A 144,179-nucleotide genomic window follows, 5' to 3' on the forward strand; every position below is an offset into this window, starting at 1 on the left:
TATCTTTTTGTTTTATCTTTAAATTTTCATGTGATTTGTAAAATTGGTGTCATATTTTTATTTTAGTTTTTAAAAATTCTTTTCAATCACCTGGTAAAATCCCTGCTCTAGGAGGCTATCTGATATCCATTTTTGACTTGCAGTAGCCCAGGGCAAAACAATCTGTTCCTATTTTTCCAAAGAAAGCACATGTTATTCAGCTTTCTCATACTGTGACAAAACGCCTAAAGTAATTGACTTAAAAGGGAGAAATTTTATTCTGGCTCATGGTTTCAATCCGTGTTTGATTGGCCCCATTGTTTCTGGGCCTATGACAGCATAGTATACCATGGTGGGAACCTGTTGTAAAGAAGGTTTGTTTTTTTCATGGTGTCTAGGAAAAGAAAGAGACAGAAAGCAGCCAGAATCCCAATATCCTCTTCAAAGGCATGTCTCCAATAACTTAACATCCTTCTACTAGGTCTCACCTACTGAAGTCTCACCACCTCCTAATAGTGCCACAAACTGGGACCTGTGACCAAGGTGACCAAACCTGTAATACCTTTGGAGGGTACTTTCCAAATCACAGAAAAGCATTTTCGCAAAAATGATACAGAATTAGAAGACTGGAGTCCTGCGCTCATGTCAACCCTAACATTTATTAGGTGCCAGATCCTAAGCAAGGTAAATGCTCTGAACTCCAATAATACAAAATGTATCTTCTCTCTTAAGGATTAAAAATATAATTTCAAATCCTTTCCCAGGTTATTGATCAATTGGTAAAGGAAAAATCTGCTGGAACATGCATACTATTTAAACAGCATTAAAAAAAAAAAAACATTGCTCATGAGGTATGTTTGGATAAACTTTGTGAAAGCACACTTCTCAATTCTCAATATTTTTTTTTCTTGGCACATGTTAAAATTTTGTTTAAGTAATTAATAAAGAAGCTGCCAGGAAGACAAAAGAGTTGATTTGACAAGTGCTTGAGGAATAGGGATTATCTTGTCATTAAGAAAAGAAACGTTAAATTAGTTAAAAGCTAGTTAGTAGGGTTAATTTCTCTTTTAGCAATAAGTTGTCATTTTCTCTGTGATCTTTTAATAGTTGTAGGTTGTTAATCAAATACACTGTAGAAAAAAAGTTTTATTCTTCTTCTTCTATAGAGGCAAGAAACTCTAAATAGATATCGTTCTTCTCGCAGGATATTAAAAAATCTAGCGTCATCATCTAACCTTTTTTCACATTTTGAAGTAAATGATTCTTTCATATAACAGAAAGAAATACAATGAATCTGCAGATTGATTGCATTTGTCAGAAGACTCCTTAAAGCCTTCTTTGACATATAATGAAAGTTCAGGCGGGTTTCAATTCAGGCTGTGGATTTAGTTAAGGATTCCAGAAATTTTGTATTCAAGTTGATGAATCATACGGTGAAATCTCATTTTAAAATTTCTTATTATGTGTTCACATAAGACTTGGAAAGGTGTTCTAAAATATGGAGGTTAACTTTCAAAATTTGCCATTTATCAGTAAGTTCTATCCCATTGCCAGGTCCACAGTAAATAGGAGGAAAAAGACTTAATGGCTGATGTTGTTATTTCTTAAATATTCATTATAACAGTAGTTCAATGTCACGATAAAAAATTAGAAAGAACAAAATTATTTAAATAGAAATTAGAAGGATCCTTTCACCCTTTGATTTCATTTCCCTGTGGAGAGCTGTTTCCTGTTATGCATACAGTTAATATTAATATTGTGAACTGTATCCTGTTATGACTTGCTAGCTGCCCATGCATGCATGCGCGCGCGCACACACACACACACACACACACACACACAATTTTTAAAGATGGGACCACACTATGCAAGATTTTCTACAACTTTTTTTCTCATGTAATATCTTTTTGACATATTCCCATGTCAATGGATGTGGATTTTTTTCTGTTGAACACCACATGTTCTTCCACTGTGTGAACATACTGCATTTCAGTAGATTCCTACTGAGGGGCACAAAGAGGACTTAGAATTTTCACTGAGGGGCAGCTAATAGAGTTCTTGAGAGCACAGACTTGCCCCAGACTGTATGAGCTCCTAATCCCAGTTCCTCTACTTACTTGGGTAAACTACTTTATTTTCCTTATTCTCAGGTATTTCAACTATAAAATGGGGTGAAATAATCCTTACTGTAGAAGATTATTATAAAGTGTTTAGAGATATTGAATGCTTAGGCCAGTTCCTGCTTCAGAGTAAATACTGCATGAAGGTTTGCTGTGACATTTTTATTACTATAAACAATACTGTGATCCATTGATTTATATGTATGTATCTGAATTTTAATTTTTAAATGGATCAGCGGTTTTGAAAATAAGACTATGGTGAAAATAGCCAATGAACTCTTAGTCTTCATTTCTTATTTAGCAGTGGTAGAATGATTTTAAAAGTCAATGTATGCCCTGTTCATTGAATACCAGTGCTGGACACGCCCTGTTCATTGAATACCAGTGCTGGAAACGAAATAAAAATATAGTGCAGTAATATGCTGCATGACAATTTCAGACAATGATGGACTGAATTTCCATGGTGGTCCTGTAAGTTCATAATAGAGCTGAAGAATTCCTATTACCTGGTGAATGCACAGCTGAAGAGGCAAGAGGAAAGGAAAGTGCAAGAGAAGAAAAAGAACTCCTCTGAAAATTCACAGGGAAGGGCTTAGCAGAAGGTTTTGCAGATCTCAACAAGTTCCTTAAGAACTTTGGAAAGATGGGCCCAAACACTGAAATGTATTTTTTAATAGAGAGAAACATTCATGGTGCATTATCTACTTAAAAGCACATCTATGATGAAGAAAAGAAACAAACCTAGCAAACCCCCATGGACATATTTTTGAACAGTGACAACTCCTCAAGAAGAGCCTCAGGCAGGTCCTCCAGAAGGATTCCAGATGATGGCATCCTTATCATAGGAGGTGACAGCTCCAGGCCCTAAGGACCTTTCAATGGGACAAGAAAAGAGGTGGAAGACAGTGATTTTGATGGTCCTGACTCTGTGTAGGCCTAGGCTAATGTGTGGGTTCGTGTCTTAGTTTTTAGCCAAAAGGTTTAAAAAGCAAAACAAATACATAAATTTAAAAACATAACAAAGCTTATAGAATGAGGCTATAAACAAAGGAATTATTTTTGTACAGGTCTACAATATGTGTTTTAAGTTGTTATTATAAGAATCAAAAAGTCAAAAAACATTTAAGATTTATAAAGAAGAGAAGCTTAAGCAAGATTAATGTATTATTAAGGAATAAAATTTAAGATAAATTTAGTATAGTCCAAGCGTATGGTGTTCATACAGTCTACAGTGGTGCACACTAATTTCCTCTGATTCAAAATCACTCCTCACTCACTCATTGACTCACCCAGAGCAACTCCCTAGCCTTCAGGCTCCATTCATGATATGTGCCCTAAACAGGAATATCACTTTTAATCTTTTATAACATATTTTTACTGTATTTTAATATGTTTAGATAGATTTATATACATGCATAACTACCACTCTGTTATAACTAATTACAGTATGCAGTAGAATTTTGTAGCATAGGAACAATAGGTTATACCATATGGCCCAGGTGTGTAGTAAATTACTCCATGTAGGTTTTTGCAAGGACACTCTGCATGCACCACTGTACCCCACTCAATTTTTTTCCCATTTAAAATGATGTTGGACTTGGGTTTAACATATATAGCTTTTACAATGTTGAGGTATATTCCTATAATCCCTAGTTGTTCTAGTGTTTTGAACATAAATGGATGCTGTATCTTGTCCAATGCTATTCCTCTTCTCAGACTACACCCAAAGGACCTAAAAACAGCATACTACAGGGACACAGCCACATCAATGTTTATAGCAGCACAATTCACAATAGCTAAACTGTGGAGCCAACCTAGATGTCCTTTAGTGGATGAATGGGAAAAAAATGTGGCATTTATACACAATGGAATATTACTCAGCAATAAAAAATAATAAGATCATGGCATTTGCAGGGAAATGGATGGCATTAGAGAAGATTATGCTAAATGAAGTTAGCCAATCCCCAAAAAAACAAATGCCGAATGAATGTCTTCTCTGATATAAGGGAAGTGACTCAAAATGGGGTTGGGAGGGAGAGCAAGGGAGGAAGATTCCCTCTAGATAGGGAATAGGGGTGGGAGGGAAAGAGAGGGAGAATGGAAATAGCATGGATAGTAGAAGGAGACGGTCATCATTATACAGAATTCATGTATGATGATGTGAATTTGGTGTCAACATACCTTATATACAAACAGAGATTTGATAAATTGTGGTAGAAAAGGGTATTAAGAATTGCGATGCAGGGCTGGGGATGTGGCTCAAGCGGTAGCGCGCTCACCTGGCATGCGTGCGGCCTGGGTTCGGTCCTCAGCACCACATACAAACAAAGATGTTGTGTCCGCCGAAAACTAAAAAATAAATATTAAAAAAAATTCTCTCTCTCTCTCTCTCTCTCTCTCTCTCTCTCTCTCTCTCTTTAAAAAAGAAAAAGAATTGCAATGCAGGGCTGGTATTGTGGCTCAGCAGTAGAGCTCTCGCCAAGCATGGGCAGGACCCAGGTTCCATCCTCAGCACCACATAAAAATAAAGGCATTGTGTTGTGTTCATCTATACCTAAAAAATAAATATTAAAAAAGAATTGCAATGCAAAAGAATTATGAATGTAACACACTTCTCTATTGTGATGTAAGAAATAATAAAAAATGAAAAAAAAAATAAAAGTGATAAACTCTTAGCCACGCTAATGAAGAAAAAGAGAAAAACTGAAATTATTAAAATTTGCAATGAAAAAGGAAATATCACAATGAAAAATATCACTGAAAAACAGATGATTATCAGAACCTATTTTGAATATTTATACTCCAATAAAATAGAAAATCTTGAAGACATTAACAAATTTCTAGAGACATATGACCTTCCCAAATTGAATCAGAGGACATAGAAAATTTAAATAGATCTATTTCAAGCAATGAAATTGAAAATGCTATCAAAAGCCTACCAAGAAAGAAAAGCCCAGGACCAGATATATTCTCAGCTGAGTTCCACCAGACCTTCAAAGGGGAAATAACACCAATCTTCCTAATATTTTTCCATGAAATACAAAAGGAGGGAACCCTTCCAAACTCATTCTATGAAGCTGGTGTCACACTGATAACTAAACCAGACAAAGACACATCAAGGAAAGGAAATTTCAGGCCAATATCCCTGGTGAACATAGGTGCAAAAATTCTAAATAAAATACTTGCATATTGCATACAAATGCATATTAAACACAATAGTGCATCATGATCAAGTGACCTTCATCCCAGGGATGCAATGTTGGTTCAACACATGGGAACAATAAATGTAATTCATCACATCAAAAGACATAATTACAAGAATCACATGATTATCTCAATAGCAGAAAAAGCATTGGACAAGATACAGCATCCATTTATGTTCAAAACACTAGAACAACTAGGGATTATAGGAACATACCTCAACATTTTAAAAGCTATATGTGCTAAACCCAATCCAACATCATTTTAAATGGGAAAAAAATTGAGTGGGGCACAGTGGTGCATGCCTGTAATCCCAGCAGTTCAGGAGGCTGAGGCAGTAGGATTGTGAGGTCAAATCCAGCCTCAGCAACTTAGTGAGGGCCTAAGCAACTCTAAATAAAATACAGAAAAGGGCTGGGGATGTGGGTCAGTGGCTAAGTGCCCCTGAGTTCAATCTCCAGTACCAAAAAAAAAAAAAAAAAAAAAATTGAATGCATTCCCTCTAAAGCTTGAAACAAGACAGTGATACCCCCTTTCACCACTTCTATTCATCATAGTTCTGGAAACTCTAGCCAGAGCAATTAGACAAAAAAAGAAATTAAAGGGATATCAAAAAGGGATAGTATTGGCATCAAAACAGACATGAAGACAAATGGTACAAAATAGAAGACACAGAGTCAAACCCAAATAAATACAGTTATCTCATACTAGACAAAGGAGTCATATGCATACATTGGAGAAAAGAAAACATCTTCAACAAATGATGCTGGGAAAACTGGAAACCCATATATAATAAAATGAAATTATACCCAAATCTCACACCCTGCACAAGATTCAACTCAAAGTGGATCGAGGACCTAGACATTATACCAGAGACCCTGCACCTAATAGAAGAAAAATTAGCCCAAATCTCTCATCACGTCAGTTTAGGAACCAAATTCCTCAACAAGACTCCTAAAGTGCAAAAAGTAAAATAAAGAATTCATAAATGGGATTATATCAAACTAAAAATCTTTTTCACAGCAAAGTAGACAATCAAGAACATGAAGAGAGAGCCTACAGAATGGGATAAAATCTTTGCCACCTGTTCCTCAAATAGAGTAATCTCCAGGATATAAAAAGAACTTAAAAAACACAACACCAGTGGGCTAGGGCTGTGGCTCAGTGGTAGAGCGCTCGCCTAGCATGTGCAAGGCCGTGGGTTCGATCCTCAGCACCTCACATAAATAAATAAATTAAATAAAGGTATTGTGTCCACCTATAACTAAAAAATAAAATATTTTTAAAAAACCACAACACCAACCCCCGCCCAATAACCCAATCAATAATTGAACAAAGGAACTGAACAGACACTTCACAGAAGAAGAAATACAAATGGTCAACAAATATATGAAAAAATGTTCAATATTATTAGCAACTAGAGAAACTCAAATTAAAACTACACTGAGATTTCATTTCACTTTAGTCAGAATGGCAATTATCAAGAATACAAGTAATAATAAATGTGAGGATGTGGAGAGAAGGTAAACACATTGTTGGTGGGACTGCAAATTGATGCAACCACTCTGGAAAGCAGTATGAAGATTTCTCAGAAAACTTGAAATGGAACCACCAATTGACCCAGTTGACATATACCTAAAGAACTTAAAATCAGTATACTGTAGTGACATGACCACATTAATGTTCCTCACAGCTCAATTCACAATAGCTAAGCTAGGGAGCCCTATAGGTGCCCTTCAACAGATGAATGGATAAAGAAAATATGGTACAATGGAATATTAGCCCGTCATAAAGAAGAATGAAATTATGGTATTTGCTGGTAAGATGGATAGAATGGAGACTATCACACTAAGTAAAATAAGCCAATCCTCAAAAAACAAAGGCTGAATGTTCTCTTTGATATTCAGATGCTGACTCACAATGGGTGAGCAGTGGGAGGAGTGGAGGTTCATGGAACTGTACAGGGAGAATTGGGGAAAGTGAAGGGGAATGAGGATGGGAAAGACAGTAGAATGAATTGGACATAACTTTCCTGTGACCAGCGTAACCCCATATCATGTATAACCACAAGAATGGGAAGACATACTCCATGTATATATAATATGTCAAAATACATTCTACTATCATGTGTAACTTAAAAGGACAAATAAAAAATATTTTAGTAAAAAAAGAAAGAAAGAAAGTGGGTATAGCCATATTACAGGTATGTGGTGGCACATGCTTGTAATCCTAGCAGCTTTCAGGCTGAGGCCAGAGGATCACAAGTTCGAAGCCAGCCTCAGCAAATCAGCGAGGTCATAAGCAACTTTGTGAGACCCTATCTCAAAATAAAAAATAAATCATGTTTCAGTGGTTAAGTGCCCCTGGATTCAAATTCTCAGTATCAAGAAGAAAAACAAAGTGGTTTCCTGTAGATTTGATCATTTATATATTAAAGATCAAATTGTCTTACAATAAATTTCCACAGTGCCTGAAAATGTTATGCTTAAAGGGCATCCCTACTTGGTTGAAGATGCAGCACTCATATGGTTGCTGAGGGACTTGTCGAACACATACAACATGCAAGAATAAAGGCTTTACAACCCCTAATTACCAGTCAGTACTTAAAACTACATTACAAGGACATCTCATAATACTGGCACTTTACAGATAGGGATGATATAGCTCATAATGCTCGGTATAAATTGGGATTTTAAAAAATGTTTCTGTTTTAATTAGTGCATTATAATTATAATAATATTGGGGTTTATTTTGACATAATTATACATGTGTAGAATATAATTTGCTGAACTTCAATACCCTGTACTTCTTCTTTTCCTTTCCTCCTTCCACCCTCTGCTCCCCTCCCACCCTCACTGTACTGGTCTTCCTTCTATTTGTTTGTAGTTTTTTAATTGGAGTTTTATAGATATTCATAAAGGTGAAGATTAACTGTGGTATAGTCATATATGTGCAGAGCATAATTGGGTCAATTTCATTCCATAGTTCTTCCCCTTTCCTGTCCTTCCTCCTTCCCTCTTTATCCTTCTTCCTCTACTCTACATGTCTCCCTTCTATTTCCATGGAATCTCCCAATTTGTTTGCTTTTTTTTTTTAATTCTAGCTTTTGCATATATAAGAAAACATTCAAAACTTGACTTTCTGAGTCTGGCTGATTTCACTTAGCATGATCTTCTCCAGTTCCATCCATTTACCAGCAAATGCCATAATTTTATTCATTTATAGCTGAGTAAAACTCCTATGTGCATATACACTACATATTCTTTATCCATTCATCTGCTGAAAGGCATCTGGACTGGTTTCATAACTTGGCTATTATGAATTATGCTGATATAAACATTGATGTGGCTGTAGCACTATAGTATGCTGATTTTAGTCCTTTTGAATAAGTACCAAGGAGTGGGATGGCTGGATCATATGGTGGTTCCATTCCTAGTCTTTTGAAAAATCTCCATACTGCTTTCCAAAGTGGTTGTATTAATTCGAAGTCACACCAACAATGTAAAAGTGTGCCTTTTGATGGACATCATTGCCAGCATTTATTATTGTATGTATTCTTGGTATTTGGCATTCTAAATTGAGTGAGACAAAAGCTCAATGTAGTTTTAATTTGTATTTCCTTGACTTCCAGGGATGTTGAACATTAAAAAAAAATACATTTGGGGGTGATTTGTATTTTTTCTTTTGAGAAATGTCTGTGTAGTTCTTTTTCCAATTTATAAAATTATTTGGTTGATTGGTTGGTTGTTTTTTGTGGGTATTTATTTATTTATTTTTGGTGTTAAGCTTTTTGAGTTCTTTATATATTCTGGATATCAATTCCCTGTAAGAAGATCAGCTGGCAAAGATTTTTTCCCATTTTCTAGGTTCTCTCTTCACACATTTGATCATTTCCTTTGCTTTGTAAAAGCTTTTGAATTCAATGCTGTCCGTCCCATTTATTGATTCTTAGGTGTTTTTTTTTTTTTTTTAATCTTGAACTTTTAAGTGTCATGTTAAAGAAGTTGGTGCTTGTGCCAATATGTTTGAGTGTTGAGCCTACATTTTCTTCTAAGAGTTGCAGAGTTTCTGGTCTAATTCCTAGGTCTTTTATCTCTTGGTTTTTGTTTTGTTTTTACTTTCGTTTTTGTTTTAGAGAAAGAGGAAAAAGAAGGCTCACTCTTTTGATAGCAAAGGAGAAACACAGAGGACTCCAAAGGCTGTGATTCTGCCCATCAGAAGGAACAGGGGGCTTTTAAAGAGGTGTGTTTTGTCTCTTTGAATTGATTTTTGTGCAGGGTGAGAGATAGGGGTATAATTTTATTCTTCTACATATGGATATTCAATTTTCACAGTACCATTTGTTAAGAAGGCTTTCTATTTTCCAACATGTTTTGGCACCTGTGTTGAGTATCAGATGACTATATCTGTGTGGATTTGTTTCTGTCTGTTCTATTCTATTGGTTTTCATATGTATTTTGGTGCTGATAACATGCTATTTTTGCCAGTATAGCTCTGTGTACAGTTTGAGGTCCAGTAATGATGTCTTTGGCATTGCTCTTTTTGCTCAGGATTGGTTTGCCTCTCTTGGCTTATTTTTCCAAATGAATTTTAAAACCACTTTTTCAAGCTAGTTCTGTAAGCAATGCCATTAGTATTTTGTTGGGAATTACGTTGAATCTGTATAATGCTTTTGATAATATGGTCATTTTGATAACATTAATTCTGCCTATCTAAGAACATAGAAGGCCTTTCTATTTTCTAAGTTCTTCCTTGACTTCTTTTTTCAACGTTTTATAGTTTTCATTGCAGATGTTTTTTACCTCCTTGATTAGACTTATTCCCAAGTATTTTATTTTGCGATGTTTTTGTGAATGAGATAGTTTTCCTGATTTCTTTCTTGGCAGATTCATTATTGGAGCACAGGAACATGTTTGATCTCCTGTATCTTGCTATTTTGCTTAATTTATCAGCTCTAGAAATCTTCTGTTACAGTTTTTTGAGTCTTCTAATATAGTATTATGTTATCAGAAAACAGATAATATGACTTCTTCTTTTCTGATGTGTATCCCTTTAAATTTCTTCTCTTGCTTGATTGCCGTGGCTAGAGTTTCAAGGACTTTGTTGAATAAGAGTAGTGAGAGTGGACATTCTTGTTCCTGATTTTGGAGGAAAAGCTTTTGGTTTTTTTCCATTTACTATGATTTTGGCTTTGGGTTTTTTGTTTATAGGCTTTACAATGTTGAGGTAAGTTCCTTCCATTCCTAGTTTCTTAGGCAGTTTTTAACATCAGTGGGTGCTGGATTTCACTGAGGCTTTTTCTGCATCTATTGAAATGACTAATTGGTTTTTATCCTTAATTCTATTTATGTGGAAAATTACAATGACATTTGGTTTCCACATGTTCAGCCAACATTGCTTCCCTTGGATAAAACCCACTTGATCTTGGTGTACTATCTTCTAGAAGGGTTTTTGAATGCAGTTTGCCAATATTTATTAAGAATGTTGGATCTAAGTTCATCAGGGATATTTTAAGTTTTCTTTCCTTCATATGTCTTTGATTTTGGTTTCAGGGTAATACTGGCTTCGTAGAATGAATTTGGCAGTTTTCCCTTCTTTTCTACTTCATGAAATGATTTGAGGAGGATTGGTGTTAGGTTCCTAAAAGATCTCTTAGACCAAAGCTGAGAATTCATCTGATTCTGGGCATTTCTTTATTGGAAGGCTTTTAATTTTCTATTCCATCCTATTGCTCGATATCAGTCTGTTTGGGTTTCTATATTCTAGTGGCTTAATTTGGGCAGATCACATGTGTTTATAAATTTGTCAATATATTTTAGATTTTCCATTTTATTGATTTCCATTTTTAATGATTGTTGGTATTTCAGAAAATGTCTGTGGTGGTATTTCCATTTTAATCATCCATTTCATCTCTAATTTTGTATATTTGGGTCTTATCTTTTGGTTAGTTTGTTTAAAGGTTTATCAGTCTTGTTTATCTTTTCAAAGAATCAACTCTTCATTTCATTGATCCTTCTTATTGCTTTTTAATTCTCAATTTCTTTAAGCTCCAATCTTGATTATTACCTATTTTCAACTGTATTGGAATAAATTTATTCTTTTTCTAGTGTCTTGAGTCATAACATTTGACTATATCTGGGGTCTTTCTACTTTTTTAATGCAGAAGCTCAGTGCTATAAATTTTCCTCTTAGAAATGTCTTTATACTGTCCCAGATATTTTGATATGTTGTATCTCTGTTCTCATTTGTCTCTAAGAATTTTTTTCCTCATTTGATTTCTTCTATGATCAGTTCTTCATTCAAAAGTATATTGGTTAATCTATAGGTGTCAAAATGATTTTTGGTTTTATTCTTATTGTTGATTTATATTTTCCTTACATTATGATTTGATAAGATCCAAGAAATTCCTACCCTATCCACCCCTGTATTTGCCAAGACTTGCTCTATGTTCTAAAATATGATCTATATTTTAAAAGTTCCATGTTCCATTGAGAAGAAAATAAATTCTGTTGTTGATGGATGAAATATTCTACAGCTATCAGTTAGGTCTGCTGGATTAATAGTATTTTTTTTAGTTCCAAGGAGCCCAGTTAACTTATATCTGGAAGATCTATCTATTGGGTAGAGACGTGTATGGAAATCATATAATATTATTGTATCATGGTCTATTTGATTTTTTATATTGTGTAGGGTTTGTTATATGTTATGCACCAACATTAGGGAGATAAATATTTATAATCATTATATTTTGCCATTGGATATTTATCCTAGTTTTTTTTGTCTCTTTTGATTAATTTTGGCTTGAAGTCTACTTTGTTGATATGAGAGTAGCTATCTGTGCTTGTTTTTGGTATCCATTTGCATGCTATATCTTTTTCTATCCTTTCACCTTTAGCCTGTGACTATCTTTACCTTTAAGTTGAATCACTTATAAACAACATGGTTGGGTCTTGTTTTTTAGTTTACTCTGCCAATCTATGTTTTTTGATTGAAGAGTTTAACCATTTACATTAAGGACTATTATAGAGAGATAATTTTTATTTCCTGTCATTTTTGTTTGTTCCTAATGCTTAATTCAGACTTGACTCTCCTTTGGTTGACTATTCTTCTAGTGTGATTCATCCATACACTGACTCAGATATTAATTTTTTGTTTCTTCTGCATTAAATATTTCATTGAATATTTTTATAGTGAAAGCTTAGTGGTTAAGAATTCTTTTAGTTTCTGCTTGTTATTGAAGGTTTTAATTTCATCTTCATTTATGAATGATAGTTTTGCTGAATATTGTAACCTTTATTGGCACTTGTTTTCTTTCAGGGCTTGGTATATATTGTTCCAAGCACTTCTGACTTTTAATGTCTAGACTGAGAAATCAGTTGAAATTCTAATTGTCTTACCTCTAAATGTGATCTTATCTGCAGCTTTTTCATGTGGCCTATAAAATTCTATCCTTATTTTGTATATTAGGTGTTTTCATTATAATGTGTGTTGAGGATGATCACTTTTGATCTTGACTATTTGGGGTTCTAAATGAATTTTGTATTTATATGTCCATCTCATTGATAAGGTTTGAAAAAACTTTTTTTTTTTTGCTATTATCTCATTAGAAAGATTGTGACCACCTTTAGTTTACATTTTGGTGCTTTCATCTAAATCAATGATTCTTATATTTGCTGTCTTAATATTTTAATTTTTGTATATTTTGTATATATATATTTTGTATATGGTCTCTTAACATCTTTTGTTTATTGTCAACTTTATTTTCAAGATTACATACTTTGTCTCCAAGGCCTGAGAATTTGTCTTCAAAGTTGCTTAATCTATTGGTGGTGTTTTCAGTTGAATTTTTAATTCAATTTATTGAGTCCTTCATTTTCAGAATTTATTTTCGATTCTTTTAAAAAAACCTTCTCTCTTTATTAAAATGTTCTTTTACTTCCTGTATATTCTCTGTAATTCCTTACATAGTCTTTTAGTTCACTGAAAATTTTAATTATAAACCTTCTCTTTTCTCTTTCTGGAATATCCTTTCTGTGGAGATAATGGAAGGTATTTGGGGTGGCTTGTTCCTTTGATTTTTTCATATTGTATTTCTACCCATCTTGTAGGATAATTATCTCTTCTATGTTTATATAATAGCCTTTAGTGAACTGCTTTTTCTTTTCTTGGCCCTGGGTTGGGCAAATGTCTTGGTTTCAATGTTTTCACACAATTTGAACTTACTACCATATCCAGATTCTAACACTATCTTAAGAGGAAATACTAATCTCCAGTAATTATGCTATTTCATAACAGCACCTTATACTAATAAGTCTTTAAAAAAACCTTATCAACAATGTTCTCCAGCAGTCCACTAATCTGAGTGGCAAATTAAAATAAATTTCATGGATTAGTTGAAAAATTAAATATTAAGAAAAGTAAAAATTGCCTTTAAACTGTATTTGGCTTTTGGGTCAGGTGTTATCGTACTGTTTCGATTCTGGACTGTGGATGAGTTGAGACTTATTGTTTTCCCTCCACCATTTTCTGGGAGTCAGTTTATTTAGGTATTTATTTTTCTTTCTCAGGTTTTTGAAATGAGTATCCCACCTCTCCCAGGGATTCAGTTATTGGACAATTTGTTTATTCTCAGATTTGACCCTAAGTGATCAAACTTGTTAGAGGAGTCTGTAGGCAGAGTTTCTCTAAAGGTTTTTACTCCTTTTTGGCTGAACAACTCTGAGACACCCCCCTCTTCATGGGAGTTTCAGACCATGTGCTGGGAGGACGAGGTGGAGGTGTGTCTGCCTGACCTCCAGCTCTTTTTAGGCTTGGAAGAGGTAACTCAGGAATCACCACATTTGGCTTGAATTTTATTTGTCTCAGTTCCCCACCCACAAACATCCCCAGGGTGAGCCAGGCTCTTCATCTCAGAGCTCATATCACTATTACAAGTGAAAGAGTTCTTCATTCTTCTCAGCTTTGTAGATTCAATTTGCTGATTTTGAATCACTCTTAGGGAACTCTTATGATAGTGTGGCTTCCTCTGAAGACCTTATTTCATTCCTGAAAGAGATAAACTACATGGATTTAAAGGATGTTAAATATACAGTTCATTAAAAGTAAAGAAGTTGAGTATGAAGGCAATAGGAAGGTTAAACTATTCAAAATGTGAGAGTAGAGAAAATAAAATTAAGGTAGTGCATGATGGCCCTAAAGAGGTGGAAAGTGAAGGAGTAGAAGGGAGAAAACAAGATACATTGCTATTACAGGGATAGATGAATAATAAAGAATAATTAAGTAAGAACAATAAAACAAGCAAACAAATAGAAAACAACAATATCCCTTCCAACGTCAAACAAAAAAAACAAAAACAAACAAAAAAGAAAACAAGCAAAAAATCACCACTCTTTAGAGAAACAGAACAAAATAATAAAAGGTTAATAAAAGGAAAGGAAATTATAAAATAGGGAGAACCCTACCCCCCAAAAATATAGATAGATATGGATAGGTAGATATATATGAACCAATCAGCAAATATAACCAGAACAACAACTAAAAATACAAATGATAAAGGAGAAAAGAAAACTTCTTAATTAAAAATGCTTAAATTTTTTCCACTGAGGTAGCTAAAGTTGAGTATTTACATCCTATTCCAGACTATCCTTCTGTATTTTAGTTTTTAGGCTACGTGGCTCTTAAAGGGAACTCAGTTTGGTTTATATTAAATCCGACCTCCTTTTGTGATTTTTGACTCTATGCCTGCTGGGGTACATTGGAAGGGTAGCTGATTGAGATGACGCTCAACTTCACTGCTCACCAGGTACCGGGGGTGGGATGAGGGAATGGAACTTGAAGTATCTTCTATTGGGGTTTTGTCTAGGTGTCTTAGAACACTACTCTTCCCATTGGAAGTGCTGCAGAAATCTATTTGGGAAGTTCTGATTGCTGAAGTCGAGCTCTAAATGGAAATTTGGGTCTTTGGGATATGTACTCTGGAGCAATTAAATTCTTGCACCCCTATGGCTGAATGGATGATCTCAGCTGAGCATCTAGCATCTCCCTAGAGTTCTATTTGTAGGGTGGGGTGAGAGTCCTCTCTGGGTGGATGGTGTAGGTTTTATGTAGCCTACCCATCACCCAAATATGGATTTCCAAGTCTCCAGAATGAATGTAATCATGCCCACCTGACTAATTTCCCGTGATCCTTTTCAGCTGGTTCTTCCAACATACAACTCAAATGGAAATTGAGTTGCACTCTTCTGTCCCCCATGTAATTACTTTGCTTGGTCATTTTTCCCAATACTTTCTCATTAGTGGCTGGTTGTTTGGACCACAGGGATCAAAGGGGGAGCTGGTTGCACTCTCCTGTGTACCTCTATCTTGAATTCCCTTGGATCCATTACTCTCTAAAACTCATTTGGGATGGTGATTTGCCAGGTGTGCTCTAGGTCACTCTGTAAGCTCTGGCTGATACAGAGTAGAAGTATTTGCTAAGGACTGTCAGGTTCTTGTAGGAATAAAATTTGGCATAAACTCCTTTAGCTAGATCTCCACCTCATTTCTTCACTTAGAAGTTAGGAAACATACAGCACATTTTGTGTGCCAAGATTGTCTGCTGTGTTTCTCTATCTGATTATGTTGCCCTTCCTTTGCAGTGATACAGCACTACTGCTACTGCTGGGCCACGTGTGTTTCTTTATATCCTCCATTCAATAAACCAGAATCTCTGGGCTTCTTCTAATCTCTGACAGACAAATGATGATTTATAATGGTGTTCTTCAGACACCCACCTCACCATGAAGCCATATTCCTATTGTTCAAATTCCAAACAGCAGAGCCAATGAGAAGCACCTCCTTTCTCCACTATACTATCATGCACTCCCCAGATAAAATTAATTCACAAGTTGGAATTTTAAGCTGGCTGTTTCATGCAAGTGGCTATAACACCACTGAGTACAGGTGATGTAGGCAGGAAATCAGTCCCAGGGCAACATGAACTGTATACTAATGCAGCATTTCTTAAATCTAATACACAAACAAATCTGAATCCTTTGGGGGATGTTGTTGAGTTTCCAGGTATGGTTCATTAGGGTTGGGCTTGGGCCTGAGATCCTGCTATTCATTGCTTCCTAGTGATGTCAGTGTGGCTGATCCTTCATCACACTTTGAGAACCAGGCACTAATGAAGTGAGACTGGTTCAGCACCAAGGACAGTGAAATGGGTGGGGCACCACTACCATCTTATACTTCTATTTCAGTCAAGTCTTTATTGTCTGTGGTAGACTCATACTAAAACACACTATCAGAATATTTTTTAAAAGTACCTCTTGGATGGCTATCAGCCACGCGGTGAACTTTCCATTTGTATAAATACAAATCTGTCTGGAGGAAATAACTAGGGTTTTTAAAGAGAGAGTATGCTGAGTATGCCCTTTCTAGCATGTTTCTTTTTCTCAGATACTGGGGATTGAATCCAGGGAGCTTTACCACTGAGCTACATCAACAGCCCTTTTTATTTTTATTTTGCTACAGGATTTCACTATGTTGCTGAGGCTGGCTTCAAACTGGTGAACCTCCTGCCTCAGCCTCCTGAGTAGCTGGAATCACAATTATGGGCCACCATGCCTAGTTCCCTTCTAGCATTTTTAACAGGTATGCTGACAGTGCCCCTTAGGCAGAAGGAATCTTATCAGGTTTATTATCTCATCAGGAAGTTAATACAGAATTTATAAAATATTTAAGTAGCCGCATCAGTCTTAACATTATAAGGCATCTATTTGAGAGGGATTAGCAGTCTCAGTTGCACATTTGATGAACAGAAAAAGAATTAGCAACAGCTTTCTCCTGCTACATCTACTACATTATTAGCCAATTATACATAATCAAAAAGAAAAAAATATGACAAACTGCTATTCCAAATCACAGTGAAATAAAATTATCTTAACTTATTTTAAAATGCATTTCCAATACCCTTTTATCTTTATTGTATTCCTTCTACATATTTTCTTATTTCAAGAATAAAATCAGAAAAATAATTTTCTGTTTTGCCTTTATTCTTCTTTGTCCCCTACTTTAAAACAGCAACCACGGCTGCCAGCAGAGGAACCTCAGGGGCTTTAAAACTATCAGTCTATTTCACAGCAGGAGCAAAGTAATTCAGATAAAAGTCAAGCAAACAATTCCAATTATTTCCCCTATTGAAGACATTTTTATTTTCTGGTTGAGGACCCCTTCTCAAATTTGGGGATACTATGGAATATATTTGTTGCAAAAAGTGGGTATAATTTCACACACAATTTCTAACAGGCTTTCTTTTAGCCTTGTTATCTGATCTACTTAAGAATACTCATTTTCATTCCAATGTATGTTTCCACATTTCATTAAAATTCTATTTCCATCCATTAGAAAACATTTATAATGTACCAAATTTTCGAATGTTGATCTTCATAGTTTGACATTTTTTCCTCAAGATAATGAATCTTTCTTTCTTGACCATACCATTAAAACAAATTTGGGGAGTGTGTGTGTGTGTGTGTGTGTGTGTGTGTAATTAAATGTGTTGAGGATCTATGTAATAGATGAGAAGAATCTTAATATTATAAATTATTTTAATAAATTTCTCAATAATATTTAAAAATAGGTAATTTGCTTCTACTTAAGAAATAGGAAATATTAGGTTCAAAGTCTTTATTTTAGGTGGTTAAACTTGAATGATAGGGAGGATCACCATCTTTCCACCATACAGTTTTCTAAGATAGATTTGTTCTAGTGGAAGCTTATACATCTCAGGTAGATACAGAAAACAACATCAACAACAAAAACACATTATGTGTGAAGTACAGTGCTGCTTTGATGGTAAGAGAAAGGAAATAGTTGATTCTCATCTATTATTTCAAAGGTGGGTGTAGAACTAAAATTTAAAATCCATTACTGGCATATTACACTCACTGGGCTCTTTTCAGATGGAAAAATATTGGCCATTAGCAAAGATAAAATAATTTACCTGAGCTTACATTGAGCACTCAACTCTATAAAAGTATATCTTGGGAGTTGCTTGGACTACTGTAAGTGTAGATAATCCTCAATTTATATGACATTTTATCTCAATCTTCACTGAGACTAATGGTCATCATTTTTAAAGAAATTTAAGTAATTTCCTTTTGGTTCTCTTACTTAGTCCATCTTTCTTCTTTTTCTATTTTTGGTTGAATCACTGAAATCTAAGTTTAGAAACGAGAAATCACTACCACTGGGCATAAGAATATGCTTATTTCTTTTTTCATGGTCCTCCTCAGTCTCTTTTTGAGGAATGCTAAGCCACTCAATGCCTAAAATGGCTCCATGGCCATGGTAAGTGTTTCACTGCGTGTTTCAAAGAGGGTGTCAAAAGGACTTTTCTGCACACTATGAGCCTATTATTCATTAAACTAGTGAGAGTTACCAGGAAGTGTCCATTCTTAGGATCTTTGTGGAGAAATGTGGCTTCGGGTACTACTTTATAAAATGCAGTGGCAGCAGCTAGTAGGAAAGCCCAGTGGACTCATGTGCCTTTAGAGGGGTTTCTTGACAAATGTATAAGAAAACCTAAGAGCGTTGAGCAGGTGGCTCTGGGCAAAATAGTACTGGATGCACATGGACTAAGACTAAAACTACAGATGGGTTAGAGAGGTGACTCATTTCTCCACCCCACCCCAATTCTTTGGTCCCCTCCTTCTTTTGATATAAGGGATTGAACCCTGGGAACTCAATCCCTCAGCCATATCCCCAATTCTTTTTATTTTATATTTTGAGTCAGGGTCTCATTAAGTTGCCCTTTCTTTTTAAAAAATATTTCAGCTGTGAGATTTCTACTCAAAAGTAATCTGCAAATTATTTTAGTCAAAGCAAAATTTTACCCCAATAAGCCCATTTCTTTTTTAAATATTTATTTATTTATTTTAGTTGTAGTCGGACACAATACCTTTATTTCACTTTTTTATGTGGTGCTGAGGATCGAACCCAGGGTCCTGCATGTGCGAGGCGAGCGTTCTACCGCTGAGCCACAACCCCAGCCCCCCCAATAAGTCCATTTCTACAGTCTTTCTTCATTGCCGTGTCTAATTTCCAAGATTTTCTTTTAATGTGGAAATTTTTGTATGGAAGACCGCCCCCTCTCCATACATTTTCTACCCCGGAAATAGACTTTTCTCAAAAGTGATATCAGCAGACACATACTGAAATACACAAATAGACAGCAACAGAATAACATATTTCCTTCCAGTTTATCACTTAAAAACATCCAGGAACACACAGATTTACCATATCACTACCGCAGGGGGCTGGTGTGCTTTGCATACGCCAGTGTGTTGGTTGGAATATTCAGTAATTCAGAATTATACGAGAAACTTATTGAATTGACCTTCATGTATACAGTCATCACTCTATCTCTGCTGAATTGGGGGTAACTATTGTATTATTTGAGGAATAGGGCACAGTTTCCACTCAATGAGACAAGGAGGAGGGGCAAAGTCAGTCCGACATTGACTGTGACATTTGGAGTTTAACTTCAGCATTGTTTATTGGAGCCCTGAGTGACTTAATCCGCCTCAGTCCTAGCTCTGACCCCTTCAAGCCCTGGACCCTCGTTCCCTAAACTGCTCTCCCCAGGGCTGGGCACTGTGGGCAGTTCTCGCCATGGGTCTGGTTCGGTTCTGTTCTCAGCAGCACTCGCGCAGCCGCCAGGGGGACCCCGACCCGCCAAGGTGGCATCTGATAAGAAAGCATCCGAGGGGCGTGGAACCCAGGGTCCTGAGGCGCCGGCTCCAAGAAAATCCCCAAATCGGCCGGGGCTCCCCCAGTGCAGTAGGGAACCGCAGGACCGGGATCTCTGACTTTGGAACCCGGGTCCGGCTGCAGCCAGAGGCGAGTGGGTGTGTCCGTTTCCGCCCTCTGGCCTTCAGCCCTGCAAAGGGCGCCTGAAAGCGGTACTTTGTTCTGGAAGATGGATTTTGTCGGAGGCTGATCTGGGCTCTAGAAGTGCAACTTTGCGACTTGGGGGCACAACGGCGAGACTGGGGGTCCTGAAAGGGAAGGAGTGGATTCTGTCTGCATTCTCCAGGAAGAGGGGGCCGGCGGGGCCGGAGGAGTTCCCACGGGTCGTGGGTGGCAACGCGATTGACACCACACCGGTCCCGAGCGCGCGGCGACGCTCCTGGAAGCCCGCCCCGCACCCCTCCCCCAGTTCTCCCCTTCGAGGTTTCGGGATTGAGATCTGGGGCTGGGATCCGTCAGGAGCCTAGCAGAAAACTTTCCCTCCCAGACCCAGATACCTTTTGTCTTTGTTGGAAGCGGCGGCAACGCCTGAGCAGTGGTCCCTTGCCCCTGCCTCGCTCGTTGCCCTCGGTGCCCGTGCCTTCGGTGCCCGTGCCCTCGGAGGGCAGGAACGCTTGGGCTCTGCGCGCCCGATGGCGGCGGCCAGCGACCCCGCAGCCCCGGACGGGCACAAGCAGCGGCGCGCCCCCAGGTCCGAGGCCTCCAGCGTCACCCAGGCGCGGGGGTAGGAGCGCCTGCACTCCCTCCGCCCGCCCCCTCGCCTGACTCATCCGCCCCCGGTGACCGCGCCGCGTCCGCTGCCCGAGCCCCGCCAGGATGGGTAGGGAGACCGCGGCTGCTAGTGGCTGCCAGGATTCCTGCTGACGCCCCCGACCCCGCCGCCTCCTTTTCTGCCTCCGGAGGCACCCGCCGTCGGGACAGCTCGCGGAGCGAAAACCAAGAGGTCACTGGACACCGAAGCTCTGCGCTCACGACAGGTGAGGGGGCAGGAAAGAGTGCTTCTGGGCGTGGGGAGGTAGGTGGGCAAGCCCTGTGGCTGAAAAGGCACGCTTCTTCAGCCTCCTCTCCTCCCCTCCGCCCCAGCCTCCAGAGTTAGGATAAACACTGACGCCTGAAGTTTGGGAAATAAACCAAGTCCGACATCCGTTCTGGACTCCTAAGTCCCCAGAGCGCAAGAAAAGCCTCACGGGGCAGCCTCTGAAAACCCGGAGTCCTGGTGTGCCTGGCCAGGTTTCTCCAAGCTACACCCTCCTTTGTTTCGGTTCCAGGGAGTCAGCATTCTCTGTAAAGATGTTCATGTCGTTAATATATGGCAGAACAAAGTATGGGCAGGGGTTCCTAAAGCAGTATCTCTGTGTGGTTGTACCTACATAGGCAAAAATGGAGAGGTGAAAGCAATTATTTGCAAAATTCAGCATTACTGATTTTTTTCCCTGTAAAGTCTGTCCTTAAGAGAAAAGGTTTGCAAGATTCGCTTCATTAATCATTCTTTTGGGATAATTAATTGTTCAAGCCAACACTTCACATTGTGTGGGCGCAATCGCTCTGTTAGTATTTGCTGCACTTTGATTTAGAGAAGTGTGTGTGTGTGTGTGTGTGTGTGTGTGTGTAATAATGATAGTTCATTGTTCAGTAGCAGGCATTGGTAATGTCAGAAAGAAAGACAGGTGCATATATGTGTGTGTATACACACACACACACATATATTAATTGGAATCTGCTCCTCTACACCTTAGTGTGGTGTACTTAAAATGTTGGTATTACCTTGTCATTTCTTCTGAAAACGTTCAGAAGTAGTTGTGGATAACATTTCAGAAATCTACAGATATTGTTTGTTAGTAAGTATATTTAACTTTTTGGTTTTGCAGTCAAACCAAGTTCCTAAGTTCACTTTCTGTACTATTTTTTGCATAAATGTTAACAATGCCTGTGAGTGCTGTTTTCTTTAATGGTTTGTCATTTTTTTGCATTGTGAAAACACATAAAATGTCCTTCAGTTTGTTATTCAGGTGCTGATACTAGAAAATAATACCATTTTGTGAAAAGTAGGCTAAATTTTGAAACTTTTAAAACTTTGCTTCATTTTTCCACTACTGTTTACCCATACCAAGCATCTGATAGTAAGTAGTTTCATGCTTTTCGACAACTCAAGTGAGAAATAGGAGTTCTTCTAAACAGAAAATAATGCTTCTGTTAAGTGGAAACTATAGTTCAATATTTTAGCAATTTTATGTTATGGGTGTCTTACTTTTAAAAATGTATAATGAAGTGAGAAGAATTTTTCATTCTTTTAATTAGAGATTTATAGCTGTATATAGTAATGGGGTTCATCCTGACAAACTCATGTGTGCATGGAAATTCTTTTTAGTTCATGATTCCCCTCTCCCTTTTCCTCCAGTCCTTCCAAGTCCTGCTATATAGCTTAAAATCATGAGATAATTTAGTTATAATTTGTATTTTTGGTTGTATAATTATCTTCATTATCTTTGTATCTAGTCTGGGAAAGCCTTCACTAAAGAGGAAATTGATATGTAGAAAGTCTCTGTATGCAATTTTCAAGCAGTTGGGACAGAGAAGGCTTTACCTGTTGCTTCTGATGCAGGTCTAGGTAAGTGCAGAGTATCCAAAATATACCCGAAATCAGAAAGATTTAAAAGATCAGGCAGGATCACCGTAAAAGGGGGTGGGTGCACTTGTCATTTCAATTTGGAAGAATTTTTAGAGAAGTTTTGAATGCTTCAAGAGTTACATGGCTATATTTGGACTTGTTTAGTTTCAGGGTTTTGACAATAGCTCATTGGACAGAGAAAGATGACTACTAACATATAAGGTAAATGAATTTCAATTGATTGGTTAAACTGTCTCATTCCCAGGGGAAATCTTAGCACAAGTAAAAAAGAAATTCATATTTTACTTATAGAAACTGATAAGAACAAAGATAAAAGCAAAAAATCACCTTTTTGTATCTTAAGCAAAAAAGATAATATTAAGTCCTCATAGCAAGTAATACATTTTCACATTATTTATCAAACAATGCAAAATTTAAAAGAGGATACAGTTTAAAAATAAATTTCGTGAACTGTTACTCACTCTAAATGGGAGACAGCGTGCGGAGTTTTTGTTAAGCAAAATATATTGGGAAAAAGAACTTGTGTAGTGACAGAAAAATAAACCTGCAATGAGATCGACCTTTCATTTTACTGAGGAATATATGGTTTGCAGATTTATTAAGTTTATCCACTTGTTTCTGTACTTAAAATATTTTTTGTTTGCTGAGATCTGAAATGTGCCCCAGCACTCAGAAAACATCAAAGAGGCTTTGCTGGAGTGCCATGCTAGCTAATAGACACTCTGATGGTAGGTTCTGGGCTGGTGGTGATGGGTATGGTCAATATGCCACAGATTACCTAGCAGAACAAGGGTGTCTGTGAGCACCAGGGAGCTGCTGCAGACCAGGGAACAGTATGGTGTTTTGCAAAGGGCAAGGAATGGGGAGCTGTCATCTTGACTGAGCTACTGATTACATGTCCCAGTAAAAGTTCCTTGACCTTTGTGAAAGAATAAGTACTTTGGACTGGTGACCTTTACATTCTTTTAAAATACTGCATGATGAATTCTGATGGAATTAAAGGCAGGGAGAAATCAGAATGTGTGTGGGGGGTGTGACTTTACAGTTGGAGGGAGGCAAGTTGGAGGATGTGCTGGTTGGAAGGCATGGATAATGGCTGTGATGATAGGTAATAAAGGCGATCTAGCCTAAGGCATCTGGCCCATCATTTATTATCTGAGTTGACAATACAGAATAAAATAATAAATACCAATTTTCACTTGGTACTTGATGGTTTTTGATGAATCTTTACAAATAATGGCAATTGATTTTCATTGCAACCCTCAGAGGTAATTAGAGCAGAAAGGTGACAAAACCAAGACTAGTACTGCAAAGCACGTTTGCATCAGTATGAGCCATTGCCTTTCTGCAGGGTTTATAGAGATAGCAGAAGCTAATGCACACTTTAGAAACCCTGAGTAAACAGGAGAGAAAGATAAGGTTGGTGTCAGATTTCTGTGGAGGTTGAATTTCTGAGTCAAAATTTAGCTTACATTCTCAAAGACAAGAATCTCCAATTATGAGACTAAGATGCCCAGAAGGACCTTGAGTTCACAGTTATGTTCATTCTGATTGCTCCAATTTTTGCTTCCCCCCACTTCATTTCCTTCCCCTTTCCCAGCAGATTTCTGGGAATATGACTATCACAGAGTGATTGATAAGATTGGTTCAAGAGCTTTGAGTACCACTGGAAAAAGTAAATATCCATAACTTCAATAAAGGTGAAGATTCTTGTGTTAATTAGTGGGGAGTGTTCTAGTAGCAAGTTGTGCTTTGGAAACTTTGTCCCCAAAGGTGAGATTATGCAGAAAACATAATAGTGTAGCCAGTTGTGGATCCATACATTCCCTCTGCAGTACCTTCTCACTCTGTTGCACCAGTTGCACCAAGAGTCCCCCCTACCACCACACTACCCTGTGTTTTTGTGGGAGGGAATTGGTCAGGATTTATTTAATTATGTGCACAAAGAAACTACATCTAACTAGGTTAAACAAAAAGGGATTTATTGACAGACATGAATGGAAAGTCCAAAAGTGGATCTTGTTTTAGTCTCAGCTGGAACCAGAGATTCACATGTCTTGTGAGGGTTATTTCTTCCCTTTCTCATTTCTTAGCTCCACTTCTCTCTGGATCGACCCTCTTTATATGTATAGAGAAAGATCACTGTTGGAAGTTACAATACTCCACTCTTGGGTTGGGGTCCATAAGAAAGAAAGATCCTGTCTCTTCCAGGTTCTGTTTGTGTGACTCTTTTGGAAGGATTCTGAGTGGCCTTGCTTTGTAGTTATGGCATCAGTCTCTATGTCCAGCAGAGATTTGCTTCTGTGATAATCTCAGACTAGATCTTGTGCCCAACTTTGTGTATATGTGGTTCTGGTGGTAGCCAGATTGGGAGGAGGAGGCTGGTCCATGAGGGACAATTCTATTGAGATCACATAGAAATGTGATTCTCTCAAGAAAATGATGCTGCCAATTAAAAGTAACATGTCTCTTACTGTTGATAATTTCTCTTCTTACACAAAGATGTGGAGTTTGCCCTTGGAGGCAACTCAGGTACCCAAAGCTGTTCAAGTTCCAATAGTGGGACCTTCCTCCTAACCAAGGTGATATTCAGCAATGAAATAATTCCCTCCTGCCTAGGCGTGTTAAAAGAAGTGTGATTTCCAGAATAATATTGAACAAGGAGTCCCCAATTTATCCATATCTGTGTACTATTAGCAAATCCCTGTGCTTTATTTCCAGCCTAGGGATTTCATTTTCAGAAACTGTACATCTGGTCATTATGAGATTGAGGACCTTTGCTTTGGGCATTGTAGACCAGGGAAAACTCAAACATGGAAGTGATGTGATGAATCCAGAAATATTATTTATGCAATTCATTGGGTTTGTTGGAGATGGGCTAAGGGGGAGCAGCTGGCACAACTTAGGGTTTGTACTTAAGATAAGATATTGTGTCCCTACTTAGAATATTGATGAAAACTGTGTGTGAGCAGCATTATGAATTTCTGGTGAGGTTATAAGTCAGGATGAAGAAGTATCTGTGTTAATAGAAACATTTGTGGAATGAAATGGGTCAGAAGGGACCAGACCAGGAAGACAGGCTGGGCCAGTAGGTGAAATGGTTGTGCATGGTGGTAGATAGGTTAACATCAACTAGATTGTGTAGAAAGGCAGCCAGTGGTCACTCTGAGTCCTAGAGGCACGTGTAGAACTGACTTTTATTGAGGACCTACCTGGTATGGCAGATCCTGTGTTGTATGCTTTGAACTCATTGTATTATTTAAACTTCATAACATCCCTCTAAAGTAAGAAAATTAAAATTTAGGGGAGGTAGGTGTGTACTCAAGATTATGTTATTATTAAGTAGTCAAATCTGGAATTCAAAACCTGGAATTTTGATGCCATACCCTGGTATGTAACCACTATGGAATACCATCTCTCAAACCCACTGTATCCAAACTAGATAATGGACTCAAAAAGCCTTTTGTTGTGCAAATCAGGCTACCAGAGTACAGGGCAGACATAAGTCGTAGAATACAGGTTATTAGAGTGAAAGTGCAGAGTGTCCATGTTCAGAGAAAAGATGGACAAGGGTGCCAAGGTAAAACCTTAGCAAAGAATATCACATAGATTCTTGGTTTGGGGGTTGGGGTATAGCAAGGAAAGGGATTGGGGGCAGTATCAGGAAGTTGAGCAGGTGGGCAGATCAATAGAACAACTGACTTTTGATTGTTGATCTGAGAACAGGAGCTCTGCCATCTACTCTGGCTTTAAATGTCCTTCCTGGGATAAGTCAATAAGAATGTGGAATGTGCAGCTTCTCTGAGGGAGACTGGATTCTATTCGTTATCAGGCACTGTGAAAAAGAAGAGCTAACATATGTAAAGCATCTACCATATGCTTTAGATATATGAGCTCACTAAACCTTCATTACAGTCCTGGAAAGGTAAATATCATGCCCCCTCCCCTTTTTGAGCAAGGAAATGAAGGCTCAGAGAGATTAACTTGCTTGCCTGAGTTCCTGGAGCCAGATCAGAATGTAAAAGAGCTGCCACAGAATCCATGGTCTATCTGAATCTAGAATTCATCCTGAATCGTCAGGGTGGCATCCTAGTCCTAGCAGGGCAAGGTCAATTTCAAGTCTGAGTGTAGCAATGGGGAAATCAGCAGGGGTATCTGGTTGTGAAAGAAAGCAGTGATCTAAGTGTTAAGACCTGTGAGTGCAAGATGAGAGAAGACCATCTGAAGAGACTTGTCCAGCAGGATTGCACTCAGCTTTGGCAGAAACTTAATGATCTAGTAGGCTTTTGCCCGTCCATACAGGATCTCTATCATTATGCAGGGTAGACACGTCAGCAAGTCAGATGTTTGGAAAGCTTAATTTTAGTCACCGACTTCAGTTTAAAAGGAACTTCTGCCAACTGCTATGGCCTGAAGTTACCTTGATACTTATACTTTGTCCTGAAATATGAAAGATAAGAAGGAGGTGGGGAGGAGGGAGAGACCAGCACGTGCTGAATGCAGTAGGTATGTGGGACACACTTAAGTTTCAAAGGTATATGTATCTGAAGCTGCTCTAAATGAAAAGGTTTACTGATGGAATATGAACCACATGTCATGCACCAACAAATGCAAAGGGAAGTTTGTATATGCTCAGATGTACAATCAAATATGCAGAAGACTGTTTTTGTTCCCATTGGATTGTGAGATCTTTGAGATCAGGGATTCTGTCTTATAAATTAATAATTCAAGAATTGAATGACACACACACAAGCACATGTGCATGTGCAAAAGAAGAAGGGTAATGAGAATGTCTATGACAATAGATGTATTTGTGAGAATCTTACAGCCTATTTGAGGAAGTAAGACAACCATGCATAAAACTTAATGTAACGGAAAAAATATAATTTTAGAGTTGAAAGAATCAGAGAGCAACCAGGAGTACAGTGTCAGCTAGTGTGGTAAAATACAAAATTAATAGCAGCAGCTGAACATAAGTGTTATAGTGCCCTTCTAACATGCAGAAGCCAACTGGAGGTGAGTGCTGATGAATATGCATGGGCAGAGAGGGGGAGAGAGCATTCTGGGCAGGACTAAGAACTTATCGCCCTCCACCCTGAGACCAGCAGAAACTCACCTGTTGAGCACCTGCATGATACTTCTTACAGAGAGGGAGAATGTACTGTGTCTCAGCAGGAGAGAGTAGAAATTTCTGGTAGGATTTGGGCTTGTGTTGGGTGATTTGGGAGAGGGCATTGCTCTGGATTGAAGCAGTTAATCCTATGACTCTGTATCTTAATATAGCTGATACAGAGGGAGGCAAGACTAGAGGGGCTCCTGATGGAGGGGGTAAAGCAGCAGTAGTCACTCACGATAACCTGAATGGGGGATGTTTGGCCCTTCTGGGGTTCAGATAATATTCATGTTTTTGTTCTCATTGGATTGTGAGATCCTTGAGATCAGGGATTCTGTTTTATAATTTAATAACTTAAGAATTGAATCTCATAATCTAATAAGAGAGCCAGATGTAAACAAATGATTGCAATACCGTGAGTAAAGCTGGTAGAGATGAAAAGAATTTTGGAGTCTGATGAAACAAAAACAATGCAAGCTCTTCTGGAAACAGTGAACTAATAACAGAGGTGCTGAAAAGAAAATATTTTTCTTTTGGGAATCAGCATTTTGGGCTGAAATGTGGGATGAATCCAAAGAATTTCAGTATTTTCTCTAAGCTGATGTTGGCAGAGGAGAGACACAAATTTTGGCTCCCTTGGCAACGTGAGTCAGATTGGCTCAGTGAACATATATGTGCAAGTATTTGTAATATATTAGCATTGCTGAAGAGATGGCATTATTTATAATCATAAAAGCAATACACACTTCCCATAAAAACTTTGAAAAATATATTAAATATTAAAAATCCAGGGAGAAAATTTACCTATAATTCTATGACCCAAAGGTACTCCTAACATTTTGGCATTTCTTCTTCCTAATTTTTAATGATTTTTTTTTTCACAGTTGGTATTACAACTTGCTCTGTTAGCTTAACCTTGTGTCCTAAACTTCTAGGCAACTTTATTAATGTTGTAGAGTATTGGATTGTGTGTGTGTGTGTGTGTGTGTGTGTGTGTGTGTGAGAAAGAGAGAGAGAGAGAGAGAAAGAGAGAGAGATAATTTATCAACTGTTTCCTTAAAAATGGACCTTTAGACTATTTAGAAATATTTGGTATATAAATGACACTTTGATGAAATTTTTGTCCCAATTTCAGGTTACTTTTTTTATGGGGGGATAAAGATTACACATTTACCTGTATACTATTTTATGAATTTTATCAGATTATTTCTTTAAGCAAGATCCATGGAAAGGTAATTCTTGGGCTTAAGGACATGAATGTTTCCAAACTTAAGATACTCAATGCCAAGTTGATTTTCAGAAAAAGTGAAATTGGGATTGACAGAATATGGAAATACCCCTCCCTCACCAGGCCCTCACTAGATTGATTTTTACTTATTTGTTGTTTTTGAATAGAAAAGTTACCATATCAAAATGAATACTAGTTTATGCTAACTGATGATTGTGTCTCTTTGTTACCCAGAACTCTCTTTTAGAATGTAGATTGGTACATTCCAAAATACAATGAGCCACTCACTTCAGTTTTCAAATTTATTTAGAAGTATTCCTGAGCATGCAGAGAGGGGCCATTACAGAAAGAAAATTAAGTTATGAATGATATTTTTTTTGAAAGCCAACTCTATGTGCCTCCTGTGAGGGGACTCCTCAGGTCATAGTGTGGAATGACTTGGAGTAGAGGGACTGGGAGACCATGGTCCCATGTTGCAGAGCCCAGGCTTCCAACAGCCCTGCCTCTATAGCCTTGGTGCTGAGGTCCTGGGGTCATGGAGTGATCTGACTGTAACCTGACTTGTGCTCATGGCCCTGGAGTGTCCCCTGTCTCTGTAACACAAGTGAGGACAAGTCCCTATTGGTTTTGTTCCTGGTTCAATCCCCATTGGTAACCCAGGCCCAGGTTGTGCTGGGAAGTAGAATATAAAGATAACTTGAGATTTTCTCCTAGAGAACTTCTGCTCAGTTGGTCACTGAGACTGCAAAACAAAACAAAACAAAAAGATGCCAAGTTTTGAACTTGGGATGTGATTGCTTTCCAAAGAAAAGTGAACCACATCATGGTGTTGAGTTTTCATACAGATGAATTGATTTATTTCACAAGAAGGAGGAATTTGGATTATCCTTAAACTTCTGTAGGGTTTTCATTATCTCATTGCATGCGACTACAATGGAACTTTTAAACTTACTGCAGGATCACTTTGGGTGACAATTTCAACTTTTCTGTCATTACCATATTTCTACAAAAATCATTCACAATTCACAATTCTGAAATAAAAAATATTTTTGTTTTCTTTTAAAAGTTTAAGAAAAATATTACAACATCATTTTCTTTTATCAATCTCAGTCAATAATTTTGGATAAAATTATTTTTATTCATTTGCTCAGCAAATAGTTGCTTAGGAAGATGATGCTGCAGATGCTGTTAAATTATACTTATGACCCACTTTGTCAAGTAGGAGACACCTCTTACACAGTGAAAATGTAGAACACTGTGTGAGAAAGCATGTCCTATATATTTATTGTTTGCTTACTGATATGTGAATTTCTGATAATATGCATAAAATAGCGAACTCAAGCTTGGTAGGAAGTTTGTTAATTAACAAATGATTCAATAAATATTGTGCGCTGGCAGTTGGGGATTGGGTGATGATCCGAGTAAAAGTGTGCATTCTAGATGGGGAAGATGAATAGTAAACACATAAACAAGCAAAGCAGATGGTCAGAGAAGACCTCTGGGGCATTTGAGCTGAGACCTGAGAGGCAATAAGGAGCCCACCTCACACATTTGAACAGGGAGGGATTAGGGTGGACTGTACACAGTGCCCTGGGAGCCATTAGAAGGCCGGGCTTTTGGAGCATGATGTTTGAAGCCATGTGTTAAAATAGAGGTTGAAGTCAAGAATAAAGTGATATCTTAATATGATTGTGGATATTACGGATGGGAGATATGTAGATATGCTCAAGATGTGCCATATATCACTCTTTGGCTGAAGACAATTCATGTTTAGTATGCCCACCTTCAAAGGAGTTTTAGTATAAACAAAACATTAAATATAAATATATAAATATTAATAAATGACAAACATACTTAATATAAATGAATTTAAGTAAATATAAATTTCAATGAATATGCATAGCTTAGTAAGTCCACTAGAATGCTTTTTGTGATGTGAAGCTTATAATTTTAAACTGTGCTTATCATAGTGACTTCTGTATTTTATGCATTTGGCAAACATTTTCTGAATTAATTATATAAAATATTTTATGTTGTGATGGGGAAAGAAAATCCTAGTATATAAAATTGCATTTAAGGCACAGGATTTTTTTTTATAACAAGACCAACTCTTTCTTAGGAAAAAAAAAATAGTATGTTAACTATACTTTGAATATTAATAGTAATTTAAAATTATATTCAAATGTTGAAAGATTAAATATTGAAAATAAAAATATAATACAATACAAATATAATCATCTTCCCACATACCTTTTGTTCTCCCCGTGTAGGTAGAAATCTCCACAAAGTCCACATTTTAGGTAAAAGTTTCATTAGCATCATGTGGTTATATCATACCTTACTTGACTTGTGCAAGTTCCTTATGTATTTTGTGAGTCTCTCAAGCCTGGAACTGACCTCTGTTCAGAAGATTTCTGCCAACACTGGCACAATGGAATATAAGATGATAATAGCACATAATCAGTGAGTCTTATTAATGAAAATTTAGCTCACTCTTTTTCAGGAGATCTGTTTCACAATATACTGGTTGAGTCATCAGATGCTCATTGAGAGCATTCTAAGTGCCTGCCACTGTGTTTGGTGCTAGAGCCTAACAGACTTCTCTCAAGGACTCATGGGCTAGAGAGCCACTGGGTAAGACTAGGTACTTTCTGCAAGAGTCTGAAAATAAGATGATACAGGGGACTCCCTGAGTCTAAATTTGGAGAAGAGGTGTGATAGTCAGTGCAATTGTCAAGTAGTTCACAGATGCCTTAATTTTGGAATTTGGCTAAATGATTTTAAAAGGCAGGTTATAAAGAAGACAGATGAAAACCTCAGCACATGCCATCCATCTCCAGGTAACGAGGCCACCTGTGCCCTTATTCTCATGTCTACAGATACTGCCCTGGGGATTCCCTGTTCTCCTCCACAGCTGCCAGAGACTCGCCTGCTCATTTGGCAGGAGACCCAGCTGCTGGCTTGTTTGGCAGGCCCCAGGGATTCACCCCTACCTGCAGCCTCATCAACGCAGCCCGCCCTTCTTCCGTTTCCTGAATGCAGGACTGCATCTTGGCTCTCCTGCCTTGGCGTACAACAACCTAAGTTGCTCCTCCAAGTCCTCATTGGCTCCACCTTGTCCTGAGTTTCAAAGCCTCCTGCAACTTTGGGTTGGAAGAATCTTAACCCTGCTTCCTCTTGGTCATTATTATTATCTCCCTTTATTCATTTTGTAAATATTTTCTGAGTACTTACCATGTACTCTTTTAGTCCCTGGAAATGTCAGAGGAAACAACAAATTTCCTGTCTTTCTGACCCTTACATCCCAGTTAGAGAAGACAGATAGTATACATATTATTTGTTGTGACGATAAGAAGAAAAGTAAAGCAGGACTCAAGGACAGAAAGCAATTGGGATGGGGATTGCGAGGCATGGACAAAGAAGAGCCCTCTCATAAGGTCGGACATGGAGCTGAGACCTGAATGAAGTGAGGGAGGAAATCATCAGACTGACTCAGGAATGTGCCAGGCAGGGAAAGCAGGAAGTGCCAAGACCCTGAGGAGGCCAACTGTGAGGTGGTCATGAGCTTGGAATGCTTGAATAGCCAGTGTGATTAGAACAGTGTAAGGACTTACAGAGAGAACTGGGGCTATGAGGGAACTTTGGACTTTACTCTGAGTAACCTGGGAAGCTTTTGCTGAAATTCTAACCTACAGTGTGGGCTTCACTGGGCCTCATCCTCACATTCAGAATTAGTCACAGGAAGAAACACGCAGTGAGCAAGAGCCCAGGTGCCTGTACCTATCAGCAGTAGGCCCTGCTTGATGGGCCTGAACTCAAACCCAATGTTCTTAGACATCATGTGTTCAAATGAAAGTGACCTTGATAAAAACCTCAAAGCAAGAACAGCCCAGAGGATTCCATAGCCAAATGGGAGATGTTTTGCTTCAGAGGCAAACAAAACTTGGTTGTGGGTTGAAAATGGTATGCATTCACAGAATCAGAATGTGAGGGCCGGGAAGGGAATTTTTCAGACAAGAGTGAAAAATCTGAGGTCCAGGGAAGCAGTTCACTTTTTCTAAAGTCCGCTTACCAAGTCCAGTACAAGATTAAACTCCAGGCCTTTCTCCTCCCAGTTATGTCTCTCGAGGAATGTAGGTGATAGACGCGTGCTGAGGAAAAGCAAAGTTGTGAAATTTGGATTGAGATGAGCTACTTAATAAGAACTGGGCTTTCGGGATTAGAGACCTTGAGAATTCCCAAAAAGCTCCATTAAATCCAGTATTCATTTGGTCTCAGGTACTCGTGAAGACCTGCCATGTTTCCAGGTACTAATTGTGCACGGGAATTTGGAATTTGGTGGCCCTGGAGTTTATAATCTGGGAGTGAGGAGGTCAGAAAAAAATTATAACACCATCAATAATGATGTAATTGTACATGTGATTAGTGCTACAAAGATGGCTGAAGAATGCTCTCCAGCAAACATCTAAGATGGGACTAGAGACAAGAGAGGAGCTAGTTTGGAAAAGATAAGAGCCAGAGGAAAAGTCCTATGCAGGAAGGTTAGGGGAGGAGGAGTTTGGTATATTTGAGAAACAGAAAGACAGTCCTATTGCTGGATTGCAATGAGAGGAGGACAGAGGGTAGAAGGAGGGTAGGTTTCCATCATGTAATGCTGTGAGAACCAGTAACATCTGATGCTTGATCCTAAGAGAAGCATAAGGCTTTTTAAAAGGAAGACTGGTACTGATATAAGGTGAGATTGAGCACTTTGGTGAATTTGTGGTGGGAGTTGGGGGAGGCAAGACTGCATGAGGGAAGAGATAACAGGGCCTGATGCTAGGTGGTGGCCATGATGTTGGAGTGACATGGCCAGAGTCACAAGAGAGGTTTTGAAGGCAGCATCAGCAGGCCCTGTTAACTGATAGCCCACGGGAAATTGTGGTCCCCAAGGCTCCAAGATTTGAGCATGAGCAAGTAGATGGATGGCAGTAGCATTTACACAGATGAGGAAGCCTTTTTTCCTGTGCTTGGTGAATGAGTTCAGTTTTGTACACATTGGGTTTGAGATGCCTGGGAGACATCTCTGAGGAAAAGATAAGTTGATGCTTGGTCAGATGGGTTAGGAGCTCAGATAAGACAATTGGAATGGAGACATAAATTGGAGTCATTAGTATCACATTGACAATTATGATACAGAGAGAAACAAGGAAGGTGGCTTAGGAACAGGCATGGGGGCTTTCCACATTTCAGGGAGTCTAAAGAAATGTACTTAAGAAGTAGCAGCCCTGAAGATGGGAGGAAAGCCAGGGGTGATGTCCTTGATGGAGGGCACATGATATGAGCGATCAAGCTTTGTTTGTGCCTGGTCTTTCCTGAGCCCTTTTTGAAGATTTGGGTTCATCTTTGTTTCTCCAACTTAATACATCAATGTAATCCTAATGTAGTATAGCCTTCAAACTTTGGGATGAAATGAGATTAAAAATTACTGAAAATCTGTTTTTGATGTTCACAGCTGTTGATACTATTAGGACAGAATAGATGCAGGAGTCATACTTTCATATTGGTTATATAGCACATCTGAAGGTCAATTTCATTATCATGCCAATTGCGGCTCCACTGCTGCCTTCCAATCTAATAGGTCTTGGTATTTTTTAAAGCATTTGCAAGTTTATTACTAGTTTGCATACTGTTTCATGTTTTTTTAAATCATGAATAGAAGCTTCAGCTTTCTAGAGTATTTATTTTGCAGGACAGTATAGGGGGAAGTTTCTTATTTAAAAGAGAAAGGTTTGAACAGCTAACAGAAACTCTGAGGATTACCCTAGTAGCTTTTATTTTGAATGTATTTGAGTTCATTAAAATTGAAAAGAAACCTGTTATTGGAGGTTAAGTTTAACCTCTCCATTTGGGAACCCTCTCAGCCCATTCCATATGTGATAGTGGATCCTGAGGGAGCCTCACATCCTTGTTCTTATTTTTCTGCAGGAAAAGACACAGTGCAGAGTCATTGGTAAAACAGAAAACTAATGTGCAAAAACTGAAAATCAGCCTTGTGAACATTGTCAAATTAGAAGTGATTAACTACATTTACTGTACATTTTCTCTAATCTTTTAATATAGTCTTTTCATTTTTCAAAGTATTTTTTTCATAATATTAAAAGGCTAAAGGCTGGGGGTATAGCTCAGGGGTAGAGCATTTGCCTAGTTGCACAAGGCCCTGGATTCCAACCCAGCACCACAGACACACATACACACACACACACACACACTCACAAACATACATAAATATTAATATTCATAAGTCACCTGATTTATAAATGAAGTTATAAAAACACTTAGTAGTCCTTACGATGTTCCTAATTGTCTCTTAAGTTATGATTTAAAAGTAAAAAATAGAAACTGTCTTGGCCTCTGTGTCTTTGGGGCAGTAGCACCATGCTGCTCGGGGCCTGTTGAATAAGAAGCCTTCAGTCAGTCCTTCAGCACCTTTTCTTCTTACAGAAATATTTATAAGGGAAACTCACCAGTGGGCTTATCTGTCCTGTTGTAAGGGTTCACACGTTATGTAAGACCTTCATCAGAAATGTGTCATAAGAAGTAGTGTCAGTTAGCATGTGCTGTTAAGTACAGCAAGATCTATCCTTTTGCTTGCCCTCAACAACAACAACAAAGTTTTTTTCCCCTAAATCCTTGCCTTCAGACAAACCATCTTTGAAGATGACTCTTGAAGAAAGGGGGTAGAGCTGTTTTCCTGTTCAGAGAGGACTCTGTGTGGACATTGACTTCCCCTTGGACACAGTGGAGGAAGGATGGTGATCAGCCTTGAGTCACTGTGCTGGAGACTCCACTAACTTTTCTCCAAGTGCAGAGCTATGAGAATATCATCCATCTTTCTGTGGCAATCACAGAATATTGAAGGACAGTCCCAAAGCTGCCTTGTGTCCTGCCAGACAAACATAAGAATTTGATATTAAGCCTGAAAAAAGGGAGACAACCTTATTTTTTTCCCTGTAATTTCACCGCTAACCATACTGCCCAGGGTCCTCTCTGAATAGAATCTCATCCTTGATCTGTCACTTCGTCTTCCATTCACTCAGGAACCCACCACTACCTGGCTACCTGCCTGGAGTGGTTCTTCTTCAAAGATAGTTGTACAGATATATAATCAACTTTTGATTATCTGGGTTCCTTATGACTTAAGAGAGGTTTTCTTTCTTTCTTTATTTTTTTTTAAGAGATCCATTGCCTTTACAGTATTGAGGTATGTTCCTGTTATCCCTAGTTTTTCTAGAGTTTTGAACATAAAGGGATGCTGTACTTTGTCGAATGCTTTTTCCGCATCTATCGAGATGATCATATGGTTCTTATTTTTAAGTTTATTGATGTGGTGAATAACATTTATTGATTTCCGTATATTGAACCAGCCTTGCATCCCAGGGATGAATCCTACTTGATCATGGTGCACAATTTTTTTGATATGTTTTTGTATCCGATTCGCCAGAATTTTATTGAGGATTTTTGCATCTAGGTTCATTAGAGATATTGGTCTGAAGTTTTCTTTCTTTGAAGTGTCTTTGTCTGGTTTAGGTATCAGGGTGATGTTGGCCTCGTAGAATGAATTTGGAAGTTCTCCCTCTTTTTCTATTTCCTGAAGTAGCTTGAAAAGTATTGGTATTAGTTCCTCTTTAAAGGTTTTGTAAAATTCAGCTGTATACCCATCCGGTCCTGGGCTTTTCTTAGTTGGTAGTCTTTTGATGGTTTCTTCTATTTCCTCAATTGATATTGGTCTGTTTAGGTTGTCTATATCCTCCTGACTCAATCTGGGCAGATCATATGACTTCAGAAATTTATCGATGCCTTCACTATCTTCTAATTTATTGGAGTATAAGGATTCAAAATAATTTTTGATTATCTTCTGTATTTCTGAAGTGTCTGTTGTGATATTGCCTTTTTCATCCCGTATGCTAGTAATTTGAGTTCTCTCTCTTCTTCTCTTCGCTAGCATCGCTAAGGGTCTGTCGATTTTGTTTATTTTTTCAAAGAACCAACTTTTAGTTTTGTCAATTTTTTCAATTGTTTCTTTTGTTTCGATTTCATTAATTTCAGCTCTGATTTTAATTATTTCTTGCCTTCTACTTCTTTTGCTGTTGTTTTGCTCTTCTTTTTCTAGGATTTTGAGATGAAGCATGAGATCATTTATTTGTTGGTTTTTTCTTTTTTTAAGGAATGAACTCCAAGCAATGAATTTTCCTCTTAGAACTGCTTTCAATGTGTCCCACAGATTCCGATATGTTGTGTCTGTGTTTTCATTAATCTCTAAGAATTTTTTAATTTCCTCCTTGATGTCTTCTATAACCCATTGATCATTCAGTAACCTATTGTTCATTCTCCAAGTGATGTATGCTTTTTCCTTCCTTCTTTTATCGTTGATTTTCAGTTTCATTCCATTATGGTCAGATAGGATGCATGGTATTATCTCTACTCCTTTATATTGTCTAAGCGTTGCCCTGTGACATAATATATGATCTATTTTTGAGAAGGATCCATGTGCTGCTGAGAAAAAAGTGTAACTGCTTGATGTTGGGTGGTATATTCTATATATGTCAATTAAGTCTAGGTTATTAATGGTGTTATTGAGTTCTATAGTTTCCTTATTCAACTTTTGTTTGGAAGATCTGTCCAGTGGCGAGAGAGGTGTGTTGAAGTCTCCCATGATTATTGTATGGTGGTCTATTAGACTCTTGAACTTGAGAAGAGTTTGTTTGATGAACATAGCTGCACCATTGTTTGGGGCATATATATTTATGATTGTTATGTCTTGTTGGTGTATGGTGGCTAGCATCATTCTGAATGGAGAAAAATTGAAGGCATTCCCTCTAAAATCTGGAACAAGACAGGGATGCCCTCTCTCACCACTTCTGTTCAACATAGTTCTCGAAACACTGGCCAGAGCAATTAGACAGACGAAAGAAATTAAAGGCATCAAAATAGGAAAAGAAGAACTTAAATTATCACTATTTGCAGATGATATGATTCTATACCTAGCAGACCCAAAAGGCTCTACAAAGAAACTATTAGAGCTAATAAATGAATTCAGCAAAGTGGCAGGATATAAAATCAACACGCATAAATCAAAGGCATTCCTGTATATCAGCGACAAATCCTCTGAAATGGAAATGAGGACAACCACTCCATTCACAATATCTTCAAAAAAAATAAAATACTTGGGAATCAACCTAACAAAAGAGGTGAAAGACTTATACAATGAAAACTACAGAACCCTAAAGAGAGAAATAGAAGAAGATCTTAGAAGATGGAAAAATATACCCTGTTCATGGATAGGCAGAACTAACATCATCAAAATGGCGATATTACCAAAAGTTCTCTATAGGTTTAATGCAATGCCAATCAAAATCCCAAAGGCATTTCTTGTAGAAATAGAGAAAGCAATCATGAAATTCATATGGAAAAATAAAAGACCTAGAATAGCAAAAACAATGCTAAGCAGGAAGTGTGAATCAGGCGGTATAGCGATACCAGACTTCAAACTATACTACAGAGCAATAGTAACAAAAACAGCATGGTACTGGTACCAAAACAGGAGGGTGGACCAATGGTACAGAATAGAGGACACAGAAACCAATCCACAAAACTACAACTATCTTATATTTGATAAAGGGGCTAAAAGCATGCAATGGAGGAAGGATAGCATCTTCAACAAATGGTGCTGGGAAAACTGGAAATCCCTATGCAACAAAATGAAACTGAATCCCTTTCTCTCGCCATGCACAAAAGTGAATTCAAAATGGATCAAGGAGCTTGATATCAAATCAGAGACACGCCGTCTGATAGAAGAAAAAGTTGGCTACGATCTACATACTGTGGGGTCGGGCTCCAAATTCCTCAATAGGACACCAATAGCACAAAAGTTAATAACTAGAATCAACAAATGGGACTTACTCAAACTAAAAAGTTTTTTCTCAGCTAAGGAAACAATAAGAGAGGTAAATAGAGAGCCTACATCCTGGGAACAAATCTTTACTCCTCACACTTCAGACAGAGCCCTAATATCCAGAGTATACAAAGAACTCAAAAATTAGACAATAAGATAACTAACAACCCAATCAACAAATGGGCCAAGGACCTGAACAGACACTTCTCAGAGGAGGACATACAATCAATCAACAAGTACATGAAAAAATGCTCACCATCTCTAGCAGTCAGAGAAATGCAAATCAAAACCACCCTAAGATACCATCTCACTCCAGTAAGATTGGCAGCCATTATGAAGTCAAACAACAACAAGTGCTGGCGAGGATGTGGGGAAAAGGGTACACTTGTACATTGCTGGTGGGACTGCAAATTGGTGCAGCCAATTTGGAAAGCAGTATGGAGATTTCTTGGAAAGCTGGGAATGGAGCCACCATTTGACCCAGCTATTCCCCTTCTTGGTCTATTCCCTAAAGACCTAAAAAGAGCATGCTACAGGGACACTGCTACATCGATGTTCATAGCAGCTCAATTCACAATAGCAAGACTTTGGAACCAACCCAGATGCCCTTCAATAGACGAATGGATTAAAAAAATGTGGCATTTATACACAATGGAGTATTACTCTGCATTAAAAAATGACAAAATCATAGAATTTGCAGGGAAATGGATGGCACTAGAGCAGATTATGCTAAGTGAAGCTAGCCAATCCCTAAAAAGCAAATGCCAAATGTCTCCTTTGATATAAGGAGAGTAACTAAGAACAGAGTAGGGACGAAGAGCATGAGAAGAAGATTAACATTAAACAGAGATGAGAGGTGGGAGGGAAAGGGAGAGAAAAGGGAAATTGCATGGAAATGGAAGGAGACCCTCAGGGTTATACAAAAGAACATACGAGAGGAAATGAGGGGAAAGGGAAAAATAATACAAGGGGGAGAAATGAAGGTCAATAGAGGGGGTAGAGAGAGAAGAGGGGTGGGGAGGGGAGGGGAGGGGGGATAGTAGAGGATAGGAAAGGTAGCAGAACATGACAGTCACAAGTATGGCAATATGTAAATCAATGGATGTGTAATTGATGTGATTCTGCAATCTGTATATGGGCTAAAAATGGGAGTTCATAACCCACTTGAAGCAAAGTGTGAAAGATGATATATCAAGAACTATGTAATGTTTTGAACAACCAACAATAAAAAAAAAAAAAAAAAGAGATCCATTGCCAAGGATAATTTGAAAATCTCAAGAGATATTAGACCTTGGGTAAATACTTCACCTTGCTGAGCCCCAGTTCAGTGAGGGACAGAATGACCTCCTTAGAAGGGATATTGGGGGTGGGTATAAAAGGTCAAGTAAGTAAAGAATCTGGCTCAGTGGATGACACCAATTGTTGGTTTTGCCCGGTAGTGATCCCTTCTGTCCTGACTCTCACTGACCTCTCTGTCCCCACTCCCCAATCTGGGTGTACTGATTCCACACACAAGCTCTGTGTTCAGCAGCTGTTAGCTCTGCCTGGATGAGAGTCCTTGTGGGGGCAGCATCTTTAACTCTTTTAGGTCCACCTTGCACTCTCCTAGGTTCCCTTGAATTCAGACACCTGTTATGTGGAGTCTCCTTCCTCTTTTGGGAGGGTGCGTTGCACCTTTCAGGCTTTCAAGGAACTTTGCTCACGCCAGCAGTTAAGCCTGTTTGTACTGCAGGGACTTGTCTACCTTTGTCTCTATCCCAGACCCAGGGGATAAGGAACAAAAATGGGCATAACATATCTCTAGGACAACAAATGCAGTCTGGAAAGGAAATAATTTTCCTTTAGTGAAGTTGCCAGTAGCATTGTTATTAAAAAATAGAACCCACTTCAGCTCCCTTGATGAAGAATCGAGAGTTTTCTTTCGGGAGTGGGGGGGACCATCAGTTTGATTCAGCCCCACAAAAATTGCAGCCCCACAAAATGTATCTCCCCCCGCCACCCCAGCTCCTCCAGAAATTTCTACCTTAATCTTCTTGGGGAAGGGACAAGGTAAGCTGCACTAAGTAAGCGTTGGTGCTGTCATTCAGTCACTCCTCTGTGGCCAGGCTCCTCAAGGCATCTACCCTGGCTCCTCAATGACTCTAGACCAGGAAGCAGGTCATCTCACCTGAGGAACAACTGGTGCACTCCTAGAGGCCAGACGTGACATTGTAGTGTGTTCACAACTCTTTATGGTCCTCATTTATTTCCTTAGGGATTATTGAGTTTGTGAAATTAAATTGAATTAGAATGGTAGCTCCGAGGGATTCATTAAGTGACTACAGCATCTTCAGGACAGCGTTGTGAGGATTGGTATCACAGCTCACAAGCAAGTCATACCAAGCAAGAGTGTTAGTTAGTTCAGAGGAAGAGACTTTATCTTGTTCATGATTGCTAAGAAGTCAGCAACTCCACCCTAAAGAGAATGAAATGCTGTAAGTCGGCCAGGCCGGGCATGCTGGCATTCCAAAGCAAGCCAGATGGGGAGTATTAATCAACAGGAGCTGATCTAGCCCCTTTCTTGGCCTCATTCATGTTGATGTTTTGAGGCATCCTTCAAGCCATCTTAATAAAAATGAAGCGTGAGCGCTTGAATGTCTGGTGGTGGCATAACTGGTTCCCGGGGCCATTAGAATTCAACCATGCATCCAGATACTGCTTTCTGGGTCTCAAAAATACTGAATAATAAATTATGAACTTGTCATGCTTAAAAATCCAGTATTTCAGCGTTCTTGTACCTTATAGTATTTTGCTAAATCACATTTGATTGGCACAGAGGAAAAAAATGAATATCAAGACATGATGAATATGTTTTTATTGTGAATACATAGCATTATCTTCCCCCTTTTCAGTTTTTGAATAATCCTGACAAATATTAAAAAGGAAGTCCATAGAAATAATTTATTCAAATAACATGAGAAAATAAGAAATCACTTCTTAAATACTTGTTCAGCATTGTAATGTGGCTTTAGTCAGCATTTTATAAGAAATAAATTTACTTTTTAATGAATGTTTTGTTAGTCAATTTTAAGGATTTGATATATCATGGAAATTTTTGTATCTATATCTCTACAGGCTCCATGATATTCTGTTGTCTATACTTTTAATTAATGAAAAGGGAATATTAATTCTTATGACAACTACAAGTTTCCTTTGTAATTTCCTTGACTCAGAAAGGAATAATATGTGTTTCCCAGATATATTATTTTGGTACTTTCTACAAAGCTTAACCTTTGAAATAATCATCAGATTATAGCACAGTGAACTTGGAAATATGAGCATAACTCTTCTATAAAACTTTCTGATGGATTTTTTCCCTTCCATTTTTTAAAATGTTCGAGAGAGTTGGTTTGGGATTATTTTTGCTTTTCTTGATGTTACAAAAATTCACTTTTGGAGTACCTTTACTATCTTTTTGCAGAAAGATTCTCTATCATGGCATCTCATCCTATGGTAGAAAACACATGAAGACCAGTCAGTCATTTTTAATACAGTCTTTCAGATATAAATGGGGAATCAAGTGGGGAATGAAAGCAGCCTTTGTTAACAAAATGCTTTAACATTATGCCTAGTGCATGTGCATTTGAGGTGTTATCAGTTGCAGAGATCATATAACAAACATTTGAGTGTCACTGTAACCACTGGAAGGGAATGAAATGGGGGAGAACGGGCTCCCTACTGGGATGTTTGGTCCTGGAGGTGAGTGCTTGACAATCAGGCATGCCATTCCAGAGACTGAATGCCACTTGGAAGGTGGCTTTTTTTTTTTAAGGAAAATGATAACTTTATCCTGCTCTTTTATTTGTTTGTTTGTTTCAGTTGTAGATGGACACAGTACCTTTGTTTTATTTATTTTTTTATGTGGTACTAAGGATCGAACCCAATGCCTCACATGCACTAGGCACTCTACCACTGAGCTACAGCCCAAGCACTCTACCACTGAGCGACAACCCCAGCCCTGGATGGTGGCTTTTTATGATAATGTAGTCTGTTTATTCAGAGTTCATTTAAATTCTAAACAGAGTTTATTGTTGGGAATTTGTCAGGCCATTTCTTTCATTAAGTTGAGTAAATAAAGTAGATGTCTCATTTTGCAAATTCAAGAGATCCTTGCAATAAGTGTTTTTAACTTGAGGCAGAGATAAGTCATCTACCCTGGTAGAACACTCACTGTAAAATAAGTTAATAGGCCTTTTTGTAAAGTAGGCTATTTTAGCAAGATTGTTCTCCATTCCTCTAGTCCTTCTCTCTCCACCCAAATCCCCAAAAGAAAAGGCCCTTAATTAGAAGCTCATTGTCTACAAAAAAATTAATTTTCCTTGCTCTTCTGTAATTTTAAAATTACATTGTGTTCTGCTTGGAATAAAACGAGGTTTATAACCTTGTAACCTATGATCTTCCATGCCATTTTCCTTTTTGAAAACCTTCTCTAAGAGTCTGAGCATCGACCCACTCATAATGTTGTGTTATCTCTCACATTATTATAAATAAACTATAAGATGAATTTTCAGATGAAAATTTGGTCATGCTTTGAAATGCTAAATAGACAGTTCAGAAAATTATCCTTCAGTTGAGGAAGAAAAATTCCATTTTTCCGAAAACCAACAGTGCTATTTAAGACAATTGTTTTGTATTTATAAGAGGGCTCTTAAATTTGAAGTATCTAGAATTTTCTTCTATTCGTTATTGCTCATGTGTTTATGTATCCAGGTGTATATTAATTTGAGAAAACAACTAATATTCAGTTTCACATTTGAAAAATTTCTCTAGTACTGAAAGAGCTTTTTGGTCTTTATTCTCTGTGGTAATCCCAGCCCTCTCCCTGAAAGATAAATGAACTCTAACACAGTAAAACCAGAAGCTTGAACAAGAACCAATCCTGTTCACAGAAGCACAAAGAAAGAGGAAGGGAACATAGGGAGCCATTTCCCTGCACAGCACTGGTGGGTTTGAAGTCTTCTCTGATGAAAGGAGTGGCTGCAGAGTTTGCTTGGGGAAAGGCTGAAAATGTCTGTGGGCCAAGCTGCTTGTCTGTGATGATGGCCCTCACGGTATACATTTTATAAGCTAGTGTTCCAGTCACTGAAAGCAACTGCAATATTGTTAGCCATAAAGATTGGCATGTGGGAATTGCACTCTTCACAGATCAGCAGGGAACATCTGAGGACGTGGTTTGGGAGGCCTTCTGACCTCTTCATCTTGGGTGTCCTTTTTATTGCCTCCCACAGGTGAAAACTTGCTCCAGTCCTTATCCTTTCCAAACATCAACACCTTGTGTAGAAAAGAAACCATAGGTCTTTAAAAGCTGGTATAGATGATTCAAATTAAGTTATTCTTCTCTCTCTCTCTCATACTGCACACAAACCAAACAAGCAAACTGAATGTCACTTCAGTAGACATGAACCTGGGTCATTTTGAAATAAAACAAATTTGCTTTGCATCAATATAGGTTATTTTAAAACTGCTCTAAGGCAACATTCCCCTTTTCTCACCAGCAGCATGTGAAAACTAAGTTCTTTTATGGGTCCGTTGTAGTGCTCCCAAGCACTCCTTGTGGAGGAGTCTAAGCGTGGAGCCTCTGGATTGTATTGGAACACAGCTCATCTGCCAATAATCCTTCAATGCTATGAAGTGAGAAGCAGAAGAGGGCTCTTTCTTTAATGATCAATCCCAAGGGGGCATGACCTTGAAGATCCCTTCCAACTCTATTATTTTCTGACAGTATAGAATGAGAAGATGGTGGTGCAAGATGCTGAGAGCTTAAGAAAAACGAATGAGGGGTTAACTGCCTGCAGCCCTCTTCTATTTATGGGAAAAGTAATCAAACCACATTAAAGGCTTTTGCAAATATTTGCATAATTCCTTTGTAGCAGAAAGGGAAGGATGTTTGTATTTGGATAGAGTTTTAAAGAGGTTAGAATATCTGAGCTGGATGGAGTGGCCCAAGCCTGTGATCCCAGCTAACTTCAGAGACAGAGGTGGGAGGATCATGAATTGGAGGCCAACCTGGGAATGTAGACAGAACCTGTTTCAAAAAAAAAAAAGTGGGGAGCTGACAGAAGTAGCATATTTTTCCAGTTTGAGTGGAATCTTGTGGTTTTGGCCACATGACCTGTTGAATATTTTCAAGCGTTTGTTGAGCCCACAGGACTCAAATCTGTAGAGGGAATTCTAGACGGTTATCATGACATCATTTCCATACAGTTAAGTACATTTCCCTGAAATGCTCATGTGTGAAGCTCCTTGGCAACTAGACTTGGGAATATTTAGGTTTAAACTGTCTGCTGAGAGTGGCTTAGAGCCCTGCTCAATTTCGGGGGAGAATTTCTCTTAAGATTTTTGAAATCCTGTTTGCTTTTGTGAAGTCAGGGGGGAACATAACAGTGAGAGTGTTGGTATCCTGTGTCGTAGAGAATTGAAAATTTGCAGTTGGTTTCCGATTTTCAAAGCAGTTTTCCTTTCATAGGTGGAAGTTTTCATAATGCATACGATGGGAAGTCAAGGGAAATGGCAAGTACCACCCACACAGGGGAGAGTGACATTTCAATATTCAGTGACTTTGTATATTGTGTACTACTGGAGACCTATAAAAAAAGAAGTGACGGGGTTGAGGTTCTAGGCACAGTAAGGCTTTATCAACAGGCTGAAAATGTGAAAGGAAAAGGGCTTATTCTGGAGAAGAGAAGGCTTGGGTTCATAATGACTTTCAAATACAGGAATCAGAAATCTCCCTCCCTAGCGGGAAAAAATCCTTTGAAAAGGCACTGCATTTAAGCTACAATTTTAGAATATTAGCTATGTAAGTGTTTCCTAAGTTGGTAAGCCTGGAATGAATTATCAAGAGAGGGGCTGTGTATGTCCTTAGTTAAAGAACACGAGGCCTGTCCTCAGGATATGACGGGTTTAGATAAGTTCTGTGTCTGTTGGTGTAACATGTGTATTATTGTTTTTGTATGTTTTCATTCAGGCATAGTATTTCATGATCTAAATTCACACATTCTCACTTTTTCTATTTCCGATAAGGTGATTGACTCTTTTGGTGAGTGGCACAATTTGATAGTTATGCTTTCTCAATCTTGTCAACCAAAACAATGACTATTAACTTTTGTGTTTGTAAGTATATATTTGGCACTTAAAATAACTTCATGACTTAAGAAATACATGCATTACTCAATTGTAAGCACCAAAATTACCAAGGTTGAAGAAAGGAAATCAATAGAATATCATTATAGAAATGTAATTCCTCCAATATATGAGAATTTTATCAACCACTGTGGGTATGTGTGCTTATAAAACTGTCTAACTCACAACATTTAACACATCACTATGTAATAATAATTTAAACGTTGGTTATGTTTAAGGAGAAGTCAGGTAAACTTATAAAAAAATTCTTAATTCTTTCTGGAATAATGATTTACCACATATAAAATAAAATAAGTATTATAATATAATATAGATGCAACATGAAAATACATTCTATTCACACTAGTTCTAACTCCATTATCTTTAGATAAGGCAATGATCCTTTTTCATTGCCTCTCACTTAAAATATTTGGATATGTTGGATTTGAATAGAAATGAAAATCTTGTATGATAAGCCTTGATTTTATAAATGAGGAAACAAAGTTTTGAAATTGGTATCCAGTCGCACAGCAGGTTATAAGTGGAGGCAGAGCCAGATGGGGTCCTGCTGATTTTCATGGCATATTCCACAGTAACATGCTGACCAGAACCCCAAGTGTAGATTCTGAGAAAGGCAGTGCAGGCACATGCTGGAGATAGTGATGAGAGTAGATACCTTGCTCTGCTTGTACCGTTAAGTAAAGAGAAGAAGCAGGTTGTGACCTTGTGGCAAAGTAGGTAGGACCAGGAACTGTGGTTTCCCAGACCAGCTCTACTGGGTGTGTGTGCAAGGTGGCCTTTTTAACATGAAGGACAGTGTGAGGTAATTATCACTTTAGAAATTGAATCTCATCTTTCAGTTAAGAATCATGCCTAACATTTGTTAGTGTGTACTCTGTGTTCGTTACTACATACTTGCCTTCTCATTTGGTCTTCACTGCATCATGTAAGGTAACAGCACTCCACATGAGAATATTCTAGAAGGGTGAAGGAACATGCTCTGGGTGCCAGAACTCTTGCTCTTTTGATGCTATGTTGCTTCCTCCCTTGATCCACAACTATTATCATATTATAAGATACAACTTGAGAGGAAAAAAGATGTTATAAAATTGAAGGTTATATATAAAGTTAAGATGGATCTCAGGGCCCTCTACCAAAAAAAAAAAAGGGGGGGGATAACAGGAAAGCAATGAAGGAGCTCTTTGGTGTTGAGAGCCATGGCCAAGGGGCCCCAGCAAACTTTCAGACTGCCAGCTGATGATTGGCTCACAGTGGCCCCAGCAACTTCTAGCTGATTGGCTCCTCTGCGGTGATGCTCATTGGGCTGTTTCCCTGCCCTTTCAGACTACAGAGCTGCTCATTGGGGGACTTTTTTGGCTCCGCCCACACCACCCAGCCAATCGGCCTCAAGAGCAGGAGGAGTGGGGGAGGTTGAGAGGCTTGTGGGAAGCCAGTGGTGGCAGTTGGGCTCTGAAGGTTTTTCCTGAGGAGCTGTTTTGTTTGGCGTGTGTGGTTCTAAAAATAAAGTCCGTTTCTTTTGACAAGTGGCTCCTGAATTGTGCTCAGCCAGACTGAGAATATTGAGAGGTTATTAATTTTAAATATGGAAGATTAAATAGGCCAGATATAATATCAGTAGTTGATTCTTGAGTCACTGAATTCCATATATTCTCAGAATTCTAAGTCATTCATTGAGCTTCAGGTTTCCCCAGAAATTTCAAAATGTCTCAGTTGTATTAAGCAAGTGACTTTGTTCAAGATTCCGTGGGCTCTTTTCATTACATGGGCTTCCATTATTACAAAAGAGTTCTAGAATCCCCATCCATTTCCTTGTTAATATACTTAAGATGGCTTCACTATGCAAAAATTCCTTATCTGGATACCTGAAAGTAACTAATGAAAGTTACTTTGCTTACATGTTTATTCAACACTCATTAAGTATGGCCAGAAACGAGTGCTTTGGTTTCTTGAATTTTCTGGTTAACTGAGAATTAACTATAAATGCTTTTTGCTCAGTTCTCAAAAAGGTCTTAAAATATTAAATGCTCTATATCTCCCAAACAATTTTTTCATTATAATTTAACCTTCCTCTGATTTACAAAATTTTAGGGCCTGAGAGATATGATGATTTATTTATAAATCATACCATTTTGTTTGTCTTGGTGATTTGGTTCCTGGAGAAATACAATCTCATTTTAACTCTCTAGCCATTGTATTTTAACCAAGAAATGTTCTCAAATTCTGTAGCTGTCACTGTAGAAAATTTGAATGTGCTGCATTTTGGTGAAATAGCCACTGGCTTTTACTGTATCGTGAGACTGTGACATGCATTACGTAGGATGCTGTTACGCAGACTGCAGGAGCATAAAGTGATTTGAGTGCAGAGACGCTCTGTGTGGCTTCAAATGTATCATTGAATCTCATTGAAGCCATTGCTTACTTTACAAAGTGAGGCTAGGGCTGCTTCCCTCATAGGATTGCTCCAGTTTAAACAGGAGAAAAAGCTTGACAAGCGTTAGCACTCTTTATACACTTTAAGGCACAAACTGTCTTTTTCATGGATGTTTCTCTTCCATATCATAGAAATGAATGCATTGTGTATAATGCAATTATTGCTTAATAAATATTGATAATGATTGAGGTTATGAAAAAAAATACTGCCCAGCCAGGAAAAGATGATCACTAAAATCAAATACGGATTCATTAGCCTGGGAAATTGCTTCTTCTGGAGTCAGGTCCATCGTTTGTGATGCTGCTTGGCTCCTCTAAGGCAGTTTTGAGTGTTTTGTCCCGTGCTGTGGCCTTTGTCAGCTTCCCTTCATTATGGAACTGTGTCTCAAATTCCACAGGATAGCCTATTTAGCCTGGATAATTCTTTGTTTTTTAGGACTGTCCTGTGTTTGTAGGGGTTTTAGCTCTACTTGCGACCTTCACTATAAGATGCTACTAGTGTCCCAAGTAGTAGCAATAAAAAATGTCACAAACATTGTCTAGTGTCTTCCTGGGGACAGACTTTTTCAGGCTTATAATAGCAGTACACAAGTTGCTGCCTTGTGATGTAATTGTTGGTTTGCCTGGGCACCCCGAACCCTGTCCCACCAGACCATTGGCCCCTAGAGGGTTGTGCTGAATCACAGCTTCTTCCCACACATGGTAGTAGTCCAGTAAATAGGGAGAGAAGAAAAGGAAGAAACACTTAATAATTAGTTATAATAGTGTGCTACTCCAGTATATGCTGTGGATTTTTGTTTCCTTTTGGATCAAAAGGGCAGGGACTAACTATAACCCCTGGTCTCTTCCTGAAACTGTTAATGCTATTACCGTCTTCTCAAGTCTTCTCTCCTTCTCCTCCCATCATTGACAGAATTATGCAGCATCTTCGCTCAAAGTATAAAATATTCTGGGATTGAATGCCTGAGTCTGTAGGCTTCAGTTGAGGCAGAAATTAAAGATACCCCTCTCACTTTCTCTTTCACCCTGGCTCTTACTCTGTAACACCTTCCACACTGGGGCTCCAGCAACCACATATACCCCCAAAGATCCCCAAATTTTTATGTCTAGATGAAAGCCTCCCTATTAATTCCAGAATCTTTTATCCTGGACCTACTAGAGCTCTCCTCCTGTGTATTTTATAAGACCCAGAAACAGAAACCTGGTATAGGTAAAGCCAAACTTACCATCTTTCTTCCATACCCCTTTTAAACTTTCTGCAAAAATTATCCAAGGAATGGCACAGGGGTAGTAGTCAGAATCTTGCTTTGCAACTGATTACTCTGTGACCTTGTGTAGATCTTACCCTCGTTTTTTTTCATCAGGCAAATGAATACCTATCTCCCAGGGTTGTTGTGAGGGCCAATTAGGTAATGTGTATAAATAACTTATATGAGATAATATACATCAGTCACTTAGAAAGCAATGTTTTAACCGGGTGCAGTGGCACATGCCTATAATTCCAGCAGATTGGGAGGCTGAGACAGGAGGACTCCAAGTTCAAAACCAAGCCTCAGCAATAGCCAGGTGCTAAGCAACTCAGTGAGACCCTATCTCTAATAAAATACAAAATTGGGCTGGGGAGGAGGCTCAGTGGTTGAGTGCCCCTGAGTTCAATCCGTGGTACTCAAAAAAAGAAAAAAGAAAGAAAACAATGCTTGGGGCAAGTAGCAAATGGCAGATGCTGTTATTATCTGAAACTATGCTTTAGCTGGATACCCAAGAGCCATCTCTTACTCCTGCCCTAACCAGCTCTCTTCCCACCTAATGCATTGCTATCCTCTGAAACTTCCAACTTACCCATCTCCAGTGCATGGCTTCATACCGGCTTCCATCTTTTCTTGCCCAGATTCTTAACCAGTTTTTCCACCTCCAGTTTTCCCATCTGCCTATCTGCCCACTGTTTTGCTATCCAGACAGAGATATTCTTTAGTCTTCCGCTGGCTTATAACTAAGGTCAGTTTTTCAAGCTTGAGGTACTGGCCTTTCATGACCTGTGTCCTACCCGCTTTTCAGTCCCATCATCGACAGCATCCCAACGAGCATTAGGACTCAGATCCCAGTATGCCAGGCCCACTCACTCTCTGGTGCCTTGATGCTGTCTGTTCCCTCTTCCTTGTTTTCCTTTCTTCTCTTTATTGGACTCACGTCTACTCACCTTTACAACAGAGCCCCATCATTTCTTCATGTTGGAAGCGACACTTATCCCCCATCACTGAAATCAGAGCTTCTGTCGCTTACTGTTAAGCACTTGCTACAGATGTATTTTTATCAGTTACCATGCATAACTTAATGTTTCTTGATTGTGTCCCTTGCTGTGAGGTTTTGATGTCTCATTCATTTTGGTTTCTGTAGTGAGTAGCACAATTCTTGGTATGTTTTAGTCAGCTTTTTCACTGCTGTAACTAAAAGACCCGACCAGAACACTGTAGAAGAGAAAGTTTATTTGAGGGCTCATGGTTTCAGGGGTCTCAGTCCATCGACACCAGGCTCCATTCCCTAGGGATCAAGATGAGGAAGGATATCATGGAGGAAGAGTATGGTGGAGGGAAGCAGCTCACATGACAATCAGGAAGCAGAGAGAGACTCCACTCACCAGGTACAAAATATATACCCCAAAGGCACAATGATCCACCTTCTCCAGCCACATCCTATCTGCCTTCAGTTATTACTCAGTTAATCCCATGGGGGGATTAATTCACTGATTGGGTTAAGGCTCTCATAACCCAATCACTTCTCCTCTAAACATTCTTGAATTGTCTCATATATGAACTTTTGGGGGACAATTCACATCCAAACTATAACGTGGTGCATAGTTGGTTTTTCCTAAGTATTCATAGTTGAACAAAACTAGGATTCTGCAACATTGAGTCAGGCAGTATAGACTGATAAAATTACAGGAACAAAGTTGAATCGGAATAAGTGAATGGATTTAGCCAGGAGAATTGCAACAAATAAACCACACAAATACCTCTGTTGGACAAAACCAGTAAATCAGATCCACACAGAAGGTAGAAACTAGGATCGATTAAGATATTCTGTAGTAGGTAGCAGAGGAAGGAATACTAAAGGGGACTGTGCATTAGGTTGTACTATTCTGTTTTATTGACTCTGACTTTAAGGAACCTGATCATTTGAAGGAGAAACATCCAAAGGCAGTGGAAATCAATTCTGACAATATGGAGCTATTTAAAAGGTATGTACATAATGTTATCACAAATGAGACAAAGTAATTTTTCATCAAGTGGAGTCCTGCCATTGCCTCTGTCAAACATCAGAGGTGGTTTGCTGAGGGCAACTGTTTTACATGAGACTCAAGGCCTCTGGGTCAATACACCTTCACATAAGTACCCTGATAAGGATGATGTTCAGTGAGCCAGACTGCCTGGGGCTCACCTTGCCTCAGCTAGAAAAGGAATCAGCATTTTGTCATTTTCTACATAAGCATAAGGTTTAGATTAGTTTGCTTCTAAAAATGATAGTCTCAAGAGTTCTCTTTTCAGGAAGATTATTTCTCAGACCTGTCATATAAAGCAAGGAAACAGTGTACAGTTTTCATAGCACTAAGGAGATGGCCAAAACATCATTTAGCACCACCGCTAACCATTTTAAACCAGGATTTCTTCAAGGAAACCATGTCATTCTTTTTGGTCCAGAGAACATGCTCTATATTGCCCCAATACATAACTTTAACAATTCTATTCGAAGCATCTCTAAACACCATTTACCTGTTGCTATCTCATCTCACCTTTGGAGTAAGGAATTTTCTTCCTATCTTGAACTTACAAACTGAGTATCATATTCAGCTTTTTGTTAGATTAGAATAACGAATGTATTTCCATTCCTACTTTTCACACATTGCTTTGCTGATGAAGTGAAATAGCAGTGAAGCACATCCCTATGTGTATTTGGTGATTCTATCAACTGTCTTATGATTTCAGTTTTAGGGTTTGAAATCAGTATTTGTCCATTTCTCAAAAACTTGGACGAACCCTACAAGATCTGGATCTTAACTGCTGTATATCTAAAGGACCAGCAGCCATTCCCCTTCCCCTGAACCTAGCCAGCTCAGAGTCTGTAAGCCTGAGGTGCTTAAGGGGAATGCTGAACTGATTTGCGAGAAAGAGCCTTGATCAAGGCTTGATACGAATTTCCCATTTCACAACTGTCATATTGAAATCCCCTTCCCCTCCCACAGAAGGGAATACTTATTTCTGCCAGCAGGTTTCTGCCGGGAACTGGAATGCATCCCTGTAAATACTCAGAGTAGCAGGAATGGAAGAGCTTTCTTCTCTCCCCACGCTGCTTCTGCTGTGGCAGAGGCTTGGGTATCTGTAGGGGCACCCGCCTCTGCACAGTCTGCTCTGGGAGGTGGGGGGATTCCTCTTACTTCCAATTACCAGTTTCTTTATACGTGGGAGGACATTTTTTGGCAGGGAGTCTCCTCTTCTCTCCATGTCTGGCTGACAGCACCCTTGCTAATTTATTTTTTGGCATCCCGTATGCATTTGTTAAGATGTCAAAGGGTACATGCGAAGTATTGAAGTGCAGATAGAATTTACATTCCAGAGCTTCCAGTGGGCACAAGATGCTAGAAGCTCTTTTTGGAATATGTGATGGGGTAAAGAGAGGATAGCCGGCATGATTTACTTGCCCCCTTGCAAAAATCTCAAGGCCCTTTAGTGAATCACAGAATCTCAACTTTTATGAGGGATAAAATTTAAAAGTTACCTTCATTTCTAAGCTGTGGAGATTGAGGCCAGAACCAGTTAAGCTGACTTAACTGTCCAGTGACTTACCCAAAGTCACCCAGCTGGCCAATGCTAGAATCAAATCTAGGATCCTGGTCCACTCTCTTTATCCTGTTTTATTTTCACTTTATCACACTGTTTTGAAGATAGTAGACACTTGGGACATATGTATTAGATGTATTGAACTTCAGTCTCTTTCTGTATATAGGAAGTAAAAAAAAAAATATGGTGCCACTTTCTCCTCCAAAACAAATTCCAACCAACTACAAAACCATGCTGGTTGGATTGGTTATAATTCTTGCACCTAGACTGAGGTGCCTGGAGGAGGGGTCACATCAGCAGTTTTTCCCTTTCTCAAGGGAATGGAAGGAACCCTTAGTTGAAATGCCAGCCAGCTGAAACATGTCAAAATCAATCTGTGATTTCAGAGACTGTGGAAAAGCAGGTCTAATTGCCTGCCGTGGACAGTCTGCTGTTAAAGGATCTGAGGCCTTGATTGTGGATCTGTGAAGGATATGCAGGGAGAATAGATCTCACAAATTGTTTCTTCCGAGGAAACGATTATATAAACAACCAATTTTGATTGAAAGTAGACCTAAAAATATTTCCTGTCCTGGTTGAGCATCTTAAATGCCCAATTAAATATATTTTTTTAAACGTGCTAAACCTAATTCAGGAAGTCATTTTTAAAAAATAAAATATGAAAGAACTGAATTTCGGTCCATAGCAATTGCTTTTAGATCGACTGGTCAGATGGAAGAGGTTTTGCTGGTAATGATGCTAAAGCAGGCTCACACTGCACTCCGAGGACTGCACTGAGTTATGTATCTAAGAAGCTAACGAGCAGGAAAAAATCTGATTGAATTTAAGGCAAGTGTTACACTTAATGGAAGTTTGAAATACTGAGACAGTGTCTCGCTGGTCATTCAAGACAATCATTTTGTGACCACAGTTCAAAAGAGGACATAGATTTCCACCTTGTCATGGGCTGCTAATGCCTCAAATGTGACAGTTTCACAGCTCCTTCTCCTTTTTTGGAATGTATGTGAAAACAGTGAGTAGGTTCATTTGGTGTCAGAATCATTACCAAGGAAATGTACCAGACATGCATTAGTTATAAACCTGTAGGCAAAATCAATATGGTTTATTCCTTTTTATTTTTGCTTAAAATTATCCACACAAACTTTTTAAAGTTTTCTATACTTCCAGACTTTTTATTTATTAAGTTTGCTTTTCCAACCTTTGTGGACACGAGGCTAACCAAATTTCTTGCACATAGCATGTGTTCTGCAAATGTTAGTGATGACACAAGAGATTAAAAATGTAAAAAACATGCTATAACATTTTTTAATTTATGTATTTTTACTTGCTGATATTTTTATTGTAGCTTTGAAAAATTCCTTAAACTTATTTGGGATTCTAACAAGTTCTATTTATTTATTTTGTAACTAAAACTATTCCTAAGGGGCAAGATAAAGGTTGTAAAGAATAAAATTTCTTAATAATAAAAAAGAGTTGGATTTGGTGGTGATTGTTCTGGTTTTATGAAAATGATACTTTTCTTTTAAAAAAATGGATCATTTAGAAAAGTATGAAGAAGTGAATAAAAGTCAGCAATAATCTCTTTCAAGAGATGTTGATTATTCATATTTTGAGCATAGCCTTTCTGATTTCAAAAAAGCACATAAAATAGACATTACATAAATACCTATATGTAGAATTTATAGACTCAGGATTGTTATATTCTACTGGTAAATTGTTTCTTTTGTAATGTGTTTAATGAAAAACAGAATTACTATGTCTCCTACATCTACTGTTTTATGTTTAATAGTGAAGTACTTAAAATATAAAAAATTACAGAGAGACTTTATAATTTATTATATTGTAATGTATCATATGTACTCATTGCTAAAATATTTTGCCATATAAAAGTACTTAACAATACTTCTTTAAAAAACTTAACAACAACAAATAGGCACTGCAGGTTCTGTTGGAAATGCCTCCGCACTTCCAATGCTCCACTTTCTCTCCTCGGGGTAACTAGTACCTGTGCTTTTACTTTGTAGGTTTGTATCTTTTATTACTTAGAGACTCGTATATTTTAAAATTCACACAAGTTCTTTTCTGTTCCAAATTATCTTTGCATTTTTTTTCATTAAATATATTTGGGGTTTTAACCAGATTGACTCCTGTGAGCTTTCGTTGGTTATTTAAACTACTGGGTAGTATTGGATGGCATTGTTGAATCATCTGTTCCCTACTGATGGACCATTAATTGGTTTCCAATTTTTCCTTATTAAAAACAACATTGCTGTGGATTTCATGTCTCCTCGCACATGCATATAAGATTTCTCTGGGATTTATGCTTGCAGGTAGAATTGTAGACTAAAGGCAGATTCAGATATACTAATAACTGCAGGTATGGAATTCAATTCCCCACTAGCAGGAATCAATTTTTTGTTATAGAGCTCATTTTTGCTTTCTATATTCTGAACCCATGTTGTTGGAGGAACACAGATCCAGGGTTATTGTATGCTAATGCTAAATTATTCCTTTTGTCATTATGAAATACCCTTTTCATCTTTAATAGTTTCTTATTTTCTTTACAGTCTATTTTATATGATGTTAGTATTGCTATTCTACTTTCTCTTTCCATCTTACTTTGTGTCGTTTATGTTTTAAGTTTATGCTTCTTTTTAAAATCCAATCTGAAAATTGCGGGCTTTGAACTGGTAAATTCAGTCCATTTGGCTTTACTGTGATTGCTGATACCTTTGGATTTAGTTCCACCACCCCATTTTGTGTTCTATTTTAAACAGGCTTTTTATATATTGAATTATTGCATTTGTTGCCTTTTTATAGGTTTTCATTTTTTTCTTCTGCTACTTTGAAAGTTATATACTCAGATTATTATAAAAGTAAAAACATATTTTTTATTTTATTGTGTTTAGACATATATTCTTGTCTAAACAGCCTAAAGTTGAAGATACTTGATGATACTGCCTTCTTTTTCCCTCCCTTCCCCTTCTCTCTCCCTCCTCCCCCTCTAATACAGGACTCTAAAGCGATTTAATTCTGATGATCTCCTCTTATCTTTCCCCTTATTGTTGCCTAGCATTTTGCTGTCTCTTGCTTTCATTTTCCCTAAGTCACCATCTGATCATATTATATTTTTATAGATAATTCTTACAGCTCTTTAGTCTTTTGTTGACCATTTTTTCTCTGTTATTGCTTATCAGATCTAATTTTTTCTTTCATGGTTCAGTATCCTTCTAACTAAAGTGTATCCTTTAGTATTTATTTCATTGAGGATACTTGAGTATTTAACTCAATCTAACTTGTCTGAAATGTCTTTTCTCCCTACCTCCTGGAAGAGCATTTTAGCTGGGTATGCAATGATTAATGGTTATTTTCCTCAATATCTTGAAGATCTCTCCCTTTCATTTCAGGCTCTATCATTTCTTATTTTGAGACAGGGTCTCCTTAAATTGCTTAGGGCCTTGCTAAATTGTTGAGGCTGGCTTTGAACTTTTGATCGTCCTGCCTCAGCCTCCTGAGCTGTTGGAATTACAGTTGTGCACCACTGAACCCAGCCAATTATCCATTTTTGTCATAATAGATTATTCAGCATTTTTATATATCAATAACAAGGAGACTCATCTTAACCCAGAGTCACCTCATTGTATCCAGGTGTCCACTGTTTAGTATCTTGCTTTTTTTTTTTAAAGAACGAATTTATTGATGTATAAAATTTAATATGCAAAACATTTTAGATTTTACTTTAGGCTTGTATTTCAAATATATCACACTTTTAAATTTTTTTCTAGACCAGTATAATAAATTTTTACAATATTTTTAGTAAATTGCTACTAAAGAACTTATAATAAATTGTTATTATTTCACATAAACTTGAAGAAAAATAATAATGTAAAGCCTTTCTTAATTTCACATGGAAAAGTATGAGTTCAACATAATAGGTCTACATAATATGAGAAAACAAATGTGAAACTTAAAAATAACGGATAATATAGTATTTAGAGAAATAAAAGAACTTTCTGGAGTGTCTACCTAATATTGTGTTGAAAACATGGATCATATATACCCGTGAGGTATTTAGAAGGCTGCATAATTCTGACATATTTTATTCAGCTATTTTTGCTGGGTTTACAAATGAAAATAAATGTAGTATCTTGCTTTTTAATCCACCTATCTTGTGAGCATCTTTTTTATTGGCTGCATGACATTTCATTGTGTTCAGCTGATCCATAAGTTAAATCAATCCTTGTTACAGATCCTTTATGTTGTTCCCATTTATTCCTCCACTACATGAAACAATGCTGCAGTTAGGTATCCTGGCACATATATTTTGTATACTTGACAATTAAAGTTGTATGCAACATGCCTAGAAAGGGCATCATTGAATCAAATATATACACAGTTTTAAAGATTGGATAAGTATAGCAAGATTGTTCTCATAGTTTATCCGTCTTATATTCACAACTTCACACATTTTCATCATTGTCTTCAGTTGCTTTCAATGTGTATATTTAATAGGTTAAAAATGATATTTCACTGCATTCCTTAGCACTTTCTTATTAATAAGGTGTGTGTGTGTGTAAACACACATGTATATGTACGTGTGTGAGCTTTTTCCATTTTTCTCTTTTATAAATTGCCTGTTTATGTTTTATTTTTCCATTTTTTAAGCCATTGATTTTAAAGAGCTCTTTAAATAGCAGAGACAGTATTCCTTTGCCTGTCAGATTGTCATTTGTTGCTGTTTGCTGTTTGTGTTCTAAATCTGATTGTGGTAGGTTTACCTTACAAGAGTTTTCAATTTTATATGTTGATAGCTACATTAAGAAATTTTTAATGGATTTTGGTTTTATTACTATTACAAAAAATAAACTGAAAGGAAGGAATTTATGAACTGCTTTGAAGAGGAAAATACTCTAATCTGCCATCAGAGTAATTCATATAATAAGTAAATGAAGTATTATTCAAAAATAATGTTTCCCCAGATAAATAAGGAAAAAGCTTGAATGCTTAAAATAATTAAAGAGATGAAAACACTAAAGTGAAAGAAACACAGCAAACAATGTTCAGGGAATAAAAATGGAAACACAGTGCTTCCAACGGAGAGGCTGCAGCACCATGCATGGAAAATGGGAGTGGAGTGGAAAATGAAAAAAAGAATGTCTAAGAGTAGATCTAAATGAAAAAAGTATTAAACCACGATCATTTATCTATATTCTTATTTCCAGAGGTTTATTATTAGCCAGATCAGATGGGTAGAGAATTTTCACCTGGCCCAACCTGTAGCAGCTTGGTTGGATTCTTCTGTCCTCCTGCCTTCTGTTCACCCACCAAGCTCCCGGGAGGAGTGAAGACTCTGTTACCCACGTCAATCTTCCTATGGAAATGCACTGCAGAAGCAGAAGAAAAATATAAAGTGTGGAATTTTAAAAACTCATGACAACTTAAGAAATTTCCACAAATCCTAGGATTTCAATTTGTCTAATTTTATAGAAAGTTGTTTGTAAACTATATGAATGATACACATTGGCTGAAGTGAAATATTCTTATCTACTACTAGAAAATTTACTTATCTAATATCTTCTTAAGTTATTTTTAAGATATAATGTATTTATCTCCATGTATATAAGAGCCTTCTTCATTTCTTTTCTCTCTCCCCATGTCACTTTCTTTCTTTTTTTTTTTTCTTTTGGTTCCAGGGATTGAACTCAAGGGCACATAACCACTGAGCTACATCCCCTTTTTATTTTTTATTTTGATATAGAGTCTCACTAAGTTGCTTAGGGCCTTGCTAAATTGCTGAGGCTGGCTTTGAACTTCGATCTTCCTGCCTCAGCCTCCTGAGCTGTTGGGATTATAGGTGTGCGCCACTGTGCCTGGCTTCCCCATGACACTTTTACTGTAATTTTTGCATCTTGGTCCTAGTTACCACCCTCCACCCTCTGAATCTGCAGTGGTTTGATGATTCTCTTTTACTTCCATTACTGACATTCCTACCTGCAGTGGTATCAGGTAGGACCACTTAGGAAAAGCACGTGGATAGACACTCTTGGTTTCCTTCATCTGAGAGGCATAGACATGACTATATTAATGATCACTAACTAGAAAATTGAACTCTGTTGATAAGCGTAACAAGATATTCATAAGAAGCCATTTTATAATTAACTATGATAATAGTAGATGGTAGCCCTCTTTCCTAGAAGCTCCAGACAGAATTTATAACCAGATAAGAGAATACTTTCATACCAACTGAATTCTAGATACTATATTGATGGATTCTTATTTATTATTTTATTTTGATAAATGGTATCCAAAAGCAGTTCTTTTTAATTTTCACATGGAAGTGATCGTTTGTATAATGAGAATGGTGTTGAAAGAAGCAACTTGTATGTTTAAAATTACAGAATTCAAATTAAAATATATACTCTTTAATAATTTATACTTTTACAGTAGAAAAGTGGAGTTCATTCTATGATTTTTGAGTAAATTCGTCTTTCAGAAACCTTTAGGAGTGACTCTTGCCACTTCAATGCTACTAGTGCAGCAGTTCTGTGCTTTGACCTCTCCTTAGAGTTTGCTTTCCATGAGCTGACTTTCTGTAAGTGAGTCACTCTGAGATTGAGGATTTATGTGCATGTTGTGTTACTTACATTCCTAGGGCAACTAGCTTGCTCAGTGCTGATGGGCAAAATGGCACATCTTGGTGGACCTGGTGCCATTACCTTAGGTTTCCAGGCCCATGTGTGCTTTCAGTGCAGTTCAGCCATAGCCCTCTTCCTATGCTGGCTCTTACCTCCCTCCCAGGTCTCCTGACCCACGGTTGACCTGTTTATATGGCCATTTACTAATCCAAATGACAGACACTGCATACAGTCAATACCACACTGTACGGTCGCTTCTCCATGTGTTAAATAAATGCACATGAAATTGACAATGTTTGATTGGTTTTTGACTAGACAAAGCCAGCAATTTCATCTACTTCAAATTAATACAAGCTTATCCTCATGTTTGATCATTCCCTAACTTCTGGGAGTAGATGGCCCACTTCTCCAAAGTTAACTCATCCCTTTGCAAGCCCATAAATCATTTCTCTCCATTAAGTCCTTGTCTTTCCATATCTTCACTTTCTTAACTTTTTCTTTGGTTCCCTTCCATTAATTTATAATTTGTCAAACCTTTATCTTATTTATGCTTTCTTTTTAAAAAATGTACAAAATATGTCAGATATAAAAGAAGAAATGTAAAATATGTATGCAATTTAAAGAACAATAGTGTAACACACACCATTCAGTTTAAAGCCAGACCCCTTCAGTATTTCTGAAGCCCTTATGTGGCCTGATCCCTCCTCCCTCTCCTATGAATGATATCTTTAATTTCTGTTTATCCCCTTTTGCTTTTCTTTATAGTTTGATCGCATGTATGTGCCCCTTAAAAGTCTTCTATTTAGCTCACATGTCATTTAACATAAATAGAATCTAAATATATGCAGTCTTCTCCATCTGGATTTTTCACTCACTGATGTGTGTGTGATACCAACCTGTGTCAATGTGTGTCAACAATTTCCTCTCATCTGGTTCCCATTTCCCAGGCACACTGTTGTAGCCCTATACCTGATACATACGTGTCTTGAATGCCAGACAGAAGAACTGTACTTTTCTGTTTATACTCCCTGGAAATAATTTGTTTGGCTTTACAAAATTCTCTGTTTTAAGCAGAAAACCAGTCCCCCCTCCTTATACATCCATCTCAAGTAACGGCCTTTCTCCTGTCCTTGAAGACTAACATCTTAGGAAGAGTAGTTCCTACTGACCATCTCTGTCTTAGCTCACTATATAGATCTTATTTGATCTCTCATCAGTGTTTTCTAAACTTCCCTTGCAGTTGCCTTAACAAAGCTCACAAATGTTAAATATAAGCCTCAGAGAGTTTATATTCTGGTTTTCTTGATTTTGAGCACATTGTACTTGATTTTAATCTGACCTTCCTGTTATTTTCATATAGATAGAGTGAAGACTCTATTACATAATGTAAAAGCTCCTGAAATTATAATTGTGCTCTGGAAGTCTCATGGTACTGTAATAAGCCTGTGTGGATGAGGAGATGGAAAAGGCACAGAAACCTGACCTTGCATCTAAAAATGCTCAAATGTATTTTAAGCACCTTCTGAAATACCGTGATAGAAGCAAATTTAATTGGAAGAAATCTAACCTAATGTTTTCTTTTATCCAGAGATTTGGTTCACTTTGGAATGTGGTTCAGGATCAAGATTATGAAGTATCACACTTGCTCAACCTCAGAATTAATTTGGAGCTTATAGCAGGATTGTTAACGGTCAGGGTATCAGTGTGATCTGCATTTACAAAGTTTAGCAAGGAGAATTGAAACAATGATTTAAGTAATTCAAAAGCAGAACCTTTGTTGCCTCAATTATCTCTCTTCAGAATAATTATCTCAGCAATTTAGCATTATTTACCCAGGTCCCTTATGTCTGTGTCTAAAAAGATACTTGATTTGGTTGATATCATAACTGCTTACTATATTTAAACCACAAATGGGTGCAAGAAATTCAGAGATGAATAGTAAGATGTAACCTTCAAGTTGCCCTCAATCTGGAGGGGGAAGAAAGTAGAAAATTTACTTTGAAAAAGAGACTACAAATAACATTTAAGAAACAGAAAAGGCATACAAAGGATCAACTGAAGGGAACTTGATTCTCCCAAACTTTGAAAATTATCCTCTTTCAAAGGGGTTTAAGCAATTGTATCTCACACCTGATGTCTCCTTTGGCTATCCTCCATCCTTTTAAATTTTATTTAGAGCTGTACTGATTGGTATTCACATATATCTATATCCTTGCATTTATGATAAATACAATCCATTTGACAAACCATTATTGAATACTTACTCTTCTCCAGCTATGAAGTGTGGGACATGCAAGGGCTGGTAAGATGCGATTGAGTTAGTTAGAGCCATAAGGAGGCAAAAATGTAGACAATATTCCAGGGCAGTACTCAAGCGCCCATAGTACCTTGTACTGAAGTGACCTGCAGGAGGGAATTATGAACCCTGATGGATGGACAGAGCAGACTGCATAGGTTTCAGAACCCAGTGGGTGTTCTGAATTTGCCGCTGAAGGGGACCACAAGAAAAACATTCCAGGTTTTTGTCCCATCAGGCACTTCCCTAAGTGTTTTCTCCAACCACACCTGGGATTGGAGAAAGTCTATGCTAAACCTCCTCCCCAGACCTGTAAGTATTTCTAGCCTTGCTTTTGTCTTTTCCCTCCATCCTCTGATCCTGACCCAGTCTCCTATTTTCTATGACCTCTGTCTCTGCATGGTTCCAGAGACCAGAATGGATTTGTCAAGGGCTGAAGCTTAGACAACACTGGGGAATAAGATGCAAACAGGCAAAGAAAGACGTATGAAAAGTCATGTGTTTGGGGGAGCACGAGGCACTACACATGGTTTGAGTGTAGGTAGGTGCATGAAAGAGAAGAGGTGGGAGATGATTGGAAAAGCAGAGTCCAGATGATGAAAGACTGTATGTGCTTTTCTGAGGGGTTTGGCCATTGCTGTGTGGGTGAGGGGGAACTTTCAAAGACTCTCCAGTAGTAGACTGATAAGAAAGACTTGTGTAGTGTATACATAGTGTTTTGTTAGTTTGCTTCTGAGCTGAAGTCATTGATGAGAGGCACAGCTCAGCTTTCCTTTCAGAGAGAACCTGCTGTAGGAGAAGCAGGCCAGCAGCTTGTAGTGCCACAGCATTCGCACAGGGCCACAGCGTCCCTGGGCTGCTCTGTGTCCAGGCATGGTGGGGTACTAAGGCCTGGCCACCTTGCCCACATGACTCCTGTAATGGGCCATCTTTGATGGAGGAGTTCTCAGAGCCACAGACAGCCAAGGCTCCTCCTGTCAATATTTCTCTTCTGTCTTTCCCTGGGGCCAAGTCTTCATGGTGGTCTGAGGCTTTTCTCTGCCTTATCTGTCATGGGTGTTTCCCTCAATAATCTCATATTTCTAATTATGTCTTCACATCTGCTTCCCATAAGATATGAACTGACACATGGTGCCTCAAAGTCTATTTTTAAATTTTAGCGTTTAACTTTAAGTGGTTATTTATGTTTCATCCTCTGAACTAGCATACCTTCCTTTCTATGAAATAAACTTTTTTTTATGAAGTCAGAAATGATTCTAAACTAATGATCTCAGGGTAGATTGGAGCTCTGGGCCATGCCAAGCTTTCCTGCACAAGTTCATTACAGCTCACTGGGATCTGACAGGCTTCTGGGGACAGTGTGGAGGTGCCAGCCCTGCTTAGTTCTATTTAGTAATGTATTTCCCACATCCTATCCATGGCAGAATTGGCTCAAGTTCAAAGACTTGATGGACAGGAAATGCTTCAGACAGATACGATTTTTTTTTCTATCATTCTTATTATACAAAGTATTTTGATATCTAATGACTAGCAGGTGGCTAGATAAAAGAGAAGGATAATTCAGCATCTTAAAAACTAGTGACCTAGCATTTGGGAGGCCAGAATTAATTACAGCGAATCACCATGTGATTTTTGAGGCAGTTTTTCTCCATGGATTATTATGCCTTATGTATGAAAGGCTCTCTCTCTCTCTCCCTCTTCTTTTTAAATAATAATTTACTGTTTAAGTAAAAACAGTACTTCTTGTTCTGGAAGTTGTAATCTTTAAATGTCAGAAAAATATGGAAGTTAATTTTTAGTTTTAAGACATTCTATCATATTTATTACAGTTTATATGACTATAACAACAAAATTATATACTACATTTACATGAAATAAGATGATGGGTTGAATATCATTTATTTTGAAATTTAAAAAAAAAAATGTGTTTAAGCTGTGTAATTGAACTTTGTCTTATCTCCTGAGCAGACTTTTGAGTGTTCCTGTGATCAGACTCCCTTTGTGAGTTTCCAGTGAGCAGGGATTCCCTGTGTGATCCAGATGGTGATGAGAGGGTTTAGAAACCAGGGACTTGTGGTTTTGACTTCACTGCCTCACTCTCATCTTACACATTCAAAATCCTTTAGTAAGGGACAAGTTACTTATTTTAAAAATCAACAAAAATTCAACTGGAGTAAGAAATATTTGACGTAATATATGGGCCTTTAAACATTAACTTTCCCATGTTTTAAAAAATATCTTTTAAGTCCAAATGATCTCATGGTAATTATGAGCATTTTCTAAATAGTTTTCATTTAAAGGGAATACATGACAGTTGCTTAAATGTAGAAAGAACCAGGTAAAGAAAAAACTCATATTTCTATAAAATTGTCTAACAATCATCCTAAGTCTGGTTGGTGAAAGGATTTCACGTGATATCATAATTGTATAGTATTTAGAACCCATGCACAAATGAGATATTGTTCCTATTGAGCTGGTGGATCCCCTGTTCAAACAAAGATAAGTAGTAATCAGCCAGCATGACAAGAGAGATGACTTTGAAAGCCCAAGTGAAATGATAATGAACTTATGTCTTAATTGTGATAAGATTGAATTTGGCCATGACCTCCTTATTTAATTAAGAATAAATTATTGGTGTTATTGTAGCTCTAGGGAAACCACAGAGAATCATAGACATAGCTGTTACAGAGAGGCTGTCTATATTAAGTAGAAATTTTGGAAAATCAATATGGTGTCTCACAAAGAAGCTCAAGGTTTGTTCCAAACCTGCAGTTGACAGCATGCCTCTGTAAAGTTTTACATTGTTTTTTAATTACTAAGTATTCTGTGAGGGGGTACTTTGAATTTATGAAAATATCTTATTCCTTTTGGAACTTCTGATTTATACATTTGTTAGTTTATATTATGGTTTTGTGGTTTAATAGGTTATAATTGAATACTACCAATCATTTATTTTAATACTCAATCTTCTCAATTTGGCCAGTGGGAGCTCACTCAAACTGGTTTCCTTTTGACATACCCCATCAGTCATTCTTGGAGCATTTTCTTGTCTGTATTTTTTTTTCTTTTTCTTTTTCTTTTCTTTTTTTTTTTTTTTAACAAGTTTTGAGCTCATCTTCTCCTTTCCCTACTCTGGCTGTGAAATTAGCTATTTCTCCCAGAAGGCTGATTTATTTTAGTAGAGGATGATATTTAGAAACCATGATCTGGATGATTGGTGTCATTGCTTATCAGGGTGTCACGACTGCTCATGGGACCTCTCAGTATGTGAGCACTCTTTCATCCTGCTGCCCTCACCACATTTCACCCCACAGAGACTCCTTCCTCTCTCTCAGCACTCTGAGCCCTTGCACTAGGTTACTTTGCCGTATGGCTCCTTCTTCATACTGCCCAGGTCTCAACACCCATGTCAGGCCACCTTGTCCTCTCCCTTGGGGAGTCTTGTCTCTCCTCCCCCAGGTTCTAACACCTTGTGCTGGCCCACTGCCCCAAGTGGAAACACTCCTTGCTAAGTTAATGCTTAGAAAAGTGGTGCCGATGTTTCTTTACCCACTCCCTGTAGGGATGCTTTCTTTACCTGCTCAGACTGTTACAACCCAGTTCAGGCCACTTCCTCTTTGAGTGAACATCCTCCACAGGCCAGCTAGCTTCTGACACTCCTCTGCAGCCCCCAGGGGTCCCCTACCTTGGTGTGGGTCCCTCCCTTGCCCAGGCGCACCAAATGATTTTGGAGTAAATGGCTCATGAAGGAAAATGCAGTTCAAGGTTGAATATTGATTTGGAAGTTACCTAATGATTTGCCAAACTCAAAAGATCTCCAGTTGTACTCTTCAACCAAAATTCCAAAACACATAATTAAAGATAAATGATCTTTCTGTGTCCTCGTGTCAATTTTTTAAAGTGAAGGTACAGACCTTAATAAGGCAAAACTTTCATGTTTGATAAATTCTACATTCAGTGAGAAATGATCACATATTTATAGCTTATCCTTTCTAAAATATACATGTGCATAAATTACTTAGGAATAATGTCTTCAGAAGATTTTGTTTGCAAAGGAATGCAAGATGAAAACCTCAAATTCAAATACTAGCAATGCCTCATTCACATTCCATCACATTTGATTTAGAACCAAAGGTTTAAGGTAATTTCCTGTTGTAACATAGAATGTAGACCAGTGACCCCAAATTTATATTTCAGCCCAGATCTTGGCCCTGAAACTGCTTTCAAAGCCCTGCAGTTTGGATTGCCCTCTTGTCTCAATTGTGTTAAAAATATATTATTGAGATGCCTGTGAAATGTCAAAACAGAGACGTCAAGCAGGTATCCCCTAAGCTTCATGCTCTTATAGCCAGTGTTTACATGACATTTCCATTTTGACATCTTACAGGCATCTCAGACTCGGCATACCCACACCTGAACTCTTGATTCACAAAATACTGCATTCTTTTGCTTTAGCCTCCTCTCAGTCTTCCCTGTCCCAATAAGTGGCATAACCATCACCCAGCCAGAGGTCTGGAAGTGTCCTTGATTCTCCTCCTTTATGCCTTCTGTAGGGCATTTCACTGTGTCTTGTGATCTAGTCTCTCCTTTTCATCATCTCCTGTCATAGCCTAGTCCCACCAAATCTTACCTGGTCTATTTCTTGCATCCATTCTTGCTACTTTTTGATCCATTGTCCTTACAGCCACCAGAGTGATGTCTGCATATCAGATCAGATCATTAACTTGCCTAAATGTACTTAAGCAATCACACAATTTTCATGTAGGCTGCATGACAAGCTCCTGGTTCATCTCCCCAGTCCATCTCCTACTGACCCCCATTCTCAGTGTCCAGCCACTTTGTTCTTGTTTCTGTACCTGAAATGTATCAGACATTTTACTACCTTGTGGCTTTGGAACATTATCTGCTTAGAATATCATTATCTTTCCTCTTCCAAATAGAAGTTTTGAATCCTTGCACTAGAATTGAATGCGTAACCAATGAATATGATTTGGGGAATAATTTCTGTTCTCTTACAGTATTATTTATTTTCAGCTTCAGGAGACTCTCAGTGGAAATTAGCATGAAATAATTATCAAACTTAATTTGCTCTTAAGAAAACAAGAAAAAGCCTGCTTTTCCTGCTTTCAAAATAAAAGTCTCAATAAAATAAATTTAACCATAACTTTGAAAATATAAAAATGAAAAAAAAGCCACAGAATCTGGAAAATATTTGGTGTATAAAACACTTCAAAACCATGGAAGAAAAGGGAATTCAAGGTATTATTATCATCAAATTATTACTAGTTTATTCTTCAAAAGACTCATTTCAGAAATGATGATGAATTTCCATTAATAATGCTGGTAAATACTACAATAATTTCTCACATGTACAAAAGTGTGCATACATTGTCTGTCTTAACATCCACAATCTCATGAGCACAGAAGAGCTGAATGACTTATGTCATTGATGGCCAAGATCAATTCCCTGGACTTCACCTTCACTCAGTGAATTTTGTTTGAGAGCATACTGTTTGTCAGGCACAATGCTAGGGATGTGGGAACAAAAATGTTCCCTTGGAGTTTATAATCTACTCAAAGAGATCCAGAATAAACAAGTAAAGCAGAAAATATATATGAGGTTGGAGGAGCTTTCTTTTTTATTTTTTTCTTTTTAACTCCATACATACTGTTTTTCTGGAGCCAGGGTCACACTGAACTTCCCAAACCAACCTCTGCATGTAAAATAAAAAGGGAAGAAAGAGTCAGAGACTCTTGAGCATACTCACTCCTGGGAGGAAAGTTAATCAGGGAAGTCTTATCAAATACTTTATTGTCTTGTAGATAATCTACCAGAACTGAAAAAGCACCCCATGCCCCCATCCAGAATACAACTCCATGGAACAGAAGTATTTACAAATTCAGCTTTAGGGGGAGATGGAGGAAAACAATCAGGGAGTTGAGGAGGGATGGACCATGAGGAGGGATGGGAATAAGAAAGCTCTGGCCCAAAGGGAAGGGTTTTTCTTCCCCTACCCAGCATGCAATAAAGGACCAGGACTGGAGGAATTGGGAGGACGAGCAGAGGGAGGATGACGCCTTCCCTGTAAATCCAAACCTGAAGGGATGAACCATTTATCAAGTTTGCCTCAGTTCTTTGTGCTTAAGTTGCCAACAGCTAGCTTCATCACTAATACATTGCATCATTCCTTGGTGAAGAAATTGCCTCTGAGAATGAAACATGTTAAGGTAAAAAAAAATAAAAATAAAAAGAGGGCTGGGGTTGTGGCTCAGTGGTAGAGCACTCGCCTCGAAAGTGCGAGACCCTGGATTTGATCCTCAGCACCACATAAAAATATATGACTAAGATAAAGGTATTATGTCTAACTACAACTAAAAAATAAATATTAAAAAAGAACTAAAGTCTCCATAAAATGATAGATTCTTGCATTGGGACAGACCCCACTTTCATAGTTTAATTATGAGAAATCTGCCCACAAGTCCTTGACCCAGGAGCTAACATTTCCTCTGCCCAAGTGTGATGACACCTCTCTGTTCTTACTGCCCACAGAACTGTTCTTGGAGGGTGGCTGAGATTCTGTCAATATTTAACAGGGAAACTTTGATGTAAGGCATAAATGCCTTGCCATGGATGCATAAAGAAGTGTCGTAGTATTTATCAGCATCATTAGTGAACATCCATCATCTTTCCTGAAACAAGTCATTTGAAAATTAGACTTGAAACAGTTGGTAATGATAATGCTTTCAATTTCCTTTTCTTGCAGGGTTTCAAAAGACTTCTTATACTGAATATTTTGATAGATATGTGGTTTCTTTCCCCTTTTCTATATAAGTGTCATAATTGCATTGATTTTTTTTTTAAATTTTTTATTGTTGGCTGTTCAAAACATTACATAGTTCTTGATATATCATATTTCACAATTTGATTCAAGTGGGTTATGAGCTCCCATTTTTACCCCATATACAGATTGCAGAATCACATCAGTTACACATCCATTGATTTACATATTGCCATACTAGTGTCTGTTGTATTCTGCTGCCTTTCCTATCCTCTACTATCCCCCCTCCCCTCCCCTCCCCTCCCCTCCCCTCCCCTCCCCTCTTCTCTCTCTGCTCCCTCTACTGACATTCGTTTGTCCTCCTTATATTATTTTTCCCCTTCCCCTCACTTCCTCTTGTATGTACTTTTGTATAACTCTGAGGGTCTCCTTCCATTTCCATGCATTTTCCCTTCTCTCTCCCTTTCCCTCCCACCTCTCATCCCTGTTTAATGTTAATCTTCTTCTCATGCTCTTCGACCCTACTCTGTTCTTAGTTACTCTCCTTATATCAAAGAAGACATTTGGCATTTGTTTTTTAGGGATTGGCTAGCTTCACTTAGCATAATCTGCTCTAATGCCATCCATTTCCCTGTAAATTCTATGATTTTGTCATTTTTTAATGCAGAGTAATACTCCATTGTGTATAAATGCCACATTTTTTTTTATCCATTCATCCATTGAAGGGCATCTAGGTTGGTTCCACAGTCTAGCTATTGTGAATTGTGCTGCTATGAACATCGATGTAGCAGTGTCCCTGTAGCATGCTCTTTTTAGGTCTTTAGGGAATAGACCGAGAAGGGGAATAGCTGGGTCAAATGGTGGCTCCATTCCCAGCTTTCCAAGAAATCTCCATACTGCTTTCCAAATTGGCTGCACCAATTTGCAGTCCCACCAGCAATGTACAAGTGTACCCTTTTCCCCACATCCTCGCCAGCACTTGTTGTTGTTTGACTTCATAATGGCTGCCAATCTAACTGGAGTGAGATGGTATCTTAGGGTGGTTTTGATTTGCATTTCTCTGACAGCTAGAGATGGTGAGCATTTTTTCATATACTTGTTGATTGATTGTATGTCCTCCTCTGAGAAGTGTCTGTTCAGGTCCTTGGCCCATTTGTTGATTGTGTTGTTTGTTCTCTTATTGTCTAATTTTTTGAGTTCTTTGTATACTCTGGATATTAGGGCTCTATCTGAAGTGTGAGGAGTAAAGATTTGTTCCCAGGATGTAGGCTCTCTATTTACCTCTCTTATTGTTTCTTTTGCTGAGAAAAAACTTTTTAGTTTGAGTAAGTCCCATTTGTTGATTCTAGTTATTAACTTTTGTGCTATGGGTGTCCTATTGAGGAATTTGGAGCCCGACCCCACAGTATGTAGATCGTAGCCAACTTTTTCTTCTATCAGACGGCGTGTCTCTGATTTGATATCAAGCTCCTTGATCCATTTTGAATTCACTTTTGTGCATGGCGAGAGAAAGGGATTCAGTTTCATTTTGTTGCATATGGATTTCCAGTTTTCCCAGCACCATTTGTTGAAGATGCTATCCTTCCTCCATTGCATGCTTTTAGCCCCTTTATCAAATATAAGATAGTTGTAGTTTTGTGGATTGGTTTCTGTGTCCTCTATTCTGTACCATTGGTCCACCCGCCTGTTTTGGTACCAGTACCATGCTGTTTTTGTTACTATTGCTCTGTAGTATAGTTTGAAGTCTGGTATCGCTATACCGCCTGATTCACCCTTCCTGCTTAGCATTGTTTTTGCTATTCTGGGTCTTTTGTTTATCCATATGAATTTCATGATTGCTTTCTCTATTTCTACAAGAAATGCCATTGGGATTTTGATTGGCATTGCATTAAACCTATAGAGAACTTTTGGTAATATCGCCATTTTGATGATGTTAGTTCTGCCTATCCATGAACAGGGTATATTTTTCCATCTTCTAAGATCTTCTTCAATTTCTCTCTTTAGGGTTCTGTAGTTTTCATTGTATAAGTCTTTCACCTCTTTTGTTAGGTTGATTCCCAAGTATTTTATTTTTTTTGAAGATATTGTGAATGGAGTGGTTGTCCTCATTTCCATTTCAGAGGATTTGTCGCTGATATACAGGAATGCCTTTGATTTATGCGTGTTGATTTTATATCCTGCCACTTTGCTGAATTCATTTATTAGCTCTAATAGTTTCTTTGTAGAGCCTTTTGGGTCTGCTAGGTATAGAATCATGTCATCTGCAAATAGTGATAATTTAAGTTCTTCTTTTCCTATTTTGATGCCTTTAATTTCTTTCATCTGTCTAATTGCTCTGGCCAGTGTTTCGAGAACTATGTTGAACAGAAGTGGTGAGAGAGGGCATCCCTGTCTTGTTCCAGATTTTAGAGGGAATGCCTTCAATTTTTCTCCATTCAGAATGATGCTAGCCTGAGGCTTAGCATAGATTGCTTTTACAATATTGAGGTATGTTCCTGTTATCCCTAGTTTTTCTAGAGTTTTGAACATAAAGGGATGCTGTACTTTGTCGAATGCTTTTTCCGCATCTATCGAGATGATCATATGATTCTTATTTTTAAGTCTATTGATGTGCATTGATTTTTATTAATACTTTTATTTTGAAAGCAGGATGTTGTTGTTTTTTGTTGTTGTTGTTTTGTTACTGATGCTTTCCAAATTAGTAAATTGTTTTAGCAATTATTCCATACTAATTGCTATAGCAATGCTTCTTTAAGTCATAAAATAAACAATAGTGTAAGAGAACAGAAAATAGTTCCCAAATCACATTCATCAGTCAGCATTTGACTCTGGCAGGAAGATTCAAAGATTGTATTTCACTAAGAAAAACAACATTACTTTGATTCATTCTCATTAAGACTCATACTTGTTTTGTCTATGGATTAAATGTTTAGCTTTTGATTTCTGGGTATATCTGTACATACAGTCAATTAGCAGAAAGTCTCTGGGAATATAAGAACCGATAGCATTCAAACAGCTTCTCTTCATTTGTTCTAATTTCAGTGGAAGGTGCTGTCATCCTATCCGCTGCTCAAGGCATCAGCTTGACAGCTTCCTCTCCCTCACCTCTCACAGTTAGTGTCAGGGTCTTTTTACTCTGTCTTCTGAATCACTGTTTTGTCCACTCTCTTCACCCATATGACCCCTATGCTGCTTCCTGCTACCATCATCTCTTGTCTGGATTGCTGTAGGGGCTTTTAAAATGCTTGTCCTTTTAAGAAGACCATCCTTACACTTTCCATACAGCAGCAAGAATCTCACAAAAATGAAACTTTGATCCTGCTCCATCTCTGCTTGAAGCGCATGCATGATGTCTCCTAAGATAGAGTTCAAAGTCTTCATATGTCCTATGAAATCTTGTATGATCTTGCTCCATTCCCTTTTCATTTGCCCACCCCCAACCCGTCCAAGCCACATAGTTTTTGGTCATGTCTTTGAGGCTGAGTACTCTACCACTCGAGTCCTGGCACATGCTGTTTTTCCTTCTTTTTACTGCACTCTCTCATTAAAACTAAGTCACTTACTCAAACTGCCTTCCAAAATCCCTAGGACTAAGATAGGCCATTTCTTTCTTTCTTTCTTTCTTTTTTTTTAAAGAGAGAGAGAGAGAGAGAGAGAGAGAGAGAGAGAGAGAGAATTTTAATATTTATTTTTTAGTTTTCGGCAGACACAACATCTTTGTTTGTATGTGGTGCTGAGGATCCAACCCCGGGCCGCATGCATGCCAGGCAAGCGCGCTACCGCTTGAGCCACATCCCCAGCCAAAAGATAGGCCATTTCGATATGCACTCCCCTGAATGTTTCATAGATCACTTTTGTAATTATTCATTCAGTTTGGATTTAGATCCAGGGAGGTGAGGATGCAGTTGGAGTTGTTCATTATTTTATCTCTGGCCTACTGGCAGAGTGCTTTTACTCAGTAAATAACTTGTTAGATGACTGAAACAAATAAATGAAACGAATGAAAAGCTGATTGGCATGTCACTCAAATACATTTGATGCTGAATTATTCCGACAATCTGTACTTGAAAAAAATAAAATTTTGAAAATTTGAGCATGATTGGGTGGTGTTTTCTAAAATTAGTTTGCAAGTATCATTGACAATTCTATCTACCCAGATTGAAACTGATTTATCAATGTGTGTGCACATATAAAAAGAATCTTCCAGGTGAACAAATTTAAATATATTCATAAGTCTTGAACACACGGAAAGGATTCTTTGTGGAAACATATGGAATATAAAATCTAGAACAAATATTTATTTTTATATCACCCATACTGCAATATGTCCATACAGCTCTCTAATCACTTAAAGGCTGATCCAACATCATAACTTTACATTCAACAGAAATTTGCAGACTTAATAAGGCCAGAGTAGCAAGAGGAAGTGTACACACAAATATCAAAAACAAGCCAAAGAGATATATTCCCAAAGTCTTCACTCTTATCTTAATTTGCACACAGTGTCCATAAACCTATTTACTTGCTTATCTCACTACTAGGGTCACAGCAAATTAGAACCTTCAGATGAGAAGCTGAACAGGGAAGGACAGTTTCAGTGGCCCACATGCACCCATGGTGGCATTGACTGAGTGGACTCATCTCTGCCTCCTGAGTACTCCTATGGACCCTTACTTACATGAACTCTATGACCACCTTCACCTGGCAGCAAGATGATACTTCAAGAAAGTCATTTCCAACTCTGTTTTTCTTCTTTCTTTTGGCGCTGGGGACCCAACCCAGGGCCTCCCCAACGTACTCAGCACGTGTAGCTCTACCACTGAGCTACACCCACAGCTTGAGTTCCTTATCTTGATCAAAAGTTTCTTCAGGAAGCTTGGCTTTTCACATAGCTGTCAGAGGATTGCACAGAATCTTGTCATAGTAGATATTCATTATCAAAATAAAGCAAACCAACAGTGAATCATCAAAAGAAAACAAAATTAATGATTAATACAGTTTGAAGATTCTGGAATGAAATATTCCATTTCAAGTATTATATTTTAAAACTATTTCCATACCAAATAATGAAAGTAAAGTTTTTTTCTTCTAAAAGAGGTGAACACAAATTTATCTTTTTTTTTTTTTTTTGTAGACCCACTCATAAGCCAGGGAATGTCCCAAGCTGATGTTTGACTGTTTACTCATTTTAACTCTATTGATGTATTATTTGCAAGGCCTTTAAACTCAATCTATCTCATAATAACCTGTGAGAAAGGGAGGGTTAATATTCCCACTTTACAAAAAAAAAAAAAATCTGAAGCCAAAGCTTAAATTACCTCAAGGTCACAGTTATTAAAAGTAAAGTTAGGACCAGAACTTTTAGTCAGTTCAGGATACATAGCCATAAAAGCAATGTAGCACTATAGTAAAACCGCAGGCTTTAGAATCAGAAAGATTTGGGTAGGCATCCTTATTTTGGTCACATACTGAGTCACAGTGCTTAATCCTTTAGATGGGGACAATCTCTGATCAATTATTAGTCATATGATATTATCACATATCAGTGTAGTGGTTTACAGTCTAGAACCTCAAGAGGGAATCTTGTGAGATCAGTTGAGCAAATTTCCTTTGGCTCATGAATCCACAGATTTGGAGGTCAAACAAAAAGACATCTACCTAGTGGCACCATCTGTATTAGTGTATTCTTCTTGCTATTGTAGTAAGATGCCAAAGACTAGATTATTTATAAATAAAAGAAATGCATTCGTCATAGTTTGAGGGCTGGAAAATCCAAAGTCAAGAGGTTAACAGATTTGGTGCCTGACAAGAGTTTGCTCTTTCCTTTCACGAAGACATATCCTCACATGGCAGAAGGCAGAAGGACCAAAGGGGGAAAACGCTGGGTGAAGCTTCTTATGAAGTCCCTAGTCCTGTCCAAGAGTGTGGAGCCCTCATGACCTTCTACAGGCCCCATCTCCCAATGCTGTCACATTGGTTATGAAGTTTCAAAATATGTTCTGGGGAGACACGTTCAGCTTATAACAACACATTTCTATATTTTTGTCAATTATTTTAATCTCTCTCATTTTCTTGCAGATAACATCAGAATAATGCTAGTGTCGGTTTGCTAGTGTCGGTTTGTGTCCGTCAGAACAGGATATGTGCAATAACAAACAACCTTCAGTGTTTTAAAATGACAAAAATGTATTCCTCTTTCTTGTGCATTGTGATTTAGCCAGCAGCCCCTCCCCATTATTCTTACATGAGAACCTGAGGATTTGGGCTTTTGGCCATGCAGGCAGTGGTTGGACACCATGGCAGAGGGAAAGGGATCATGGCAAATCACAAACTTGCTCTTAAACGTTTTCTCAGGAAAGGACGTAGCTCTCTTCACTCACATTTCACTGATCACAACAAGTCAATACTCGGTGCTTAACTAACTTCATGGGGTTGGGAAACTGTAACAAATGATGGACCCATAGCTGGAAAAGATATGGTCCAGATAGGACAGAATTGGTCATTGTCACCGATGGATGGATGGATGGGTGGGTGGATGGATGGATGGATATGGAGTACATTTTACCCCAACGGACTTTGACCACATCAATTCGGTTGGCCCTTCCCTCTTGCATATGTTTCTCTGGCTCCTCTGGGGTGAAGAGTCTTTTGTTTGTTAGCTTCAAGTCTCCAGTACCCAGCAATGTCTGAAACTTAGTCTTGAAACAACAGGTGAAAAAAGAACTGAATGAATATACAACAACATCACTATCCTCACTTAAAGGATCCAGGCATGGGGAGACCACAAGGGGACATTTTCTTGGTTCTGGACACCTTAGTCCTATGCTTACATTCCTTTCATTTCTGCTCACTTCTTCATGGACAGCACATGACCCCTGGAGAAAACAATAAGGAGCTCCCTCATTATACAGTACCTGCTGAGATAGTGGCCTTGAGCCATCTTTCTGAAATGATAGTATCCTTTGTCCTACCTCCTTCACCCCCCCCAAAACAATCTTCCCTGTTATAAGAAACAGAGGCAGCAGGTCCCCCTTCTCCTGTTTCTTCTGTGCAAAGACAAGGTCTGCTGGAAATGTCTACAGCTTAGTGGTTCTCAGATTCAGCAGGCATGGGAATTACCTGGAGGAACTGTTAAAACAGGCTGCTGGACTCAACTAGTTCAGGGTTTCAGATTCAGAGGGTGGAAGTGGTCTCAAAGATCTGTACTATTGCTATACTATACTTTTTATCACAAGCTCACAGGCTGTGCTAATGTTGCTGGCCCAAGGACCACACTTTGAGCACACTGCTCTACCTGATCACTTCTTGTTCTCCTCCCTTATCCCCAGATGTTAGTTTCTTTTCATGTACTTGTTTTTCTCAGCTGTGTTGGTTTGTTTTTTAGCAGAAGTTGTATATACAGCCACATGCTGAATAACAACAATCGTCCCATGACATTATAATGGACCTGAAAATTTCCTATTGCCTATTGTTTTAGTGGGGTTTTTTGTTGTTGTTCGTTTGTTTGGTTGGTTTTGCCTCTGTGACAAAAAGACCTGACAAGAACAGTTTTAGAAGAGAAAAAGTTTATTTGAGGCTCATGGTTTCAGAGGTCTCAGTCTATAGACAGAGGTTCCATTGCTCTGGACCTAGGATGAGGCAGAACATCATGGCAGAAGAGCCTGTGGAGGAGGAAAGCAGCTCAAGGCAATGCACCAGGAAGCAGAGAGAGACTAAGCCTGGCTAACCAGAGACAAAATAGATACCCCAAAGGCATGGCCTCCAGGGACCCACCTTCTCCAGCCACAACCTACCCTCCTGCATTTAGCACCTAGTTAATCCCTGTCAGTATTAATGCACTGATTATGGTGAAGCCCTCATACCACAATCATTTCACTTCTGTGTTTTCTTGCATGCTCTCATGAGCTTTTGGGGGACGCCTCACATCTAAACCATAACAGCAGTTGCATTGTGACCTTATGCAGTGTCATAGTGCAACATATCACTCGTGCTCCTGTGACACTGGAGTGAGCAGTCCTACTGTGTGGCCAGTGAAGTGAAAATGGTGCATATGCAGTTATACACAGTAGATAATACTTACATGATAATAAAACACTGTTACTGGTGTATATATTTACTATACTATTACTATACTATACTTTTTAGAGTGCAAACTCTCTATTTATTAGAAAAAAAATAAAGTTTATAGTATGCCATGTTATGCTGGCTCTAGCCTCAAATATCTCTTGCTCAAGGAGTACCTTAATTGTGTCCTTATCTCTTGGGCTTGATTTAATCTCCTGTTCTGTTCATTATAGACCCAAGAGCAATAGGCTCCTATATATTTCATATATATGCACACACACCGTATGTATACCATATATGCTTATAGGGCCCTATATATACCTCCCATATTACAGGTTTGTATACCCTATAGCCTAGGTGTGTAGGAAGATTTACCATCTAGGTTGTATAAGTACATACTGTGATGCTTGCATAGACTGGAAGTCACCTAGTGACACTTTTCTCAGAACATAGTCCCATCTTTAAGTGAGTTATTACTGTTTTTCAGTGCATGGCATAATATTTTGATATACACAGTAAACAACTCAATACAGCCAAGCCAACTAACATAGCCATTTCTTCACACAGTTACCGTTTTGAGTGTGTGATAAGATCTACTTTGTTAGTGAATTTCAAGAAGACAAGGCAGCATTATTAACTGCAGTCTCCCTGCTGTGTGTTGGATCTCTCGGACTCACTCATGCCCCGTAACTGAAGCTTTGTACTCTTTGACGGGAATCTCCCGTTCCCCACTGCTTTCTCCATTCTACTCTCTACTGTGAATTCACCTTTTTAAGATACCACATGCAAGTGAGATCATGCAGTATTTTTCTGTCTGTGTCTGGCTTATTCCACTTAATGTCCTTCAGATTCACTCCTCATGTTGTCATGAATGGCAGACTTTCCTTATTTTAAAAATAGTATTCCGTTCCGTTTGTGTGTGTGTGTGTGTGTGTGTGTGTGTGTGTGCTTGCACACTCATGTGCTCATGCATCACACTTTACCCATTCCTGTGACAGTGGATATTTAAGCTGATTCTGTACCTTAGCCCATGTCAATAATACTTCAGTGAACGTGGGAGTACCAGTGTCTGTTGACATAACATTTCCTGTGTATACTCGGAATAGGGCTTGCTGGATCCTACTGGTGTTCTATTTCTTTATGTTTTAAGGAGTTTCTGTACCTTTTGCACATGGCTCTTCTAATTTACATTTTCACCAACAGAACACAAGGCTTCCCTTTTCTCCACATCCTTGCAACACTTGCTGTCTTTTATCTTTTATTTTGATGATAGTCGTCCTAACAGCTGTGAGGTGCTGTCTCATTTGAATTGGTTAATGTTGCTTTTGAGCTATGGGGATGGTCCTAATTATCTCTCCTTCTGATATTGTGATACCATTGTTGTCTTTTATGTGCCTGCCTGAATGTTGTTTTGATTGCTGTGGAATATGAAGTCCTAAACGTGGGCATTGCCTAGTACCAGAAAAACCTACAAAGAAAGCCGAGGGGGATGCCCACCTAGCACTTCCGAAGGCCGTGTGGATGGTTTCCCTCATAGCAGATATTTGAGTCTTTTTCACTAGTTTAAAATTTTATTTGAGTGTTTTTATTATACTGTTGTTATCTGGTTAGTTAGCCAGTTGGATTTTGTGAAATCATTTAAAAAGTTACTTCTACTGCACTGGTGGGAGGTAAAATTAATATGTCTATAATTTTGCTCAAGGAATTTTGTTAGTTAACTGAAGCTATAAATTCATAATCATAGCTCTGAAATTGATCTTAACAAAAAAGTAATTTAATTTTTGAGAATAAAGATGTACATGACCTTGAAGAAATGAAAGTCAGTGTTTTAAGTGATCTTTTCTTTGGGGTGCTTCTTAATATGTAAGCAATATTAAAAATTATATTTAATTACACCTTAGCATAGCCTTTTTCTAAATGGCTTCTCTGTCTGGGTATTTCCTCTGTGTATATCTTTTTTCTGTATGCATGCAGTTGCAATAATGACGTTTGTGTTACTGAATCAGCAGTAGATATAGACATATATTATATATGTAATGTTATATTACATATACCATAATTATTGAAAATTTCTTCCTGTTATTAAATATTTTCCTAACATTTTTAAAATTGGCAAAGCATTGTTTTAAAACAAATGAAAGGGAAAACAAGGAACCATGTTGCCACAGAACTCTCCAGAAAAAGGGAAAAAACATTTACACAGTCATTGTTAAAAAGTAAAAATCTTTTCATTTTTATTTCATTTCCTGAGGTCACACTTCTCATATGACACTTAGGGGGGAATGAAATCTTTAAATTGATTTTAAAGCATTATCAGTTTGAGGCCATAGGAGTCATTTTTAATATCCTCTTAGCTTTGGAGACAGATAGATGGTCCAAATGTGTCAGGAAAGGGTTAAATTACCAGATACCACGCCTCAAGGTAATAAAATACATAAAAGATTAAAGAGATGGTGATCTTCATGTATCTGTTTTGTGCAGTATTGAATCCTTACCAACACATTAGGTGGAATGTGTGTTTATTTCTGATTTGAGGTATTTGATTATTTTTCACATACAGTTTTGATCATTTTTATAGAAGTGAGTCCCTATGAAGATCAGAAGTTGAACTCACTTCACCTTCACCAATAGCTACCTGTCCTTGAGGACATGGCACTGATGCATGCAATTTAGAGATGCTTATGATTTCTTTCTTTAAATAGCATATTTTTCTCACTGAATTCTAAATGCATAATTATAAACTCCTCTTTTTTCTCCTTGTCTCTGTTTTCTCTCAACATTTCAACTATGCTTCCTTTTAATTCTATTTCTTTCAACATGCAGTATGACAAAGGAGAAATAGTTTGTTCTCTGAACTAAATAGATCTGGATTTGTAACCTTGCCCTTATACTTCCTGGCTGTGTGACACTAAGTCAATTACTGACCCTCCCTGAGTTTCAATGAAATGGGACAGTTTTTCTTCCCTCACTTTTCCAAAGACTAATTATAATAACACATATTCAGTTCCTTAAAAATATTCAGAAATCAACAAACACTAGTTCTCTTTTCCTTTCTAATTATTTACTCTTTTTCTCAATTTTCTTACTTTCCCTCAAAGTCTCCAGATGAATAACTCGAACTTGTTCACAGTTCTCTTGGGAAATAGTTAATATAAACTTTCTTTTTGGAGTTCTTCATTATTAAAAAGTCACGATTTAACTCATGTTTACTTTTATCTCACTAAGCTGGGAGACCGTAGTGTAGTCAACTTTATTCCATTTAAATCTGAACAAATCCTAAAATTATCTTTTAGGCAGTAGGGAGTCCTTAATGTCTTTTATGGGAAGGAATTATGGGAATGAGCAGGGAGAGCTGGGTCAGGGGCCATGATGATCACTGGTGTCCCCATCAAGCAAAACCTGGAGATTTTACCTATGAATTCCAGCCTCTGCTTGGGGATTGCTGATAGGAAGTTGTATTTCTTATATCCAAACCCCAGCTAACCTGACTGCAGGTGAGATAATTGAGGAAGTACTTTGAGCTCACCTTCCTTAGGAATTTGTCTCTCTCTGCTTTTATTTCTCCCTTTTCGGAAAACAGCTCAAGGATCTCCTTCTTAATGATTCTCTCCTGCTTGCCCCCTCCCCATTTCCTGTCCCCCAGGTTCTTTGTCTCCCTTTGGCCCTCTCTGTAGCTCATGAACTCTTCCATCACTGGGCCAGAACACTTCCTAATGTCTGCTGCTCTCGCCACGTCCAGGTGCTCAGTCCAGTAGCAGCACAGAGGATGCTAGATTCAGTGACAGGACTCCGGCACATAGTTGGGGTTCAACAACTATCTAAAAACATACATTAAACATCACAAGAGGATCTGGGAACTATCAAAAATTAAGCCAATGATCACTGGTGTCCCCATCAAGCAAACCTGGAGATTTTTACCTCTGAATTCAAACCTCTGCTTGGGGATTGCTGATAGGAAGTTGTAGTTCTTATATCCAAACCCCAGCTAACCTGACTGCAGGTGACATAATTCAGGATGTATTTTGTACTTAATTCAGGATTGCCCCAAAACCCAAAATCAAATGTTTTCTCTGATAAGCGGATGCTAGCACACAACAAGGTTGAGAGAAAGAATAGAAGTTCAGTGGATTAGACAAAGGCGAATGAAGGGAAGGTAGAAGGGATGGGAATAGGAGAGACAGTAGAATGAATTAGATACAACTTTCCTATGTTCATATGTGAATATACCACAGTGAATCTCACCATCCATAAGACTGGGATCCTAATTAGAATAAAATATACTCCATGTTTGTATAAGTATGGATTCCAACAGGCTCTACTGTCATGTATATCTAAAAAAGAACAAATAAAAAAAATCACAGGAGTGTCAGATCAAAATCACAGATCACTCAAGTAAAGGAGCATAGAAAGCTGCAAATGTTTTCATTGCTGATTTGAATTAGAAGCAACACAGGCAGAGCCAAACAGATGTGAGTTAGATGCCCTGCCTCCCAGTCAAAGTGAAATCTGAATCAGTCATGAACATTGTTCTGAAAGACTTGGGAATGTTATTTGATGTACTTACTTAGGTGATTTCATTATTTTATGCAGATTTAAGAAGAAAGAAGTGTCCTCTTCATCACTCAGAAAGTAATGCAAAACCGATAACGGTCATCTTGTATAAAAACAGTCGAATGCCAATGATCTTGAATCCTGAGCAAACTGATAACTTTCATTTGAAGACACAAACAGCCACTTTGGAGTAACATAGTGACTACAGAGATTATGCAGTCAGAACTTGAGTTGGAAGACTTGTTCCAATTCCTCCTTACATACAAATGATGCATCCCCTTAGCCCCTTAGCTCATTTGTGTAAAGGGATGCTGTGGGCTACTCTTCATTTTCGTTGGGAAGACTTAATGAGCCAATATGTGGATAAGCCAACAAACATTTGATTAATATTCAAACAACTACCAATAAAACCTGTATGTAACTACAGCAAGTCCAAAAAAATATTAGAGCATTACAGTGGGTTATGGCTCTCTGTGGATCTGATATCATTGAAGATCAAAAATGTAAAAATTGCTAAGTATTTATTTAAAAAGCATACAGTTATCACAACTCATCATTATAGCCCTATTAGTATTTGATTTTGATTTAAAAAAATCAAGATTGGAGGCATTTGTAAAACTTGGTTGAAATGACTTGCATTTAGAGACAGCTGTCTATCACATGAACTCATTTGAAATAAACCCCAGGGATTTTAATTCCTTGAAACAAAGTCAGAAGTAACCATTCATTCTTTGGGTTAAGATTATTAAGCAGAGAAAAGCAGGAACTGGGAGAATCCTTGATGGCTCTGCCATCAGACCCACACCCGCTGAGAAGAGCCCTGGTCTCTGTGGAATTGGAGCCACCATGAAGCACACAAAGGGTGAATCAGGGTAGAGGAGGGGGTGGAACAAAAATTTCATTTCAAGGCAAGAAGAAATTAAATAAAAGTCTTGCTCCATCCTCCGTGAGGAGGTGAATACAAATCAGGTTAAGTGAAAGAACTTTCTGGAGCCCGGCTTAGATTCCCTCTTGGAGGGAAGCTGGAGATTTCTGCCCAGCTTCCGTAGTTGCATTCTTTAGGAAAATAATCATTCTGAAGTTGCAGGATGCCCTCAAAAGGAGTCTGTTTCCAGCTGGGAATGGAAGTTGAGGTGTTGGAGCAACAGAAGACAGGCTGATGGACTGGCATGGAGATAGACCTACACACAGTGAGGACTGAGCTTTGGGGGAGAAAATGAGACCACCCTGTTTTGGAGGCCAAGAGGAGCCAGGATGACCCCTACAGAGCCTTAGTACTTCCTATTTGTTTTATGTAGTACAGCTTTAGCCTTAGACAGATTCTAGATTATAAGCTTCTTAAGGGATAAATTTGTAATTTATCCTTTAATGTAACCTTACCCCTGCTTAATGCAGGTATTTCCTAAATGGGTAGAACTGTTTTCTGTGCTTCAAGATTAAGATGTATTATAATTCTTTCTTTCCTTTGCTTACTTAGTTTGGTTAGTGATGTTAGATATCTTCTGTTTTTTCTAGTCTTGAATTTTTTACTACACTTGTTCTTAAACTAGCAAGCATACCTAATCCTCCTAAATGTACCAAGTTGATCTGCTTTTTTACTCTCATCTTTAAGGCTTCCAAAGTGGAAATGAAATAAAAGCATTACATACTCCTTGCAAATAGGTCAACAGTATAGTTCTATATTACATGTATAGTTCTGCAGCACAGCACCAATAAGCACACTCTTTAAGCATGTGGGCTGTTAAGTTTGGTGTTTGTTCCCTTTATATCAGTTCAGTACATATATATTTCACATGAAGAGATCTTATTCTATATCTGTTCTAAAAATTCAAAATATTTGAATTTTTTTTCAGATAAATATTTTTTAAAAAAATTGTTTTACTTACTCTAATTTGTTATACATGACACCAGAATGCATTTCAATTCATAGTATACATAGAGTACAATTTTTCATGTCTCTGGTTGTTCACAAAGTAGAGTCACACCATTTGTGTCTTCATATGTGTACTTCAGGTAATGATGTCCGTCTCATTCCACTGCCTTTCCTACCCTCATGCCCCCTCCCTTCCTCTCCATCCCCTTTGCCCTATCTAAAGTTCCTCCACTCCTCCCATGCTCCTCCCTGCCCCTGCCATCCCCATTATGGATCAGCATCCATGTATCAGAGAAATCACTGGGCCTTTGGTTTTCAAAATATTTGAAAAATTAAAATCTGAAAATGTGAGCGTTTTTGTTTTTTTCCTTATTAGTTTCTATTCATCCTTTTAAACATCTATATAGTATTCCACCATACAGGTGCTGTATGTCTACTTAGCAAGTCTTCTGTTGCTGGGCCTTTCAGCTCTTTCTAAGTTGCTGTCATTACTATAGTACTACAGAGAATATCCTTATTTCTAAAGGAAGTATTTGTAGAAGTAAAATAGGCAGGGGGTAGAGAGCATAATGAATCAGTGTTTCAATTTGTGAAAGTCAATCTTAAATTAACCTCAAGAAAAACTACCCATTTTTCCTCTCATTGACAGCCTATTAAAACCTGTTTCTGTATAGTTCACCGACAGTGGGTGTGATCAGTCTTTTTTTTTTTTCATTTTTGACAATTATTAAGTGACAATTATTTACTTTTACTTTTTAAGTTATTTTAGTTTCCATTGCTTTGTTCCTTGTTTTTTTCATTTATTAATGGAAATTGGTAATTTTTTTATTCTATGTATTGTCCATATAACAGATATGTGAAGCTAAAAATATTTCAGACCTGATCCAGAAAATACCATGCACTTGTAGAAAGTGGGAATGTGCATGGTGCTTTCAGAAATGTGGTTTATCTGTTTTTGTTATGTTTGGCTTTCCTGAAATCATTTTTACTGCTAAACATTCTTTACAGTCTTTTTAATATTCCTGACATCTTATGCAATTTGTCATTCTTCTCATTTTTCCCGTTCAGCTAATACACTTGGGCAGACGATTCAGTAATCTCAAAATCCCAGGAGGAAAATCCCTAAAAACATTTTTTAATGTAATAGAAAGAAATAAGGACATTTCAAAAACATACAGGAATTGTTACCCCTGCTTCCAGATATTTAATGTTGACATTAGTAATCCATAATTTTCTCCCACAGTTCAGCCTTCTTCTTCTCTACCTGCCCTTTATCCTCCTTCATTCTTTCCTTGTGCTTCCCCCTTTCCCTCTCCTCCTTGTCTTCCTCTCCAGGTGGAGAGCTCTTCCTCACCAGCAGCATCTCTGAGTCAGTCACCAGTGTCCCCTGGCACTCTTATGACACAGGCACAGGCTGATACCTCTATGGGGGGGGGGAGGAGTAGATAGCTCGTGAGTGCAGGATCCAGGAAGGTGTCCACTGTCCTCTGGTTGTTCGCCCTTGCACAGGTGGTGCCAAGTGACACAATTGGAAAAGAGCAGTTGAGGTTTAAAATTGCAAAAGGGGAGGCAAAAATGTTGAGGAATATAATTGTATTTCTACAACACCTAAGACAATGAGCTAATTAAAAAGAAAGAGCAAGTTTAGTGAAATAGCTTAATACAAAACTGATACACAAAATCAGTGGTTGTCTACATCCAAATGACCCCTTGAAGATAGAAAAGATAGTAAAAGAAATGATAGAAAACACTCAGGAAGTAAACCATAGCAAGAAATTGGAGACATTTATGTTAAAATAAATAAAAGAGCAAAAAACTATGCCATAAAATAAACTTCTTTTTAGATGAAATGCTATAGAAGGATTTTGAAGTCAATTCTTCCTACAATTATGTATGGATTTAGCATTTTCTCAATAAAATTTAATAACCATATATTTTTTAAAAAGTCAAAGTTCATTTGCAAAATAAATAGTATAAGAACAGATAAGAACCTTTGACAGAGAAGTATAATGAGTGTTATGGTTTGGAAGTGAAGTGTCCCCCAAAAGCTCAAGTGTGAGACAAGGCAAGGTTTGGAGGAGAAATGATTGGGTTATAGCCTTAACCTAATCAATGATCTCTGATAGATCAACTCAGTGGTAGCAAAAGGCAGGTAGGGTGTGGCTGGAGGAAATGGTTCATGGCTATGGAGTATATATTTTGTGTCTGGAGCATGAAGTCTCTCTCTCTCTGCTTCCTGATCATCATGTAAGCTGCTTCCATCTGCCCTGATGTTTTAACTCACCTTGAGCCCCAAGGAATGGAGCCGGCCTTCTACAAACTAAGACCTCTGAAACTGTGAACCTTCGAATAAATCTTTCCTTCTCTACAATATGCTGGTTGGGTCTTAAAAAAACTGACTAAACAATGAGAATAACTAGCATTTTGTATTCAAATACATAATACTAAAATGGTATGTCAACTTGATTCTGGCAAAGACAAATTAATGGAATGGGATGATATGTCTTATTATTGACCTAAATGCATATGAAGTTTGCTATATTGCACAGCATACAAAATTGGTGTATAATGAAGGTAGCATTTCAAACCAAGGAAGGCAAGATTGATTATCTGTTAACAGAAGTTAGATCCCTACCTTGAATTTTATAAAAAAAAGAAATTTCAGATGCATCAAAAATTTAAATATAAGGCGTAAATATAAGGCATTGATTCATTCAGGTTGCTGTAACAAAAATATTATAGGCTGGATGGTTTATGAACAACAAAAATTGTCTCTCAGATCTGGAAGCTGGGAAGTCCAATCTCCAGACACCAGTGGATTCAGTATCTAGTGAGGGCCTGTTACTTTGTTCATGGGTAATGTCTTCTCACTCTGTAGAGTAAGGGAATTCTCTGGGGTTTCTTTTATAAGGTGCTATGGTTTGAATGGGTACCCAGAAGTTAATGTGTTGGAAACATAATCCCTAAATGTGAGTGTTCATGGTATTTAGATGAGGTCATGAGGATAGGACCCCCTTGATGGAACTGGTGGCTTTAAGAGGAAGCCAGACCTGAGTTGGCCTGCTCCTACTGTCTCACCATGTGATGCCTTCCTCCCCATTGTGATGCAACAAGAAGGCCCTCTCCTGATATAACACCTTCACCTTGGACTTCTCAGCCTCCAGAATGTGAGAATCATTTTTTTTTTTTAATTACCAAGTCTTGGGCTGGGGATATAACTCAGTTGGTAGAGTGCTTGTGTCATTTGTACAAGGTCCTGGATTCAATCCCAAGAACCAAAAAATAAAAAATAAAATAAAATAAAATAAAATTCCAAGTCTCTAGTTCTGTTGTAGGAAAACAAAATGACACTAATTTCAGTCATGAGGGCTCTAGCTTGATGACCTAATCACCTCCCAAAGACCCCATCTCTTAATACCAATGCCTTGGGGGCACATAAATATTCATTCTATAGGAAGTAGTTTCCAAACAGATAAGAGATAAATAGACTAACAAATACTTTTCTAAAATTGGACATCTACAAGTCCGTGTTTTCCTCAATTTACCTTATTGCCACTAACCCTCTCCAATGGAAATGATGTCGTTTGAATCATTTCCTTCTGATTTTATAAGGTTTTAAAAATACTATTAATAGAGCTACCATTGGTTGGAAAACTTTATATGATATTTATTGTACAGTCTGTTACTGTGGATTAGAAGATGACACAACTTAATTTAAATTGTGAATTTGCTCTGACGAGAGCTGGTTCCTCATTTGCAGGAGAGAAGTATGTAAGAATTCAGTAGCCTTAACAGTACTGGCACAGCTGTGTTACTTGAAAAACTGTTAGACTTATACAAGATATTTGGTAAATGGAAAAACGAAGAGTTGAAATCAGTGTAGCTCACCAGCCAGCTTTCCCCCTGGCCCTGCAGGAGTGTCAACAGTGTGTTTATGATTTCCCAGGCATTTTAAATCACAGGAAAGCATATTAATACGTATTGGAGTCTCACTTTCTAAAACCTAGTCACCATTCCTCCAAGAGAAGAGACCATATGTTCTGCTGCAATGGAGGAGACTTCTCCATGAAGTCCAACCTATGATTTTAAAAGCTTCCGGTCTTTATCCAGGACTACCTCAGCTAATTTCCTGTGTTTTAGTAAATTGGTGACTTCTTTAGCGTAGCTTCTTTACACCAGGTTCAAGTCACCTTCCTGTCAGGAAATGCAGTGAGTGGGAAATATGACAGTTATTGTTAAGAGCTTGTCTACCTTTGAAGAGTTGGACTGCAGGGCGGGCAGCATATTTCTACTTTGGGGGAAATAGGCTTCTAATTTCTTCTGTTCTTGCAGAAAATGCCTCCCACAGGGTCCCAGCAGGGTGTTTTCTAAGCTCATTATGGATCTGTTATTCAGCCTCCTGGAGACTTCTGTGTTCGAAGGCTTCATGGCTTTTAGTCCTTGGAGAGCAATTGTTCCATGTCATTGTTACACAGCTCATAATTGGTTTGAGCCCATATTTTGTAGTTTGTGAGCCTGGCAGGTTTTGAAGGCTGTGTACAGATTTCCAAGTGTTTCCTCTATTTCTAGCAATGTCTGCAGGCTTGGGATGCACTCAATCATAATGTTATATATTTAATGACTTGAGTATTATTTTGCTAATTATGTCAACATTCTGTATTTCCTTTTTATTCATATAGAATGTAGAACTGTACTGAATATTAAGAAACCACACTGTCCAAAGAAGATCTACAAAAATCTCCAGAATGTGCACGAACTTCTTGACACAGATTTCATATTTTGCAAATTTTCACATTCTGTTACCCTTATGGCATCTTCTCTAGGCTGCATATTCCCAGGCTTCATATTCTTCTCTTTTCAGTCTGTTTTGTGCCCAGGTGTCCCAATGGCAACAGAATGGTGCTTGCAGAATTGATCAGATCACGCATGCATTTGATCCAGTTGCTTTATTAACGCAAGTAAAATCATCAGATAAACCAGTTTGGGTTTTCCTACCTTGATTTTATTATTGCCATTATGAGTTTATAAGCCAAACCTCTAAATGTGAAGAGAGAATGAATTAAAAAAAATAGCCATGCTCTATTTTGTCTTTATCTCCCAACTGTCTTTCTTATATAAACTCTAATTTGCAACTACCAAATTATTGATGCTTCCACCACGAAAATGCACATTCTCCATTCTCTTTTTAATTCTAAGTCCCTGTACAAATTCATAGTCATAACTGTTGCTCCAAGTACAGTGAGTCATCATTAATCATTTAACTTAAAATGAGAGAGACAGAGAAAGAGAGTGTATTAGTGCTGGGGATTGAATCCAGGGCTCACACATGCTACGAAAGTACTGTACCACTGAGCTACACTCCCAGCCAAAATATTTTTATTTGCCTAGCTGAGCAATGAAAGAATAATATGAGTAATGAAGTGTTAATACAGCTATTGTTTTTGAGATTTTATTATAACCAAACCATAGTAAATACTATATATATATATATATATATACACACAAATATGTATACAATAAGTATATGTATATATACCCATATAATGTATGTATATATGTGTATATATGTATGTAAAACTTCATTTTATCCTTGAAAAGACTTATAATCAGAGACTGCTGGCATCACTAATGTAGACCTTAATTGCCAGACACTGAGCTGTTTTTTGCCTTCATTATCTCCTTGCTTTACAACAACCATACTGTTGTTAGCCCTATTTTACAGGTAAGAAAACTGAGGCTCCAAGAGTTTGGTGATTTGTACAAGTGCGGTTATTTGTGGTGTGCAGTAATTCAACAGACCCAGGTCTTGTGTTTCCAGAGCACAATCTATTGTGTATTAAAGAAGCCTTTTGCCATTTTACAGATGGAGAAACTGAGATAAGAATAGTTTAAAACAACTTTTCCAGGGCTGCATGGCTATGAAATGATGAAGAGAGGAAGTGGATCCCATCTCTCTTATTCCAGTGTTCTGTCCATGTGCAGAGCCATCATGCTGTATGTGAAAAAGATGATTCCTATTCTTTTCTTATTTTTTTAAACTTTATAAGATTGAACTATATAGGCATTTTCTCTTTCAACTCTGGTAAGAATATAGATAAAAAATCCTATTCTAAACATTTAAAATGTCTCTACTGGGAAGAAAGTCCTAAAACTGTTGTAGCTTGAACAGAAAATATATCCATCTGTCACATTTGTGGATACCACATGGAGTTTTATATAATGTTTTTATTTGGTCCTGAAGGCATAAATTAATTTTATTTCCTTTGGACAGATAGTCTTGCATTCTGGTGAGTTTTTTAACTTCTGAATAAGAATAGAAATTCAAATATATAAATATCAATTATATTTAAAATAATAGACCCACTTAAAAGGAGATGATGAAGAACCATAGAGCAGGGACACTTGTGCAGCAGTCAGGAACAAGGATTAAGGAGACTCTGTCTGCAGAGCACACACCTATTTGAGTGCCATGCCTCCATTAACTGTCACCACTTCTAGGAAGCCTGCCCTAATTCCTCCAGATTGTGGAGAGCATTCAGAGGCACCTCTGTAACTCCATCACAGCAGTTAGTTCATTTCATTTTAGACATTTATTTTGACTGCTCTCCCACCACATGCCAGACTCCTTGAAATCAGGGACTGGGTTTTCTTAACTGTGCTCCTAATGCTTTACGCATTTCAGTGATATTGAAGCATTTCTCAAATCTATTTCCAGCCAACAGATACTTACTGAGTATTTATTACATCCAGGAACTCTGCTATGCACTGGGCTAGAAGGCAAAACAACAGAAAGAGGAACAGATAGCCAAGAATGAACCCTGGACTGGGAGTCTGAAACTTTGCATTCCAACCTTTTTCTTTCTGCTAATTCAGTATTTGGTCTTGGACAACATTCTGGTTGGCTAGAGGAAATATCTGGATTCAAAACTTGTCAGTCTGTTTAATTGTCATTATCTCAGATATAAATGAGTGGATGCATCTAGAACCATGTCTGATATGCAATAGGCTTGCAATGTGGTCAGAATATTAGGTCAATGTGGTCAGAAGAGGACCTAAGTATATTGGAATAAAACTTCCAGGAATGTGAGAATACTAAAACCTAGCATGAGTTAGTGCCATGAAAAGCACACCAGGATGTGCGTAGGCCTATGAAAAGGGTTAAGGACAACAAGGGCTTTAAAAACTATTAGAGCAAGAATAAGAGAGGATAAGCCTGAAGATTTGAATAAATTGTGTGTGATGTAGTATTCTGCATGATGCACAAGCAGAAATCCTCTCAGTCAAGGATAGAGAGCTTTCAGCTGAGAAGGGTAAGGTAAACGTGGTTCAGAAGGATGCGAGAGCCCAAGGTAGGAAAGTAGACAATTCAAGTGCTTGAATGAGGGCGAGAGTCTACATTTCTCTATAGTGACAAAAGTGGCAAATGAGACTGAATTTCTGCAGATGAGCTGGAGTCCTGTTGATGAGTCTCAGACTCCAATAAAGGGGCACAGGCCTGAAGATGGCCCATCAGTGTCCTGGTTAGCACAGTGAGGAAGAGGGTATGTTTTTTAATTTTAAAGCTGGTAATCTTGATACCCGTTGTTAGTCAAATTGAGACTAGTTTATAAGCACTGAGGATGGAAAACAGGACGATCAACAGGTGGCCCAGAGGTAACCCAAATTAATTTTTTAGTTTTAGTTGTCAACAGATGAATGCATACATATAATATTTCTCTTTTGGCTTTTGACAAAATCATATCTTTTGTGGGGAGCATATGGAAACATGCATGTGGCTGACCCTCTGGTTAGGTTTATTTATAGCTAGTTGAATAGCCTCATCAAAAAGATGGTTTCTGATCATTATATTCTTCAGGCTAACAAACCTATTTTGATCCCTCTAACTCCTACAATGGCTGGTATCCATTCTAATGAATTGCATGAATAAATATCTAAACCAGTTAACAGTGTCCACCAAGGAGGAGGTCCCTAGTGGAGTACCACAGGGCTTTGCTGTATGCTTTCTTCAATTTCCAAGAGCTTAGGAGAGCTAAGGAAGACAGGGTTTACAGTATTTGCAGATGAACACAAACTGAGAGGGTCAACACAATTTTGGAAGACAGATTCAGGATCCAAAAAGGTTAATATGTGAAAGCTCTGTGCCCAAGATAACAAGATGTAATTCAGTATTATAAAATTCTCCAGTTGGACATTTAAGGAAGAGTCCCAAACCCTGCCCTATGAAACTGAGGACAAAGATGAAGTGTATGGAGCAGGGGAGGGTGGCCTGTTGAAGCTGCATCTTTAGATGCTGAAGGGGATCAGGAAACAGGTTTAAAAAGCTGAACACTCACCTGAAGTTACACCTTTAACCTTATGTACCCATGGATTTTATTACCTGGTCTTTGTAATTTAAGAAATGGAAGTTGGTCTGGTCCATAGTCCTAGTTTTAAAGGCAGAGCAGCATTCCTCAGGGTCTAGTGTTATGATGAAAGCAGGAATTAGAATAAGGAAAACAAGGGAAAGAAAATTTGAAGTGAAAACCAACTTGGAAGCCCGTCCTCATCTCAGATTCTATAAAAACACAGGCAAGTTACCTAAACTCTCTGAGCTTCAGTCTTCTCATCTGGAAAATAGAGATCATAATTATTATACTCACCTCCAGCATTGTTGTGAGAATACATATTTTAGTACTTAAAGCACTTACAAAATGCCTGACCATAAGCAGTATGTTTTGGCTGTTGTTACTATTGATATTATAAAAACTTAGAAGAATGCTGTGATTTATTTATTGTAATAAGGAGACTAGATGATGGGACCTGTACACCTATCCCTCCCAAGTCACACCCACAAGCAAAAAAAAAAATATTGGGGGACATAGGATACAGGAGATGTGGCTTTGCAAAATAAATTTTAGAAGTATATGTAGGCTCATTTTGCACCTGCTGAACACTTTGGACTAATTGGCATTGCAGTTTAAAGACAGAGGGCCCGTAGATTCACTCACTCTGGATTTTATGGTTTCTCAAGGCTTCTTATTGGCAAACTGCTGCTAGCATCCTCATGTGGTTTCCCATTATTAGTCTCTCACTACTGATCTCATCTACTTGAGACTAATTTTTCTAAAATAATGACAGTGGTATTTGCTTCATACTCCAGCACCTATGAAGATGGAAAAGTGGAGCATATAGGATGCACTTGCCATCTTCCAAGACCCAGTCCATCCATCTATCCTTGTTTACCTACTTGTCTCCTGCAACACAGAGATGTGCATGTGAAAGGCAGGCCACATTCCTCCTCTTCTCCAGTCTGTTTGCTTTCCCTCAACCTTATCTCAAATGATGTTAACTTGATATTTCACTGTGATAAATGTGGAAATGCTGTCTCCTACACGAAGCCTGTTGGAAAGGCCCTTCCTAATTGAAGCTTTCATTCTGGGAATTACCTCATTCTGCTTCATGTACATATGAGCTTTTTTGTTAGGTTTCAAGCTCTTTGCTGCTGTGACCAAATTTGCTCACCTTTGCATCTAGTTTGTTTCCCAGGGTCATAAGTGAGACCCATGGAGTGTTGAAGACATTAGCACCAAGCCCCAATTTGCTAATTTGGGGGAGGCTTGTTGATTCTGATTGATCCTGACCAGGGCAGGCTGGCTGAGGAAACTGTGTGGTCCACCCACTGTGCTGGGGATGGAACCCAGAGCTTTGCACATGCTAGTCAAGTACTCTGCAGCTGAGCCATCCCTAGCCCTCTTCTTTTGTTCCCAATACATTTGCATACTCTTAAACTACATTTCTCTTCTTTCAAGCCCAACCTACTTATTGTGCTTGCCCACACAGAGGCTCAGTCCTTCCTATTTTCCACTTCTCACCTAAAATATTTCTTCTCTTCCAGCCCCACTTCCTCTATCAACCTCAGGAATGGAAAGTGGCAGCACTAGAAGACCATGTTTTTATAAGTGGTAGAGGACTAGAAATTTGCAAGGAATGCAATTCATTGTGGTTCTTTTTAAACCAAATGAAAGGCTTTTGCCTTGTTTCCATTTCCTTCTGAAATCCATGAATTCAGAAGGATTTCAGACTGAGTCCTTAGCCTGCCATATGGAAATAAGTGGGTTAGATGGCTGCTAGCTAATCTAAGCATTTTCTTCAAACATTTGATTTTTGGTTCAAGAAAATATAGGTCGACACTAAGCTTTGTTTTAGCCAAGGTTTGGGAGATATTTTTAAGATGTGGTGTTATACTTTGATAAATTTCATCGACTAGAGCTAGGGGCTACAATTTAGTTTGTTCTTCCAACATTAAACTATTTTAATCCTAGTTATAATTCCATGGAAGGCTTGATTTACTCAACAGCTTGCTAAAACTGTACATACTGTCCACAGCCTTGCTATTTAAACACAATTCAGAAATCATCAATAGGAATTCAAAAGGAGAGAGAACTCATTCTGGAAGTTGATATTTGATGCCCTCTTGGAAATTTGCCCAAGACCTCATAGATCTTAAAATATCCTTTGTTTCCCTAAGGGAGAAATTTGGCAGCTTGAGAACTATTTATTATAAAAACTTTTACCAAGTTTTAAAATGTCACTTTTTTTGGGGGGGTGATATTAATTTTGTTTGTTTATATTTTTTACCAGTTAGGTTAAGTAGAGTAATATGAAGGTCATCCAGCAAATCCCAGAAAAGAATTATTCCCTTATTCAGCATTTTAACAAATGTTGCTCAAGCATTGGTTCTGTACATACAAGGTACTACAATGAATGTTTCTGATCTTAAAAGTATAGATTAAATTTGGTTTTCAACCACAAGAAGTGAAAGAAATAAGACATTAACATGGCAAGTGCCACAGAAAACTTGCTCAAATGCTATGAGGAATGAGAGCATGTGTGGATATAGATAGGAATCAGAGAATGCTTTATAAAGGAAGTAGAACGTGAGCTTTGATGACTAGCCAGATGACAATATGTGAAGATGGGTGGCAGGAAGGATTTGGACAGAATGACAGAAACAGTCTTGAAAAAGTCTCAGGAATGGAGAATGAATGAGAAATAGGGAACATTGGATGGGTTTTGGTTGTATGCAAATTTTAAAAGGAAACACCAATTAGCTCAACCTGGAATCCCAGATTAAATTTTGGTAGGTAGAGGGGAATATTTTCTCCATTGCTTCACTTTTTTTTTTTTTTAAGAAAGAGGAGAGAGAGAGAGAGAGAGAGAGAGAGAGAGAGAGAGAGAGAGAGAATTTTTTTTTTAATATATATTTTTCAGTTCTTGGCAGACACAACATCTTTGTTTGTATGTGGTGCTGAGGATCGAACCCGGGCCGCACGCATGGCAGGCGAGCGCGCTACCGCTTGAGCCACATCCCCAGCCCCCATTGCTTCACTTTTTAAACAATTTCAAAAGTGTGTCATATGATATGTAATCCGCCTTCTGTATATAAATTTGATCATCGGAAAAGAAACTGGAGTCTGGAAGGCTAGTTAAGAGGTCGTTGTAATGGTCTAATAGGAATGAATTAGAGCTTCATTAAGCTGGGAAGAGGAGGGTGGAACAGAGGGTGGAATTGAGAGACATTGTGTGGTGAACGTTTCTAGGAGTTAGAGCTAATGGGAAAAGGAAAGGAAGAAGAAAGTGGGGAGTTAAGGAAAACTGTAAAGAGCCAGGCTTGAAAACTGAGCCATTAAAACAGTGAGGTCAAGCAAGACAGCTGGTATCTGGTGGAAGATGAGCTCAGCTTTGCTAACAGTGTGTGGATGTGGGTGTGTTCCCCAGTGGGCAGTTGAAAATGTGAAATCAAAACTCAGAATGTGACCAAAACTTAGACTTGGGACTCATCGGCATAAAGGAAATGGTGGGAGATGTAGGAGTGGATATGAATGCTGAGGGACAGTAGAGAAGAGAAAGTGGCCAAGCACAGGACTCTAGGGGAAGGTGGTCTACTTTTAGATAAGAGAAGAAGAGCCCAAACTGAAGCAGTCAGCAAGGTCAGGGTAGAACCAGGAGGACTCGGCATCATAAAAACACTGGGGAAGAAAGGAGAGACCAGTAATATCCATGGAAACAGAGGGGTAAGCAAGATGGAAATTGACGGGGACATTAAATGTGGTTGTTGAGAGTTCATTGATGACAGTGATCTTGGAACAGTGAATTGCAAGAATGCATTCTAAGCCAGGGACATATTTAGATCATCATGTGTTTGCTTTCTTTTCAGAGTAAAAAGCTGAGCTATGATAGCCACTGGCGGAGTCATAACCGGCCTGGCCGCCTTGAAAAGGCAAGACTCTGCCAGATCACAGCAGCACGTCAACCTCAGCCCATCGCCGGCTGCCCAGGAGCAGAAACCAGTCAGGCGGCGGCCGCGGGCCGATGTTGTGGTTGTTCGCGGCAAGATCCGGCTTTATTCCCCATCTGGATTTTTCCTCATTTTAGGAGTGCTTATCTCCATCATAGGAATTGCAATGGCCGTTCTTGGATATTGGCCCCAAAAAGAACATTTCATCGATGCTGAGACAACATTGTCAACAAACGAGACTCAGGTGATTCGGAACCAAGGCGGCGTGGTAGTTCGTTTCTTTGAGCAGCATCTGCATTCAGATAAAATGAAAATGCTTGGCCCCTTCACCATGGGGATTGGCATTTTCATTTTCATCTGTGCTAATGCCATTCTTCATGAAAACCGTGACAAAGAAACCAAAATCATACACATGAGGGACATCTACTCTACAGTCATTGACATCCACACGCTGAGAATCAAGGAGCAAAAGCATATGAATGGCATTTACTCGGGCTTAATGGGAGAATCAGAAGTGAAACAGAACGGGAGCTCCTGTCCCTCAAGATTGGCGGCAAACGCGGTTGCCTCTTTCTCAGGTTTGCGCAGCAGTTTTCGAATGGACAGCTCCGTGGAGGAGGATGAACTGATGCTAAGTGAAAATAAGAGTTTGGGACATCTCATGCCCCCTTTGCTCTCGGACAGCTCTGTCTCTGTCTTTGGCCTCTATCCACCTCCATCCAAGACGACGGAGGATAAGAGCAGCAGTTCCAAGAAATGTGAAACCAAGTCAATTGTGTCATCATCCATCAGTGCTTTTACACTGCCTGTGATCAAGCTTAATAACTGTGTGATTGATGAGCCCAGTATAGACAACATCACTGAGGATGCTGATAACCTCAAAAGTAGGTCAAGGAATTTGTCAATGGATTCCCTTGTGGTCCCTTTGCCCAACACCGGTGAATCCTTCCAGCCAGCCAGCACAATGCTTCCAAGGAATAATTCCATCGGGGAGTCCTTGTCCACTCAGTACAAGTCCTCTGTGGCCCTTGGGCCTGGGGCCGGACAGCTCTTGTCTCCTGGGGCTGCTAGAAGACAGTTTGGCTCCAACACATCTTTACATTTACTCTCATCACACTCAAAATCCTTAGACTTGGACCGGGGTCCCTCCACTCTGACTGTTCAGGCAGAGCAAAGGAAACATCCAAGTTGGCCTCGGTTGGATCGAAGCAACAGCAAGGGATATATGAAACTAGAGAACAAAGAGGACCCCATGGATAGGTTGTTGGTGCCCCAAGCTGCAATCAAAAAAGACTTTACCAATAAGGAGAAGCTTCTTATGATTTCGAGATCTCACAATAACTTGAGTTTTGAACATGATGAGTTTTTGAGTAACAACCTAAAACGAGGAACTTCTGAAACCAGGTTTTAAAGTTTAAAAATATCATTTTCCAAGGGTATATATTTTAAAACTATTTTCACCAGTGTTTCCCTCTTAAATCATTGGTTGTAAGCTTTTTTAATCAAATGTTTTGTAGTGTATTACTGGCTGATTAATTCTGTAATGGAGATGGTTGTGTGTTTGGGTTACTTAAGACTGCAGTACTCTAGATTAGCACATGTGATTTTTTTTTCTCCATTCCTTCAAAAGCATGGTAGCTTTTATTGGTGTGAATACAGAATACTTGCATCAAAATTGAAACTTTGCTTTACTTTTAAGTTCATTCATTGATTGTCATAGTCATAGAATAAAGCATCGAGTAGGGAAAACATAGGATACCAAAGTGTGGACCAAAAGTACCAAATCAGGCTCCACAATATATATTTACAAATGAGTATGAATGCAAATCTTAGGATGTGATTTTCTGAGTAATTGCTTTTAATAGGATTGGTTAAATTATTTCAAAGACAAAAGATCTAGTTTCTGTGTGAACTAAATAATACAAATTGGCCAAATTGGTTTAGTTCGTTCGGTGTGAGCTCAATGTTACAAATTGGTTAAGTTGGCTATGAATCTTATTTTGAGCTCTAGGTAGGTAGTATTGTTTTAAACATAAGTTCTGTTTTAGTGATATAGTATCAAGAATTGATGTATTTAAGAGTCATGGCTGAGAATGCTACATATACTTGAGAAATAAATGTCAAAAAGCTATCAGCTATAACTTTAGATATTCAGAATCAAAATTTCTTTGAAAACTGACTTGAAAAATGAAACCAATGTAGTTTATAGAAATGCTATCTTGAAGTAATTATTTACTGGAAGAAAATATTGGCTAATAAGTGAGGATACCTTTTATACTAGTTAATGCTAGCTAGCCTGCGTCCCTTTTTCTAGCCATCTGTCACCATCCAATATACACCCACTCCCACGTCCTTATTTCCCTCCAATATTTTTTAGATCATGTTATTTGGAAAATAATCAACTAAACTTGATATTTCTTTTTATCTTCATTCATGTACCACCAGGTTGGTGGTTCAAGAAAATTTAGTCCTTGATAAATTGCCTTGAAATTTTCCTTGTGCTGGAAAGCCTTATGCTAACTCCAAAGACGTTCTCATGGTGTAATAAATTCTTAGGGTTGTAGTTCTGTTATTGAAGACACTAAACGATAAAATGGATGCCTCCATCAGAAAAAAATTTCATGTTTTCCATTAAAGTAACAATTTTAAGAATTGTTTAATGGAATACTCAGGAAATTTTACAGGTTTTCCTCAAGGCCTAACCATTTCAGAGCATCAGTGTTGCAGGTGTGAAACAGCAGAAGGATGGTACATTTGTGTGTGTAGCTCCCCATAGTTCCACCCATGTTTGCATCATGAGCTTTCCTTAGTTGAGGCACTGTGCTAATTATTAGAACATTAAGCCTGTGTATTGTGATAAAGTGGGCTCAATATTTTACTATAAAGCATTTAATAAACTTCTGTTCTTCATAGAAGTCGGTGTTCTTCATATCTTTGCTATTGTTTTTAAATAAAATGTACATTTCTGCTTAAGGTACTGTTTCCCTAACTTTCAGATGCATTCTGTTGAGGGCACTGGATGCCCTAGTACAGGCACTGGGTGCCCTGGGGCTTTAATTTTGCTTCTGTTAGGTTAAAGATGAAAGTCCAGCCACCTGTTTTATGAGTTTTTTTTCCCATATTTTGTTATTTTGAGATCATTTCATTGACAGTCAAGAAAGTAATCAAACTGCATTCAGCAAATATCAGTGATGTTCCCAGATTTGAAAACAATGGCTTTCAACACCCCTGTTGTGACAGATGACTAAATCCACATAATTTGCTCAATTTGCCCCCAAAAGAGTTCTAGAAATGTAAAGAGGATTAAGCAGCATGGTTCTTGGAGGATCCAAAAAAGGAATTGAGGGCTTCAAGCAGTGGTTCTTGCTCATCAAAAAAGCTGAGTTTTTTGTTTATCACATGAGTCACCTTTCTTAAGTGATATATCATTTTCTCATTTTAAATTCACCAAAACCATATGTTCTTAATTAAATTTCAGACCAGTTTGAGATAATTCATGATACCATATTGATTTGGTATTATTCCATCCAAAAGCATTGAAACCTGGAATTTTTATTAGTCCCAATTTTGTACATTTCCTTGGGGCTTTTATGAATATTGAAAATTACTTAGAAATTTTACTTTTTGCTGTGGAAAATCCCAGCAATTTGGATCATGGACTAGCTGCCTTCAGCCTAAACAGTTTCTCAGGCCCATAGCTGACCTGGGCTGTATTAGTTTTCCAGAGCTGCAATAATAAAATTTCACAGACTGAATGGATTAAACAATAGAAATTTATTTTTTCACACTTCTGGAGGCCAGAAGTCCAAAATCCAGGTGTCATTAAGATTCGTTTCTCCTGGGACCTCTCTCCTTGCCTTGCAGGTAGCTGTCTTGTCACTGTCCTCATGTGGCCTTTTCTCTGTGCATGCACACCCCTCTTGTCTTTTTTTTTAATAGACACCAGCCTTAACAGATTACAGGTACCCCAACCTATAGGACTCATTTAACCTCAGTTACCTTTTTAAAGGGATTGACTCCAAACACAATTGCCTTCTGAGGTACAGAGGGTTGGGGCTTTAAGATATGAATTTTAGGGGAACACAATTCAGTCCACAACATGAGATATGAGTGACTGTTCTTAGCCTAAAGTAGGCGAGGGAAGCAGAATATGCCCCCAAATGGCTTTGCTATCCCAGTTGTGTAACCTTTAGCAAATCTCTCAATTTATTTCTTAATTTCAAAACACGTGCAGTGGCACATGCCTATAATGTGCCACCTTGAGGCCTGGTGCAGTGGCACATGCCCTATAATCCCAGTGGCTTGGGAGGCTGAGGCAGGATTGCAAGTTCAAAGCCAGCCTCAGCAACTTAATGAGGCCCTAAACAACTTAGTGAGATTCTGTCTCTAAATAAAATACAAAATATGGCCGGGGATGTGGATCAGTGGTTGAGTGCCCCTGAGTTCTTGTACCCCTCCTCCAGCTGAAAAAAAAAAAAAAACAGAACTTGGTTTCTTCAACTATGGAGTGAGATGAGTAATAACATAAACTATCAAGCCCTTTCAAACTTGTAAGGTCCAGGGTTCTTGGTGCCTTCAGATGAAATCATCACCTGTCAACATTTCTTTGTATCTGTTGTTTCTTAAATGATGAGGGTCAAGAACTGTAGGCGAGAAAAATACTTAATGTTGTGGACATTAGAGCCAGAGTCCAGACATAAATTCTGGTTCTGCCACTTTCTGATCAAGTGGCTTTGGGTGTGGGCAATGACCTGTTGGTCATACTGAGAACGACTTACACAGACCCATCAACGTGTACCAATAAGCACTGGCCCTGATTCCAGGGTTCTAAAGATTAAATGAGCTAATGTGTGTAAAGGGTTCAGGATGGTGCCTGACAGGCATATAGTGAGCATTACCATATAAAGTGTTATTACTGTTTGAGAGCATCACATAAGAGCTTTTCCAGCCTTCACCCATCCCCATCCCACCCCCAGCATATGGCCTGCTGTAGGGTGAATAACAGCCTCCTAAAATATGGCCATGTCCCCGTCCCTGGATCCTGTGAATGGTACTTGTATGTCAAAGTGGACTTGCAGCTGTAGCGATGCCAAGGATCTCAAGATGGACAGATTATTTTGGATTATTCATGTGAGCCCTGTGTAATCACAAGAGTCCTCATAAGAGAGAGGACAAGGGAAATTTCACTACAAAGAGGGAGGTGATGTGGCCAGAGCAGAAATGGAAGATGCTAAGTTTCTGGCTTTGAAGATGGAGGGAGGGACCATGAGCCAAGAAAGGCAAGCTCTATAAACAGGAAACAGATCTCCCCTGAGAGGCTCCAGCTGGTTAGTTCTGCTATTATTTTAACTTTAACCTAGTGAAACAGGTTTGGGCTTCTGGGCTTCTAGAACTGCAAGGGAGTAACTCTGTTATTTTAATCCATTAAATTCGTGTTCCAAAAGCCACAGGAAATGAATGTATCTCCCCCAACCAGAGGATCTTCAAAACACTGAACCATTGGTCAGCAACTTACAAATTGGATCATAGTGGGGTGATGATAGGTGGCCCCAAGTAGACGATCTTGATCAACTTTACTTTTACATCGATAATCTCTTTTTTAGCACTGATAATGTCAGTATAATAATTTTTAAGAAGAAATACAGCTTTGGGAAGCAAAAAAAAAATGTTGATTTTTAAACGACTATAAAACATGAAACCCCAGAGTTGGTTTATGAACAGCCATCACTTGTAAAAGCTTTCAGGCTTAAGTATGTGTTTCCATCTATATAAAGAAAAAATGATGTAAATTCTATTTTAGAAGAAACAGTGTAAATTATCTTACATAATATGTAAAGTAAAAAGAAACAGTTTAGCACACATTTATGTCAAAATATGTATTAAATTAGCATTTGACAATTTATTAGATAAAGATAAATTTTTAGTTGCTTGTTTTATCAGTTCAAACTTCCCTCTTTTAAATCCATCACAGAAACACAAAGTGGATGACTAGAAGAAATAAAATATATTTTTAAAAAGAAAAGGTCTATTAGTTTACTAATACTTTTCCTGTAGCATGTTAGATATTAGAGGATTAGCCTGCCCAGTGATACATATCCATCTACTATGATATTCAGGTCATTCACAGATTTTTTTAATAGGTATTTTCTAGTTGTTGATGGGCCTTTATTTTATTCATTTATTTATATGTGGTACCTCACACATGCCAGGCAAGTGCTCTACCTCTGAGCCACAACCCTAACCCTTGTTCACAGATCTTAATCACTATTTCTTCAGGCACTGTGACAATAGTTCCTGGGTTATCCTGTCTCTTATTTCAATAAACTGCCCTGTTGTCCTGCCCCTTTCTATGTGTAATACTATTTTAGACATTTCATCAAGATTTTAAAATGTATGACCTTGATGTTGGATTATTAAAGAACCTCATCTTTAATCTCCCCTTCGATGGTTCAAGTTCTTTATTATCTGAATTCATATGGAAGGAACATATTGATTTCTCTATATATGCTGCTTCTCTCAGCATGATGACACAAGAGAAAAAAGCCCATTTCATTGAAGAGTCCTTTTTTAATAGCTGGTGTTTTGTCAAGATATTGTATTAGTTTACCGGGGCTGTTATAACAAAATACCACAACTGGGTTGTAAGCTTAACAGGATTTCTTTCTCCCAGTCCTGAGTTTGGAAGTCCAAGATCAGTGTATCAGTGTCTTTTGATTTCTCCAGACAACTCTTCTTGGCTTGCAGGTGACCACCTTCTCAACGTGTCTTCATGTGTTCTTGGCCATCCCTGGTGTCTCTTGTGTATTCAAATTTCCTCTTCTTACAAGGACACCAGTTAGATTGCATTAGGGCGACCATAACAGCTTTTTTTTAACTTAATAACTTCATTAACATCTCTATCTCCAACTACAGTCACATTCCAAGGTCCTGGGATTTGTGGATCAATGTAGGAATTGAGGACAGGGGACACAATTCAGTCCATAAAGATAGTAAATTAAAAATCAGACCTGTCAAGAACAGGGCCCAGAAATGTTGACAGAGTTAGTTAATCAACCTTTAGATGGCAGCAGGTCAATTCCTCTTCTGGAAATATATTTTAGGTAAACCAATTTACATTTATATTTCAATTTTTACCATCAGCATACGAGGAGAGAAAATAAGCAACAAAGAGAATATGGGAAAGCCCTATACATTGTACATAGGATTTTGTCATTTCACACTCTCAAGGTGGTTTTCAACAAACTGGGCAGAAGGTATATCTTTGGCTTGATGTCTTTTCTTCTTATTGCCTCCTTTTACTACTGGTTGGTTCATTAGTTGCTTTTTATTACAGAAATGACTCAAAGTTACTCTTATTTTTGTCTCCTCCCTTATTAATTCATGATTTAATAGTTTAAGACTTAAAATTATTTTCTAGTTTTTCTTATCACCAAATGGTATATATTGTGTCCCCAAAGAATACTCTATAAATTAAACATAAGAAATTTTGTTCGTAGTGCAGTTGTTGATTATGTAGACAAGACCACAGAATTTATAGTGCAAAAGACAGAATAATTTGCTAATAGAAACATAGCACGTGGAATTCAGAAGCACTAGAATGTTTGAACTGATCCCCAGTGAGACATATAAGTTATTGACAGAATCAGGACCCACATACTTGATTCCACATATTTGCAGCAGGATCAAACTAGGTTTTAAAAACATATCATGTTCAACATCTGGTGATTAGATTTTGGGGTTTCTTGGGATAGATAAAAAGAGATATATCCATAATTACAGGCAGAAAACACAGTGCTGAAATTTTCACCACATTTTAGAAATATTGAGGGTTTAAAGAGACTAGGGACTGACTCAGAAAAGGGATCTAGCTTGAAAGGGGAAATTTTAGTATTTATTTAATACCTTGATTTCCTGTGTTTTAATATATTAACAATCTAATATTGCTATGAAATTATGCCATTAAGCTCTCTTACCCCCTCATACAAGAATTGCAGATGAAAATGACACATTTGTATCCATATTCAATAAGCCACATGTATGAAAAGGAAGGCAGGAAGACAAGGGTGGTGTGGGATTTGGGAGATAGGAGAGAATGCCATATGTTTTTCCTGCTTATTAAAAACCTATGCACCACAAAAGATACTCCATTTATACTTTATTTTGGAATGAAACCAAGCTCATGATTTTTCATCACTGGGGCATGAGAAATTATTCTTAGTTGATTTAAAAATACCTTTTAGGCAATAACCATGTTTATGAGCCAGCTCATTTAAGTCACCCTAAGGGTGGGTGAATTAATCATTAATTTGAAGTTGTCAACTAATGAGTTGTCAATAGCTCAAAGCTGTTCAGAGATTGTTATTTAAAAAAATTAAAAAAAAACACTTTTTTTCCCCTGCACTCAGATATTTCTTATGTTCATTAGGAGTGTTTTTCCCTAAAGCATTTCCAAATTCCAATGTGTTACCTTGTGTTATCACTTACAATTTAATAACCTGAGAAGCCAAATTAACTCTAAATAAGTTGAAAAGTGAAGGAAATATCTTCCAAATGGTCCTGCATTGTATGAATTTGTTATTGTAGAATATTACTGTTTTCAGGGCCTTAAGAGGGTCAGATAAAATATAAATGAGCAAAAAATCTGGACGACAGTTAGAACCAGTATCATATTCAATATAGAATATAATTAATCATATCTTATTGTGTAGCCTGTTCATTGTCATTTTAAAATAGGACGGAGACTCTTAGGAAGTAATGTGAATAAAATGTACTCTCTTTAGCATGTGGATACTGCCTGTGTTTGATATTGGCTTGCAAGATGTTCAGTAACTTACAGCGCAAATTTAATAGAAGCCATTCTTTTCTAACTCTAGACTTCTTCTGGCCATATGTACTAAGAAGTTCTGATACAAAATTATTGGATGCTTACAAAATTCCCTCCAAAAGGGAAAACTACAACCTTCTCTCAAATATTTAAATGTTTAGTATTTAACCTGTGATTCATGCAGGCTCTCCTCATTTATTTTTGTTAACCCAATTTTATGGCCATGTTCTATGACTGGTAGATTAAAGGTGAGGTAAAAGTAAGTCTTGACCATTCTGCAATGAAACGGTAGCACTGACCTACACTGTCCATGGGCCTAAATGGAAGGCGAGGGAGAACGTCTGAGAAGGTGTGATGAGGAATGTATCTAAGTGTATCCTTACGTGCACTTCTTTTCTCTCATTCCTGTTGCTATAGTCCACCAAGAGCTGATTTGTCAGATGGAGGTTGCTCTCAACCTAGGAATGTCACTGAATTTTTTTGTATAGTGAGAAATTCAGGAAATTCTGGAATTAACTTATCAGGGTCTTACACAGTGCTGGTACATATTGGGTTCCCAAACAACATTGTAGAATTACTTGGCTTTCTGGTTCAAAGTGAAAATTATAGGCTAAATTTCTTTATCATATACTTATGGATGAGTATTCCAGAGTCTCAGGCCAAAAAGAAGGGGGATAGGTTATAAAATTTTAATTTTTACTAGGATATAAGCAATGGGTGGGGCTCTTACCCAATTGCAGGGCTTTGGAATTAACACAGGAGCACTTTTTGTTCAATTGATTCTAGAATGAATGAGGAAAGTAATTTCAGAGGCTGTGAATATCTTTTTGAAAACAAAATATAAAAGCTATTTCTGTAATTCAAAAGAAATTCAATATGTAAGAAAATGGCCCAGGGCCTTTTGTAACATATTTGTTCAACATATTTGCCTTTTAGCCTTAAGGCCCCCAAGCCATATTTGAAATAAAGAAAAAATCTCCATTTTGTTGATGAAACAATTACCCAGGTATACATAATATTTCAATTTTATAACTTTATAATTCAAAATGATAATCTTCAGTTAGTTTCTGGAAATTTGCAGGTTTCATTTCATTTACCAGGATGCTGTGATTCACAGCATTCTTTCCTGATTCTCTAGTCTCCCAGGAATTCCTTTATTACCTGTGCATGCAAATTACCTTCGTTTCCTAGATGTGAACCTGAAATAGAAATCTGCTCCTAATGAAATTTTACACATTTGAGCTAATAGCAGATACCATTCTTTGATTGTGAAAAATAAAAATTCTAACTGCAAACATTCACTCTCCTAAAGAGAATAGAAAAAAAATCCTAATGTTATTAATTTTAGTAAACAAGTCAAGAAATTAATTTTTTAAAAGCCCCTTAAGTACCTTACACACACTCAGTGCAGCTTCTGCTTATGGTATTGGGAGCCAACTATGAAACAGGCATTGTCCTTGATATCCAGAAGGAATTTTAAAAGGAGTTATGTTTGCTGGATAAAACAACTTGAGGTAGACTCTGAAGGGTTTCTATGGAGGAAATATTTCAAGGACTGTCTTATACAGGGAAATAGCAGCCAAGGTAAAGACCTACCCCAGGGGAAAAGTAAAGTCAGTTTCAGGATTGGCACATGGCCTGCTGAAAGTACTGAGTTTGAATTGAAGAGAAATAGAATGTAAGCCTAGAAAAGAACTTCGGAGAACAGATTAAGAGTAACTTTAAAAGTCAGGCCAAGGAACTCAGTTCTATGGTAGTGTAAGCCATCCTCCACTTAGGATAAATAAATTGAGAAAGATTTACTAGGAATGTAAACTCGGCGATCATCTGCAGAGTGATTTAGGAAATATTAGAATCAAGGAGAAAAATAAAGTGTAGTTGAGACCTGGATGAAAGTAGTAGCAAGGAAAACGGATGTGTTTGATTCTTGGTCACCCTGTTAGTTTACCCAGTGTCTTTGCTTTTCTTTCCCTCAGTCTTGGTTTTTGGGATACCATACTCCGCAGTCTGGCTGGGCACAATCAGGAGCCACTTGTCAAAAGAATCTAACTTTATTTTTAGAACCACTCACGCCAAACAAAACAGCCTCTCAGGAAAAACCCTCAGAGCCTCAACTGCCACCACCGGCTTTCCACAAGCCTCTCTCTCCCCCCCAAGCTTCTCTCCACCTCCCACAATCCTCCTGCTCTTGATGCCGATTGGCTGGGTCACGTGGGCGGAGCCAAAAAAGTCCCCCAATGAGCAGCTCCGTGGTCTGAAAGGGCAGGGAAACAGCCCAATGAGCATCACCGCAGAGGAGCCAATCAGCTAGATGTTGCTGGGGCCGCTGTGAGCCAATCATCAGCCGGCAGCTGGAAGTTTGCTGGCAGCTGGAAGTTTGCTGGGGCCCCTTCGGCTGTGGCTCTCAACATCTCCCCCTCTCTGTTTAAACAACAAGCATGTGGCTTAGGGACCGTGCCTGCCTTAGGTTGTCCAATAGTACATATGGTCCTTAGGTTGGTACCATTGCAATTGGATCTTACCCGTCACTGACTACCGGTCCAGTATACAGCCACACCTGTGGAGAGGTCTTTGTACCAGCGGGGTGGTGAGGTTCTTTGCCTCACCTCTGTTGGCCCCCAAATTTTAGCTGGACGATCATGACAAGCAGAAGGGAGGAAGATACACCAAGCCAATTGACGGCTCCTTTTGGAAAAATTGTACCACCAATGACATCATCAGCAAAAATACCCCAACACTACCACAAGTCGCTGCACCAACAGATAGTTCACAATGCATACAGGTGAGTTCACAATGTGTCCAGGCAAGTTCTGCAAGCAGTTCAGTGATGGTTATTGTAGAAGCTGTAGATTGGTTTTATCTTTGACTTCACCAGCACTGGGATGAAGATAGGAATTCTGGCAATAATGGCTAAAGAAAAAATTATGTAACATTCCAGAAGGCACTAAAAGAAAACAATTTTCATAACAATTTACATTGTCTTCACCGGCACTGGGATGAAGATAGGAATTCTGGCAATAATGGCTAAAGAAAAAATTATGTAACATTACAGAAGGCACTAAAAGAAAACAATTTTCTTAACAATTTACATTGTCTTCAAGAGAATTATTAAATATAATGAAAAGGAAAGGTGAAAGTAAACAAACAGATCTGTTAACCTTCTTTTTTGTTTACATATTAAAACAATCCTTAACAGTTGTTTACCCAATTTAAATTAAACCATATAAATCACGTGAAAAAAAAATTTGGATCCATTTTATCATGAGCGCTCATCATATATGATATATGGACATACGTACATTCAAACATATAACACAAAACACAAGTGTGCACACATAATATAATACATACAACACATAACATTATAGTAAAGGCCTTATAACTTTTTACAGGTGAAATCTCCATTGCAATGTTTAAAAACTCTATAGTCAAAAAATAGAACTGATCAGCAAAACATTAACCTAGGTCTGTATGAGCTCAAAAAACAAAATAGAACTTCATGATATGGCAAAGGGCAATAATAAAATAGATATTGAAAAAAGCATCCTGGTTCTGTTGCAGATGTAAGAATAGCCAAACTGGCATTTTGGATATCAGTTGTTATGGATTTGAGCCAAATCATCTTCTTTTTGGTCTGTAGAAATCGGTTTAGTTAATCTCTCTGGAATCCAAATCGGCTGCTGTTCTCCCTGTGGAAACACATAAACAGACCCCCGACTTCAGACAATCACTGGGTCAGGACCTTGGTTAATCTCTCTGGAATCCAAATTGGCTGCTGTTCTCCCTGTGGAAACACACAAACAGACCCCCGACTCCAGACAATTACTGGGTCAGGACCTTTCCATTGTCCTGTTAGAATATCCTTCCAAAGTACCTTGGGCTTATGCACATTTTTTGGACACATATGCCTTTCCGCAGCACTAAGTCCTGATGAATCCAAATTTAAAAAGTTTAGAGTAAAAAGGGTTATTTTAAGTTTATCTTTGGGGAATATATACCCCTTCCCAATTCCTTCTTTTTGCTTTAATAAGTACATTTTAATAGTTTGATGAGCTCTTTCAACTATGCCTTGTCCCTGTGGATTGTATGGGATTCCTGTTATATGAGTAATGCCAAATGTTGAGCAAAATTGTTTAAAAGAGGTAGAAGTATAACCAGGGGCATTATCTGTTTTTAACTGTTTTGGAACACCCACAGTGGCAAAATTTTGTAAGCAATGAGCTATAACATCTTTAGTTTTTTCTCCGGCATGAAGGGAGCCCATCAAAAATCCAGAAGAAGTATCAACTGTAACATGCAAATATTTTAATTTTCCAAATTCTGGCAAATGTGTGACGTCCATCTGCCAAATATGGTTAGGTATCAATCCTCTAGGATTGACTCCAAGATTAACTTGTGGTAAAAAGGTCACACAATTTTGACATTGTTTTATTATTTGTCTAGCTTGTTCCTTAGTTATTTTAAAACGCTTTTGTAAAGTATTAGCATTGACATGGAACCTTTTATGAAAATTTATAGCTTCTTCTAGTGTAGAGAAAATATGTATGTCATGTGTAGTTTTATCTGCTAAATCATTGCCCAAACTAAGGGCTCCAGGCAATCCTGTATGTGCCCTGATATGTCCTATAAAGAATGGATCTTTTCTGTCCCAGATTAGACTTTGTATAGTGGAAAGCAAAGAGAAAACAGTAGAAGAAGGGGAAATCCTACCAGCATCTTCAAGAGATACTATAGCATTAACTACATACTGACTATCAGAAAATAAATTAAATACAGAATCTTTAAACATCACAAAAGCTTGTAAAACTGCATTAAGCTCTACCTTTTGAGCTGATTGTTTGGGTACTAAAAATGTAAAAGTTTGATCAGGGGTAACTACTGCTGCTGTACCATTATTTGACCCATCAGTGAATATATTTGGAGCATTCATGATAGGTGGTTTTTCTTGTCATTTTTGGAAAAATTACAGGATGCAATGACCAAAAAGACAATAAAGGATTAGATGGTAAGTGGTTATCAAATGAAACATTAGATTTGCACATGATTATTGCCCAAGTATTTAACTCATTAGCTAACTCATCAATTTGATTCATAGTATATGGAGTAATAATTTTATTGGGAGAAATTCCAAACACTCCCTTTGCTGCTTTTATTCCTTTGAGTATTAATTGTCCTACAGCCTCAGGATACCTAGTAAGAATAGTGTTAGGAGAATAAGATAAATGTATCCACAATAATGGACCTTCTTGCCAAAGTACTCCTGTAGGAATATTTTTTGTTGGTAGTACAATAAATAATAAAGGCAAACTTATATCAATTCTATCCAAATGCATATTTTCCATATATGTTTCAATGATTTTTAATGCCTTTCTTGCTTCAGGCGTTAACATTCGGGGTGAATTTGGATCTGATGGACCTTTTAGGATATCAAATAAAGGTCCCAACTCTCCTGTTGGTATACCTAAATAAGGCCTTATCCAATTTATGTCTCCTAATAACTTTTGAAAGTCGTTAAGTGATTTGAGTTGATCTACTCGTATTTGAATTTTTGGTGGACGGACCATGGTTGAGGATAATAGAACTCCTAAATAATTAATTGGAAAATTTAATTGTACTTTATCTATTGCTATCTCTAGATTATAATTTTTTAATAAGTTTGTAAGTGTGGCATAACATTCTAGCAAAGTGTTTTTATCTTTGTGTGCTAATAATACATCATCCATATAGTGAAATATTTGTAGTTCAGGATTTTGATTTCTAAGTGGCTGGATTACTTTGTTAACATAAATTTGACACATAATTGGGCTGTTAGCCATCCCTTGAGGGAGTACTTTCCATTCATATCTCTGATCAGGACCTTCATGATTCAGTGCAGGGATAGTAAATGCAAAACGTGGACTATCCTCAGGATGAATTGGAATTGAAAAAAAAAAACAATCTTTAATATCTATAACTAAAACATACCAGGTTTTTGGCAAAGCAGACAACTGAGGAATCCCTGATTGAGCAGGTCCCATAATAACCATCTCATTATTAATGGCTCTTAAATCTTGCAATAATCTCCATTTACCAGATTTCTTTTTGATGACAAAAATGGGAGTATTATGGGGACATACAGAAGGTTGTATATGTCCTTCCGCTAATTGTTGTTTGACCAGGTCATGGGCTGCTTGTATCTTTTCTTTAGTCAGGGGCCACTGAGGAACCCATACTGGTCTTTCTGATTTCCAAGTAATTTTGATTGTCTCAGTGGCCCTTTCTGAAAATCCAACCCATGTCTGTCTGTTCCTTGATCTATTTGTATTGGTGCTGCTATACCTTGTTCTTGTTTTTCTAATCTTTTTCCTTTCCTAAAACCTTGTCTAGTCATAATAGTGGGTGCATTTTGGTTGATGTTATTTGTTAATGTCAAACCTAATTGATCTAGGACATCTCATCCCCATAAATTTACGGGAAGATGATCCAATACATATGGCTGTATAGTTCCTTCACATCCTTCAGGATCCTTCCAATCTAATACCATTGCACTTCTATGGGGATTAGTTGCCACTCCTAGGCCTTGAAGCGTTTGAGTGGCTTGTTGTAATGGCCAATGTTTTGGCCATTCTTGACGAGAGATGATGCTAAGGTCTGCACCTGTATCCAGTAGCCCATTAAATTCATGTCCTTGAATATTTAGTTTTAGCATGGGGCAAGAATCTAAATTTAAAGAAAGCATAGCCCAATCTACACCTGTGGAGCCTAATCCCTTGGAACCTCTTTCTACAGTATGACTGGAAAATTTATCATGTAGGCTGGGTATTATTAGTAACTGTGCTATTCTATCTCCTGGTGAAATTACTGATAAACCCTTTGGAGAACTGGCTATAATTTTTATTTCACCTTCATAATCGGGATCAATTACCCCAGGACTTATCATAAGTCCTTTTAGAGTAGAAGAGCTGCGTCCCAATAATAAGCCTACTGTTCCTTTGGGAAGAGGTCCTTTCACCCCTGTGGGAATGATTTGAACTCCCATCTCCGGAGTTAGTACTGCTCTGGTGGAGGCGCAGATGTCCAACCCTGCGCTCCCTCTGGTTTGTCTGATGAGGGATCTGATGGACAATGTGTCCTGGGCACTACCCTGATGGGGTTGCTGGGTTCCTCCAGTGCTCCGTATATTTGTGGTTTTGGGCCCCGGAGCATTGGGCCCCCCTGTCCATTTTTTGGCAATGGAGCCCTATGCCTTTCTCCACGATATCGTGGATAAACACCTGGTCCTTGTTCGTTTTTTGATAATGGAGTACCCTTTATGGTGGTTTGAGAACGGCATTCATTAGCCCAATGTCTCCCTCTATGGCATCGTGGGCAAATACCTGGTATTCTACTCCTTTGATACCTAGTTTTGTTAAACCCTCCTCCAATGGGGCAATTCCTTTTAAAATGTCCTGTTTGTTCACAATTGTAGCATGTTCTTGGCCTGGCATCTAAAGCCTGTTTTACTGCAGCTGCCACAATTTGCCCTTGTTCATTAATGTCTCTGGCATCTAAAGCCTGTTTTACTGCAGCTGCCACGACTTGCTCTTGTTCATTAATGTCTCTACATAATTTAATATATGTGTTTAAATCTTCATGTTTCCATGGTCTAATGATATCTCTGCACCAACGATTCGCTTGCTCATAAGCCAGGTGTTTTAGTAATGGCATTGCTTGTTCTGTATTCCCAAAAACTCTGGTAGCTGTTTGAATAAGCCTATCTACAAATTCAGCATAAGGTTCATTAGCTCCTTGTATTACCTTAGATAATTGACCTTGTAAACCTCCATGTCCTTGTAAAGTCTTCCATGCCTTAATTGCATCTACAGCAATTTGTGCATATACGCCAGGATCATATGCAATTTGTTGCTGCTGATCCTCATAAGGTCCCTTTCCTAACAACATATCTAGATTTCTCTGAGGATAACCAGCTGCTGCATTTCGCTTAGCCGTCTCCTTGCAAAATTCCTCATTGGCAACCTTCCATAACAGGTATTGTCCTCCATTTAGCACAGCTTTACACATATTAGCCCAATCTGCTGGCGTCATGTTCAAGTTGTTAATGGATTCGACCATGCTTACAGTGAAGGGTGCTTGAGGACCATAGGTTGTTACAGCCTCTTTTAGCTGCTTCACTGTTTTGAAATTTAAAACTTGGTAAAATCGCTGCCCTCCTGCCTCAAATACAGGGCATGTTAATATTTGAGATCTTGTCTCAGGATCCCAACTATCAACTGCGGGGGTTGGGGACCTCCCAGCATATGGAGGTGGCCTTGTTAGTTGGACACTTACGTCCTCTGGTGATAGAAAGGTGTTAGTAGCAGTCTCCTGTAGAGGTGGTGCTGTTGGTTGGACACTTACGCCCTCTGGTGATAGAAAGGTGTTAGTAGCAGTCTCCTGTTGTAACTTTCCCCTGATGGCTTTTTCTGTTTTACACTTTCTTTCTCTGTCTGACTAGCTTGAGAGAACTTCTCTTTTACTTAAATCAATATGTCTTCTCCTTCCTCTACCTTTGTCTGAACTGAAGGCTTTGGACTAAGCAAACAAGATACGAACGTCCACAATGGCAATGTGCCAACTGGCAGAGTCCCTGGGCTTTTCTTTTCTATTCTTTTTAAATCTTCACCATGATGGTTCCATTGTGATATATTTAACAATTCCTCCTTAAAAAGCCATGGGCTACATTTTTGTATTGTATCAACGTATGCCCTGACTGTTCTTGATTTTACTGAGATGCCTCCTTCCTCTAACAATTTACTTAACACTCTTTCAGTTTGTTTTTTACTAATTTCTGATCCCATATTTCTACTATAATACAACCCAACAAGATGACGCCAAACAAAACCGAGACAGAATGAAATAAAAAGGGAACAACAAAAAGTCATTATAGCCTTTCTATCCTCCTGACATGTGCATCCGTCCTTTCTCCCTATCTGTTCCTCAGACGTAAATAGTTTTTCCTCAGATGTGAGCGGTTTTTCTTCCGTCACTCATCTCCAGGGACAGGCAACTTAAAACAAAAGTGAAGCAAAATAAAAGAGGAATCTTAAAATGGCTACCCATCCTCTCGCCCTGCCCTCAGGGGCGAGCAGTTTCACTTACCCTCAGTCGCTCCCCGTGCGAGCCACCAAATGCCGCAGTCTGGCTGGGCACAATCAGGAGCCACTTGTCAAAAGAATCTAACTTTATTTTTAGAACCACTCACGCCAAACAAAACAGCCTCTCAGGAAAAACCCTCAGAGCCTCAACTGCCACCACTGGCTTTCCACAAGCCTCTCTCTCCCCACCAAGCTTCTCTCCACCTCCCACAATCCTCCTGCTCTTGAGGCCGATTGGCTGGGTCACGTGGGCGGAGCCAAAAAAGTCCCCCAATGAGCAGCTCCGTGGTCTGAAAGGGCAGGGAAACAGCCCAATGAGCATCACCGCAGAGGAGCCAATCAGCTAGATGTTGCTGGGGCTGCTGTGAGCCAATCATCAGCCAGCAGCTGGAAGTTTGCTGGCAGCTGGAAGTTTGCTGGGGCCCCTTCAGCTGTGGCTCTCAACAGTCTTTGCTTTTCTTTCCCTCAGTCTTGGTTTTTGGGATACCATACTCTCCTGGTTTGTTTGGGGTTTCTTGTTTTTTTGTTTTTGTTTTTGTTTTTTTGTTTTGTTTTGTTTTGTTTTCTCCACTTCTCTAATTTCTTCTAATCTGCATGGCTGGCTTTTCCTTTGTTCACCACCATTTAACACTGGAGTGTTCCAGGGCCTAGTTTTTGGCTCACCTCTCTTCTGAATTTACCCTTTCTTCTTGTGATGTAATGGTCTTAGAAACCATCTATCTCATTCCCATGATTCACAGATTTTTTTCCTTTATTTCAGACTCCTGTCTCTTCCACTTGGATGTTTAATTGACAAATTAAATTTAACGTATCAAAAACTTGGGACCTTCCCTCTAAATATGGTGTCCCTCTTCTCTGTGATGACAACACCAGCATTCCAATTGTTCAGCCCCAGGCCTTTATTTCATCATTAATTGAACACAAGTTCATACTTCACATCAAGTTTCCTGTTAACTGTTCCCTATTCACCTTCTCAGCTCTGTCTAGTTTTTTCCTTTTGATTTGACACCCCAAGCCGATTATTCATTTTTGCTTTCAAGACTTTGTTTAAATTATTACAATAAGTGCATTTAAAGTTATTTGCAATGATTTTGCTGGTTATAGAAATACTTATATGTAGGCACTCTAGAAAAAACACATTAAAATATAACTATATAACTTAGGAAGAGAAATGCCCCCCTTCCCCCATCCTACTCTCAGCTAGTGTCACAATCACTTTTTGAGAGCCCACTGGGCAGCAGCTCTGACTACAAGGCTACAAAAAAGACCAAATAAGACACGGTCCTCTTCTTCTAGGATCTGGCAATGCTCAATAACCAAATCCTCCTCTGCTACATGATATGGCCACTGTGCCAAGACCTTCAGCTCACTCCCCACACTGAACACTAATCATCTACTCTGGACAGGATCCTCCTCCTGCTCCAGCCACGGGGGGTGCAGAGAACTCTCTGCTGAGGGCCCAAGGGATGAGGGAGTGAAAACAGTGGGCTCAGAATGGAGAGGTTGGAGCAGTCCAGGAGGTAAAGAGCCTTAAAAAGAGTCTTTAGATTATTAAGTCATGTCACCTGCAAATAAATGGATTTGAGTATGTTCCAAGTTTCTTACCTTTTTAGGGGAAGATCTGAGAACTAAATTATAGAAGAAGGTGGGGCAGGAAGAGGAGAAGGAGGAGGAGGAGAGAGGAAGGAAGGAAGAAAGGAATGAATGGAGGGAGGGAGGGAGGGAGGGAGGGAGGAAGGAAGGACATGTTCCATGAAACTCAAGAAGCAGAGTATCATATATTTTTAGCTGCACTTGAACAAGTGCCCAGGCAAGGAAGTGGATTTCACTCAGGAAATCCACAAGGAAAATTCTAATACATGCTCAATTGCTCTGTAGCCTTCACTATTCTCCTCTCCACACCTCTCTCATGGTTCTTTGAGAGCAACCTTCTCCACCTCCTCAGGTCTCAAGAGAAAATGATGAAAGATGATCCTTCATGCATGTTAACTGATTAATGGATCACACTTTGATTTCAGGCCTTTTGTCTCTAACTGTGGAATCAATGTTTTTGTTCTGTATTCAATCATGGCAGGCTTTGCAGGAAGGGATTCGGGGAATTCTGCTGCTTCAGGCTTCACTGCCCTTGTGAAGACCCCTTTCCCAAGAAGAGAAAGCCAGGGCTGGTCTGGATGGCAGCCAGAGTACTATTTTCAGGAACTGCTGGGGATGGAGGAGCCCAAATCCCACATCATCAGGTCATCTCCATTCTCTACATTCCAGACCTTCTCCCAACCTCCCTTCTCTGCCTAAACTTAGACTCCATTAGAGTCTAAGTCTAATCCTTAGCCTCCTCCAGTTTTCTAACCCTCTATTCCAAGTCTCCTGAGCATAAACTTTGTGGCTTCATTACAGGCACAAACTAATCTAAGCCAATTTTATCACAAATAACCATCAAGTTATTTTTTGTTGTTTATAATACTTACTAATAATACTAGTTATAAAGGGGTATAGCTAGTTTCTTACCTTGCATTAATTTCCAGGATATACAAAGAATTCAAAAAGCGTCACACCTAAAAAAAAAAAAATCTCAGTCAATAAAGGGCAAAGGAACTAAATACTAAATAGACACTTCCCAAAAGAAGAAATATAATATACAAAAAAGTTTTCAACATCTCTATCAATTAAATAAATGCAAATTAGAACTAATATTTCACCTCACTCCAACCAAAATGGTAATTATCAAAAATACAAGTAACAATAAATATAGGCAAGGATGTAGAAAAAAAGTTTATGCTCATACATTATTAGTGGACTGAAAATTATTGCAACCACTCTGGAAAGTAGTACGGAGATTCTGCCCCACCCCACCCCCCACCCCCCAAAAAACTAGGAATGGATCACCATTTGACCCAGTAATCCCACTCCTCAGTATATACCCAAAGGAGTTAATGTTTGCATACTACAATGACACAGCCACCTCATTGTTTATAGCTGTCCAATTCACAATAGCTAAGCTATGGAACCAACCTAGGTGTCCATCAACAGATGGATGGATACCCAAATTGTGGTATGTGTGTGTGTGTGTATGTGTGTGTATATATATATATATATATATATATATATATATATATATATATATATATATATATATATAAAATAGACTATTACTCAGTCATAAAGAAGAATGATTATAACATTCACCAGTAAATGGATGGGTCTGGAGACTATCATGCTAAATGATATAAGCCAATCCTCAAAAATCAAAGGCTGAATGTCCTCTCTAATATGTGAGAAATTTGGAGACAGAGATAACCAAACTCTCAAACAGGCAAGATTTAGCCCAAAGGACAAGTAAGTCCCTTCCCTTTTAGCCCTAGGGAAGGGCTAAATGAAATGACCAAACTGCTTTTTTCCCTATTCCTACTTTTTCAGTCCTTTTCTGCCTATAAAACCAGATTTCTCTCTTCAGCTTATGGGAGAACCTTTCTATATATTTAGAGATGTTTCCCTGATTCATGAATTTCAAAGAAAGTCAATTAAATCATTTAACTAAATTTGTTGTCATTTGGTCTTTTCATATTTATAAAGAAGGCAAGACTCCTATCAAGTTCTGTGACAATATAGGTAATTTATTAACAAGTAGATAAAAAACAGCTTGTTTAATATGCTTGATACAATCCTTATTCTCAAATTCTAATATGCCTGTTATACCTTGCATAACAGTGTCACTGAATATAGGCATGAAAACAATCCAAAATAGTAGTTCTCAAACGTTTTGGCCTCAGGAACACCTTGTACTCTGAAAATTCATGAAGACTCCAAAGAGATTACATTTTGTGTTTTATAGCTATAGATATGTCATGTATTAGAAACTATATCCCAGAACTTTTAAATTTACACAGTATATTTCCCCTCTCCAACCCCTGTGGTACTGGGGATTGAACCCAGGACCTCAAAAATGCTAGGAAGCACTTTATCACTGAGCTACATCCTTAGCCCCGTACACAAGAATATTTAAAAACAAACACACATCTTACTAGCAGCCACAGGGTGACATTTTCACAAATCATACAGGATCTGGAAATCTCCACTGCGTGTTCATGAGAGAATGTAGGGAAGGAGAGCAAACATAACTTTAGTATTATTAGAAAAATAATTTTGATTTCACAGACCACTTTCAGGTCTTTGGGGACCCCAGAGTTCCCTGAACAATACTCAGAAATACACTTTTGAATATGAGCAGAGGCAAACAGAATCCTCTGAACCAATGTCATAACCAATGTGATAGTTTAGGAATAAAACTTCAAGTGTCATCCCTTGGGATGAAAGATAAAGAAGGAAATCAAAGGAATCCCAGGATTTTTAAACCCCTTAAATCCAGTGAAAGGATAGTGCCACAACATTTTGTCAAATCCACTTGACTTGAATATTATGGTTTTCACCAGTGAAGACTGTCGCTTATGCTCACATGCAGCTTGCTGTTAGAGATCATTTAACTTAACAATGGAAACCCATTTCTGGCATCGTTACACTAATTAGCAAAGTCTCCATAGTTGCTGACAGACGTTTTTAAAGACAAAGGTCCTTGCCTCCCCTCCTCCTACACAGTGAGGTATTTGGGAACTAATCCAAGAAATACCATTTTATCTGTAAATATCTCAACATTTGTCCCAGAAGGAGTCTCCTATCATTTGAATTTAATCTCAATACTATCATCCCACCAAGAAATTTAACATTAGTTACATTCTTTCTGCAATGTTATCAAATACCCTTGATATTCCTCAGCTGTTTCTTTTCTTTTCTTTTTTTTTCCTGTTGCTTTCTTCATATCAACATTCAAATAGAGCCCACATGTTATAGTTGAGTAATGTGTCTCTTAAGTCTCTTTTAGTTTCCTTCTTCTTTTTTTTTTCCCCTTGCCATTTCTTTATTGAAGAAACCAGGTCATCATTTGTCCTGTATCATTTTCCACATTCTAGATTTAGGTAATTTCATCCCTCCAGTGTTGGTTGACAAGTTGTGTCCCACGTGTCCTGTATATGGGTCATTTGATCAGTTAGGCTATTTGTCAAGGACATTCTATGATGGCATCATGTACTTCCCTTTGGGCTTCCTTAGGACATAATATCCATGGTCTCTTGCTGTGATATGAGGATTGATAAATGGGATGTCAAACTGATGTATTAGAATTGAGAAATACTCTTTATTAAATCATAACTCTACGATTTTCAGGATTTTCTGTCATAGCAGCCAAGTTATCTGTCATTACTAATACATCTATGGTAACATTACTTTGTCTAGGAGCTAGTATTGCGGAGTAAATTACAGACACCAAAACAATCATCTTTGACATTATTCAACATTAAATATTTTATAAGGTAGCCCTCTTGACCTGAAAAGCGTAATTATACCTATTGTTACTTGTCCCTCTGCTACTGAAGTTTTTGATGGAAGTGTGTGAGTGGAACAATCTCGTAGTTGATAATAGTATCACTGTGTTTAAAAACTGGGTAGCCACGCAACATAAGGAAGGTTTTCATTGCCTCTGCATTCCACTAAACACTCTTGTGCATGCACCAATAATGTCTTCCTATCCGCTAATACACTATTGATAATGGCATATGTATCTGATGATTTGGCAAAGCACTCTCAAGCAAAGCAATCTTTGCAAAAGCCACAAACATTAAAACTTCAAGGATTATAATAATCTAGAGTCATAAGATTCTCAAAAGATGAAGACTTGCAACAAGAGAGAAATAACAGAAAAGAAAAAAGTGCTTGTAAACTTACAAGATGCACTTTCATCATCAAACCTTCCTACTGCACCCTGCAAGGGACAACCAGGACTCCTGACAATTGAACCAGTGAAAAGTTGTTCAGTGATTGTTGAAAATGTAGCTTTATATTAGGAAAATAATTTGCTCACACAGAACAAACTTTCATACTAAATCTGAAAGCTCTGGAAAAGATGACTTTGGCTCTTTTGCCTTTTGTAGAAATGTTTGCTGCTCTTTGTATGGTCGTGATTGATTTGACCAGAAATTAGGTGACTGCAACCTCCACTGTCAGCCTTACCAGTATTAATCATTTCCAAGGTGATTTCAGTTTCCACTGGCAACTGGAATGTTTATTTTTATGCTACAGCCCTGACTGGTCTCTGATGGCTGAGATGACAAAGTAATCCTGAAACATTAAGTTGCAGTCATAAATTTCTCATATCACTGCTGTTAGAATCCCAATTCACCAGTTCCAAGTATTATTCCTGCCTTGTATTTATATAATTGGATTACAAAGATATTCATGCCAACTCTGTCCTTTGGTCCTGAGGTACCAGGCTTTAAATTCTAAAGGACTTTCACTGACTAAAAAGCTTCTGATACTTTCATCTAAATTTTAATAATAACTTTACATATACACAATGTATCACAATCATATTTATATGGAAATAGACTGAGTGGGTCTGGGTATATATAACACCTCCAAGAAAAGGAAACAAGTATTAAGTACAATTTTACATAATCTTTGAATAAAAGATATCAATCAAGTTCAACTGACATTAAGTTAAAGTTTCTGAATTTCATTAAAATTAATAAAATTCAAGAGTGAATTGTAAATGAGAAGTCTCTGATCTTTCCTGTCTTCATCAGAAGTAATAAATATTACAGCAGATATAAAGACTTTCCTAGAAAGAGTCTCTGGAACAATGGAGGAGAGAAGGATAGGGAGAAAGTCATTTAAAATAGATAGCCTGGGGGAAATTCTTGATTCTGGTACCCTTGAATTAAGACTGTTTCTATCCCTGTTATGGTTTGGATGTGAAGTGTCCCCCAAAAGCTCACATGTGAAACAAGGCAAGAAGGTTCAGAGGAGAAATGACTGGGTTGTAAGAACCTTAACTCAATCAGTGAATTAATCCCCTGAAAGGGATTAACTGAGAGGTAACTGAAGAGGTAGAATGTGGCTGGAAGAGGTAGGAATTGGGATGTGGCTTTGGGATACATATTTGTATCTAGAGAGTGGAGTCTCTCTCTCTCTGTTATCTGATCACCATGTGAACTGCTTCCCTCGGCCACACTCTTCCACCCTAATGTTCTGGTTTACCAGAAGCTCCAAGGAATGGAGCCAGCCTTCTTTGAAACGTTGAGTCCTCAAATAAAATTTTCCTTCTCTACAATTGTTCTGGTTGGGTATTTTAGTCACAGTAACAAAAAAAGCTGACAAAAACAATCCCTATCCTATTTCTCCAAGTTCTCTTCATCTTGCATGTCTTTTAAAATACCAGATTAACCCATTGGATTGATAAACTAAAATGCTGGTTATTCTGGGCTTTTCGCACCTGTAAACCCAGCAGCTCCTGAGGCTGACGCAGGGGGATTGCAAGTTCAAAGCCACCTTTAGCAACTTAGTGAGGTCTTAAGCAATTCAGTGATACCTGTCTCTAAATAAAATACAAAATAGGGCTGAGGATATGGCTCAGTGGTCTAGTGCCCCTGAGTTGAATCCCCAGTATTAAAAAAAAAAAAAGCCACGGCAACATCTTCCGTGTGCCTCTGAACAAATTGGCCTCTTCTTTTTCTTTTCCAGGGATTGGAATGACACCACCAAATGAAAGATGGCCCTCTTAGAAACCTGTTCTTTTAATCCCTAGAGCAGAAGGCCAGGGAAAGTGTGAGCAGGGGCAGAGATGGGAAAGACAAGGTCAGCCGACATAGTCACAAATGCCAAACCAGCCTTGTAGAGTCACACAGCTGTGGGCACTGTGCCATCTCCACTGTGGCTCCTGAGAGAGTTGTGGCCCTCAGAGTTCCTAAGCCTTCATACCTGATGCAGGTGCTGCTGAGGATAAAAAGTTTAGGGAAACTGAGCAAACAGAAGGGGTCTTTACTTTCTATGTGCTCAGAGTACTCATAATAAGAAAATGGGAAGAAAAAATAAGTTAAGTATTTATTTCCAGCCCAAAGGCACCATGTCAAACAAAGAGAAACCCTTGAAGTTGCATATATCCAAACTTTGGACCATTTTCTACTGTATTCCTTGATTGAGAGGCAGCGGGTACCTCCAGGTATGAAAATATGACGTCATAAAATGAATCTCACCCCAAATTCCTGCTTCTTCCCCCCAAATTCAGAAGTCTACAATGAAGTCTTTCTATTTTTTTTTAATGCTTCTAATATCAAGGGAAGAGGGGACGGGATTTGGGCACGGAAATTAGGTTTGCTTTACTGTCCTGTTCTTTAGCTTCTATCTAGGAAAATTCCCATAGAACATCAGACTGATTTCGAAGTCCAGTGTCATCATGATAGAAGGAATCACTTGAATAAGACATGAATGTAATTAGCTCAGTTCTCTTAAAGGGAACACTGTATCTTTGAGGTGGCTGCTGAGAGAGCTGACACTCCCACAGGGAAGCCTTTAAAATAGACAAGATTGATGTGATTCTTGAAAACCAAATTATTTCATGAAAGCAAGCTGCAGAATCTTGGTTTCTGGCAGTGGCTGCTCTGTATTGGGTGAAGAGAAATTTCGGGTTTCTTGCTTACTTTTGGGTGTGTGTTTTTGTTTTGTTTGTTTTGAACATGAATTTCTTTGGATGGAAATGAAGGGCTGTTCTGCTTCCTTTCTTTCCTTTTAATTTTAAGCATTTCTCTTATTGTATACTAGGTGTTTCTCTCTCCCAAACATGGACACTCACCACAAAGACACTTAACCATTGTTAGAGCAGCAAATTGCTTGCGACGGTCCCCCCTGGTGTTTTGCCCCAGCACAGGTGCTGTCTCAGAGCTAAGTTCTACCCCCAGGATGAGTGTACATACACCAACCCTAAATAGCAAGAGATCCTGAACAAACAAGCATAATCCTGTGATACTGCATTCTAGATCCGTAGTTACTTCTTACGATGACCTTGTACAGACGAAATCAAAGGAGGGGCAGTCTCAGGGTACTGTTTGCCAGGTAACTCTGTGCATAGCCAGGTCTGAAGCCCTGCCCTGGGCTCTTGAGGGAATGTTCTGCTGTAGGGCATGATACCTTTTGAAGACAGAACTACAGCTTGATTGTATGTTCTGAATGACATTTTCTATGTGACTTGGAGAATTTGAATTTTAGGAGACTGCAAATGGTAATCAATGTAATATAGGGTGCTGGCAACTCAAAGTCACCTTGACTTGTCCTTGGTCCTGCTGCTGGAGGCACCATATTTTCCAGATCAAGGGAGCAGAGAGCAAAAACAAAGGGAGGAAATGATTTCAAAGATGATAAGAGTCATGGAAGCACAGAGCAGACTGATAGAGGGAAGTTCTAATATTAATATGCTTGATTGGATGTTAAAATTGTGTGGTCCAATCAGAATACATGTGTTCCTTCTCTCTCTCTCTCCCCCTCTCTCTTTCCCTGCCCCCCATCATCACTCCTGCCTCCTCCTTCTTGTCTCTCTCTTCTTTCTTCCCTGCTCCTTTTTCCCTCCCTCTCTTTAAATAAAGCAAGCTTGCCATGTCTTCAGACACTCAGCTCTAAGGCCACTTTCCTTTCCACCTTGACCTTCTCTCCTCCATAGTGACTGACACAGAGCCCCTTAGGGTCTCATCAGGGTCATGGAGCCCAGCCTTCCCTGGAGGAGGCAGAGCAGGAGAAACCCACTTTGGCCCTTCTCTTGTGTCTTTTATTTTTGAGTGAATGAATTCAGATGAAAGAGAATGTCTTAGAGGAGCAAAAGAAGGCAGTGTAGAGACAGAAAAAGAAATCAAGTGGTTGTTTAAAGGGCTCTGGTCTCTCTTTGCACCAACAGAGAGAATAGTTTCCTCTTCCAAGGTTCCTGGGGTGCTAAGCCCCTGCTCTCCTGCTGGACTCCTGGGGGGTGGTCTCACTGCCTCCATCCACAGTCCTTCCAGTCCCTACTTCACTGGGGTACCCTGCTCCTTCACACTGCAACCCACCAAGAACAGGGCAGCCAGACAGGATGAGGATAGAGTAGAAGCCTCAATTATGAACTAAACCAAAAACAGAAGCCTGTGTGAACCTTCACTCCCTAAAGAGTGCTTTGCAAGTCAAATTCTTTAGAATCCCGGCAGCCTGTAATGTCTTGGGTCAGAGCATGGATCAGAAAAAAAAAAAAAAAATAGCTGCATTCAGATCATGGACACTTGAATCTTCCCAAAGGCAATGGGGAATAATAAGAGTGCCTTCCTCCTGGAGCTGCCGGGAGAATTAAATGAGAGCATACCTATCAAATGCATAAGCGTGTTACAAATATTAATCGTTGTTATTAGCAGAATCTGCCACAAGCAAAATTTTAAGGTGGGCTTTGTTCAATTTTAGACTCCTTCTATCCGTCTTTCGGTTCTTCACTTCTTACTGGCAGGTTCTGTCCTCTGACCTCCAGGGATCCACTGCCAGCATACCACACTTTGTAACCACCAGCAAGGGTACTCCGATAACATCTAAATCCATTGCCCCAATTCACAAAGCATATGGCACCCATGAATCAATAAATGTAATGAACTGAAGTTATCTACACAGAAATATCCTGAGGTTGTCCTGCTTAAAAAAAAAATCTTAGCTTTATATTTTAAACTCAGAAAACATCTAAATTTAAATGTATATTTACCATTCCTCCATGCTTTATGCTAGGACTAACCTTAAAATGAAGAGATACTAAGATGTGAAGGGTCTTCTCTACTAGGCAATGCTTGAAGCATAATAATGACTGTTCTGGCCCAAACTTACATGAATGATAAGTGGTAGAACTGGCAAGCTATACTGGCCAACTGCGGCAAAAAGGAATGATCAGTGCTGTCGACATGCCCAGCCTTTATTTTGGAAAATACTATATTAAATGCAGAGGCAAGGGTCGGTCATGATATCCACATGCCATATCAATGAGGATAAGGAAATAGCTTTCTTAAACAAATCCTGGACTTTATATAAATTCATGAATGCAGAGTGTCATGCTTACAGATGAGATGCACACATATTATTGTACTATCAAAAACAAAATCTCTATCTCAAAGCCATAGCTCCTGCAGGTCAAAGGGGAAGAATTTCTTAGAATGCTCATTAAGACACAAATGCTGGGATCTTAGAGAATCTGACATGATCCCTAGAATCCTGATTTTTATGACCATGTTAAGTGCTTGTTTTAGTCAGCGTTTTTGCTTCTGTGACCAAAAGACCTGACATGAATAATTAGAATAAAAGAAGTTTATTTGGGGGCTCATGGTTTCAGAGGTTTCTGTCTATAAATGGCTGACTCCATTGCCCTGGGCTCGAGGAAGAGCAGAACACTATGGCAGAAGGGTGTGATGGAGGAAAGTGGCTCAGGACATGGCACCAGGAAGCAGAGAGATAAACTCAACAAGGACAAAATATATGCACCAAAGCCAGAACCCCAAGGACCCATGTTCCTTAGCTGTATCCTACCTGCCTGCAATTACCACCCAGTTAATCCCTTTTAGGGGATTCATGCACTGATTAGGTCAAGACTCTCATAACCCATTCATTTCACCTTGTATTGTTTCATGCATGAGCTTTTGGGGGACACCTCATATCTAAACCACAACAGTGCTTTTCATAGATGGTTTAAGAATAATATTTTGAGAAAAACTGCTGCAGACACAATCTCTACAGTAATAGTTCTCAATTAGGAGCAAATCTGCCACCAGGGAATATTTGGCAATATCTGGAGATAGTTTTGGTTGTCACACTGGGGGTTGGGGAAAGGGGTTCCTTCTGGCATCTAGTGTAGAGAGCCCAAGGATGTCAGACATGCACAAGACCATAACAAATCTGATCCAAAACATCAGTGGTGCTCAGGTTGAAATCTGCCCTATGCTGCAATGACCTAGTCAGATTTGGGTTCTCAAGTCAGAACATTCTGCTTTTTATCTGCCACTTCCCCATCAGTCAGGCCTGGGAGTGGTACCTGCTGACCAGGAGTTACCCAAACCCTGGTTGGCTTAGACCCAGGAGTTGGGAGATAGAGCATTCTGACAACCTTTGTTCAAAGACTTGAGTTTAAAAATGCTGACTTATCTTTGAGCCTTTGGAGGCAATTATAGTCCCAGGCTTGAAGGATGATTGGCTGCTGGGAGGCCACTCCTGAGTCACCATGCTTGGCAGATACACTGGTGCTGGAGAGATTTCTCTGTGGATTTCCATTCTCCTTGCAGTCCTGAAAAACAGTGGAGTTGGAACCAAAGAAGATGATAGGAAAAGCATGGTTAAACTAGAAAGCTGTGGAGGCTTTGCTGACCAATTATGTCAGTATGATTTCAACTCAACAATTCAACAAATGGTTCTGTGCCAGGCAAAGTGGAAGACACAAAGAAAGAATCAAAATTGGACAGACAATCCCTTCCTCAAGGAGTAGCAACTTCAGGTTCCCTCATCTTTCTTCTTTCTGCTTGTTTACTTCTTCCCAGCCCACCTAGCATGCCCTTCCTTATGATTAGTTATATTTATCAGATGCTTAGGACCTATATGACTTAAAGGATCCAAAGAGACCAATCTAGGAGCCCCAAAAAGGTAATTGTACAAATCTTCCTTATAGGAAGTTTGGGCTAACTTGTTATTTTTGAAGTAACAGCCTTCACTGGGGCTATTAAATAATTGGATTCCTGCATTTAGGCACCATCTCCTCTAATATCTTTAACATGGCCACTGGCAGAGGTCATTACTCTACTAGTTTAGGTGTAATAACCCTGGGACTCAGTTTTTCAATGCAAAAGACATTGAAGTATAACTAACACTCTGGAGTCAGAGTGAGAACAATGACCTTGGCAGCACACCCTGGAGATCAAATTGATATCCAGGAACTTACTCAAGTGACCTCTGCAGCCTAAGACACTGGGTCTGAGTATATAGAAACACCATGAAGCAACCTCATATTTCTGGGATCCAAGTGGAGGAAAAAAGAAATATTAAATTGGGGAAGGGAGGTGAGAACAGCAGGTTGAAAGGGACATTTGAGGAACTCTAATAATGGACAATGCTCATTGTCTTAGTTGGGTGGTGGGCCTGTGTATATTCAATATATTATAAGTCACTAACCTTTAAATCTATGTTACACATATTCCTTGGGCTACATAAAATATTTCATTGAAATGAAATGTCAAAAGGAAGTTTACCAGGTACTTCTTAGACAGACTGTACACAGAGTGTGTTTTCATTGTCCCTCCTTACTAATTCCAAACCCCTATTCTGTTATTACCTCATCTCTCTCCCTTTCTCTCCTGTATCTCCACCTGCCAGTTCCTCCCACTGCCTCCCCTTCCCTTCTGGCTCTGTGTCCCATTTCTGCAAAGCCTCCTACACTTCCCTCCCACAGCCCGGGCATCTGTGAGGAGGGAGGGGCTGGTGTGAGCAGGCAGTCAGGTTAATTCTAGACCAAAGTTTCCCTTTAAGATTATCCACATGCTCCCCAAATCCTCAGATATTTTCCTAGGCATGCATCTTTAAAAGTGTTACCTAACTGCACCAAGCATCTCAGGCTATTTACAAAGAGGTGTAGATTATAGAAAGACTGAATGAAAGTCAAGGGAAGGAGAACAAACATCCCTTCATTTGGTTGGGTAGTGTTTATAGCAAATTGACTAGAACTCTATTTTCTAGAATCTTCGTCCTTGAGTAGTTCCAGGAAAGAAGTGGGCAAAAGAGAACCTTGTATAAGATTTGAAAGGTGAGAATTAAACAGCAGCCTCCTTCTCTGAAGGTATTTGGCTAGAGACACCAGAGTCCAAAGGATTCTCATCTAACCATTCTTGCTGACTGACCTACTGATCAACAGCATCCCTGAGCCCATGCCCAGACTTCTAGCTCTGTATCCACAGACGTCTCCTATAGACCTTTCCACCAGCACCCCTTTTGCAGTCCACCTATGTGACTGGATGTGTTTGGCTTCTCAAACTGACGGGTTATGTACTCCACTGATGCTCCAGCTCTCCTATCACACCATCAATCCCCAGGGCTCTCTTCCTCCCCACAATTGTGAAAGGTCTAATTCCTATAATAAATCCATGGCATCATAATTCTTGGTGGTTCAGCCTCCTGGATTGATTCAGTAATAACAGTGTTCAGGACCAATCAGACAATGCAAATCAGAGCTTCCCTTCAAAGCATCGACTGTGAGCACCACAGAGATAATCCAGTTCACACACCTCATTTTTACAGATGATGAAACTACAAGGCAGAGTCAGGAATTTCAGATTGTCATCAAGGTCAGACAGCTAATCTTTTATTTAACAATGACTACAGCTATGCTTCAAATTACTGACTTTTAAATTAGTTTACTTAATAAAAATATGTCAAAGCAATAATTAGTACTTTGACACTGCTAAACGCTTATTTTAGAAGATAGGTAACTGTTATGATTATTCTGTTTAATATCTGACAGAAAGCTAGATGGGATATCAAACAAGTTCTGAATTTCACTTCCTTTAAAAAAATCAATAGTGAAAGTTATTAGAATGAAAAAATATAGGAGCATAACTGACTTCGAAGTTGATCCTGACTCTGAAGTTACTATGGCAACATTACTACCAAAATTGTATTATTAACTTTGTGGCTCACTGAAGATATTAGCGTCTTCAGTATTTAAAAATAGACATTAGTCTCAAGATGTTCCTATTTATATTTTCAACAAGTAGATATGTAGACTGGAGTGTACTTTTGCTGTCATTAAGACAGACACATAAACACTGGAATTTCCTCACTTCTAGAAAGTTTCCTTCTTAAAATCAAATTTGCATTTATAAAAATATAAATAGAATATGTGTTGTTTGAAACAGCAATAGATGCATGAAATTATTTTCTGGGTGTGAAAGAAAAGAAATACTGAGACTGTGCAAACTACTGTTTATACAGCTCTTGGGCATGGCCCCTGGGGAAAATATGGAGCCTGGCAGTCCTTATGCTGGTTCTCAGGACACTTGAGCAGCTGTGGGTGAGGCAAACACTAGGACACCAACCCCCCTGGGTCACTCACTAACTGTAGCCCTGAGTCAATCACATCACACCTTTCTGGTTTGTATCCTCATCTATAAAATAAGAGTCTGTCTGGGTAATCTCTAAAGTATCTTTTTGTCCTTGAAGCCCATTGTTTTATAGCACCATGATATAAATAATGACTTAAATGAAACTCTGTTAGGACTATTGTACTGGCATAAATATACTCTACTTTTCTATAATTCAGTGAACTGTAATTCTGACAAATTTCCAAACACCGTGGAAGTCATTCACAAAATCAACTTTGGGGGGACACCTATGATGCATGCCTGACTCATCTTTGGCAGAGATTTTTGTATAAGGTAAACCTGGGTCCTTTGACTAATAAAGGGTTATATCAGCTCAGATAACCAAGCTCCCATCAGACCCCCCTGGAGCATGGCTTGCGGGTGCTATGGCTTGACTACACAGAGCCAGTCCCTATCCTCTTTTCCCTTTTCTTCCTAAATCACAAGAGCTCAAAAGACTAAAATACTCAGGTCCCTAAGCTTCCTTATTTCTGGAAGGCTCACCTATCTCTTCCACCTAAGCTATGAATGTGATCCAGTAGTGCTCCTGATACCACAGGTCAAGGCACAGCTAAGGAAGGAGGAGCAGGGCAGAAATCTGGACCCTGAAAGCATCTCTGAATTGCTTTCCTGCTAAATACAACTCAAACTCTTCTCTAGGGAGGACAAACCCCTGATTGGTTTAAGTTTCGGAAGTTCTGTCCCTGTTAGCCAAACTCAGTCTTAACTCATACATATGGACGGTGAGAGCAGTGTTAAAATAGGGCTCTAACTTGCAGAGCTTAAAGTAGGAAAGGGGGACAAACTAATTTAACCACTGAGAGCCATTACCCAAAACTGCAGATTTTATATAACCACAACAGGAGCAAGAACAGCTACAAACAGAACGACTGCAGAAGAGTGCTGCTGCTTTGCAGATAAGTCAAGGTCAAAGCAAAAAGCCTTGGAGAGGAGGGGTTAAAGCCGTGATGAGGATCTTCTGAGAGGAATGGGAAAGTACAATCTTTCTCTTCTTCTTTGTAAATTATACCTAAAATAGCAGAACAATCAAAGGAGCACAGGCTAATAAAATTGACAGATAAAAGCAAATGCAAGTTTTTAAAATTTTTAGCATAATACTTCCTTTCTCTCCTCTATGCTGCATACTGCTCTTCAGTTGTCTGGAACAATTCTCGATTCTTCACATTCTCAACAATGCAGATGATTTCTAATCGTTATGATCGTTGCCAACCAGGCAGGAAATTAGGTGTATAGCTTCTCAGAGTTTTACTGACTGAGGTTGGCTGAACTTACATCCAAATCCTCAGAGTCTGTGAATATGGTAAAAGGCACTCTGCAGTTGTGATTAAGTATCTTGAGATGGAGAGAGATGGATTACCACCCAGAGAGTTGACCTAGAAGAGCCCAGTGAAATCACAAGGTTCCTTATAAGAGGGCTCTTAAGAGATTGCCAAAGTCAGAAAAAGTTGAGGCAATGACAGCACAGAGAAAAGTTACTGGAAGATACTATGCTGCTGGCTTCCATGGCAGAGGATGGTTCCCTGAGTCAAGGAATTCAGGCAGTTTATAGAAGCTGGAAACGGCTAGTAAATGGATTCCCTCCCCCAGAGCCTCCAGAAGGAACACCGCCCTGCCGGTGCTTTGATTTTAGACTTGTGATCTGCAGTGCTGTAATATGAGTGTGTAGTTTTAAGCCATAAATTTTGTGAGGATTTGTTACAGGACTAGTAGGAAACCATCACACTGAGGTTTTTCACTTCCTAAGTATCAACGTAGACCATGCCAAGCCAGCAATACCAAGCTCTTCTGGGGCCAACCTCAAACAGCTTTAAAGTAAGAACCAGATGGGCTGGTTTCAGAGGACCTTCTTCACCTGGACCTACCACTCACTCTCTCTGCACAATGCTCCAGGACCCCTGGCCCTGTATCTTTTGCTCACTCAGTCTCTCATTCATCTCTTGTCCTCTCATTTGTCCACTTTTTTTTTTTTTTGATTTGTTTTTGCTTTTGTGGTGCCAGGTATAGAACCCAGGGCCTTGATCGTGCTAAGCAAGCACTTTACCACTGACAAACACCCACAGCCCTCATTTTTTCCACTTCTGATACATGTTCTCTGTCTTATTTCCTCTGGCTATTCTTGTTCACTGTAGTTCATAAGTGAACCTGTCAATATAAAGAAATGTTTATGAGGCTACAGATTCCAGATGGTGGATTCGAGGAAGGCTGCATTTCCAATTGCATCATGGCTCAGGATTCAAGTATTGGATTACTGCTTCTCAGCAAGGTAGGTGAAAAATGGGATTCGCTGAAATTCAATATCAGAATCTCCTAGAGACTCAGAAATTCAGGTGCATGGAACAAAGAACAAGAAAGTACATTGGAGCCAGGTCAGTTGTGGCAGTGGCAGGGGAGGAACAAGACAGATAAGAGAAACACAATGGATAAATTTGGCACAATCAGACCTGTAGATCATAAAAGCAGCCAGAACTTAGCTGGTCCAGAGGCTGCATAGTTAATTGGTATTTGAAAAGTTCTCCGTTTCTCAACCAGCAAGCAAAGAGCTGAGGCTGGAGCCATCTTGAGGGGGCCGCACTTCAGCTTGTGCTTTGGGAGCCTGGGAGATCATGGTCATACTGGTCTTGATAATCAAGATCTGGTCCTCATTCTCCATGGGTGTTGAAGATTCAATGCCCCAGAAACGCCAAGGCAAGCCCAGAAAACAAATTTTATTTATGAGACAGAACAGAGAGGGAAGGGGGGGGGGCGGGATCGGGGAGCCCATGTGTTTTGTGTTTTGTCTCTCTATAGATCTCAGGTTTCTTCCTATCTTGCCTTGTAATGGGTAACTAACCCAAGCTGGATGCAAAATAAGCTAAGAACACTTGTTTGAGAATTAGTGCCTGCGAAAAGGAGAGTTGCCCTCCCCTTTCTAGTAAGCTAGACTTCCAGGAACTTGATTAGCACCCTCCATTCCTACCTTTGAATTGTAAATTACTTTCCCTAGGATCTAACTTCTTTCCTTTGAAATGTAAACGACCTTGTGCAGGCTCCAGGACTAAAGCTAGAGATTTATTGAAGGCCTTGTAAAAGGAGCCAGTTCTTTCCCCCTTAAGGCACTCTGCTTCCTGCTTAAAACCCCAGGTGTAACTCTGTATCCTTTAGACTAGCACATTTATGACACTGGATAGCCTATAAATGTTGTGGAAAACTGGTGATGGGCTCTCAGAATTTGGAGTCTGATCTCCTCTGTTCTCCTCTCCCAGTGCTGCCCGCTGCTTCTCCACCAGTCTGTTTCCTGCAACCGCCTATGTGACCCAAAGGCAGGAAAAGAGCTATCTGTCCTTTGCCCTGTCTCACTGGCAAGCACCTACTGTGTGCCCAAAGTGCAATTAGCAGGACATGAGTAAAACAGGCACAGGGAAGATTGTGCCCAGGAGGATTCAAGTCAGAAAAATGAAGAGGAGTGCAATTCACTTTCTCATTGAGTCTGGCAGCTCATGTGACCCGCTGAAAAGGGTCAGGTGGGTGTGAATATGCTCAGGGATAAGCCCAGGAAGGCTGTATTTGTGGATAGCAGAATATGTGGGAGGTTGGCTCCCCTGCCTTGTGAGTAGAATTTTGGGGAGGTTCCTGAGATCCAGAGATCTACATCTGCTTGGCCCTAAGGCTGTGTCCATCTGATCTCTCCAGAGCAAATATAACCCAGTAAAGGCCACGAGGCCTGATTGGACCTGAGCCACCCTCATGGAACTCTGCAGCAGCCCCACCCTGCAAGTGTATTGATTTGGTCTGTCCAGATAAAATTCCAATTGACATTACTCACCATTCCATCCAGCCTTATAGTGGTGGGAAGAGAAGCTGAGAACTACTTTGGCCAGCTACAGTTTTAGGTCACTCCAGTTGGCAGCCCAGGGAGCAGCTCAAAAAGGGGACAGGAAAACAACCCCCAGGCTTTGCTCTCTATCTTCTCAGTAAACAGCCCAAAAAGAAAAAGAAAGAAGGACAGTTGGGCACAGGCAGTGGCCATCCATCCTTGCCAACTGTTTTGACCACCTCCGTGACAGAGTTCTTTCAATTTTCATTAAGAATCTTTTTTTTTTCCCATTTTCCTGTGCATGTGCGTTTGTGAGTGTGGGTGTGTGTGCATGTGTGTACGCGTGCATGTGTGTGTGTGTTCTTGCTGTGCTGATTGGTTCATGGATACACACACACACACACATACACACACACACATACATATTTTTTTTCACTTTTAGCATTTTTTAAATGAAAGCTATTCTTCCATGTCTTGTTTCTTGAGAGTTATGGGTTTGGTTTTGTTTACTTTTGTTTGTTTCTCTTATATCTCTTTCTCTCCTTTCTTCTTCCACTAGTAGCCAAATTCTCTTGTTATCTCTTTCTTGCTTTACTTTGGTTTTTCTATTTTTTTCCTCCTTCTCCTTGATAACCCTCACTTGCTACATCTCTTTTGTATTCTCTCTATTCACATTTTGAACATTTTCAACTTTCTTTTACCTTCCTATCATAATTTCTTTTCTCTTAATGAACTTTATTTTTACCATTTTTTAGAACTACTTAGTTTATAAAACTCCTGCTCCCACCATTCACATTGTTGGGCTTATTAGTACTATGGATGACATAGTTGATACCTCTGTTTACTTTAATGCTAGATTTATTTAAGTTATTTATTATTTATTCTATTGGTAATTCTGACCCCACCATTCCTGTTTTGTGGTAATTAGTCTTATAGATGTCATAATAGGCACCAAGTATTTATTTGAATGCTGTATATTGTTTTCTTCTGTTGTTAGTATTGTTTGTTTCCCCCTTTTCTGCGAAGTACTGAGACTCTACAAGGACCATACAATTTCAGAGGGTAGAGGTTCTGCTGCTGAACTAAACCCAGCCAAAAGATGGTGCACCATGCTCCACACACAAATTAACCATTCTCAAACTTGAGCTATACTTTAATATAAAGAATAAGAGAGGCAAAAACATCCAACTAATGACCAGGCCTCAAGAATGGTGTGTGTGTGTGTGTGTGTGTGTGTGGAGGGGGGTGCTCAGGTCCCACTCACAGATATCCACTCTTATAGTAAAAAACAGGGGATTGACACAAAGGCTACGGATACCACGCTTGTGAGGGATCTCAATGTAGATCACTCTAGAACACTCTGGGAAGAGAAGGCTGTGCCCTAAAAGGTCTACACATGAGAGTGGAAGAGAAACCCATCACAAGAGATGCGTAAAACACAATACAAGATTAAAAGTAACATGAAAAAACAAGGTAACTTGATGCATCCTAAAGTTCATAATTCACCAGCAACTGACTGCAAAGATATTGAAGTGGGTGGAATATTAGGTAAAAAATTCAAAAGAATGGTTATTAAAATGACCAATGAATTCCAAGATAAAAACAACTGAATGAATGGAAAAAAGACCATACAGGACATGAGTGAGAAATTGAAGAAGATAGAGATACTGAAAAAGAACAAAACTGATATCTTGGGAGTAAAGACACAATATATCAAATTAGATATTCAGTTGAACGTCTAACAGAATAGATCATGATGAAGACAGAATCTCAGAGCTGGACAACAAAGTGGCCAACCTTGATCTTTAAGACAGTATTAAAGAAAAGAAAATAAGTAGCACAACCAGAATATACAAGAATTCAGGAACATTAAGAGACCAAATTTAAGAATCATTGTATGTTAGGATGCTTCTGAAATGCAAGCTATGGAATGGATAATCTCTTCAGGGAAATAATAAGGGAAAATTTTCCAAACCTTCAGAATGAGATGGACATTCAGATACGAGAGATATTCAGAACCCCAAATAGACAAGATAAAAAAGAGCCTCTTTATGATATATTATAATTAAAATACTTGAAGTATAGAACAAGGATAGAATTTTAGAAGCCTCAAGATAAAAACATCAAGTTACATTTAGAGGCAAACAAATCAGAATTACTTTCAATTTTCAGTACAAACTCTAAAATTCAAGCAGGCTTGGAATGATGAATTTCAAATACTGAAAGAAAATAGCTGTCAACCAAGATTGCTATAACCATCAAAGTTTCCTTCAGAATCAAAGTAGAAATAAAAACCTTCCAAGATAAGCAAAAACAAAAATAATTTGTGACTACTTAAACCAGCACAACATAAAAAACTTAAAGAAATGCTCCTTACAGAAGAAATAAAAAATATACCCCAGAACTCATAAAAGAATACATCTGATTTGAAGAGTAACTAAATGAGAAGCACAACAGAATGAAACATTAGAAATAAATCAAAATAGCAAGATTTAATAAACATTTCTCTGTAATAACATTGAATGTAAACAGTATTAAATCTCCAATTAAAAGACTTAGATTGACAGAATAGATTGAAAAATAAGACTTAACTCTAAGTTGTTTGCAAGAGACACATCTTACAGGCAAAGACAGCCCTAGGTTGAAAGTAAAAGGAGGATAGAAATTGATATATAATGCAAACCAAGACCCCCAAACAAGCCGGAGTAGCTCTTCTTATATAAAACAAAGCAGATTTCAAGCCAAAATTAATCAGAAGAGACAAAGAATGTCAATTCATACTGCTAAAGGAAACAATCCAACAAGAAGATACAATAATAGTAAATATTTTTGCCCCAAATGTTGGTGACCCTAAATATATAAATCAGACACTAGTCAAATTGAAAAGACTAAAATAGACCCTACAATAATACTGGGTGATTTTCAAATACCTCTCACTAATATATAGGTCATACAAACATAAACTCAAAACTCAGTTGTAACTCCTTGGTTTTGAAAAAATATTATAAATCAAATGAACTTAATTGACATCTATAGACTATTTCATTCATCAACAGATGAACACTTATTCTTCTCAGCAATTCATGGAAGCTTTTCCAAGACAGATCATGTTTTAAGCCACAAAACAACTCTTAGCAAATATAAACAAATTATAAAATTCCTTGCATCATATCAGATTGGTATGAAATTAAAAATCAACACCCAAAACACCTACAAATGCTATATAAAAACATAAAGATTGAATAAAGCCCTTTGGATTGATGAATGCGTGATAGAAGAGGGAAGAAATTTAAAAATTCTTAGACTCCAATGAGAATAGTGATACAACATACCAGAACCTCTGGGACACTATGAAAGTTGTTCTAGGAGGAAAGTTCATAGCTATGAGTGCCCACATAACAAAACCAGAAAAATTACAAGTAAACAACCTAATGATGCATCTCAAGGGCCATCAAAAACAGGAACAAGCAATTATAGACAAAGACAAAATTAAAAATTAAGAAACAAAATCAATGAAATTGAAAATTTAAAAAAGCAGAATAATTTAAAAGTTTAATGAAATGAAGGGTTCATTCTTTGAAAAGATAAGCAAGATTGATAAATCCATAAACTACCCAAAGGAAAAAAAGAGAAAATCCAAATTCATACAATTAGAGGTGAAAAAAAAAAAAACCAGAAATCACCATAGACATCACAGAAATTTGAGAGTCATTAGGGATGATCTTGAAAACTTGTACCCTGCCAAAATTTAATCAAGAGAAAATAGAAAATCTAAACAGATAAATAGCTACCAATGAAATAGAAGCCATAATAAAAGCTTCCCAATAAGCAAAGTCCAGGATCACATGCATTCTCAGCTGAATTCTACTAGACCTTTAAAAAAGAACTAATAACAATGCTCCTCAAATTGTTCCATGAAATAGAAAGAGATGGAATACTTCTAAATTTATTCTATGAAAACAGTATCATACTTATATCAAGACTAGATAAGGGCACATTAAGGAAAGAAAACAGAGCAATATCTCTAATGAACTTAGACCCCAAAGTTCTACACAAATTATGAGCAAATCTTATTCAACAACATATTAAGAAGATTGTACATTATGACCAAGTTAGGATGCAAGGATGGTTTAACATACACAAATAAATAAATCTAATTCACCACATAAATAATATTAAGGACAAAAGTCACTTAATTATTTCAGTAGATGCAGAGAAAGCCTTTGACAAAATTCAGCACCCATTCATGATAAAAACACTGAAGAAATTAGAGGTAGCAGGAGTCCACCTCAATATCATAAAGGTTATATATGACAAACCTGAAGCCAACATCAATGAATGGGGAAAATCTGAAAGCATTTCCTTTAAAATTAGAACAAGACAAAGATGCCCACTCTCACCACTCCTATTTAATATTGCACTAGAAATCTAGCCAAAGTGATTAGGCAAGAGAAGGAACAAAAAGGAATAAAAATAGGAAAGGAAGTCAACTTAAAATTGCTTGCAGAGAATATGATCCTATACATAGAAGATCCATAAAGCTCTACCAGAACACTGCTAAAGCTAATGAACAAATTCAGCCAACTAGTAGCTTACAAAATCAACATTAAAAAATCAATAGCTTTTCCATACCTCAACAACGAATCTGCTGAGAAAAAGTCAGGAAAACAATCCCATTTATAATACTCTCAAAAAAAAAAATCTAGGAAAAACTCTAACCAAGAAGGTAAAAGACCTATACAATAAAAATTATATAACATTAAAGAAAGAAATTGAAAAAGACCTCAGAAGATGAAAAGAATTCCAATATTTATGGATAGGCAGAATTAATATTGCTTAAATGGCCATACTACTAAAACTAATAGAAAGATTCAATACAATCACCATCAAAATACCAATGACAGTCTTCACAGAACCCGAGGGAAAGAAACTCCTAAAATTCATGTGGAATAATAGAAGACACAGAATAGCAAAAAAAAAAAAAAAAAAAAAGCAATGCCAGAGGCAGCATGATACCTGACTTTAAATTACACTACAGAATTGAATTAGAGAAACAAAAACTGCATGGTACTGGCATAAATATAAACACACAGACCAATGATATAGAATAGAAGAAATGGAGACAAACCCACGCATCTTCAGTCATCTGATCCTTAACAAAAGGTGCCAAAAACATACTTTGGAGAAAAGACAGCCTATTTAACAAATCTTTTGGGAGAAATTGGTTATTCTTACATAGAAGAACAATATTAGACTCTCATCTCTTACCCTGTACAAAAGTCAACTCAAGGATCAACATAAGGTCAACACTTCAACACATAGGCTCAGCAATGACTTTCTCAATAGGACCCCAAAAGCTCAGAAAATAATGCTAAGAGTCAATAAATGGTATGGCATTGAATTAAAAGGCTTCTGCACAGCAAAGGAGATAGTAAAGAATGTGAAGAGATAACCTATAGGAAGGGAGAAAATCTTTGCCAGCTACTTTCCTAACAGAGGATAATATCCAGAATATATAAAGAATTCAAAACAGTTGTCAACAAAAAAATAAATACAAATTTAAAAATCCAATTAATAAATGGGCAAATGAATTAAATGAACACTTCTCAAAAGAATAACTACAAATGGACAACAAACATATTAAAAAACGTGTTCAATGCCATTTTCAATTAGGGAAATACAAGTCAAAACTGTATTGAGATTTCATTTCACTCCGGTTAAAGTGACAGCCATCAAGAATATAAACAATAATAAATGCTAGAGAGGATGTGGAAAAAAACAGAACACTTTTACACTGTTGGTGAGATTGTTAATTAGTAAAACCACTATGAAAATTAGAAGAGAGTTTCCTCAAAAGACTAGGAATGGAACCACCATAAGACCCAGCCATATGACTCCTTGGTATTTAGCCTCAAGAATTTAAGTCATCATACTATAGTGATACATGCACACCCATGTTATAGGAGCACAATTCATAATAGCCAAACTATGGGATGAGCCCAGGTGTCTGTCAGTGGATGAACTGACAAAGAAAATGTGGTATATATACTCAATGGAGTTTTATTCAGCCATGAAGAAGAATGAAATTGTGTCATTTGCAGGAAAATGAATGGAACACTATGTTAAATTAAATAAGTCAAACTTATAAAATCAAGGGTTGTATGTTTTCTCTCATAGGTGGAAGTTGGATAGGGAAAAGGAAAAGAAGCGGGAGGGATCTCATGAAAATCAAAGGTGAGATCAGTAGACTAGAGGAAAGTGACCAGAAGGATGGAGGAGAGGAGAAAAATGTTGTATTGTGTGCATGTACACAAATAAATCCTACCACTACATACAAATATAATGCACCCACAAAAATATGAGGGGAAAAAAGAGAAATATTTTTGATTTGTTTCTAGGTTTGGGAATTAGACTGCTAGGATTCAGCCTGTGGCCTTATGTAAACTAAGTTAAGCAAAGTAGTTGAGTTTCCTCACTTGGAAAATAGGGATATATAAGAGCAAATACCTTACCAGGATGGCACTGAGATCTGAATATATGCAAAATGTTTAACCTGGGTATATAGTAATGCTCAGTAAAAATTAAGAGTGAATTCTGATGACTTGATGTAATTTCAGTCAAGTCATTTGAAGTTTTAAAGAACTTCTTCAAAGTGACATCTTTACACATATTAGTTTGGGTGCTACTGGGGCCAGGAAGACCTTCCTTGGCTTATCCTATCAGTCAGTCAGTCTATAGCCATGTGTTAAGTATCTTCCATTCACTCTGTGATGCAGTAAGCCATGGGGTTGGGAGGGAATCAAGGGGACAAGGAGAAACAGATAAAGAAGCAGTGGTTTCTTCCCTCTAGAATTTCATGGTGCCCAGTCCCTCTGGGTTTCTTCCCCTAGGGTTAGCCTACCCAGAGAGACCATCCAGTGTCCCTGGTGGGGTTGTATACGTGCAAGAGTGGTGGTGGGAGGGTAATGATACCCTGGGTCCCCCAGTGAGGCTCTTAGGGAACATGCTGCATTTGGGAACCAGATGGTAGTAATGGAAATGGCTTTTGTGGGCGAGTCAACTTTATCATCTACCTACTGTGGGGTCACAAAAGGACACCTCAGATGCTCATAAGTAGCCACTTCTTAGCAAAGGAGATGGTTTTCTGAAATCAGTTTATGTAATTAACCACGTTCTAAGTCAACAGTGATTCTCCAGGACTAAATGTCCTAGGTTTTAGTCCAGCCAATTTAAGTGGCCATCTGAGGTAGTTTGGGGGAGTAACTGGGGACTATAAGTCAAGTGTAGGAACTTTTCCACTGTTATCAAACAGGAGTGACAAACAGGTAATTAAGGCCCACATGTTTCTAATTAAAACTCTAATCCCGTCAAGCTTTTCTGACCCAAATAGCAAGTCACAATTCCTACTGCTTAATGAAAGCAAAATTCTTACCAATCGATGCTCAACTCTAATGCTCATTCATTTATATTAAAGGTCAATTGCCACATAACATCCACTGCTGATGGCCACCCACAGAAAAAGTGGTGGGAGGAAAAATTCATGTGATGCTAGTTACTCTTGCCTAGTTTTCCAGCTTTTTAAAATGCCCAAGTCTGTGTGATGACTGTGATTGCAGCCTGTTTTTATACAATGGATTAGAAAAGATGTTGCCTTTTAAGTGTTATAACATAATATTGGCTGGTACCTACAGGACAGCAAGTCCCTTTGTTTGCCGTCATTATCATCACAGTTAGTCATCCAGAGAGAAGTCAGAAGCGTATCCAGCTCAATTTCTCAAAATGCCCCTGTTACTCATTGGAAAAGCATTGTCACACACGATTCATGTTCCCACCTGTCAAATATTCAGTCCTATTTTCAAATACTTATGGAACAAGATAACATACCATTCACCTAGTCATAAAAAGTAAGATTTCAGAGGAACTAGCCAGCAAATCATGAAGCTAAATGCTCTCTTCCAGCTGTTACCTAATTTTCATGATAGAAATTTTACCTGCTCTGCTTATTAGCTGACCATGAGCAGAATGCAACATCCCATGACCCAGGAGAGGACAAGAAAATCATAAGGAGCATGAAGTAAGAAGTCTTTGTTTTTTTTGTTTTGTTTTGTTTTGTTTGTTGTTGTTGTTATTTGATCAGAGAAAAGTAATGCCATTGGTGGAGTAAGTTTAGGAATGAGTTCCTGGCATACTTGTGCTTTAAGGCATGTTCCAAACATCAGAAGTAAAGTATATTTGAGAGTGCTCTCCTGGAAAGCAGAAGGGAAGCTGTGCAAGTAGGTGTATGTCTCCTGTGAACAAGTATGAAGCAATATTCTGGGATGGAGGAAGGCAATTCAGAGGTTTCTCTAAGACACTACAGAATGAATGTTATGCTTTTCCTCTAGAATGAACCCCTTTTGCCTAAAGTGTTCCTGGTCCTCAGTGACTTCACTGTGTTGCATGCGATACCCCAACCTCATCCCCATTACTACTAGGTGATGAATGTGAAGTTAAAAAGGAGATTTTTGCAAAAGAGCATCTGAATCCAGGGTATACATTGTCCTGTGAGGAAACACTGTCCCTCCAGAGCTGATACCAGTCTCATGGGGCTGTTGGAATGGCCCCTCACCCACAGGGAGCAGGAGGACTGTGGCTGGGGTGGTCACATTCAGTCTCTGTGGATATCACTTGGCAGCAAGTGGATTGAGGTTGGTGAATGTGGACTGGGCTGTGGGTGGACAAAGCTTTCAAATCCCTGCTTAGATGTCTCAGTCTCTTGTAGTGTGGATTTGCATATGTATAAGTAAGTTCAATTTTCTTTCATGTCCTTGTACATATTGTAAAGAACTTTTAAGATGGCCTTGTTGCTCTGTTAAAAGCCAGAAGGATCTTTCAAAAATGCAAATCCAATCATGTCGCTGTGTGGCTTAAAACTCTTCAATGCCTTTCCATTCTCTTTTAACAGAGGCCAAACTCTTTCATGTGGCCTAGGAGCCCCTGTCTGATATGGTCCCACCTGTCTCTTCCAACTTCTGTCCCCTTTGCTTCCTCCTCCTGTACTCTCCTACTCCATCCTGGTCTGCTCTTGTTAAAACTGTAAAGACTTCATTCAGGACTCTTGCAATAGATGTCAAGACTATCGCTGTAGGATTGAGAGGTTGAGCTTAGCCCTACATGTAATAAACACAAGCAGGTATTTATAGACAACAAGCAAAGTGAGAGGTCAGTGGTGGAAAATCACTAAGAGGAAGCATCAAGGGTAGGGGGATTCTTACTGAAAGCAGGCCAGGCAGTTCAGATACCAAGGGTGGGAGACTCTTTCAAAAGAGACTGAGCAAGACTCTTGCTAAAGCTTGGCTAGGCCAGCCAAAGAGAGGAGGGACTTGGGCTGGGGCCTAATCAGGAAGAGGCTCAGAAGAACCTAATGCCTCCCTTTAAAAGCCTTCTTTGATGCTACAGACACAATGCCAGGTCTTCTGAGATCCCCAGGAACCATCAAGGTGTCTATATTCACAGAGTTGAACAGAAGCTCTTTATCACAGTCTCAGCCCATTTTCACCAGAGGCTAATATGGGCAGAGCACCCGTATGGAAAACCCATGGAGAGATTCCTGGCAGCCTGCTTGGCTGTTTGTTTAAAGGTCACAATTGCTTAATAAAAATATTTACTATACTATTTTGCAATTTAAATACTTGGAAGTAAAAACAAATGACGTAGAGAATGACTCAAATTTTTGATAAAATCCAACACAAAGTTAATATGTAGCATTGAACTCCTAATTTTTTAATCTTGCTCCTAAATATACCAAATCTGCATAAATTAAAGATTTTCATGGAAGGTTTTCCTCATTTCGTGTAGAAAGCACATATTTATTTTAAAGAATAAATAAGGGACATTGTAATGTTTTCTGGAAGGTTTGGCAGTAATTTATCAGCATTGAATAATATACTCTAATGTCATCATGCTTTTCTGGATTATGTTTTTCTAAACCATCTGACAAGAAAACACTCTTAGCTTTTTCTTAAACAGAGGTGATTCAGTCTCATTTTCAAATTCACTTTTTGATGTTGACTCAATTTCTGAACCTTTTAAATTAATAATTATAACTGAATTCTTCAGAAAAATCCTATTTGGGGTGATTTTAGAATGATAAATATTTTACTGTAGGAGGACTAAGTTAAAGAGTGTATTTGACGTCATCAATTTGTCCTTTTGTTATAGAGTACTCATTTAAGATCATTGCTTTGGAAAACTTGAAATATTTTCTCTTGTGTGGGTCCAACTGATTGCTTGAGTCATATGACATTTCCCATCCAAACCCTGAGATGAGACATTTGTGATGATACTCAAACAGTTTAAAGTTCTGAAATGGTTATTTGTCTGCTTTGTTGAACTATGATTAAAGGGTCTTATGTATCTTTTTCATTGTGATAAGTACTCTGAACCCACAGTGACACCTAGGAAAACTGTGTCAGCTTAACCAGTCTTTTACCACCAGCTGTTGGGTCTCAGAAAACAATATACTAACGTGTCTTTTTTTTTTTTTCTTTCTTTTTTCTTTTTTATGTGCTGTATACTTTTGTTTTAAAGGTAATTGGAAGTCCTTAGCAGTTGCTTCATAACTAAGAACTTTTGAACCTTCTGTTCCCCACCCACCAAGTACAATGAGAGTGTTCTGGTATGGATAGAGATGTCCTCAAAAAGCTCTGTGTTAATGCAGGAAGGCTAGGAGGTAAAATGATTAGATTGTGACAGCTGTGACCTAATCAATCCAACCTAGTCCGACTGACTCGGTGGTGACTGTAGGCAGGTGGGGTATGGAGATGGGTCACTGGGGTTGTGACTTGGAAGGGTTCATCTTCCCTGTGTCCCCTTTCCTTTCCTTTTTCTCTTTGCTTTCCAACCACCAGGAGGTGAGCAACTTTCCTCTATGATACCCTTTCCCCATGATGTTCTGCCTTACCTTGAAGGGCACAGAGTAATGGAGTTGGCCAAGTATGGACTGAACCTCTGAAACCATGAGCCAAAATAAACTTGTCTTCCTCTAAGTTGTTTTTGTTAAGTATTTTGATCACAGTGACAAAAAACTAACACACACACAGAGGAAATTTCTCATTTGACTGAGGAAACTTTCATGCCTCCTCCTAGGAATCCCATTAAGTTACCAGGAGAGATTAACCACCAGAAAGGAGAAGAGACTATGTTGTTACCCATACCCAGATGGATGAGGCATTTTCCCAAGGGAAGTTCCAGAGGTTACCTGAGAAATTATCTGTATAACATGACAATCTCACAGTGTAGTCACTGTGGAACCATCTCTCACTTTTCTATAATGTATCCACATGCTATTGAAATGTTTGTCCCATTCAGTTTTCAAAGAGAATCACAAACAATTGCTTGCATTAGGCCTATTCAGTTCCTCTACTGTCCCTCAGGATAGACCGCATTTCCTTATCTCCCTTTCCTATGATGAAGGGTATGTGGGCATCAGAACCTCCCAGGGTGTTGGGTACTCACCTTTCTGTGATAATCTGGTGTACATGAAT

At 38.4% G+C, this 144,179-nt stretch overlaps 1 protein-coding gene and 1 long non-coding RNA gene across 2 annotated transcripts; one reads left to right on the forward strand and one right to left on the reverse strand.

Annotated features, from left to right (window-relative positions):
* Positions 1–16,963: 16,963 nt before the first annotated feature.
* On the reverse strand, positions 16,964–20,827 carry LOC131424392 (uncharacterized). The gene is made up of 2 exons (XR_009227298.1): positions 20,591–20,827; positions 16,964–20,341 (listed from the first exon to the last, which is right to left on the reverse strand). It is a non-coding gene; the product is annotated as an uncharacterized LOC131424392 (long non-coding RNA).
* Positions 20,015–98,889, forward strand: Tmem200a (transmembrane protein 200A). The gene is made up of 2 exons (XM_046449334.2): positions 20,015–21,070; positions 95,836–98,889. Exon 2 carries the CDS (start codon positions 95,852–95,854, stop codon positions 97,325–97,327), a length of 1,476 nt encoding a protein of 491 aa, XP_046305290.1. The 5' UTR covers positions 20,015–21,070; positions 95,836–95,851; the 3' UTR covers positions 97,328–98,889.
* Positions 98,890–144,179: the final 45,290 nt, after the last annotated feature.

This window comes from Marmota monax, unplaced genomic scaffold (genome assembly GCF_021218885.2).
Source record: "Marmota monax isolate L192 unplaced genomic scaffold, Marmota_monax_Labrador192_F-V1.1 WCK01_AAM20220418_F8-fsc00030, whole genome shotgun sequence".
Classification (NCBI taxonomy): domain Eukaryota; kingdom Metazoa; phylum Chordata; class Mammalia; order Rodentia; family Sciuridae; genus Marmota; species Marmota monax.

Coding starts and splice junctions, on each gene's coding strand:
- Tmem200a (XM_046449334.2), top strand. CDS start 95,852: ATGATAGCCACTGGCGGAGTCATAACCGGCCTGGCCGCCTTGAAAAGG.